Source organism: Lepus europaeus, chromosome 13, assembly GCF_033115175.1.
Source record: "Lepus europaeus isolate LE1 chromosome 13, mLepTim1.pri, whole genome shotgun sequence".
NCBI lineage: Eukaryota > Metazoa > Chordata > Mammalia > Lagomorpha > Leporidae > Lepus > Lepus europaeus.
Window position 1 is genome coordinate 85,587,101 of NC_084839.1, and position 141,468 is coordinate 85,728,568.

General features: G+C 50.6%; 3 protein-coding genes across 4 annotated transcripts; all 3 read left to right on the plus strand.

Moving 5' to 3' along the window:
* The first annotated feature begins 5,692 nt into the window (after nt 1-5,692).
* On the plus strand, nt 5,693-6,590 carry MTLN (mitoregulin). The gene is made up of 2 exons (XM_062208746.1): nt 5,693-5,984; nt 6,496-6,590. The coding sequence occupies exon 1, from the start codon at nt 5,731-5,733 to the stop codon at nt 5,899-5,901; it is 171 nt and encodes a 56-aa protein (XP_062064730.1). The 5' UTR covers nt 5,693-5,730; the 3' UTR covers nt 5,902-5,984; nt 6,496-6,590.
* Nucleotides 6,591-10,291: 3,701 nt separating this feature from the next.
* NPHP1 (nephrocystin 1) lies at nt 10,292-72,247 on the plus strand. Of its 2 annotated transcripts, none has more exons than XM_062209856.1 (20): nt 10,292-10,375; nt 14,370-14,443; nt 19,516-19,576; nt 21,269-21,393; nt 27,614-27,854; nt 30,020-30,121; nt 33,912-34,018; nt 34,289-34,331; nt 35,287-35,374; nt 37,052-37,146; nt 38,710-38,838; nt 49,039-49,113; nt 51,423-51,533; nt 54,142-54,224; nt 56,185-56,261; nt 57,822-57,921; nt 63,302-63,414; nt 65,807-65,880; nt 69,926-69,970; nt 71,400-72,247. In XM_062209856.1, the coding sequence occupies exons 1-20, from the start codon at nt 10,307-10,309 to the stop codon at nt 71,670-71,672; spliced, it is 2,085 nt and encodes a 694-aa protein (XP_062065840.1). In that variant the 5' UTR covers nt 10,292-10,306; the 3' UTR covers nt 71,673-72,247. The 2 variants fall into 2 exon arrangements, with proteins under 2 accessions (XP_062065840.1, XP_062065841.1); XM_062209857.1 differs by having other exon boundaries at nt 10,305-10,375; nt 35,290-35,374.
* Nucleotides 72,248-83,193: 10,946 nt separating this feature from the next.
* Nucleotides 83,194-105,671, plus strand: MALL (mal, T cell differentiation protein like). Its single transcript, XM_062208748.1, has 4 exons — nt 83,194-83,311; nt 98,887-99,054; nt 101,726-101,848; nt 104,334-105,671. Exons 1-4 carry the CDS (start codon nt 83,204-83,206, stop codon nt 104,394-104,396), a joined length of 462 nt encoding a protein of 153 aa, XP_062064732.1. The 5' UTR covers nt 83,194-83,203; the 3' UTR covers nt 104,397-105,671.
* Nucleotides 105,672-141,468: the final 35,797 nt, after the last annotated feature.

Genomic DNA, 141,468 nt, shown 5'->3' on the forward strand with positions numbered 1-141,468 from the left:
GAACTCATTACACGACTATCTTCATCCAACTTTAACCCTCACCTCAAATTTGTCCTTATCAAGTCCACTAAACACATCCCATTGAAGCAGTTCACCCAGCAGAAAAACACAAAGTTTCAAGGTAGGGACACTGGTTCTTAGAGAGGGATTTAAAAGTTCCAGACCCCCGCCCCTGCCCTGGCAGCTCTCCTCTCCCCACTGGCCAGGGTTTCCTCCCTAGCAGGAGGGTGTCTCTGTGGTCTCTGCCTGCCCCGTGTGCCTACGCAGTTCCCATACACAAGGCTTCCGTGTAGATGACCCAGCTTATTTTTAGTTCAAAGATATTTTAGGGACGGGGCTAGAATTTCAAGTGAGGTTCAAATTTGCACTAACACCAGTGGCCTAAGTATACAGCCTCAGGCTGCCAAAAATGGCCTTTAAAATGGAATCAGACCAAACTCATTTCACAAATAGGAAAACTGCGATTAGAGAGACATTCAGTCTTGGACTGTCCTGTTCATCTCTCGGGAGTCTGTTCGGCCATCCACCCAGAAGCTTTCCTGGCCATTTCCCACTGTTGTCAACACCATAGACTGACCAAGTATCTGCTATGTGCTGGCCTCCGTTCTAGGTACTTGGGATTCTCTAGAATACAACGGAGACAAAAATCATTTTAGTCAAATAGTTTGCATTCTGGCAGGGAGGAAAGCTGGTCAACAACCAGAGCAATCAGTAAGTGAATTACATCACAGCTGGGAAGACAGCAATTACTAGAGGAGAACAGAACAGGAACACGGGGCCAGGTATTCAGCCTAGTGGTTAAGATGCTGGTGTCACATATCCGAGCACCTGGGTTCAAGTCCTGGCTCTGACTTCCTGCCAATGCAGACCCCTGGAGGCGGCCGCAGTGATGGTTCAAGAAGTTGGGTTCCTGCCATCCACACCAAAGACCTGGATTTCATTCCCTGCTCTTGGCTTTGACCCAGCTATTGTGGGTATATAAGAGGTAAACCAGTGGGTAGAAACTCTATTTCCCTCTCTCTCTCTCTCTCTCTCTCTCTCTCTTTGCCTTTCAAATTAAAAACAGATATAGAAACAGAAGAAGAGGATCATGGTGAGCAGAAGTGCCCAAGAGTTGGGGGTGGGAGGGACTGGCTGGGTTTATAAACTTTGAGAGAGCTAACAAAACTGGAGGGAGGTGAGTTAAGTTAGCCATGCATGTTCCGGGGGAAGAGGATGCCAGCCAGAGGCCCACATGTGCAGGTGTCCTCAGGCCGCACCAGGCCAGGCGAGCTCCAGACACAGTGGACAAGCTGGTGGGAGGGGAGCGGTGGGGGTGATGGCTCCGCAGAGCGCCCCGGGCTGCTGAGGGGGCTTTGGCCACTGCTCTGCTCCCCTGAGCAGAGCAGACTCTGATTGCAAAGACCCCCTCACTCTGTCTTCTGTGTGAAGAAGAGACCGTGTGTGGGCAGTCATAGAGGTTCAGACCTGGCAGACGCTACTGCAGTAATGTGGATAGGAGGTGACGGCTGCTTGGACCCGGGAGTACCAGCAGGATGGTAAGAAGCGGCTTCACTCTGGCCGGCGCCGCGGCTCACTAGGCTAATCTTCCACCTGCGGCGCCGGCACACCGGGTTCTAGTCCCGGTTGGGGCACCGGATTCTGTCCCGGTTGCCCCTCTTCCAGGCCAGCTCTCTGCTGTGGCCAGGGAGTGCAGTGGAGGATGGCCCAAGTGCTTGGGCCCTGCACCCCATGGGAGACCAGGAGAAGCACCTGGCTCCTGCCATCGGAACAGCGCGGTGCGCCGGCCACAGCGCGCCTACCGCGGCGGCCATTGGAGGGTGAACCAACGGCAAAAAGGAAACCTTTCTCTCTGTCTCCCTCTACTGTCCACTCTGCCTGTCAAAAATAATAATAATAATAATAATAATAATAATAATAATAAGTGGCTTCACTCTGGCCATGTTTTGGAAACAGAATGAACAGGCTAGGCTGAAAACTGAACAGAGCATGAGAGAGAGGATATTTCTGGGGGTCCCCTCCGCCCCTAAAGACTGAGCTATGTACTAGCTCTGACCAGCCTGGGTGTAGCCTCTACCTGTGTCCGTCTCCCTCCCTGGGCACTAAGTTTCTGAGGGCATCCAGGTGCGGCACTCGCCTTTCCACGCTCAGTGCCTACCAGCAGCGGGCAGATGTTAATTCACACCGGGCCCAACACTCTTTGTCATATTCCTGCTAAGACACATTTTACCTCAAGTATGAAAGTCCTTTGTGGGGCCAGCACTGTGATGCAGTGAGCTAAAGCTCTGCCTGTGGCGCCGGCATCCCATATGGGCACCGGTTCGTGTCCAGCTGCTCCTCTTCAGATCCAGTTCTCTGCTTACAGCCTGGGAAAGCAGAGGAAGATGGCTCAAGTGCTCGGGCCTCTCTGCGCCTGCGTGGAAGACCCGGAAGAAGCTCCTGGCTTCCCATTGGCTTAGCTCCAGCCCTTGCAGCCACCTACGGAGTGAACCAGCAGATGGAAGACTTCACTCTCTGTCTCTCCCTCTCTCTGTAACTCCCCATCTCAAATAAATAAATAAAATCTTATATTAAAAAAGTCCTTTCCACATGTCTTTCCCTACCATATCTTCCATCTTGGCTGCTCATCTATGTGGTTTGTAACAGCCTTTGTATTAATAAATAAGTACACAGAAGTAAAGTGTTTCCTTAAATTCTGTGAGCTTCTCTGGGGACTTAATCTAATCCAAAGGAGTGGGGGTCAGGGGGCATCAGGGCTTGTGGAACTCTTGCTTTATAGCCAGTTGGTCAGTGTCTGAACTGAATTGAATCCCAGAACATCTAGCGAGTCTGCTGCAGTGCGCTGCCCTGCCACACACACACACACACACACACACGTGGTGTCAGAAGCATCCAGTGTGCTGGGTGGCAACCAGGAGGGAGAACTTAACACATTGCTACAAACTTAGTGATTTAAAACACACACGGGACTGGTGTTGTGGTGTAGCAAGCACAGCTGCTTCCTGTGAAGCCGGCTTCCCATAAGGATGCTGGTTTGGGTCCCGGCTGCTCCACTTCTGATCCACCTCCCAACTAATGTGCCTGGGAAAGCTGCAAAAGATGGCTCAAGTGTTTGGGCCCCTGCATCCATGTGGGAGACCCAGAAGAAACCTCCTGGCTCCTTGACAAGTGACAAAAGTCTAACTTGTCTACAAAGTATAGCACACCTGGATGCTTACAGACAATAGGTTATTTTGTTTGGTTGTTTTAAAACAAGGCCTGTTCTTCATAAAATTAAATGCTAGTTTGTAACTGGCCCATTTCTAGCTTCTGTACCTCTGATTGCTTGATAATAGCCAAGGCCACTAGACTGTGGTTTCTCCTGTCTCCTCTCGGCTGCAGACACGGGATAGCACAGGTGGTACCAAGGTCAGTGATGCCATGCTTGACCCCATCCGGGAACAATTGAATAACTGAATCATTACATTTTTCAATAAGGTTACAAAAAAATACCTGGCTGATTGGCTAACCGCTTCTAGCTTCTGTATGCCTACTTTCTGCCTGCACAGCCCACACCCAAAAGCAAATGTCCAATAAAAGTAGGTTTTGCCTTTAAAACTGCCCAGCACTGCAACTCAGGGCTGTCCTCTCCAAACTTGCTCCATGAGAGGGCAGTCGCCAGCTGGCTTATAGGCTCCTAATTTGACCTCAACATTCTCCTGTTGCAGCCATCTGGGAAGTGAACCAGCAATGGAAGACTGACTCTCTCTCTCTCTCTCTCTCTCTCTCTCTCTCTCTCTCCTTCTATGTGGTTCTGACTTTTAAATAAATCTTTAGAAAACCAAACAAACATATTCTTTATTTTATACCTTCCATGGGTCAGGGTCCAGGCACAATTTAATTGGGTCACCTGTTAGAGCTTCACATGGCTACAATCCAAGTGCCAGGCTGTGTTCTCACGTGGTGGAGGCTGGAAAGGGGGAAAATCTGCTTCCAGGCTCATTCAGGTCGCCAGCAGAGTTCACTTACATATGGTTGTGGGACTGATGGTTCCAGCTGTTTGTTGTAGACGGAGGCACTGTGCTATTCCTAGAGACCATTTACAGTCCTTTGCTAAGTGAATTTTTTCTCAAAGATTTATTTATTTATATGAAAGGCAGAGTTGTACAGAGAGAAGGAGAGACAGAGAGAAAGATATCTTCCATCTGCTGGTTCACTCCCCAAAGAGCCACAACAGCTGGGGTAGGGCCAGGCCCAAGCCAGGAGCTTCCTCCAGGTCTCCAACATAGATGTAGGGGACCCAAGGACTTGGGCCATCTTCTACTGCTTTCCCAGGCCATAGCAGAGAGCTGGATGGGAAGTGGAGCAGCCAGGACTCCAACCGGTGCTCATATGGGATGTCAGCACTGCAGGCAGCAGCTTTACCTGCTACGCCACAGTGCAGGCCCCCATGTATGACTTTTACATCATCATATAGTCAAAGAACCACTAAGTTGGGCTGGCGTTGTGGCATAACAGGTTAAGCTGCCACCTGGGTGCTGGCATCCCCTATGGTTCCAGTCCTGGCTGCTCCACTTCCCATCCAGCTCCCTGCTAATGCACCTGGGAAAGCAGCAGAGGATGGCCCAAGTCCTTGGGCCCCTGCAACCATGTGGGAGACCCGATGAAGCTCCTGGCTCCAGCCTGGCCCAACTCTGACCACTGCGGCCATTTGGGGAGTGCACCAGCAGATGGAAGTTCTCTATTGCCATATCTCTACCTCTTCTGTAACTCTGCCTTTCAAATAAATAAAAATCTTAAAAAAAAAAAAATGCTAAGTTGAACCTTCACAAGTTGAGACACTGTAACCACAGGAATGTTGGGAACATCTTAACACGGGTCCCAGCCCCACTCAAGGGAAGGGGATGACACAAAGACCTGAGTACCAAGAGGTGGGAATCTGTGTGTGTGTGTGTGTGTGACAATGATGTTACTTATTAGAAATGTGGTGTTCCCCTTCCTGGACCAATTCTTCCCTGGGTTCCTTCTGCATTGTTGCTGTGCTGTATAATATGGTAACCACCAGTCCCACGCGTGGCTGGTATGACTGAAGAATCAGACTTTTCATTAAAAATAAACTTTAATGAATTTAAATGTGATAGTTGATATGCAACTCAATTACCGGAAAGTTTCTGATGTTTGTTTAGAACAACGTGGCATATGCATGTACTTTTTACAAGGGTAAATTTTATGAAATCAAGATATGGATCAAGTAACTACTGGATTCAAGTTGAGATGAGCTGGGCTTCTGACTGTAAAAATACGTAGCAAACTTCAAAGACTTTGTGTGGAAAAAAAAAAAGCCTCGTTAATCATTGTAAACTTATTCCACGCTGAAATAACACCCTGGCTATATAGTGGGATAAGCAAAATACAGTATCCAAAAGAATCTCATCTGTTTCTATTTGTTTACTTAAAAAAAAAAAGTTATCAGAACATTTAAAGTTGTATTCTGCCGCATGTCGGCTAATTACGCCGGGACATATCTGACTGCGGTCCAACAACGCACACCGCGGGGGCGGCGGGCGCGCCCCGCCCAGCCCCGCCCAGCCCCGCCCAGCCCCGCCCAGCCCCGCCCAGCCCCGCCCAGCCCCGCCCAGCCCCGCCCAGCCCCACCGCCCCGCGCCGCCTCCCGGGACCCGCCCGCCAGCGCGCGGCGCCGTCTGACCCCGCCGCCGCGCCGTAGGCCGCGCCGCTCCCCGGGCGGGCGCGATGGCGGACGTGTCCGAGCGCACGCTGCGCGTGTCGGTGCTGGTGGCTTTCGCCTCCGGAGTGCTCGTGGGCTGGCAGGCGAACCGGCTGCGGAGGCGCTACCTGGACTGGCGGAAGCGGAGGCTGCAGGACAAGCTGGCGGTGATGCAGAAGAAGCTGGACCTGGCCTGAGACCCCGCGCGGCCGCGGGCTGGAGCCTGAGCCAGGCTCGCCCCTGTCCCCGCCTGCCCGGCCGGGCTCGTCCCGCGGTGTCGGTGAGCAAGTTCTGCAGGGGCGCGACTGGGAGGCTTCCGGGTCGGGCAGGCGTCTTGGGGCAGCCCCGGGACACCTCGCAGACGCCAGGAAGAGGGAGTTTTGTTTTCCCGAGGATCTTCCCCCTCGCGGCGCTTAACGCGAATGCCTTAGCACCTGCGGTGTGTGTCTGTGCAGCCTGACCGGAGGGAATGAAATAAAGAGCAGATCGGGGAGGTGTGTTTGCCGCCCCCCTGCCGCCCCCGTCACGGCTTTGCATGGCGTCCTTGGTAGCTCCATATAAACCTTGACCTCCACGGTGTGCACGCCCCAGCCAGCGCAGAGCAGAGAGCCGTGGCTGGGCTGTCAGGAGCCTTGCACCTGAACCTCGTGTTTTCGTCGGCCCCGTGCAGCCTGAGCCTTCAGAGCCTCGGTTTTCTGGTGCATGGCACCAGACCCTGTGATTCGTGGCTTTGCCAGCACAGTACAGTAATGTAGTTCTAATTTCCGCCCCCTCTTCTCTGTTTCCAACAGCTTGTCGACGATGGACGTGGAGCACAGGAAAGAAGGACTTTCTTCTTGCACTTTATGAATTAGTTTTATTTTTAAAATAAAGTATTTTAAACGTCCTTGAATTTTTTTTCTTTTTTTCCCCCATTTATTTGACAGAGTTAGACAGTGAGAGGGAGACAGAGAGAAAGGTCTTCCTTTCGTTGGTTTACCCCCCAAATGGCTGCTATGGCCGGCGCTGGGCTGATCTGAAGCCAGGAGCCAGGTGCTTCCTCTTGGTCTCCCACTCGGGTGCAGGGCCCAAGCACTTGGACCATCCTTCACTGCACTCCCGGGCCACAGCAGAGAGCTGGCCTGGAAGAAGAGCAACCAGGACTAGAACCCAGCACCCATATGGGATGCCGGCGCTGCAGGCGGAGGATTAACCAAGTGAGCCAGGACGCCAGCCCCCTGAATTTTTTTTCAAAGGGAAAAGGGGTATGCTGCCTGCCTTACAGTGTATCACTTCAAGAACTCTGGATTCCCCGAACTGATGGGTTAGTGCTTTAGATATTTTCCTTCTGTTGGGAGGTGTGCCTGTTCCTCAGTGCCAGCCCTGAAGCAGGGTGGCAGGGGACCCTAAACATGACAGGTACAGGTCATGTCTGTAAGACTTTGCCCTTCTAAGAGTGACAGCGTATCCCACTTACAGAGTGTCAGTACGTAAAACAGACGTTTCTATTGGTAAACTTCTTCTCTTTGTGTCATGGGGTGTACACATGAAGCTGAAATCCACCTGAGCAGAACTTGAGGGTGAATCCCAACTCTGAAAACCGAGAGGGATCGAGTCCCTGGCAAGTTGCTAGCACACGCTCCTGCTCACTCCTGTAGAGAACACAGTGCTCAGGACAGGGCGGGGAGGGAGGGGGGAGGTGTTTGTCCTTAAAGCTCCACTGTCCCATCCAGGCTACACTTTCAGTCACTTCCAGGTCACCTTCCCCCACTGAGGTTGAAAGAGGCCATATGCAATGGGTGGCCTTACGCTAGAACTTAATTCAGTGTATCTGATCAACAGTTCATTTGCAAAGAACTCTCTTCACCAGGAAGCACCGCTGTGGCAGCAGTGGGTACAATTTCACGTTTCTAGTCTGCCATGCTGGCTTGCAGGCTGTTTGAGAACAGCATTAAACATCAGTGTCATGGTGGCTGGTGTGTGCCGGAGTGGGTAAAGGCGCCATCTGCAATGCCAACATCCCACGTGGGTGCAGGTTTATGTCCAGCTGTTCCACTTCTTTTTTTTTTTTTTTTTTTTTGACAGGCAGAGTGGACAGTGAGAGAGAGACAGAGAGAAAGGTCTTCCTTTTTGCCGTTGGTTCACCCTCCAGCACCGCGCTGATCCGATGGCAGGAGCCAGGTGCTTCTCCTGGTCTCCCATGGGATGCAGGGCCCAAGGACTTGGGCCATCCTCCACTGCACTCCCTGGCCACAGCAGAGAGCTGGCCTGGAAGAGGGGCAACCGGGACAGAATCCGGCGCCCCAACCGGGACTAGAACCCCGTGTGCCGGCGCCGCAAGGCAGAGGATTAGCCTAGTGAGCCGTGGCGCCAGCTTACTTTAAGACCTCTAAATAGCAAACTTTATTCCCTTTGCTAGTCATTTAAAAACAGATGGAAGTATGAGGTGAGAAGTTAGAAATTAGCCTGTGTGTGAGAGAGAGGGGCTGAGCAAACACAGCCTCTGCAGAAGCCCACCTTGGAAGCAGCCCCAGGTTTTACAAGGCAAAATCCTGCCCACACCCCCAGAACTTCCCAGGTGGTCTCAGCCCTTCCCCCAAGGGAAGCTCCCAGGACAGTCTCGCTCCTCAGCACCAGATGGGTCACCTGGCCTGGTAACACGGAGCAGTAAAACCTTCACAGCCTTCCCCCAAGGCGGGCCCCTAGGGGAGGCTCCTGTGCCGGGAGCCAGGTGGGCTCCCCAGCCTGACAGCGCTGAGTAGTGAACCCTTGGGAGGGATTTTTCCTCAGCAAACCCTTTGTCCTGGAGGAGGAGGAGAAATCTGGACCCGCTTTGTTCCCAGTCTGATCAGAGGCCTCGTGTGCTGAGCACCCATCCTGCCAGCTGTATTGTCTCCATTTAACCATGAAACCCTGTTTTCCCCAGCCTGACTGCGCACTCTCTCAGGTTTTGTCTGGAGAGGTGCCCATCGTTCTTACGGACGCCCTACCCCAACAAACCTTGCTACTTTACTTTCCACCGAACTGAAACGATATGCAAGACAGTACAGGAATGCATGGGGTTGGGGCCGGTGCTGTGGCATAGCGGGTAAAGCCGCCTTCTGCAGTGCCAGCATTCCACATGGTCCAGTTCAAGTCGCAGCTGCTCCACTTCCAGTCCAGCTCTCTGCTGTGGCCTGGGAAAGCAGTAGAAGATGGCCCAAGTCCTTGGGCCCCTGCACCCACGGGGGAGACCTGGAAGAAGCTCCTGGCTCCTGACTTTGGATCGGCGCAGCTCTGGCCGTTGTGGTCAACTGGGGACTGAATCAGCAGATGGAAGACCTCTCTCTCTCTGCCTCTCCTTCTCTCTCTGTGTAACTCTTTCAAATAAATAAATAAAACTTAAAAAAAATGCATGAGAGCAAAGTCATCTTCCCACCCCAGGCAAACAAAAATAAAGAACTTCTTCGCACCCATCTTAATTGTTCATAGAGTTATTGGGGGGAGGGGCATGTATTTATTTTTACTGACAGAATTGTATCACAAGACCCTGTAGCTTTTCCATTTAAAATATGAAAGTCTCTATAAATTAACAGAGACAAAACAATCTTACTTAGTTATGTATAGACATCCATTTGAATAGATGAGGATTTCATAAACGAAGGCTTGTTTTTAGTGCAATCTTTTTTCATTCTGCTTACCAAATGACATCACTTCTAAGCACTGATTTATTCATCCATTTTAAAATATAATATTTTGTTGTCACAACATTGATATTTGAAAGGCAGAGAGACAGGAATCATCCATCCATTGGTTCACGTCCCAGATGCCTGCAACAGCCGGGCCCGCAACAGTTCCAGGAGGCTGCAAATGGCAATTAAAAACTGCCTCTTGAAGTGAAAATATGCACCCCAAGAAGGCCAGATGGGAAAGGTCCTTGGGCCACTTACAGTTAAAGACTTTGAGATACTCAATTGTATCTTTTTTTTTTTTTGATAGGCAGAGTTAGAGAGGGAGAAAGGTCTTCCTTCCGTTGGTTCACCCCCCAAATGGCCGATACGGCTGCGCTGATCCGATGGCAGGAGCCAGGTGCTTCTGGTCTCCCATGGGGTGCAGGGCCCAAGGACTTGGGCCATCCTCCACTGCACTCCCAGGCCACAGCAGAGAGCTGGCCTGGAAGAGGGGCAACAGGGACAGAATCCGGCGCCCCGACCGGGACTAGAACCCGGTGTGGGGCGCCGCAGGCGGAGGATTAGCCTAGTGAGCCGCGGCGCCGGCCTCAATTGTATCTTAAGTTTAGCAAAAATGTTACCAGAAAACAAACGCCCTAAGGAGTGCCCCAAGAGGAACTTCGTGGTGATGCTGACGTTTTGGGGGACTTGTGGTTTCGCCGCGGGGCGATCCTCAGCGCTTGGGATTTAGCGGGAAAAATGCCTAGGCAGGGAGCCGGAGCTGCGGGCTCAGGACCCGCCGGGCGGGGCGAGCGGACCACAGCCAGCGAAGGCCGCCCTCACACTCCTCGCCGGACCAGCACCCGTGGCAGGCTCAGAGCGGGGGCCGGCGCGCGGCAATGACGTCACCTTCTCGCGCCGCCGCTTCGGTTTCCCGGGCGACCCTGGGCAGCCGGGCGCCGCAGCCGGGGCGATGCTGGCCCGGAGGCCCCGCGACCCGCTGCAGGCCCTGCGGCGCCGCAGCCAGGAGCTGAAGCAACAGGTACGGGCGGGCTGTGCAGAGAGGGGCCTGGTGGCTCGGGCTCCGGGGCGGGCGAGAAGTGGGGCGCAGCTGAGCGCACGGCGACCGCCTCACCGCGCCCCTCCTTGATCCTCGGATCAAGTCCCCACCGCACTGACCTCCCTCCCCTACAACATCCCGGCGCCCTGCTGCTCCCAGCCCTGTCCCCGGCCGCTGGCGAAGATCGGGGCCATCCGCTGCGCGGCCCCGGCGCTCTGCCGTCTCTCCCGAGCTCCCCTTTGGTCCAGCCGAAACGTGGACAACTGCCTCTCCAGAAGGTCCCTGCGCCCGCGGCTCCCCGCGCGCCTGCTGCCTCCCCCGCCTTGAGGCCTGCACGGTCGGAACACTACAACACTAAGACCCGACAGACTGAGCAACGGGTGTGAACTGAGGCTGAGGCCTCAGTGAGTCATAAACACACGAAAAGTGTCAAAATAGTCAGGAAATTGCAAAGGAAGTAAGGATTTTACAGATCACCGTGTTGGGTCCTGGGAAGGGGGGAAAGCGGCACTTAGCGGCTTGGTAAGATGCAGCGAAAGTGCACGCTCCCAGGCTGGGTCCCCGCGCGTCCGGGAACCTGCTCTACCAGTAATTAAAAACTGGACAGAGATTCGTGTACAAAAGTGGGTGCCGCATTCTTGCTTATAACAGAAAAGGCCAGGAAGGATTTGAACGATCCGTAAGAAGACACAGATAAATAAGTGATGGGATATAGTGTATTATATGATACCGAATGATTAAAAATTTTGTTACTGAAACTTTCATGTGTTAGGGAAAGCACCCGTGGTAAATGTCTTTAGAAAAGGAGTATGAAATGGAATCTACAGTATTCCTATAACATTTTCTCCTGTCTGTAGTGTACATAGAATAACACAGGAGACATGCACAAATGGTCTCTCAGGGTGGCAGAGTGCTGGTCATTCTGCTTTTCTCTATGCTTCTGTGTATTTTCAAAACTTTAAATTCGCTAAACTACATTTCTTAAAACAAGGAGAAGGTAAATGCAGTCAATGGATTGTTCACTTAATTTCTGAAATTCTTACTCCATTTTACTTTTTTTTTTTTCCTTGTGTGATCTATTACCAAGTATTTTTTCCACGAAATAAAATTACAGTCTTTGGCAGACAGATTTACTGGTGCTCATACTTTATCCAGTTTTGGGCTCTTGTTTACAAAGTACAAAAGACTTGGCAGATAAATATTTAAGTGACTTTTATTGAAATTATAATGGTGCAACCATGGGGCCACTGTGGCTTATCTGGTAAAGCCCCCACCTGCTTCCCAAATGGATGCCAGTTTGAGTCCTGGCTGCCCAACTTCTGATCCAGCTCTGCTATGGCCTGGGAAAGCAGTAGAAGATGACCCAGGTCCTTGGGCCCCTACACCCATGTGGGAGACCCGGAAGAAGCTCCTGGCTTTGGATCAGCACAGTTCCAGCAGTTGCGGCCATATAGGGAGTGAAACAGTGAATGGTAAGACTCCCCCCACAAACCTGCCTCTGCCTCTCTCTAACTCTGCCTTTCAAATTAATAAATAAATCTTTGAAAAAAAAAAGAAAAAGAAGGTATAATGGTAGACAAAAAGCAAAATACTCGTTTGGTAGAAATAAACATAAAACTTGCTGGAACATTGATTTATTTTGAATTTTGGTAGACTAAATATAATTTTGTATGTAATTTTTTAAGTTAGTTGGGCATTTGGAGAACCAGGAAGAGTTTCATAAGTAAACTATAAAAACAGTTATTAAACTATTACAAAGATTGTTCAGGCTGGAGAAAAATTGGCTCAGGAGTCCTTTGATACCTTGACAGTCTACAAAGGGCTTTCTTTTTTTAAGATTTATTTATTTATTTAAAAGTCAGAGTTACAGAGAGAGAGGAGAGGCCGAGAGAGAGAGAGAGAGGTCTTCCATCCACTGGTTCACTCCCCAATTGGCCACAACAGATGGAGCTACACTGATCTGAAGCCAGGAGCCAGGAGCTGCTTCTGGGTTTCCCTTGAGGGTATAGGGGCCCAAAGATTTGGGCCATCTTCTACTGCTTTTCTAGGCCATAGCAGAGAGCCAGATTGGAAGTGGGGCAGCTGGGACTCGAACCAGCGCCCATATGGGATGCTGGTACTGCAGGTGCAGGTGACAGCTTTACCTGCTATGCCACAGCGCGGACCCCTACAAAGGGCTTTTGATAGTATGAGCTATTTTTTCCCTGACTCAGTAGAGACCTGAAGCAGACAAACAGAACAAATGTGCATGCAACTCAGTATCCATGCAACAGGTAACCAGCATCTCATCCAGGGTCAAATTTTATTGCTCTTTTTCATCCACTTTATTCTCATGTAGTAGATACAAAAGTGACCAAAGAAGTACGAGAGTACTTCCAAAGGTTCATGGAAATGGAATTAAAAGAGAAATTAATGTTGGTGAGAAAAAAATTGAAATCTATGCATGTAAGGGAGCCTTTGAACATTATGAAAAAAAACTGTGCATGTGTTTCAAACATTTTTTGCCCAAAATAATTTTACTTCTGTTTTGCATGAACTTTTGGAAGTGCCTTCATATGTGCCTCTTTTGTGGGTACACTGACAAAGCTACATGTAGTGCTCGTAAATTACTAACAGTCATGGCATATTCAACACAACGGGATAAACTAATGAAACGCTCAACAGTGTGGAAGTTTCTCAAACAGATGCTGTCTGGAAGGGCTATGCGAGAGAACATAATGTGTGAGGCCAGTTATGCAAAAGTTAAAGGACAGGCAGAACTAACCTGTGGTGGAAAAAAAATCAAAATAGGCTTGTCTCTGGAGGAGAGGGATGGGGTTACTGGAACTTTCTAGGGTGATGGTAATTCTTTATTTCTTTTCTTTTTTAAAGATTTATTGATTTATTTGAAAGGCAGGGTTACAGAGAGAGAGAGAGAGAGAGAGAGAGAGAGAGAGAGATCTTCCATCCCAGGGTCACTCCCCAGATGGCCACAATGGTCAGAGCTATGCTGATCCAAAGTCAGGAGCCAGGAGCTTCCTCCAGGTCTCCCACATGGGTTTAGAGGCCCAAGGACTTGGGCCATCTTTCACTGCTCTCCCAGGCCATAGCAGAGAGCTGGATCGGAAGTGGAGCAGCCAGGACTTGGACTGGCACCCATATGGGGTGCCAGTGCTGCAGGCAGAAGCTTTTCTCACTACGCCACAGCACTGGCTCCAATTCTCTATTTCTTGATAGGAGTTTGGGTTACGCAGGTTTTTGCATCTGTCAAAACTCAAAAAAATGTACACTTTGGATTTTTACATTTCATTGTATGTAAATTTTACATCACATGTTGAACTCTGGTTAGTGAGACCCATAGTACATTATTTAGAGGGAAATATATTGATGACTGTAGTTTACTTTGAAGCACATAAAAAATAAGATGGGTGGATGGATGGTTAGGTCAAATAATTGTAGTAAGATGTTAAGGTATAGGGGCCGGCGCGGTGGCGCACTAGGTTAATCCTCTGCTTGCGGCACCAGCATCCCATATTGGCGCTGGGTTCTAGTCCTGGTTGTTCCTCTTCCAGTCCAGTTCTCTGCTGTGGCCCAGGAAGGCAGTGGAGGATGGGCCCGGGGGGGCAGAGGAGGATGGCCCAAGTCCTTGGGCCCCTGCACCTGCGTGGGAGACCAGGAGGAAGCACCTGGCTCCTGGCTTCAGATCAGCGCAGCTCCTGCCTTTGTGGCCATCTGGGGAGTGAACCAACGGAAGGAAGACCTTTCTCTCTGTCTCTCTCACTGTCTGTAACTCTACCTCTCAAATAAATAAATAAATATATTTTTTTAAAAGGTTAAGGTATAAGTTAGTAGGGTATTCACTGTAAAATTCTGTCAATTTTATTGTGTTTTCAAGTACTCACTATAAAGTATTGGTAAGAAAAAGATGTGATATTGTGTTTCCTAAGCTATATGGTATTTAACAGTGTGGTATTTAAACTGTTTCTATTTGTTGTAGGTTGATAGCTTGCTTTCTGAGAGCCAATTGAAAGGAGCACTAGAACCCAGTAAAAGGAGAGATATTTACCAAAGGTAAATTGTGCTCAAGTTTACAAGCTTCCAGGGCCTGCACTCGCATCGCCAGGAGTCATATTTGAGCCCCAGAAATCGAGGTCTGCTTGCTTGCTTTTCTCTCTTTCCCTCCTACTTTCCCTTCCTCCTCCCTTTTCCTCTCCTGCTCCTTTCTTCCCTTCCCCCTTTCGTGTTTCTTTTCATTAAGACAGTTTCTGAAAGGAAAAAATAGTAATGGATAATAAAGGAAAAAATAGTAATGGATAATAATGTTGAGGTAACAAGGAAGTAAATTTTCCAAAACATATCTTAAAATACTTCTTTCAGTTCTCCGTATCTACCAGATCTAGTTATTAGCATTAAAGACTTGTGAAGATTACAAAAGAGGGAAGACAACTTACATTTATTTTGTATTCTATTTGTTGCAAGCACTGTGCTCCCTACTTAGCAATCTTCTGAATTTTCACAGTAACACTGTGAGATACTTAGTAACATAGATGAGAAAATAAAGGTTCCCAATGGTTAGTTAGTAAGTCTAACATTACTTTTATAAGACATTGAAGTAGGGAGACAAGAAAAATATTTCAGGACAGCTACACCATGCAGAATTTGATCATGTAAGAGAAGATACTGCAGTTTCAGGGGAATGCAGAGTTTGGACCATTGGAATCAAGTGGAAGACTTACTCGGGGATCTGACTTGAATCTAGAGGAAACAGACTGAGATGGGGTGGGAGAGGTGGACTTGGTGCAGTTGGGACGGCAGCTGTAGAAACTACTCAGTGTGAACACTGGTGGCTTGGGCAGAATTACCCGCAGCTCAGTCCCGGCCCCCCGACCGGCCTGCTCAGCAGGTTGTCTGTGTCCGTCAGTGTTTTGTCCTTGCTGGGTCTGGCTGGTGGCTGGCGACTTGAGGGGGGCAAACTGTTCTCCAGGTGAGTCAGTGCTGCTTACTGTGCTTCTGTTTTCACATTTTCCATTTAAATCCCTAGCAGAGTTTGAAATCAGACATAATGAGCTAAATTGAATTAGACTTAATACTTTCATATTAAGATTTGCATATCATTAAGATAATCTTGTGTTGGGGTATTTAAAGAATGTATAATATTCAAAGGAATGTGAGATTCATTCTTTTAATTTAAACAAGTCATTAGAATTCCTTGGAAAAGTTTTCTTTAATCAGGCATTCAAAATGCTTAAAAGCAAAATAGAACTAAGTGAATTTTAAAATGTCAAATGGAATTTAGTTTATAATTACTCGGATTTATTGTTTAAAGAATTCACATTAAATGAATCAACAATACTGAAAGAGAAAATCAAGATGATTGTACCTACTTTATTATTTTTAAAAATAGTGTAAGATTTAGAGGCTGAATTTGAAGCATAGGGAAAACTAAGTTATTTAATTTTAATAAACCAGTAATTAGTTTACAGTAGTTTTCATATAACGATCCCCTCATAGTCATCTAAAAACTCACGTTGACATCTGCAAGTTTGAAAATACTGTTTTGCCCTTATGCTTGACTAAGAGTTAGCTAGATGTAGAGTTAAAAACAATTTTTACTTAAACTTTTAAAGACATGGGTCATTTTCTTTGCAACTGATGATGCTGGCGACTCTGTTGTCCTTCTTTATAACTGGACTTTTCTTTTTCGTTTTGGTGTTTTGAGATTTCATTGCAGCATGTTTAGATGTCGGTTTTTTTTAGCTGCTCAACACCCAAGGGGTCTTTTCAGTTTGAAAACACGTGTCTCTCTTGCACTACAGGAGATTTTTATTTTACTAAGAGAGAACTACTTTACCTCCTCTGAGTCAAGTTTTGAGTTTTGAGGACTGACCCTTGGAATCTGAGCTTCCACGTAGAGTTTTTGGTTCTTTTCCTTTTGCTTACACCGGGAGAGTCTGCAGACTGGCCTTCTCTGTGGACGCTGTTTGTTTCGGTAGCCATCTGTTTGCATGTTGGGCTTTTTCCTGGTTCTTCCCTTGTTCTTGCAGAGCATCGCCTTCCTCCTCCTCTTTTCAGATTGATTAATCCCTTCCTGCTTGCATGGCTGCAGTTTCTGTCTTTTTGTTTTTTTAAGTTGTCTGAATTTTCTTAGCTTCCTTTGGGTGTAGATTTTTTTTTCTTTTTAGATTTATGTATTATTTGAAAGGCAGAGTTGGAGAGAAGAGAGAAGGAGAAAAATCTTCCATCTGTCATTTACTCTCTAAATGGCTACAATGCCCGGGGCTGGACCAGACTGAAGTCTGGAGCCAGGAGCTTCTTCTGGGTCTCCCATGTGGGTGCAGGGGCCCAAGCACTTGGGCTATTTTCTACTGTTTTCTCAGGGGCATTAGCAGGGAGCTGGGTCAGAAGTGGAGCAGCCAGGTCTTGAACCGGTTCTTGTATGGGATGCTGGCATCGCAGGCAGAGGCTTAACCTGCTACGCCACAGCTTGGCCCCCGGGGAAGGTGGGCTTTACCCCTCCTGTGCAGGAAACTTCTTTAGCAGCTGCGATTTCCCCAAGTCCTTCGCTTTTTGATTTTAGGTTATTTTTGTTTTTAAGAGAAAAATTATCTGATAAGAAGAGGGAACAGAGAGGTGAGACAAAAGAAAATGGAGCTAACTAGCATAGGCTTTCCACAAATAAACTTGGGAAAAGGCATGAGCCCTATTACAAATGGGCCTAACTAAGCATAAACTTGATCGGCGTCTTTTCTCCTGAGTAGTGGAAAGGCCTTAGGTCACTCTAAGTCTGAATTCTTCTTCAAAGCTTAGCTGTGTGCTTATGGTTTCATCTATGCAATGTGGTGTAATGTAGGAGTAATACGTGAAGCGAACTGTTTGCAGAGCTTCGTGCCACGTCTGCCTAGACTGACTTTGGTTAACTCTGCTTCGAAGCCACTGCCGGCAGGTGGCGTCCCTCCTTGTAGAATAGCGCACTTCCATCCTCTGTCCCTGTGGTTCTCTGGTTGGCAGGGATCCTTTCTGCGTTCTCCCCAGTGGTCAGGGTTTCCTTACCTCGAAAATGCTGTGGTCATTTTTCTGGTGGGGTTTCAGGAGACAGTGACCATGAGTGTGAACTTAGGTTTTTTTTTTTTTTTTTTTTGACAGGCAGAGTGGACAGTGAGAGAGAGACAGAGAGAAAGGTCTTCCTTTTGCCGTTGGTTCACCCTCCAATGGCCGCCGCGGTAGCACGCTGCGGCCAGCGCACCGCGCTGTTCCGATGGCAGGAGCCAGGTGCTTCTCCTGGTCTCCCATGGGGTGCAGGGCCCAAGGACTTGGGCCATCCTCCACTGCACTCCCGGGCCACAGCAGAGAGCTGGCCTGGAAGAGGGGCAACCGGGACAGGATCGGTGCCCTGACCGGGACTAGAACCCGGTGTGCCAGCGCCGCAAGGCGGAGGATTAGCCTGTTAAGCCACGGCGCCGGCCTGGACTTAGTTTTTATCATGAATCAGGAGTCTTCAAATACCTGAACCATTTGAGGGTTTTAATAATTTTAGAGTATATTAGTGAGGCTCGTGTTACTGTAGTGAGATACCCGAGGCTGGGTAACCTTACAGAGAATAGCTCTGATGGTCCCAGTGCCTGCATCTGAGCCCTCTAGCTGGGAGATCCTGCGAAGGTGGGAGACAGGGAGTCTGTGTGTCTCTCTCCTTGTAAAGTCTCCAGCGTCCAACTGTGGAAGCTCTACCCTGCGGCCCTCTGTAATCCTGTTCACTCCCAAAGCACCAGAGTCAGAGAAGTTTCTGCCCTCTCGGTACCTTACGATGGTGGTTAGAGTTCAACACGGGGACCCTTGGGGGGCTCACAGCCCGCCCAGAGTATAGTGGAGGAGATAGTTACAATGGGTCACTTCTGTTATTTGTGTATTATATGAAAATGGTTTCCTACTGCGACTCCTAAGGACATTTGCAAGTCTAAGTTTCAGTGAAGACTCTTGTGGCAAATTACAGGACCCCTATCAAAAGAAATGGCTTCACATCAGTCTCACTGGACACAGAGTTTGCAAGTAGGTTCTCCCAGGGAGGCCCAGTGGCTCCTGAGGTTCCCAAAGACAAGCGCTTGCTGTTGTCCTGCTGCACAGTCCTTAGGGTCAGTGTCTGAGAGCAGGAAGGGCGAGGGATTCTCTTCACGCTTCCTCAGGGACGATGAGGAGGGCAGCAGCTCCCAGTTTGCTTCTCTTACATGTCCTTGTCAGCTGGGCCCACGCCCAGCCCACCTGCGACAGAAGCTGAGAACGTAGGTGTCGTCGGTGAGGGGCCCCCAAGGAGGAAAGACGGGGGAGGACTGGGTAGATAATTGGAGTCGGCCACAGTTCCATGTGTCCTCTTCTCTTTTTCTACCCCCTTTCATTGCTCTGGTTCATCTCATTCACATCTGTAAGACAAAAAAAAAAAGATGAAACTCATACAGCATGAAAAAAAAAAAAAAAACACTTAAAAATAAAGCCAGGGCTCCAAATACTGAAAAAGCATTTGATGTTTTAAAAAAAGTCTCATCATTAGCTGTAGCTCGTATTTGGTTGTTTTTCTCCTTTTCAATTTGGTGTACTTCTCATTTGAACTCTCTGTGGAATAATTAAAATGCTGAACCCTGAATGGACAGGAAGAAGTTCAGAAGGGGCGTGTGCTCTAGAGGGGAGGAGCCAGCTGCAGGATCCTACCCGGCCTGCACCGCTGGCTGGCTCTGCCGGCTCTGAACTGGAGTGAGGGTGGTTCTCGACTGGTTACCATTAGACGTGGCACGCAGCCCTTTAGCTGGTATTAATTGTGTCTCTGTGGCTAATTCCTGGGTTTATGGAATTTTCAAACTGGAGAAACATTCGAAAGGCCAGTGTTTCCCTGTGTTTTAGAGATAGAAAACCGGTGCCCAGAGCCACTGTGGGTCTGTGAACCTTGGCTGTCCGTCTGGGTGCTGTAGAGCTTGGCTCTGAGGGTCACGTCAGCTAATGCGTGCAGCAGCACTCGTGTATGAATTCTCCAGCAGCCTTCATAGAGTAGCTATAGATGATGGCCTTGCCTGCTCAGGGACTGTGGGGGATGTTATAAAGTAGCTCTCTGGCTCTTCTCTAGAAAAAGTAATATATTTTCTTTCTTTTTAAAAATTTAGATGTATCCAGTTGAAACAGGCAATAGATGAAAATAAAAACACTCTTCAAAAATTAAGCAAAGTAAGTATTATGGTGAATCATATTCTGAAGAATTACTGTTCATACGATGTTTTCAGCAAGCGGGAAGGTTGCTGGGTTCACGTTAGCGATCAAGGCCACCGCAGCCAGCGCTGAGCTGCTCAGCAGGCTTCCTAGCAGGAAAGCCAGGGCTCCAAATCCTGAGGACAGCTGAGCTTTGGTGGGCTGGCCCAGGACCAAGGACTCAGAAAACCCGGAAGGGGCTATCTTTATTATTTTTTTAATTTTGTTTATTTTTTAATTTATTTGAAAAAGTGGCAGAGAGAGAGAGAGAGAGAGAGAGAGAGAGATCTTCCATTGATGTTTCACTTCCCAAATGCTTGCAGTAGCTGGTACTGGACCAGGCCAAAGCTAGGCGCCAGGAACTCCCATCCGGGCCTCACACACGGGTGGCAGGGAACCACGTTTTTGTGGCTGCATCTGCTGCCTCCCAGGGTGCACATTAGCAGGAAGCTGAATTAGAAGGGAGGTGGGGCCTGGATCCCAGGCACTCTGATTCGGCATGTAGACACTCTGATTCCAAAGTGGTGGCCTAACCCTCTCTGGGCCTCAACACTCACCCCTATTTTTATTTTTGCATTGTGTAAATTATATATTCTACAGTCTAAAGTTCTTTTTATTTTAATATCATCTGTTCCTGAGGGTAAGTGGCAAAGAAGTCTTTTGTGTCAGGTGGAGGCTGTAATATCAGTGACTGTGCAGGAAAAGGAGGAATGAGAGTTTACCCTTGGCACTATCTTTGGGGTTGGTTTGGTTTATTAAAGATTTATTTATTTATTTAAAAGTCAGAGTTACAATGAGAAGGAAAGACACAGAGAGAGAGCTCTTCCATCTGCTGGTTCATTCCCCAAGTGGCTACAATGACCAGGGTGGAGCCAGGCCAAAGCCAGGAGCCAGGAGTTCCACCCAGGTCTCCCACATGGATGCAGAGGCCCAAGCACTTGGGCCATCTTCCACTACTCTCCCAGGCACATTAGCAGGAAGCTGGATCGGAAGTGGAGCATCTAGGACTCGAAACAGTGCCCATATGGGATGCTGGTGTGGCAAGCAGTGACTTTATATGCTATGCCACAGTGCCAGCCCTTGTTTGTTTTTAATCGAGCCCAAGCCCAGCTGATGTCCAAAGCCAGGCCGGAGAGGCCCACAAAGTGTTTAAAGTGAAAGGCACCTGAAAATCCTGTCCCTGCCAGTATATGAATGCTTTTTCTTGCCTGTCTGGGCATTGCCCCTGAATGTCTCCAGTGACACAGAACTTCCCAGCTTCAGAGTCAGATTGGCCCTGTATGTAAAACCTGATTATTCGTATGATCAGAAGAGGAAGCAGAGGCTCCCGAAGGTGAAACAGCCATGTCTGTGTGCCAGTCTGGCGGAATTTGGGGTTGACGCCTGTCATTGTGTCTCTTCTGTCAGAACCTGTTCCCCACTGACTCTAGAGCGTCTGCAATACTTAGCAAGGAAGCAAAACAAAAACCAAAAGCAAGTGGTACAGTTTTATGTTTTCATTTGTTTTGCGTTACAAGAATCTCTGTTCCTTTTAATTCCTTATTTCCCTAAAGTAGATGTACTCTCACATTGGTACTTTTGTTTTACAGCACTTACTGGAGTTTTTGTTACTTTGAAGTAATAGGAAGCTGAAATTAACTTTCCAGTGATTAGGCCTATATTCTCTCATAGGCTGATGAACTTTCACCTGTCGGCAGCTATAACCAGAGGAAAGAAGAGGAGCACAGTCTTTTGGATAAGCTCACCCTCCAACTGCAGGAGCTCGCTGTGACCATAAGTAAAGAGAGTAGAACTGAGTATGCCCTCTTCCTTCCTGTCCTTCAGATATTGTGTCAATATAGTTATATTTGATTCAGAAAGAAACAAATGACAGTAACAGTGTAATCGACCACTTACTTCTTGCGTTGTAGTTTGTGTAATAGAATGCTTTAGAACCCATGAGACATGTCAGGAAGTGCAAGTTATTTCCCTGCAGTATATGAGTCCCTTTTACTATATCAGGGTGTCTCTTCTGAATTTGTCCAGTGACAGAACTTTTCAGCTTGGGAAGCAGATAATTAATCTACTTGGGGAAACAAAACAGATCTGAGAAGATAATGAAAGAAATACTAGAAAATTTGGATAGTGCTTTTAATGTCCGTGTTGATATATAAAAGGAAAATGATAATGATTGCCTACTTGCATAGTTCTCCCTTTCATTAATGTGCTTTAAAAAATTGAAGGATTGTTTTTCTTCTGGAGAGAATCTTAATAATAATTTGTGCCAGTTGCAAAGATTTATAATTTGGGGGAAGTAAAAGAAAAAAAATCAATTATTCAGAATCTCTAAATGCTGTTCCCCAACTTGTACACCGTACCTGGGGAAAAATACTAAAGAATATCCATGCAAAGATTCCAGAATTGCCTCTGATTTCCAGTCCTGAGAACAGAGTGGGGTTTGAAGGCACTGCACATCAGCCGAGCAGGGCAGGTACCCTAGGGACAGGATGACACATGAGGTGAGTCCTATTTTCCCCCAGACTTTGTCTGCAGGGATAATTTGTGGGCAATGGAGCAAGAATGTGGATCCCAAGCAAACACAGCACTCTCACTGGACCGAAGAGGCAGCAGTTACATTTTGGAGATGCTGAGTCCAGTGGGACTTGTGGAGCAAGGTGCCATAGAGAGAGGGGAGTTGCAGAGAGACAACTCCAGAAATGGACTCCTGGGTCATAGGGCGTGATTTCAGGAGGTCTAACAGAAAATGGTTGCTGAGAGACTGGGAGCTTAACCGATTCTATAACACTGGAGTTTGTAACTAGCTAGCAAGACCTTGGCAAGTACTTAGTGTGGATCACAGAAGACCCAGGCCCTAGAAGTAAGGAATGTCACCCTTAGAGTGACATCCATAATCCAGGAATGAAGGCAAAACTGAAGTAAATCTCCAACAGAGCCTAAACACAGACCGTAGTAGGAGCTAGGCAGTGAAACTGTGACACGGAACATTTTAGCTTCAGAGAAAGGGGCCTCACTGTGAAGTCTGTGTCCAGTTATGTGTCTGTCACAATATCCAGGAATTACAAGAAATTACTAGATATACAAAACAGGGGAGGGAAGAAATGATCAGCAATGAACACTAACAGACCCAGATCTGACTCAGGTAGTGGAGTTCACTGACAAGAACTTCTCAGTAATATAATTGATATGGCAAAGAAAATAGGAGAAAAAGTGATGAAATGGGGAAAAAATGGAGTACCTTAAGAGAATTCAAATGTAGAAAAATAATCAAATGTACATTCTACAACTGGAAAATATAGTATTTGTTGAAATAACAACAAAGACCTTCCTAAATCTGATTCAATCTATAGATTTGAAAAGTTGGAAAAGTATCTTATAATTAAAAGATAAAAGGCAGTAAAAACAGATGATCTAAATATGAGAATTAGCAAACGATTTTCAATATGTTAAATTATAGGAAAATATGGACGAATTAGATGAATAGAGAGGAATCCTAAGCTGAGAAACAGAAACTAATAAAGAACAAGATGAAAATTTTGAGACTAAGGCAATATAGTATGTGAAATTTGGTTTACCAAAAACTAGATATGAGAGAGGAAGGAAACAGTTATCTCAAAGACAAATTAATTTTTTTCAAGTTGAAAAAGAATGGAAAGAACAAGATAGAATGTAAAAGATGTGGGACACGGTCAAAGGTTATAACAGACCTGTAATTGAAGTCCCCGAAGAAAAGGAGAGAGAGCTGGAGCACAACAAAGATTTAAAGAGACAATCACTGAAAACATTTTAAAATTGAAAACAAAGAGAGCTATTTATTCGCTGATCCAAGAATTTTAGGGACCCCCAAACAGAATTAAGATGAAGAAAACAATAACATAACCAAACTGCTGACAACCAACGAAAAATAGGAAATCATAAAAGTCGTCAGGGAAAAAAGGAAACATTATATGCAGACAATAGAATTGAAGTTGACACTTCATTAGGAAAAATACAGGTCAGAAGACAGTGCAGTAACATCTTGGAAAGGTTGAAAGAAAAAAAATCCATGAATCCAGAATTCTGTGTCCACCAAAAGTATCTTTCAAAGTTAAAGTGAAGTAAAGAAATTTCTAGATGTAAAGCTGAGCACATTTGCCAACCCACCTGCAGGAAAAGAAATTCTTCACGGTGGAAGGAGCTGATCCCACGTGGAACTCGGATCTGCAGGAAGCGATGAAGAGCGCTGCTCTGTGCTCAGTACTAAAGCCTTTGGTTTGGTTTCTCGCTCTCCTAGATGTCTTTAAGGCACAGATTGTTTGGGGGCGGGGGTGGGGGTTATAACATACAGTCAGTTCTCATTATTTGCAGTTGTTGCATTCTACAGAGTTACCACAGGCACTGAAGTAGTACATACTAAGCCTTTACTCCTAAGGGAAATACAGACTTAAGATTCCTGTGAGCCAGTGGTCACATTTTTGTCGACTAATACACAGGCCTCCTGTGTGTGTGTTCTCTTTAAAGCCATCGAGGTAATATGGATATTTTCAGCTCTCCCTCCCTGCCCACACTGTGGCATCTTCCCTGACAACGAGCATTTTCTCTGTGACGCCCGCACATTGAGGTCTTCTTGTGTTTAGGGGCACTACCTAGTGCTTCAGCACTGTGTCTGGGAGCCATTTTCAACTGCAAAATTCACCAAAAAAAAAAAAAAAAAAAAAAAAAAAAAACCACACACACACAAATGCGAAAGACCTCACTAAATAGACTGAGAAAAGGACGCGTGTGTCCAGTGTGAAAGTTGACACAGAGCAGAGTGTTGGCCTTGTGCGTGAGGCCGCTCTAATTGTCACTGCCTGTGCATGGCCACAAACACACAGAAGCACTGCGAGTGCATGTGAATTTTAATCAGCAGGTAAATTCACAAATATGGAAGCCACAAATGATGAGGATTAACTACACATGGAAGTAAAAATAGGCAGCAATAGCACAGCAGACTACAACAGACCCACAGGGTAAATGGAATGGTAATGTCTTGAAGTTCTTTCATTTTTGGTGAAATGTAATGTTCATCTAGATTATACTGTAAGTCAGAGGTGCATATGGTAATCACTAACAAAGCAAGTATAGCTAGGAAAACAACATAAGCAATAAAATGGAATACCTGGAAAAACTTAACCTAAAAACAGGCAAGAAAGGAGAAACAGAACAGATGAGATACTAGAAACTAAATAATAAGATGATTTGATTTGAATGAAGCCATTTAAATAGTTAAATGGAAGTGCAGTAACCTCAGTTAAAGAGCTGGTCAGATTAGAATTAAAAGAACTCCAAAATGTGAGAGGGCTCTAAAAATTTTCTAGACAAATGGAATAACGTTAATGTGTATTTTCCATGTACTTTAAATAATTTATTTATTTGGGAGACAGAGAGTTCCCATCCACTAGTTCATTCCCTAAGTGCCTGTGACACCTGGGTCTGGGCCAGGTGGAAGCTGGAGACTGGGAGTCCAATTCAGGTCTCCCTTGTGGGTCAGTGTGGTATGGAGAATGTCCTAAAAACTATTTTGGACAAAGTGAGTCCAATTTTCCTCTTTATATCAGAAAATACTGTGCATTTGGCTAGCTTATTATTATTATTCTTTTTTTTTTTTTTTTTTTTTTTTTGACAGCCAGAGTGGACAGTGAGAGAGACAGAGAGAAAGGTCTTCCTTTTTGCCATTGGTTCACCCTCCAATGGCCGCCGTGGCCGGTGCACCGTGCTGATCCGAAGCCAGGAGCCAGGTGCTTCTCCTGGTCTCCCATGCAGGTGCAGGGCCCAAGCACTTGGGCCATCCTCCACTGCCCTCCCGGGCCACAGCAGAGAGCTAGACAGGAAGAGGGGCAACCGGGACAGAATCCGGCGCCTGACCGGTACTAGAACCCGGTGTGCTGGCGCCACAGGCAGAGGATTAGCCTATTGAGGCGCGGCGCTGGCTTGGCTAGTTTATTATAAAGTTAGCAATGTTCATTTGCACTAGTCTAGTACTGTTATCCCTATTTTAAAGGTAAGATTTTCTAGCATAAGATTTGGGAGGGCAAAGGTCTCTATTTTGTTCATTGTATATTTTGTTCATATGACAAAATGTCACAGAGAGATGACTGTTGAACGAATAAAGCTCAGAGATTGGTTAGTGACCTACTCAAGTTGGTGCTGTTTTTCACCATTGTCTTTCTCGCCTCCTTTCTCTCCATCACCGTGCCGTTTTCTTTGTTTTTACTGTTGTGCTGGCTCTCTCTTCTGACAGCCGTCTCCCCCTTTAGCCCTCCGTTCAGTGTGTTCCTGCCTTGTAGCCTAGTCACCTTTCTGAAGATCAGATCGTATCCTGCCCTTCCCCGCATGGTTCTTAGGGCCAAGCTTAAGGAGAAACTCACGGGGGCTGCCTTCTGCCCACTCTTCTCAGCCCTGTCTCGACTTTTTCTCTATGCCTTGCTCTCCCATTCCAGAGCTGCTGGAAGTTTCCTAACTTCGTCCCTCCTTGCTGCTTTCCATCCCCCCATTTCTGTTCCCCTTTGCCTGTTAATTTCAGCTCAACTCTCAAGACCTAATTTTAAGCCTTTTTTTTTTTTTTTGGGACAGGCAGAGTGGACAGTGACAGAGAGAGAGAGACAGAGAGAAAGGTCTTCCTTTTCCATTGCTTCACCCCCGCAGTGGCTGCTGTGGCCAGTGTGCTGCGGCCGGCATGCTGCGCTGATCCGAAGCCAGGAGCCAGGTGCTTCTCCTGGTCTCCCATGCGAGTGCAAGGCCCAAGGACTTGGGCCATCCTCCACTGCCCTCCCGGGCCACAGCAGAGAGCTGGACTGGAAGAGGGGCAACCGGGACAGAATCCGGTGCCCCAACCGGGACTAGAACCCGGTGTGCCGGCACCACAGGCGGAGGATTAGCCTAGTGAGCCACGGCGCCGGCCCAAGCCTTTTTTTTTTTTAAGATTTATTTTTTATTTATTTCAAAGGCAGAGTTACAGAGGCGGGGAGCGGGGGGCTTCCATCCGCTGGTTTACTCCCCAAATAGCCACAACTACCGGCACTTAGCCGATCTGAAACCAGGAGCCTAGAGCTTCTTCCAGGTCTCCCACATGGGTCAAGGAACCCAAGCACTTGGGCTGTCTTCTCTCGCTTTCCCAGGCCATAGCAGAGAGTTGGATTGGAAGTGAAGCAGCCAGGACTTGAACCAGCACCCAAATGGGATGCCAGCACTGCAGGTGGTGGCTTTACCTGCTTTGCGACAGCACTGGCCCCAATTTTATCTTTTCTGACCCGTCTTGTGCAGCCTGGTTTCAGAGTTTCCTTCTCTTGCGATTCCTTAGTATCCTGTGAATGTCCGTACTGTAGTAGCTATTGAACTATGTGATTATCCATTTTCTAGACTGTCTCACTGTAAACTTGAGGACAGGGAGTTGTTTGGTTTACCTACTTGTCACTGTATCTGATGCAGAACCTGACACACAACATTGTTATCATCATCATAACTGACTTTTATGGAGCACTTACTTGAGCAGGCGCTGTTCTATACACTTAGCAGATTGTAACTCATCTCATCTTCATGACAACCTTAGGAGGCAGCTTCTATCCTTACATCCACCTTACCAATGAGAGAGAGGTTGAAGGAAACCTACCCAAGGTCAAATCAATGAGTAGGAGATAGAAGCAGTGTTTAAGCCCAGAACCCAAGGCAAGCCCTCCATAATGATGATGAAGCAGTGTTTGCTCAGTGGGTGAACCTGGGACATCAATACAAGTCTCTCCTGCACTAAGTCCAGTCCAGTGCAAACTCTACCGTGTCACATACCTTACTCAGGTACGTTAGCTCCTTGTCCACACTCAGTCTCTCACATTGTAGAAATTTAGCTAGGTGATGGAAACCATTAGTTTACTTCCTGCTTATTTATTTTATTTGCCAGTTCCAAAAATGGAACAGTCCTTGCGTGTATAGAAGTTATACTCACAATCGATCTGTTCTTGTGTATTATTTCAAGTGATCTTAGTCATGGAAATATTTTTGTAGAATTGGGGCACTTACAGAGAGAGAGGAAGATGACAGTTCTGAGGAAGAGGAAGAAGAGGAAGAGGAAGAAGAGGAAGAAGAAGAAGAAGAAAGTGGAGAAAGTGGTGAGGAGGAAGAAGAAGAATCAGAGGAGGAAGAGGGAGAGAAACAAGAAAATGAATCTCCCAAACAGGCAACAAGTAAAGAGTACATCGCTGTTGGGGATTTTACTGCTCAGCAAGTCGGGGACCTCGCATTTAAGGTAGGCACAGTAAGACAGGAACTTAGCCTCAAGATCAGTGTGCATATCTAACAGAATGAGAAAACTCCACCTGTACACATGGAAATATGTATTACATATTTCTGATAGTAAATTTTTAGTGACTCAATCTGTTCAAATAAAATAAGTAATAATTAGGATGTATAGCCAGCTGTAATATGAAATTCTGTTACTAGGTTACTTCTAATAATTTTTGAAAATAGCTTTAAGGTTGGTAACTCCTAATCTAGAGGTAAAATTTATCATTTATTTTGGATGTCATGTATAGATTTATTCAGATTAGTTAGGCAGTGCACAAAATAGAAGGAAACACTTTATGCTGCTAAGTAACAGTTCTTCCCTTTGACTCAGTTATAAAAAGAGCTTGTATGCATGCTTGCTTAGTTCATCCATCCATAAGTGGCAGGTGAGATGGAAGAATAAAGTGGTGGGGTTTTTTTGAGAGGCAGAAAGGTGAGAGAAAGCTCTCCCATCTGCTAGAACACTCCCCAAATGTCCACAGCAGCCAGGCTGGGCTGTGCTGAAGCCAGGAGCTGGCAACTCAGTCCAGGTCTCTGATGCAGGTGGCTGGAATGCAGTTTCTTTATCTGTCTCTGCTGCCTCCCAGGATCCTTGCCACCAGAAAACTGGAGTCAGGAGCCAGGGCCGGGAATTGAACTCGGGCACTCTGATATAGGATGCAGGCATCTTAGCTGGCCGCTTAACTACTGCTCTAACATCACAGTTTCTTGAAGGGATTTGAGATGTGTTTTCTATTACAGAAGTGTGCCAGAGAAATTTTGATGAATATATGAATCTTGGTCCTTATATTAATTAAATTTCAAAGTTTAATAACTGATTAATAATAAAATATACAAGAATATTGTACAGCTAATTAGGTGGTTTAATTCTCACAGTTTTTAAATTAAAATTCTGGAAGATAATATTAGATAATAATTTATACATATATTTTTAAAGATTTATTTATTTATTTGAAAGTCAGAGTTTCACAGAGAGAAGGAGAGGCAGAGAGAGAGAGAGAGAGAGAGAGAGGTCTTCCATCCATTGGTTCACTCCCCAATTGGCCACATTGGCTGGAGCTGGGCCGATCTGAAGCCAGGAGCCAGGAGCTTCCTCCAGGTCTCCCATGTGAGTGCTGGAGCCCAAGGCCTTGGGCCATCTTCTGCTTTTCCAGGCCATAACAGAAAGCTGGATCAGAGTGGAACAGCTGGGACTCGTACTGGTGTGCATATGGGATGCTGGCACCGCTGGCAGGAGCTTTACCTGCTATGCCATGGCGCTGGCCCATAATTTATATTTTTTAAAAAGTGCTTTTTAATGTCTTCCATAGTAGAAATTCTTTTTTCTTCAAAGATAGATATTTTTTTATTTGACAGGTAGAATTATAGACAGTGAGAGAGAGACAGAGAAAAAGGTCTTCCTTCGTCGGTTCACCCTCTAAATGGCTACTACGGCTGGCGCTGTGCCTATCCGAAGCCAGGAGCCAGGTGCTTCTTCCTGGTCTCCCATGCGGGTGCAGGGCCCAAGCACTTGGGCCATCCTCCACTGCCCTCCCGGGCCACAGCAGAGAGCTAGACTGAAGAGGAGCAACCAGGACTAGAACTGGTGCCATATGGGATGCCGGTGCTGCGGGTGGAGGGTTAACCAAGTGAGCCATGGCACCAGCCCCCAAAGATAGATATTTTTACAAATAGGTGTTTTTCAAAATGCATCTGGTAAATTAGGTGGGAATTATATTAGGTAAATACTACTTTCGCTTCAAAATCAAGTTTAACTTTCATTAATTTTTTTAAGATTTATATGCTGCTTCTGAAAGACATCAAAAGAGATTGAAAAATACAAAAGTATTTTATACCAGAATTAAATTGCTGGAATAAGTATGGGGCTGTGAAAATATTGTGAAAAATTGTTCCCATTTGAATATATGGATCGAATGTATGTGAAGAAACCACAAGGAAGGGTGTGTCTATAGCCAGCATTTATAATCACATGCATTTAGGGGTAGTGTGATAGGAAAGCTTTTGATAAACATCAAAATAAATAATATACTAAGGGAAAACTACCTTTTCCCGGTTATATATTTGAAGCATCAGCAATGAAATGTCATGGTTACTGAATTTTATGATTTTTCTTTGTTTTGCTTTAAGAAAGGAGAAGTCCTCCATATAATAGAAGAGAAGCCTGATGGTTGGTGGGTAGCCAGGAACGCCAGCGGAAACGAGGGCCTCGTTCCCAGAACCTACCTGGAGGTCGGTCCCTGCCATTTACGCTCTCCTGTTCTCCTGCAGGCCTTTTCATCTTCAGTGAAGCGTGGTTGTGCTCTCTGATCAGCAGATTCGTGAATGACTTCGACTTGATTGTGTATTAGTGGTCCCGGGGTCCTGTGAAGGGCCCTAGAGTGTTCTCACAGTGCAGGTGCCTTTAGTGCTGATCCGAACTCTGAGCGGGCGCTTGTCGTTCACTGTAAAGCAGAACCACGGTGTTAACCTCCACAGATACACGAATCCCTTCTAAACTGTGAACACACTGCCCATGCATATGCGTAGCCTGTTGTTTTCTTATTTCATAATGTAATATGGCCATTTTCCATGCCAGGAAATGTACGTGTCTGTCTGGTTCAACAGTGTCCTCTAGAAGCAGAATGCAAACCACATGAGGAATTTTCAATTTGGCAGTACTACATTGAAATGTTTTTTTTTTCCACCACTTCTGACACACCAAGTCTGTGGTTTTTCTCTGACACTACATATGCCTCATTTCCCATATCAGTTCACTACCTGGGCACCCTACAACTCAGTCTGATGCTGACACTAACTCCCGGAGTTAGCACAGACTCCGCAGGTTAAGCGCACATAGCCGCAAGACTTTCCCAACTCAGATGCCACTCAACAAGCCCCAAGAGCCACCCATGCTTCTGATTAACTGAGCACCGGTTCAGGAGTTCCCACACCCCCTCTTCAGAGGTTTGATAATTCACCGGAGCAACTTAACAGAACTCAGGGTTACACTCAGCCTTCTGCATCCACAAATTCAACCAACCACGGCCAGAAAATATTCAGGAAAAAAAGCTATATCTGCTGCACCATTTGATAGAAGGGACTTGAGCATCTATAGGTTTTGGTATCTGTGGGGGTCCTGGATGTAGTCTCCCATGGATACAAAGGGACAGCTGTATTTGTCAGTTTGTTATATAAAGGATGCAGCTCAGGAGCAGGAGAACGGAGGAGATGCTTAGGGTGAGATATTCGTGGGGAGGGGTTATGTGGGCCCTGCTAGGCCACCACCCCTACACCTTGATTTGTTCACCAACCTAGAAGCTCCCAAACCCCCATCATTTAGAGGTTTTTATGGAGATTTCATCCATCGCATTCCATTGGTGGTTAGCTAAGTCTTCAGCCTCTCTTTCCTCCCCAAAGATTGGAAGATGGGGCTGAAGGTTCTGTTTTTGTTTGCTTGTTTAAGATTTAATTATTTGTTTGAAAGGCAGAATTACAGAGAAATAGAGCAGGAGACAGCTCTTTCATCCAGGTCTCCCAAGTGGGTAGCCTGGGCCCAAGCACTTGGGCCGTCTTCTGCTTTCCCAGATGCATTAGCAGGAAGCTGTGGAATGGGCATGGCCAGAACCAGAGCTTGTGTTGGATGCCTGTGTTGCAGGAGTGACTTAACACTAGCCCCTGAGCGTTCCAGCTTCCAACCCCAGAGTTGGTTCCTTTGGCAGTCAGCCCCCATCCTGAAGCTGTCCAGAGGCCCACTATCCTCATTAGAATAAACTTGTGATGAATCAGAAAACACACATCTGTCAAGTCAGGAAATCCTGTGCGTTTTAGGAGCTCTGTTGTATACCCAGGGACAAACACCAAATATATTTTTCATTACACACAAAAAAAGAAAATATACACATCAAAAGAAAATAGGTAGAATTATTTTAAACTATGTTTTCTATTATTCAGTGTACCAAAAATATTTTAACACAAGCTCTATATTTTTCAAATGTTGAACTAATTTATTTTCTTTTTATATTAAGTTCAAAACTCACTGTGTTTTACTTTTCAGCACATCTCAATTTGGAGTAATTTTGAGCTCAGTATCGGCGTGAGTTGGGGGCTCACCATATTGCATAGGGCATGTCCAGAGCATTTCTCATTTTCAGTGGACATTTAGGTTGTTTGCAACCCATAATCACTACCAGTTATATTGCAAAGGATCACTGTCAGTTATGTTACCAAGATCCCCGCAAAGCGGCTTCTATGAGGTAGATGCCTAGGTCTCTGGGAAAGGCCCTGTCTCATCTCTCCGTGGTGCGATGCCAGGCAGTTAGCACTTCAGTTTGAAGCCAGTTGCTTAAAATCTGTCGGTGATTCCAGGCGGCAGAAAAGAAGATGGGAAGGAATCAAGGCATAAGCTGCTACTTTTTTTTAAAAGTTTTTTTGGAAATTACACAAACAACTTCCAGTTACATCTCCTTGACCAGCATTCCTTCCTTGGCAACACCTAGCCACAAGGAAGGGTTGGGAAACGTGGCTGGCTTACTGCTAACACTGGGAATTCAGTGGGGAAAGAAGAGGTGAAGAATGGTGCCGGGACCCGAGTTGGGATGAATCTGCGCGGCCATCTTTGTGGGCTTGCCCAGGTGTCCCGTCAGATAAACTCATGTCATAAGTTTAAACTCATCGCTGTATTTTGATTTATTTTGCCGGTTTGCTGTCCAGAAAAGTGAGGGCAGTTTGTACTCCCACCCCTTCATCTGAGGGTGCTTGTTTCCCACACATTTGCCAGTGATGCCTGTCATCAATCTTTTTAACTTTTTGACTGTTAAAATTTTTTTTTTTTTTTCAAAATCAGAATTACAGAGAGAGAACGCGATCTTCTGTCTGCTGATTCATTCCCCAGATGGCCGCAAAGGCGTGGTCTGGGTCAGGCCAAAGCCAGGAGCCAGGAGCTTCTTCCAGGTCTCCCACGTAGGCTCAGGGGTCCAAGCACTTGGGCCATCTGCTGCTGCTTTCCCAGGTGCATTAGCAGGGAACTGGAGCAGAGTGGAGCAGCCAGGACATAAACCAGCTCCCATGTGGAATGCTGGCACTGTAGGCGGCAGCTTCACCCAATACGCCACAGCACCGACCCTGACTTTTAACTTTCTAACTTTGTGTGACTGATTTAAAAAAAAGTCTCATTATTGATTTTATTACATTTGTTGAAGTTGAGTATCATTTCTTGTGCTTTGTGACCTGTTGTATTTTTTTTCTGTGAGTTACCCTTTTGGTTTTTAAGAGCATTTTTGAGGGGTTTTTAAAAGCTTTTTCTTTTGATATCCAAGAGCGTAATTTTTTGAAAAGTTTTATTTATTTATTTGAGAGGCAGGGGGGGGGGTTCTTCCCAGCTAAGCCGATCCAAAGCCAGGAGCCAGGACCTTCTTCCAGGTCTCCCACACAAGTGCAGGGGCCCAAACACTTGGGCCATCTTCTACTGCTTTCCCAGGCCATAGCAGAGCTGGATCAGAAGTAGAGCAGCCAGGACTCGAACCAGAGCCCATGTGGGATGCCGGCACCGCAGGTGGCAGCTTTACCCACTACACCACAGCACAGGCCCAAGAGCTGTAATATTTTAACAATAAGGATATGAGTCCTTGGAAATTTGTGTTAGATACCTTCATTGTTGACTTTCAGCTCTAGTTATATTTTTATATGGCTAAATCTGATAGAATTTCCATTTATGATTTTTTATTTGGTATCCTAATTAGAAAGAGCTTCCCAATCTCAAGATTATTTTCTTCTAGTGATTTTGTATTCCTTTTATTTCTTCTTTTAAATCTGAATAGATTCCATCTGGAATTTAATTTTATTAAATTTGCGGTCTGATCCTTGTCTGTTTTTCAAATAGTTAAGTTTTTAGCCATGTGGTGAGCATATTTTGCCTGCTGATTTTTGATAAACCCATTATATACTTACTGCCCATACGTGCCTGAGTTTTTTCTGGAACTACTGGTATTTTTATTGGTTGACTTTTTGCATTATTTAATAATTACGTTCCACGGTTTTTCAGCCCTGTAACAATGAGGAGGAAGAAGAGCAAGAATCAAGTGAGGAGGGCAGTGAGGCTGATGTGGAGGCGGTGGAAGAAACAGCAGCTGGAGCAGAAGTTAAGCAAAGGTACAGCGCTGTCAGGGTGCAGGCAGGCTTAGGAAACTGCGTTTTGCTACTGGAAAAATCCAAGCACTTCTTGAAAGGGAGACAGCTTGGAGCTGGAGAACTTTACATTGTTATTGTTTGTTTAAAGATCATTACTCATTCAGTTTTTAAATTATTTCGGATGCTTTTAGTTCTATGCTGGTTTCATCTAGAGGCTGTTGGGTTTTCAGAGCATAGTTTTGATGAGTGGCTCACCTGACCCTGCATTCACCTTGCTATTCTGTCTCCCAGAACGGATTCCCATTGGACTGCTGTTCGGAAAGCTATCTCAGAGGTTGGTGTCGCTTGTCTGAATAATGACATGCCCTGTTTGAAGCCTTATGATAGGTTCGACAAATGGACACATGCAGTCTTAGTAATGTTTTGCTAGTAATAGTTCTGATTGAGTTCAGGTTCAAAGTGGGATGGAGACTGTGGGAGACAGCAGTGGGTCTTCAGCAGGGCATAGTGCCTTGTGCAGAATGTAAGACGAGTGTTTCTGGTTTAGTAAGCCTGGGTGCCAAGTAATGTTTCTCATAGTTCTGTACTTTCACGTAAGAGAACGGTCTCATTCATGGTATGATTTGAGAGCTTGGGAATGGTCCCGTTGATCCTTACTAGAATTTTCTACTATGTAAATTTAGTTATTATTTGAAAAATTCTGAAAAACTCAGACAAGTAAGAAATTATCTATAATGCTTTAATTTAAAAAAAGTCCCACAGCAAATGAAAGTCCTCCCCCACACTCATAAGTAATCACCATTAACAGTTTAATATCCTTCATGACATTTTATTCTACTTAATACTTAGAAGGATATGCTTCTGTGTGTGTCTATGTGTGTGTGTGTGTGCCCATATGCACACGTGTTCAGACAGCATGTGTTAAACAAAAAATCCATTCATTCCCTAGTGCATACCAGTTGCTGATCTTAGCTCATTGGTCCAATGACAGTGCAGGACGGAGCAGGACATGAGGAGGTGCACTTGGGTAAAGGATGTCCTTGAGACAGCTGGTCTGCACCTCGCAGCTCTGCACGTGGGGCACTGCTTAGGCTGAGGTCCTTGAGAAAGGCCAGGACTCAGCGGCATCCTCTCAGGAAGTTTGGGGTTAAATTGCAGTATTCTTCCACTGATGTTTGTAATTTGTGTTTTCCATTGTTGGTTGTAGTTGCTGTCCTGTTAAAGACAGAATACAGAGTGAGGAAGTCGGAATGAAAGCAAGCAAATCGATTTTGTTTTTACTCTCTCAGCAGATCAACACTGTCGATGTGTTGACCACAATGGGTGCTATCCCATCCGGATTCAGGCCTTCCACACTCTCCCAGCTTCTGGAGGAAGGTAACGCGTGTCTGTCCGCACTGGTTCATGTCCAGTGTCTCTGTCACAGCCCAACCAGGCTGGAGGTGTGACTCCCACACCTGCTCCGTGCTCCTCTTCTCCCCATGCTTCCCCAGGCCTCCCTGGGCCAGTCTGTGGACGGGCTCTCTGGATTCCAGCCCCTTCCTGTATCTTTCACAGGCCCCCACCTGCTTCTCCCTTACGGGTTCATTGCTCAATCCCTTAACGTGAAATCTCAAATGCTCCCAAACTGCAAACTTTTTGATGTTGACAAGATACTTAAAAAGTTTCAGAGTTTGGATCATCTTAGATTTCATACTTTCAGAATAGGGATGCTCTACTGGTAAAGTCTATGAAAATATTCCGAACTCTGAAAAAAATCCCAAATCTGAACCATTTCTGGCCCCAAGCATTTTGGATAAAGGGACATTCAATCTGTATCTTCCACCTGCGTGAATCCCCCCCAACAATGCTGTCCCGTGCTAGTCCAAAGCTTCTCTCTCCTCTTCATCATTTCTGATTCTTTATCATGCTCAGAGTTGTCATCCTTAGAAAGGCTGCCTTGGGGCTGCCTCTGCTGGGAAGTTCTTCCCAGTTCTCCCCTAAAGTGCCCAGGTCCTTCTCAGCCTTTTTGTCTCAGGGTAAATTTCGCCTTCCTTGAGTAATGAAAGTTACCCTGCTCCCATCCCCTTGAGCACCTTTAGTAGCTCTAAGTCAGCTTATAATTGTTTTATGTGTAATTATGATCTCTAAGTTTTGAAAACCTGTTTCCCTGCTGTGAGCTAACGAGGACATATCTCACTGACTCATTGTTGTATCTCTGGCTCCTGCCATAGTACCTGGCACAACCAGGGACTTAAAAATTATTTCTTGAACGAATAAATGATTTTGTAATAAGTATCCATCATGACTATTATGGAATAAGAGTATAAACATTATTTTTGGGGCCAACATTGTAGCATAGTGGGTTAAGCCAGTGCCTGCAGCGCCAGCATCCCATATGGGCCCCAGTTTGAGTCCCGGCTGCTCCACTTCCAATCAAGCTCCCTGCTAATGGGACTGGGAAGGTAACAGAGGATGACCTAAGTGCTTGGGCTCCTGTACCCACCTGGGAGACCTGGGATAAGTTCCTGGCTCCTTGCTTCTATCTGGCCCAGCCCTAGCTGTTGTGGCCATTTGGGGAGTGAACCAGTGGATGGAAGATCTCCCTCTCTCTCTCTCTCTCTGTTTGTCTCTCCTTCTCTCTAACTCTGCCTTTCATATAAATAAAATAAATCTTTTTATTTTATATTTATATTTATAAATGCTTTGTGTTCAGAACTGAAACCAATGATTATGTGTTTTTTCCTAAAATCTCCCAAAAATGCTTATAAATTTCTACATTTTACAAGAATATTTGGGTGAAGTATTGCCATCATGGGGCATAACACTGGCCTAAAAGTCTTTAAGATCTTTCTTAAAGCTACTTTAAGATGACCTTTTATATGTTTACAGCTTTAAGTTTTGTATTGTTTTATGTAGAGATATAGACTAATACATCTGTCTTGGAGAGTAAGTTTATAGTGAACAGCATGACATTTTGGAAATACCTGTTTCCTAAGTTGATAGTGTAACATTATGGATTTGGGGGTTTGAATTTCTTTCCTTTTTTTAAAAGAGAAAAATTGTTTTTTGCAGGGAATCAATTTCGAGCAAGTTACTTCCTACAGCCAGAGCTCACACCATCACAGCTGGCCTTCAAAGATCTAATGTGGGATGCTAAAGCAGGCACAGTAAGTGCAGTTTCAATCCGTGGAGTTCTAACTGTCCCAGATTTTATCTTGTTTGCACACGTGCAAGTAACATGTCCATTGATTAATGCAACATGAAAAACAAAACAAAAAACTTTCTGTGTTGTAATTTTCAAACAGTGATATTTTCGTAGCCCAGACAAAAGCTGGACTTATTTCCTTGACTTTATCTTGTTAGTCTTCTCCTTTGCTTTCCTCTCCCATTGCTACAAAGGATATAATATGATATTTCTATTCTAATGATTCTTTCCCTCAGCCTCTTCATGTGTGCAAAAGAAATAATGATAATGCTTCCTGCAAAGTTGTGAGAATTCCCTCATTTGTGTGTATGAACAGCTTAGAACAGTGCCTAGGATGTGATAAGAACTCGGAAAATGTTAACCAGGCTCATCATTAATAGTAGCGGTAGTGTGATTGTTTTACTTATGTGTGAATGAGGGTGTTGGCAGGACTTCACCAGTACACACTTTGGGTGTGCTAAGGGTACAGGGTCCCTGGGACCCATATCTGCAGTAGAAGATGCTCTTTCGCCTCCTTCTTAGCGGATGTCCACTTCATTGGAGCACACCACTCCCTTTCCTATCTGCCTTCTCCGTCTGCCTCTCTTCCCACAGCCTCCAGGGAAGAGCCAGGGGACGGTGTGCTCAGGTTTGGTGGGGGAGGCTGGTGTAGAAGCCTGGTGCCCTTGGCCCTTTCAACTTGAGCAGTGCCTGAAATCCTCTCCGTATTAACCACACAGTCAACAGACATGCTGTATTTATCTGTTTAGTGTATGGTACTTGAAGAAATGGCATTTGATTTTACAGATCTGTGCCCAGAGGACTAAATATTTGGTTCTAATTCTTAAATTAAAAACGTCACAGACCATTAGATGTTATTTTATGTTTTACAACAATGTAGTTATTTGAATGAAAAGCCTCCTGACAATAAAGCAGAATGCAAAGTTAAATTAACTGTAAGTATTCTGGAAAAAAAAAAAAAAAAACCAGACTATTGGCACCCATTTCTTCATAGACTGAATGAACCTGTGAAGTAGATCTGAATAATCACATCAGACGGTTCTTTTTTTCTATCAAAAATCTATGTAAGGATGTGAGGACCAATACAGATAACTGCTTGGATCCAGAGGAAGGAGCTAGGCAGATACTTTTAATGCCAGGCGTCGTCAGTTGTGAGGCTGTGACAGCCTTCGACACTGAGCATTCTGCAGGAGTGAGCTGGAGCCTGGAACACAGGGATGCTGTGCTCAGTCCACACGTGTTGCTGATCCTGCTGACTGCCCTTTTCATCACAGTTTTAAGAAAAACATAAGGAAAAATACAAATATTTCGAATACAACTTTGCAAAAAATTTGCCTCCAACGACTAGCTTTGATTTTAAGTAGTCTGGAAATTTTCTCCAGTGCCTGTTTGTATAAAATGTTTCCTTTTTCTCCTTGTGTGCTCAGCATACATTTTCTGAAGCTGTATTTACAAAAGATACTTTAGAAAATGGATTTGTGTTGTGAGCCACGAAGATAAACTGTGTACAACTGTCTTCTTTTAGATCAAATCAATGCCAAGTCGCGTTTCATTGATCCTGACGCTGTGGAGCTGCAAAATGATTCCTCTTCCAGGGACGAGCATCCAGGTTCTCAGCAGACACGTCCGCCTCTGTCTCTTTGACGGCAGTAAGGTGAGCCTACGGAGGAGTTAGCTCCACTGACGCCGTGAAGATGGAAACGTCTTGTTAATGCCACTTGTTAAGTGTGCACTGCACGAGCCATGCACTGTCTGCCCCGTTCTCTCTCTCCGTCTCTTTCCGCATATACATCTGTGTACCGGGTGGTACAGCTCACCCTGGTCCTGATGGTACAGCTTTAATCCCTGGTTCTTTCTGTTGCAAAGCTTGTGACGTTCATACATCACAGTTAACTCTGAGCCTTCGACTTGTTTTCACCTCTAAGAAATGAATGGTGTTTGTCTTCTAGCTTTGTACGCAGTTTGGGTCTTAAGTACAGAGTATTGCATTTTTTTTTTTTTTACTTTTTTTTTTTTTTTTTTTTGACAGGCAGAGTTAGACAGTGAAAGAGAGACAGAAAGGTCTTCCTTCCATTGGGTCACCCCCCAAATGGCCACTACGGCTGATGCTGCGCCAATCCGAAGCCAGGAGCCAGGTGCTTCCTCCTGGTCTCCCATGTGGGTGCAGGGCCCAGGCATCTGGGCCATCCTCCACTGCCTGCCCGGGCCACAGCAGAGAGCTAGACTGGAAGAAGAGCAACCGGGACGGAATCTGGCGCCCCAACCAGGACTAGAACCTGGAGTACCAGTGCCGCAGGGGGAGGATTAGCCTAGTGAGCCTCGGCGCTGGCCAGAGTATTGCATTTTTGACAAATGCATGTCAATGTAATCAATACCCCAACCAAGATACAGAGTACTGCCATCATGTTATAAAGTTTCCATGTATCCTTTTCCATTCAGCTCTTTCCTGATTCCTAAGAGAATTACTATTTTTTAAAGATTATTTATTTATCTGAAAGGCAGAGTTACAGAGACAGACGCAGAGAGAAAGAGAGAGAGAGAGAGGTCTTTCATCTGCTGGTTCACTCCCCAGATGACCACACTGGCTGGGGCTGTAGCGATCTGAAGCCAGGAGCCAGGAGTTTCTTCCAGGTCTCCCACACAAGTGCAGGGGCCCAAGGACTTGGGCCATCTTCCACTGCTTTCCCAGGCCATAGCAGAGAGCTGGACTGGAAGTGGAGCAGCTGGGACTTGAACCGGTGCCCATATGGGATGCTGGCACTACAGGCAGAGGCTTTACCCACTATGCCACAACACCAGCTCTGAGAATTATTTTTTAAAGACTTACTTACTTTTATTTATTTGAGAGACAGAATGATAGAAAGAGAGAGATGAAGAGAGACACAGAGACACACAAGGAGATCTTCCATCTACTGGTTCACTTCCCAAATGCCCAGAACAGCAGGCTGAAACCAGAAACTAGGAACTCCATTCAGGTCTCCCACATAGGTGGGACCTGGAACCATCATCTGCTGCCTCCCAGGGTGCACAGCAGCAGGAAGCTGGTTTGGAAGTGGAGTCAGGACTCAATCCCAGACACTCCAATACAGATGTAGGTATCCCAAGTGGTGGTTTAGCCCGCTGGATGGACCACAACACCCACTCAGTCCCCTAAAGAGAATATTTTTATCTAGTATAAAACAAAAGTCTGAGATACAGCTTAAATAGTGCTTACCTGAAAAAGTATAGTTTAATTGCATATATTAGAAAGGAAGAAAAACTAAAAAACTAAAAGTGTTCTCAGCTACCAACTCAAAGGGTTAGAAAAAGAATGGTGAGATGAACCTGAAGTAGAAACGAGGGAAAAATAAAGATAACGGTAGAAGTTAATGAGATAGAAAATAATTAATATAAGAAGAAGTAAAATAAGTTGATTCTTTGAGGATAATAAAGAATTTTTAAAATACCTAGTAAGACTTATCAAGAAATTTCTTTAAAAATAGAGAGAAGGAGGGGCTGGTGTTGTGGCATAGCTGATAAAGCAGCTGTCTGCGACGCTGGCATCCGTATGGGCACTGGTTCGTGTCCCAGTTGCCCCTCTTCCAATCCAGCTCCCTGATAACGGCCTGGGAAAGCAGTGGTACATGGCCCAAGTGCTTGGGCCACTGCCTCCCACCTGGGAGACCTGGAAGAAGCTCCTGGCTCCTACCTTCAGCCTGGCCCTGCCCTGGATACTGCAGCTATCTGGGGAATGATAGATCTGTGTGTGTGTGTGTGTAACTCTGACTTTCAAATAAACAAATCTTTACAGAAAAGAGAGAGAAGGAAAGCAAATGGTCAATATATGACATGGAGACAGAGGCATTACCACAAATCCTTTAAGAGGACAATAGGGGGAATCATAATTGGTTTCCTGCCAGTAAATTTCACAACCTTGATGAAATACATAAATTTCTGGAAAATCATAATTTACTAAAACTGAAACAAAAAGAGCTTGAAAATTTGAATAACTCTGTCCAAGAAATTAAAACTGTAATAAAAAACAAAACCTTTCCATAAAGAAAACTCCACACCCAGATGGCCTCCCTGGCTAATTCCTCCAAACACTCAAGAAAGAAGTCGTGCCAATCATACACAATTCCAAGAACAGATAAAGAGGAAGTCCTTTCTAACTCATTTCCTAGGGTATTGGAAAACCTGGTACCAAAATATGACATTACAAGAAAGAATAATTATAGTATCTGTATCCTTGATGAGTATAGAAACTAAAGTCCTGAGGAAAATATTATCACATTGAATCTAACAGTATATAAAAAGGACAATATTTTATGGCCAACTGGAGTTTATTCCAGGAATTCAAATGTATACACCTGTGTAATCAACATTTATGATTTTAAAATCAATCATAATTTTTCATATTAATGGGAAAAATAAAAAATCATTTCATTATATTTAAAAATTATTGACAAATTTTAACACTGATTCATGATTTTTAAAAAATTCTCTATAAAGTAAGTTCAAAATAAAATCCTTCAAATTGGTAAAGGACAGCAAGAAAAAAATTTAAATTAGCATCATCATACTTACCACTGAAATACTGAATACTGTTTCCTCAAGATCAGAAAGAAATAAAAATGGTAGCTAATGTTTTAAACGAGCAAAAGACTTCAAAAAGTGCTTCGTAAGAGAAAATATGCATTAAAAAAACTCCAGTGGTCAAAATATTCTTAAATTGCAGTAAGTCATCAGGAAAATACAAATTAAAATTACAGTCAGAGAGACCCAACTATATGCAATGTACAAGAAACCACCTTAAATGTAATAAGTAGGTTGAAAGTGGAAGGATGGGAGAGATGCCACTCAAAAGGGATTCATATCAAAAAAAGTAGACTTCAGATTTTACATAAAGATAAAAGGGACAGTTCATCAAGAAGATGTAAGAATACTAAATGTATACATACCTAACTTTAGAGCTCCAAATTACATGAACTAAAAATTGATAGAACTGAAGAGAAATGGACAGAGCCACAATTATAGCAGGAGATTTTTTTTTTTTTTGACAGAGTGGATAGTGAGAGAGAGACAGAGAGAAAGGTCTTCCTTTTTGCCGTTGGTTCACCCTCCAATGGCCGCTGCGGTCAGCGCTTCGTGCCGATCCAAAGCCAGGAGCCAAGTGCTTCTCCTGGTCTCCCATGCGGGTGCAGGGCCCAAGGACTTGGGCCATCCTCCACTGCCTTCCCGGGCCATAGCAGAGAGCTGGCCTGGAAGAGGGGCAAGCTGGATAGAATCCGGTGCCCCAACCAGGACTAGAACCCGGTGTGCCGGCGCCACAAAGCGGAGGATTAGCCTGTTAAGCCACGGCGCCGGCCTATAGCAGGAGATTTTAACACTTTTCTCTCAGTAACATAGAACAGATAGAAAATTAGTGATAACATCAATTAACTAGATAGATGAGACTGACATGTGTATGCCACTTCACCTCAATAGTAAAGTGCATGTGGTATATTCACCAAGATACATGGACCTGGGTCATAAAACAAACCTAAGCAAATTTAGAATTGAAATTCATACAATGTATGGTCTTTAATTGTTACAGAAACCTGGGGTGGGGAAACTCCCTCTGTTCAAATAGGCACCAGGGACAGTGGAGGATCCAAGCAGTTTATTAACACCAGGCGGGTTCAGCTGGCATTGTTTCCTGAGAGCCGAACAACAATCCCAAATTTCTTTCAATGCTGATAGGTTCACCAGCATCGCACCTTAGCTGTCACAGCATTGGTGGTTTAAATCGCAGCCTGCGTGACTTAGGACCACACTTCCAATGGTCCGTGGGCCCCGGATGTTTGTAAAAGAGATACCAGGGGCAGATTTATTAGGACATGTGAATGCCTGGAGTTCACAGAGCAGAACTTAGGACATCTTCCCTCCTAGACAAGATCACAGTGGGCAGCTGTTTCACTGGTTAACTACGAGCAGCCACTTGTCAGGGTTTGTGTTGGGGCAGGGGTGTCCACTTTTCTTTCTTTGTCTCTGGTTGCGGCCATATTTCCTGTACATAATCACATGGAATTAACTAAAAAAATCAGTAACAGAAAGATACATGGAACTGTCCTTAAATAACATTATAATAACATTATAAATATAAGTTTATAAATAATGGGTCAAAAGCAAACTTCAAGAAAAATTAGAAAACAGTTTGTGCAGAACAAGAAATGAATATGGATCATCTAATTTATGTGATGTCAGCTGAAGCATTGCTTAGAGTAACATTGATAACACCAGGTGCTCAGCGTTAGAAAAGAATTCTCAAATCAAGAGGAGGCAGTACTTAAACTGAGATCTGACAAGGAAGAGGGAGGTGTGTAGCTGGCTGAAGGCGCAGCACAAGCACAGGTTCTGAGGGAGCCACGGTGGCAGGAAGGTATACAGAACGAGAAGACATGGAGATGGTGTAAGACGCTGTGAGCCATGTTCATAGGGGTTTTGTCTGCATCCTAAAAAAACAGAGTCACTGCAGGATGTGATATTAGATTTTTGGTTTGGGGCGATCCCTGGCTCCTGTCGGAAGAATGGATTAGAGAGGGCGGAAGGAGTACGAGCTGACCACTGGGGGACAGCACAGCACAGCAGTCAAAGCACAGCCAGATGTCTTTGTCATCAGAACAAAATCTGGAGACAGCTCACTCGAGATCAACCCTGGCTCCACCACTGGCTGGGTGTGGGACCGTGACCGTATTAGTTGACCCTGTTCTCTCTCACTTCCCTCGTCTGTTAACACACCTCCTAGGGTTGATGTGAAGATTTAATACATTATTATAGGTAAAGCACTTAGAACAATACATGGGTGTCAGCAGTGTGACTGGATTCTCTAATGGTGATGATAGGTTGGAGAAGGAGAAATGAGATGAGGTGCTGGTGGACAGATTGAGGAGGTAAGAATGACCTTTGGATGTGATTGGAGAGTGGAGGGAGAGTGTCGAGTGTGACGCTGGGGCTCTGACGTCCCCATTTGGATGATAGTGTGGCATCATGCTGGGAGAGAAGCAGGTGTGGAGGAGTCGAGGTAGATTTAGTTTAGCTCAGGTCGAGTTCTAACTCCCAGCATGATGAAAAGCCTGCCTCCCTCCCTTCCTTCCTGAACTAGACAAAATTAACTTGGTGCTACTGTGATGCTCATTTCTGCCCTCTGTCTGCACAAAACCACTGCCATAAACGAGCCAGAAGGTGGCAGCAGTGGCCAAGGAGAGAGGGATTGCTTCCTTTCTCGTAGGTCTGATAGTCTTCTACCTCTCCCTGTTCTTCCTGTGAGAACATCAGACTGGAATGTTATTTTGAATAATATATGAAAATAACAACTTATTTTATATCCAAATAGTAACAGTTAATTTATGAAGCTAATTTATTACCTTTCCAAACTGAGAAATTATAGAACTCCTCTAATAGTTATACAAATAGTCATGGCAGGGGCCAGCACTGTGGCATATCAGGTAAAGCCACTGCTGCCTGTGCTGGCATCCCCTATGGGCACCGGTTCAAGTCTCAGCTGCTCCACTTTTGATCTGGTTCTCTGCTATGGCCCGAGAAAGCAGTAGAAGATGGCCCAAGTCCTTGGGCCCCTGCATCCACCTGGGAGACCCAGAAGAAGCTCCTGGCTCCTGGCTTTGGATCAGCCCACCTCTGACCGTTGTAGCCATTTGGGGAGTGAACCAGCAGATGGAAGACCTCTCTCTCTCTTTCTCTCTGCTTCTGCCTTTCTCTAACTGTGCTTGTAAAATAAATAAATAGATGTTTAAAAAAAAAAAAACAGTCATGGTTTTTACTTGTTGGATAGGATTTCCTTTTTTTTTAATTTAATTTTTTAAAGATTTTTAAATTTATTTATTTGACAGGTAGAGTTACAGACAGTGTGAGAGAGAGGGAGATAGAAAGGTCTTCCTTCCGTTGATTCACTCCCTAAGTGGCCACAACGGATGGAACTGTGCCAATCTGAAGCCAGGAGCCAGCAGCTTCCTTCTGGTCTCCCACGCTGGTGCAGGGGCCCAAGCACTTGGGCCATTCTCTACTGCTTTCCCAGGCCACAGCAGACAGCTGGACTGAAAGAGGAGCAGCCAGGACTAGAACTTGTGCCCATATGGGATGCTGGCGCCGCAGGTGGAGGATTAACCTAGTGCGCCACGGCGCCAGCCCCTAATAGGACTTCCTTAATAAATCTAAGCCCAGTTACAAATAAAAAGGATTGTTATTAGGATTAACAAGCCACCCCTTCTAAGATTGGCTTGAACAAGCTTCTCTTGGGCCACCTCACCCAGAGGTAGCTCCTGTGAACTCTGGACGGTACGCCTGAGAGCGTCCAGGGCAGGCAGGCCCTGGAGAGGAGCCTCAGGCCTGCTGTATTTGTTGTTTTCCTTCGTTCCCTCTCTTTTTCGTTCCTCTGTTTTCTTTTTCCTGCCACTCTGTGCGTTATTTGAGCATTTTTTAGAACTCTATTTTGCATTATCTGTAGTGTCCGTGAGTGGATCTCTTTGGATGGCTTTCTCTTGGTGGCTATAGGTGTTATTTTATACATACATCATTTGCCAGTCTAGAAATGTCAGCCTCCTAGTGGGAGCGACATGTGGAATCTTATCTCCCTTTAACTCTCTTTACTCTCCCTCATTATACTTTGATTGTCTTAAATATTTCCTCTCACCCCTTGAAAACGATATCATTCAGTAATAATTTTTTAACAGTCAAGCGTAAATTTGAAAATTCAAAGGAAATTCAAAGATCTTGGCCCGCGTTGTTACTGTTTCTGTGGTTCCTTCTTCCCTCTGATATTTTAGGTTGTTTCACCATGTCCTTTCTGTTAAGACAATTTCCTTATTCTTTCCCTAATTGTTTTGGGATGAATCTGCTAGTGACAAATTCTGTTAGACTTTTTCTATCTGAGAATGCCGGTTTCCCCTGTGTTCTTGAAGGATATTCTCACTAGATACGGAATTCTGGGCTCACAGTTTTTTTCTTTCAGCACTTGAAAAACATAGCGCCGCTTCCTTCTGCGCTCGGTGGCTCCTGAAGGGAACCTGTCATTCAAACTGTTTCCCCCCTCAGTTAACCAGGTGTTTTTCCTCCCTCACTGCTTTCAGGATCTTTTCTTTGTGTTCATTTTTCAGAAGTGTATGGTGCTTCTTGTGTACTTTCTTGGGTTTACTCTGTTTGGAATTTGCTCAGCTTCTTAAATCTATGCATGTATGTCTTGCTGGATTTGGGGAATTTTCACCCATTATTTACTTGAATTCCTTTCAGCTCCAAATCTTCTCTAGAACTGTGTTGACATACACGTTAGATCTTTTGTTAAAAACCCTATCGTTTCCCGAGTTTCTATTCACCTTACCATCTAATTGATCTCACTTGTTCAGATTGTCTAATTTCTATTTTCCCATCCCTAAGTTTGCTCATTATTTCCTCCTTGTTTCTGTCTGATTTTGAGTCTATCCAGTGAATTGTTGGGTTTGGGGGTTTTGTTTATTTTATCTTGGTCGTGCGATTCAGTTTCAAAATTTCCATCTGATTCTTCTGTATGCTTTCCATTCCTTCCTTCCTTCCTTCCTTCCTTCCTTCCTTCCTTCCTTCCTTCCTTCCTTCCTTTCTTCTCTTTCTTTCATAAGACTTTATATCAAGCATGTCCATAGTTACTTATTGAAGCATGTTTGTTAGTTTCTTTCAAATCTTTTTTTAGAGTGTTTATTATAATGTTTATTTTTATTTATTTGAAAGAGTTACAGAGAGAGGTAGAGACAGAGAGAGGGGTCGTCCATCCACTGGTTCACTCACCAAATGGCCACAACGGCCAGAGCTGGGCCAATCCAAAGTCAGGAGCCAGGAATTTCTTCTGGGTATCCCACATGGGTGCAGGGGCCCAAGAACTTGACCTGTCTTCCCCTGCTTTCCCAGGCCACAGTAGAGAGCTGGATTGGAAGAGGAGCAGCCAGGACTCAAACTGGTGTCTATAATGGATGCTGGCACTTCAGGCCAGAGCTTGAACCCACTGCACCACAGCGCCAGCCCCACCAAATCTTTTTCAGATAATTCCAACATCTATGTTGTCTCAGTGTTGGTATTTGTTGAATATCTTCTCTTACCCACGTTGATATTTTCCTGGTTCTTGATATGATAAGGGATTTTTTAAAAACTGAACCCTGGGCATTTCAGGTGTGACATTTTGAGTCCGAGTCTCACAATATACTCATGTTTCAGCACGCCTCTGCTGCCACACGGGCAGGGGAAGGGGACTGCCACTTCCCTACTGCTAGGTCAGAGTGGTAGTGCAGTTTCCCCTGCTGGCCTCATGTATGCCCTGGGGGACCGGTGTGCCTCCTTCCTTTTAGACCCTGATGGAAGTGGATTCCCTCCCACCCTCCAACCCCTGTGCCCACCAGGCCATTCCTCAGGCGCTGTGGTTCCTAGACAGCATGCCTCCCACCCGAACATTACATATCAAATAAACATAAGGCTGGTGCATTTCGTTAGGTTAAATTTGACATAAAAAAAATGAATCTGAACAAGACTGAAGCTTTTGCTAATAATGGGCATGTGATGTATTTAAGGAGAGATTTCCCAGTGTCTGCAGGTTTGCAGTGCATCAAAATAAAAGGTGAACTGATGGCTGGGTGGAGGGGAGACAGGTGACTTTTATGATAAAACAAGCGTAGTAAAATGTTAATGGTGGAAGCAGGATGAGGAGCATGTTTGGGTGTTCCTTGAGGCTTTTTAATTTGTCTGGTATGTTTGCCATGTTTCAAAATTAACCACCGTCTTATTTTTTTTACCCTTTTAAAAATTAATTGAAACCATTAAGTACTCATTAAGAAATAATATATCAACCAGTTATCAATCTGTTTTGCCCATAATAACAGAAATGGAAAACAGACCTAGAAATCTTTCTTTTTCCAATCTGTCCCTTTATTTTATAGCTACCTCATATCCAAATCTGATTTTTATTGGAGTTATCAATATTACTTAAATTATGATGCACAGAAATATGCAGAGAGTAACATAACAGATAGCCATGCCTCTGTACAAGTACACTCTGAGACAGCGTGCAGTCTACTTGGACATACATACAGATGACATTTCTTTTTTTTTTTTTTTTTTTTGGCAGGCAGAGTGGACAGAGAGAGGGAGAGAGACAGAGAGAAAGGTCTTCCTTTTGCCGTTGGTTCACCCTCCAATGGCCGCCGCGGCCGGCGCGCTGCGCTGATCCGAAGCCAGGAGCCAGGTGCTTCTCCTGGTCTCCCATGCGGGTGCAGGGCCCAAGCACTTGGGCCATCCTCCACTGCACTCCCGGGCCACAGCGGAGAGCTGGCCGGTACAGAATCTGGCGCCCTGACCAGGACTAGAACCCGGTGTGCCGGCGCCGCAGGTGGAGGATTAGCCTAGTGAGCTGCGGGCCGGCCCAGATGACATTTCCAGGGCAGTATACTGTTGGTTTTAATAGATGTTCATATAAATGTGTGAGAGATGAGTGGTAGAGCCAACCCTTATCTGTAAAGTGTGAATTTATATCATTTCATCCCATGTACCAAACTGCTCTTTTCCCCTACAAACAGTTATTTTGTGTTAGGACTTATAAAGGAAAATAATGTTTTATTATGATTTTTTGCTTCAGTGACTTTGGGACCAAGTCCTAAACTCTGAAGAAAAAAAAAAAAAGTTATAGGCCTACTTAATGTAAAAAAAAAAACACTACAGAGTTGCACGCAGTGAGAAGTGCAAGCTCTCCCATCCCACCCACTCCATCCAGGTCAGCTGCTGTTAGCTGCAGGGGACATGGGAAGTGGTGAGGTTGCGAGGCGATTTCTATAGCTTGACCTCCAATGGTAAAATCTCGTTCCAGGTTCTGAGCAACATTCATACAGTTAGGGCCACATGGCAACCTAAGAAGCCCAAAACGTGGACATTTTCTCCCCAGGTAAGCAATCTGTGAACAGAATGGAAAGAAAATGAGTCACTGTTACCTATTAAGTGTTAAGTAATTAATTTTCTAAGATGAGGCTGTCAAAGTGTAACATATTTTTATTTAGCACAGGATATGTGGAACCAGACATAAATTTTTAGATTCTTTCGTTTTCTTTGATGACAGACAAAAATCGCTCATGTTTCTGACTCACCAAATTAACAATTCTTATGAATCATCTCATTCAGTGGAATTCAGGGTTCAATTTTAGAAAATGCCCTTTTAGTGAAAACAAAAACATGAGATTTAGGAAATGATGTTTTTAGGAATGAAATCTCCAACTGTGCCTTATTCAGATAAAATCAAGGGTTACACCTAGGAAACTGATACATGACATCCGGGCACTGTCCAGAATGGAACAACGTTAAGTGGTTTCAAACCACTGAATCAAAGTTGTCCTCGTGCTCTTTTATAATATCAGTTGCCTATGGTTAATTTTTTCTTTTCTTTTTTTTTTTTAAAGATTTTATTTATTTTATTTGAGAAGTAGAGTTACAGACAGTGAGAGGGAGAGACGGAGAGAAAGGTCTTCCTTCCGTTGGTTCATTCTCCAAATGGCCGCAATGGCCGTAGCTGTGCCGATCCGAAGCCAGGAGCTTCTTCTGGGTCTCCCACATGGGTGCAGAGGCTCAAGGACTTGGGCCATCTTCTACTGCTTTCCCAGGCCATAGCAGAGAGCTGGACTGGAAGTGGAGCAGCTGGGACTAGAACTGGCACCCAGATGGGATTCTGGCACCGCAGGCAGAGAGAGATGCTGCGCCACAGAGCCAGCCCCCCCCCTTTTTTAAAAAAAAGATTTATTTATTTAAAATTTAGAGTTACAGGGAGAAAGAGGGAGAGACAAAGAGAGAGTGATCTTTGATCCACTGGTTCACTCCTCAGATGGCCACAATATCAGAATCCAGGAGCTTCTTCCCAGTCTCTCATGTGGGTGCAGGGGTCCAAGCACTTGGGCCATCTTCCACTGCTCTTCCCAGGCCGTTAGCAGAGAAGTGAAGCTGCAAAGACTTGAACCAGCATCCGTATGGGATGCCAGAGCAGGTGGCTCTACCTGCTATGCCCTCCAGGCCCTATGGTTAAGTTTTTCTACCTCCATGGTTTTATTACATTTGTGTTTACTTCCCTCCCACAACTAACTCCTTTGTGTGTTACTGTATCCTAAAACCCCTCATTACCTTCCTGTTATTGCATCCAAAGATCTAAGGGAGATTGGAGGGTCAGTGAGAGGGCACGGGCTGTGGTGAGGCTCAGCACCGGGGCAGTGTGCTGCAGGCGCACCTGAGTCTGGAGCAGAACTCGGAGCCTCCTGTGCTCTTCTGGGTCTCCTGCCCCCAGGGAGAACACGCTAGTCCTTTGGCACAACAGTCACACTGTTAATGTTGCATCTCTGTGAGGGGAAGTGTTCAGGGTAGAATTTTCTAATGAGTTCCTGGGACATAAAAATGAACTGTAGGAGGGAGAAGTAGTAAGTATGTGCTACTTTGTTAAATGAGATTAAGTGCAAGGCATCCTTCCTAGATTTGTGAGAACTCATTTATATTAGTCAGGAAGAAACCATACATGAATAATCACATTGTCCCCGTCTCTGGAGCTCCAAATGTTGTTCAGCCCTGTTCTGGGCCCCCATGTGCCTTATCTCGGGTAAGCCTTGAGAGAGTCCTGTGGCGTGGGTACTGTTGGTGACTGTCACTCAGGCAGGTCGTCGTGGTCGTGGGGCTCCAGGTGCTTGGAAGCACAGGGGAGGGTGATGTTAATTCTGGTCCTCAAGCTCAGGGAAGCTTTGGTAGAAGAGAAACTAGATCTAGAAGGATTGCTGGGATTTTACAAGCAAAAAAGGTGGTAGGATTTTCTAGGGAGAAGGAATGGGGTAGGCAGGAGGGAAGGGAAAGGAACGTTTTACAAGGCAGGCATAGGGAAAGTTGAGCAAACAAATTCAGTCTTTAATTTGAGTTCTGTTTACAAAGTACGGTGGTCAATGTAAGTATAATTATGCAAGCTATCTTTGTAAGGACTCTAGGGACCTGGGTGAACTGCTTGTTTCCCACTTGCTCTAAGTAAAGAGAGAAGAGAAAGGGTTCCCTTTAACAGAGACATGAAGTTTACTCCAAATCCTTGATGGAATCCGTGCACCTGCTTTCTGTTTTCCATGTAAGACCTCTGTTGTCATGGAAGAGCAGACACTGCTTACGGCTGCACCAGGACTGAAACCCCCCTCCCCTTCCCGCTGGCATCCTTGTCGTTAACCTGCGTGTCTTGTCTTCCAGGTGACTGGCATCCTGCCCTGCTTGCTTGACGGTGATTGCTTCATCAGGTCCAATGCGCCGTCTCCAGACATTGGAATCCTGTTTGAACTCGGAATTTCCTATATTCGCAACGTATGTTAGTTGAAACAGAAAGCTTGCTAGGGTATCAGTTAAAGGAGGACTTTGTAAAATGTAGTCACAAGGAAAATAACTGGAGTTTTCATGTGTAATAGAAGTTTAATCCCCTGAGGAACAGAATTCTAATCTTACATGTAGTGCTGCTCTGCCAGCAGCGTTTAGAACAAAAGGGTGTCTGTTTATATTGATAGCGTGAGTGAAGTCCAGTGCTTTTAAAGAATGAGCGTTGGAAAAGGATGGGACTCAGCAGGAAGTGATCAAAGGAGCTTGGTGGCTTCCCAGCACAGCAGCCACCTCTGTGCTGGAGGGGCAGAGTACACTTCACTTTGTCACTGAGGGACTTGGAAGAGGGGACACCAGAAACGGGTCAGCTTATGTCGCGTGAACTATTGAACAGTGGGCGGGGCCTGTGCTAGTAATACATGTTCTAGTAACAGCTTGAGAGTTGTAGTAGGTATCTTTGGCCTTGTGATAACCTGGAGAGCCATTGCACAGAGGTGATGGTGGTACACCATCTCTTCATTTCTTTAAGGAAGATTCATCCATATGAGGATATTTCAAAAAGTGTATGGTAAATGGAACTTAAAAATTTAGTTTATTTTGGTGCAAGAAATTTTGAAATCCATGCATAGCTCTTTTTTAGATTTTATTTATTTTTACTTGAAAGTCAGAGTTACACAGAGAGAGGACAGGTAGAGAAAGAGAGAGGTAGATGTCTTCCATCCACTGGTTCACTCCCCAATTGGCTACAATGTTGGAGCTGTGCCGATCCAAAGCTAAGTGCCAGGAGCTTCCTCCTGGTCTCCCACTTGGGTGTAGGGGCCCAAGGACTTGGACTATCCTCTACCGCTTTCCCAGGCCACAGCAGAGAGCTAGATCGGAAGTGGAGCAGCTAGGACTCAAACCAGCACCCGTATGGGATGCTGGCACTACAGGCGGCGGCTTTACTGCTACACCACAGCGCTGGCCCAAGCTCTTTATTTTATTTATTTATTTATTTATTTATTTATTTATTTTACAGGCAGAGTGGACAGTGAGAGAGAGAGACAGAGAGAAAGGTCTTCCTTTTGCTGTTGGTTCACCCTCCAATGGCCGCTGCGGCCGGTGCATCGTTCTGATCCAAAGCCAGGAGCCAGGTGCTTCTCCTGGTCTCCCATGGGGTGCAGGGCCCAAGGACTTGGGCCATCCTCCACTGCCTTCCTGGGCCACAGCAGAGAGCTGGCCTGGAAGAGGAGCAACCGGGACAGAATCCGGTGCCCCAACCGGGACTAGGACCTGGGGTGCCGGCGCCGCAGGCAGAGGATTAGCCTATTGAGCCGTGGCGCCAACCAAGCTCTTTATTTTTTAAGATTGATTTATGGAAGACAGAGTTACAGAGAGAGAAAAGGAGAGACAGAATCTTCCATCCACTGGTTCACTCTCCAGATGGCTGCACACAGGACTGAGCCAAGCCGAAGGCAGGAGCCAGGAGCTTTATGTAGGGCTCCCACATGGGTGGCAAGGACCCAAGTATATGAGCCATTTCCTCTGCTCTCCCAGATGCATTAGCACGGAGCTGGATCTGAAGCGGAGCAGCCAGGGCTCGAACTACAACTCATGTGGTTGCTAGCATTGCAGGCGGCAGCTGAACCCACTGCACCACAGTGCTAGGGGAACTCCCATGCATAGATTTTTCTAGTGCATATTTTTGTGAACATTTTGAATACCATTCATATGCACAGATTTTTAAAAAATTTTTTGTTTAAATAGATTTGTCTTTTCATTCCATTTGCTTCAAACTTTTTTTTTTTAATTTTTTTTTTTGTTTTTTATTTGAAAGAGTTACACAGAGAGGAGAGGCAGAGAGAGATGTCTTCCATCTGATGGTTCACTCCCCAATTGGCTGCAATGGCCAGAGCTGTGCCGATCTGAAGCCAGGTGCCAGGAGTTTCTTCCAGGTCTACCACGCGGGTTCAGGGACCCAGGCACTTGGGCCATCTTCTACTGCTTTCCCAGGCCATTAGCAGAGAGCTGGATTGGAAGTGGAGCAGCCGGGTCTTGAACCAGCGCCCATATGGGATGCTGGCACTTCAGGCCAGGGCTTTAACCTGCTGCGCCACAGCACCGGCCCCTTCAAACTTTCTGAAATGCCCTCATGTGTATTGTGGGTACTTTGGACAGGGAAGAGGATGGGGTACTCCTTGTGTGCCCTGTTGATCTCTGGTGGTTGGCAATGGTAATAAAAGTCCAAGCACAAAGGTCCTTGAGTGTTGAATTCCTACGTCTATCTCTTAGTGAAGCGAAGCTTCGTAATGCAGTATCAGTATGACTTCAGAACATTCCACAAAATGTTTATACCACTTAACAGTCACAGCAGTGGCCCACGTCCTCAGGTTTAAGGAATTGTTAAGAGCAGTTCTGACAATGTATAGTTTTACTAGACGAGTCCCTTTAACATCCGACCTTCAAGTACAATGTGACTTAGTGTGACTGATCTTGTTTTCTTCTGAAGAACTTTTGAGTTCTAAAGGCGAATACCAGCTTGGACTTTTAGGAGACTGGTACGTGCTTATCAATGTGCCTGGTTGTGACACTAAGTTTCATATACTGTTTTATTTCCTAGTCAACTGGTGAAAGAGGAGAATTGAGTTGTGGCTGGGTGTTTCTTAAACTTTTTGATGCCAATGGAGTTCCTATTCCAGCAAAGTGAGTCCGCTGTGAATTCCTTACAAGTGGGTAATTTGATAGCATTTCATTTTGTAGAACCTAGGTAACTCGGGCTTGTTCTCTTAGCATTTTAATAACTTTGGGGAAGTGGGCTTTTAATGTGGGTCTTGGTGTTATTTAAGGTAATATACGAAAACAGCATCCCAGTGTCTTCTCAGGGAAAATGACACATACAGAAGGTATTTTCAAAGATATTTGCACTGGCCGGCAGCTGAGAATACTCCTCTCAATATTTCCTGTGGTACTAGCACATGTTGCCAGGCTGGAAGCAGCCTAATTCTCTTCAAAGAGTAGGAAGGCTAAGTCCAGGGCCCAGGTCCTCTGCAGCTTTCTGCCTTCCTTCTGTAGGCCGGACATTGAAATCAGAGTGGCAGCCGCTGTAAACAGACTCAAGTTTTAAGACCAAAAGGCAGATTGGAAGCAAATATTTGAAATATATACAAAACAGCCAGAAGATTATTATCCCTAATATTAAAAGAGCTCTCAAATTAGTAAGGAAAATATAGTCCATATTTTTTAATGGGCAGAAAGCTCTAAGTCTGGGATATAAACAAGACATTCACAGGAGGGCTAGAAGGGGCAGCAGGTGGGATGGTGATCTCAAGTTTGGAATTACAGAATTCAGGGCTCTGATCCCAGCTCTGCCCGGGGAACTGTAGGCAGGTTACAGAAATTCCCCACCTATAACCTACGGATTCTAACAGTTCCTAAAGTCTCATTGTGAGGATTAATCTAGATAAGGCATTCAGATAACGCTGCCCAGCTGGCCTCCTCAGCACTGGGCAGAGGTGAAAGTCCTGACAACACCAGCCCTCTGGCCTCACCACAGCTGCGAGAGGGGAGAGGCACCCAGCGGGGAGGGGAGAGGCACCCAGCGGGGAGGGGAGAGGCATCCAGCGGGGAGGGGAGAGGCACCCAGCGGGGAGGGGAGAGGTACCCAGCGGGGAGGGGAGAGGCACCCAGCGGGGAGGGGAGAGGCACCCAGCGGGGAGGGGAGAGGGGAGAGGCACCCAGCGGGGTGTGGTGAGAGGGGAGAGGCACCCAGCGGGGAGGGGAGAGGAGAGAGGCACCCAGCGGGGAGGGGAGAGGCACCCAGCGGGTTGTGGAAATCGGGATTGTGTCTGTTTTTGGCTTTTGTGCTTAATGGAAGAAATAGAGAAAAGTGCGTCTACTCCATCTTTCCAAAAGTGAAGTGGCAGCTATTTTTTAAAATGTGGTGGAGCTCTGTGGTTTAATACAGAAACATTTCCGGTGTTATATTATATTAAAAAGGGAGTTGCAGAATATCAGGAATGCTGTGACTCCACTTGTGGTCACTGAAAGCTGTTCGGGAGCTCCTGTGGGAGGCTCCAGGTAGACTGTTCCCAAGGGTTCCCACTGCGGAGCAGAACCGGGCAGGGCAGTAGGCTTTTCTGCTGCTTTCTGCACTTGGGTAGAATTTCACTGTTTATGTATTCGTTTGTATGTGCGTAGGAAAGGGCAGGAGGTTTGCCAAACTAGTGGGGAAGGGGTGGAGAGGGACTTTTCCTTGTCATTTCAATGCTGTTCAAACTTTTTACAATAATCTACATGTTATTTTATATTTTAAAAATAATATGAACTCATAAGGGCATCATTTCAAATGGTGAATCAGCACATTTGAAAAATATGTTAAAAGCAGTCATTTAACATGAGCCACGAAAGCCCAAGCGCTGTCGTGACGTGGGTCAGTCCCCTTTCACGTGGGAAGGTGTGTTGTCTGCAGCTCACAGGGAAGAAACTGTTCAGATGGTGCCTCACAGCAAGATCAGCAACAGTGATTCTGTTTTACCAGTGAGAAATCAATAAAATGCCTGTCAATATGTTTGTGCTAAAAAATAGCTCACCACTAACTCCCGTGTCTAAGAGCCTCTGTCAGAGCATGTTATTTTATAGAATTATTTTATCTTCTATTTTGTAGAACTTACGAACTCTTCTTGAATGGTGGCACTCCGTATGAGAAAGGTGTGGAAGTGGACCCTTCAGTGTCCAGAAGAGGTACGGCCCTTGTGTGTAACCTTCCTTTCCTTAAAGATTGAACAGCAGGTGCATCAGGGAAGGTAGCTATATTCTGATAAGCATAACACTTTCCACCTGAATTCACATTGTCTTAAACATGCCATTTGATATGAAAATCTTAATCATTTTTATGGAAGGGCTTATTTTCTGGGTAGCACATGTGGGTCTGTAATGTAGGAAACCATGAAGAGTGAGGACCCTGCACTGGTTTTGTTCTGTTGAACACTGGGCTGATACCTGGGATGGCTATAGAACAGTGAGTAGAATAGGCTAATTCAGAGATTGCCTTTTGCCAGGTTGAAGGGTGTAGATTTCTGAATTCGTAATATATATGCCAGTTTGTCCTCCAAAAATATTAAGCATCTTTTAATATGTTCTTTGACCAGGTACTGTGCTAGCTAATGGGATAATACAAGGGTCTTCGGGAAGTTCATGGAAAGTGTTCATTGTAAGAAACTGTGTGGCTTTCAATTTTTTTGCACCAAAATATACTTTTATTACATTTTTCCGTAAAATTTTTAAAGTTTATTTATTTATTTATTTATTTGAGTTGAGTGGTGGGTACAGACAGACAGACCTCCCATCCCCTGATTCCCTCATCAAATACCTGCAACAGCCAAGGCTGGGCCAGACTAAAGCCCAGAGCCAGGACACAATCCAGGCCTCCCACACGGTTGGCAGGGAGCCAGGTGTTTGAGCAGTCGTCTGCTGCCTCCCAGGGTTTGCTTTGGCAGGAAGCTGGAATCTGGAGTGGAGCAGAATGCAAACTCAGACCCTCCAGTTATAGGATCTGAGTATCCCATGGGGCATCATAACCACCAGACCATAAACAAACCTTTTGAAGCGCCCTCAGAGCGAATCTGACAGACACAATCCTTGCCTCGTGGAGCTCTAAAGCCTCACAGATTTGGAACTCCCCTTGTGCTCCTCAGCCCGTCCTGTCCTTATTTGGTGATTCAGGACATATATCCACTGCTCTTCCCACAATTCCAGTTCCAACTTTTTTTTTTTTTTTAAGATTTATTTATTTGAAAGGTAGAGCTACAGAGAGGCAGAGGCAGAGAGAGCGAGGTCTTCCATCTGCTGGTTCATTCCCCTGATGGCCACAACAGCCGGAGCTGCGCCGATCCAAAGCCAGGAGCTAAGAGCCTCTTCCAGTTCTCCCACACGGGTGCAGGGGCCCAAGCACGTGGGCCATCTTCCACTGCTTTCCCAGGCCATCTCAGAGAGCTGTATACAGTTCCACCTTCTTGGAACAGGAAGGAACTTGGGGCCTGGCATGCCATTATTCTACCTGGAGCCAGACATGCTTTGTAACTCCGATAATAAATAATAATAATACCGTAAAGCATCTGAGACAGTGGCCATCAGGTACCCTTAGGGGAAGCCACAGACAGCAGCATCACACTTTGTCTCTATCAGCTCACTTAGGATGTGTGGGTGACTGGGCAGTTCAGCACTCTGGCTGATGTATTTTCATGAAATGTGTGCTTTAGTATCCTCGCTGTTCCCATCATTTAATTGTTCATTGTTTTTAAGCACATGGTGGTGTCTTCCATCAGATGATGATAATGAGAAGGCAGCCTCAGCTCCTGGTAAAACTGAGATCCTTGAACACAAGGTCGAGAAACATACTAAGGTAGGCACGTGCTCTCCCGGTCCGGTGGACTGGGACTCACTCAGCATTTGTAGACTCTCTGCTGTTGGCTCCTCCACCTGCTTGGTCATTGTTGTCCTCATTAATTCTTCTGCCAAAGATCATTAAGGAAATGGAACAGAAAGAAAACTCGTATCCACTTATTCTTTACCAGTTCGCCCAAATGATAGATTTGGTTGGAAATAATCTAGGCACTTTTGACGGGCTTACCAATACATGATGCTATGTCTCAGGGAACCTTTTCTCTAATGTCAAGGCTATTGAAATATAATTTGCATGTAATAAAATATATCCTTTTTAGTTATAGTCCTTTGAATTTTGACAAGTGTATACAATTGTGATAAATACCACCAAGATCAAGGTAGAGACTATTTCCCTTCACTATAAAGGTATCTCATGTCCCTTTAGAGCAACTCCCCTCCCCCAGCCTCAGGCAACCACTCATCTGTTGTATTCCCCAAAAGTTTTGGCTTTTCCAGTATATCCTAAGAATGAATCATACAGTGTATAGCCTTTTTTTTTTTTTCCTTTAGGTATTTATTTGAAAGGCAGAGTGACAGAGAGGAAAAGACAGAGGAGAGAGAGAAAGATTTCAATTGCTGCTTCACTGCCCAAATGCCCACAACAGGCAAGGCTAGGCCAGGCCAAAGCCAGAAGCCAGGAATAACATCCAAGTCCCCTATGTGGGTGATAGGGACCCAAGTACTTGAGCCATCACCAGCTGCCCTGCAGCACATTATCAGGAAGCTGGATCAGAGCAGGGTAGCCGGGACTCAGAGCAGGCACTTCGATACGGGGTGCAGGTGTTCCAGGCAGTGGCTTAACCCACTGCACCATGGTACCTGCCCCCTGTTCTAGCCATTCTTCTAAGTGAATAGTGAGTAGTGCTTTCTCATGTGATTTTGATTTGTATTTTCTTCAGAGAGCTTTTATACTTGTCCAATACCAGATCTACCAATATGTCATTCAGTTCCCTCTTAGACAATAGTTCAGTCATCTCTCAGGGTCGTGAGGTATACATCTTTAAAATGTGCATAATATCTGTCCCACAATGCTGTAATGAGGTATAAGAGAAAGAAAGCATAAAAAATAATTACATAGTATTTAAAGTGCATGACATGCAGTAAAATACAATAGTGTTAACTGTAATTATTTACTATATAATTATTTTATATATCTATAAATAGAATGCCAGGTAGATGGTATTATATTACAAAATCTGCTCCAGTGAAGATGTGCTGTGTAGCTGGTGAGATCAGGAGAGACTGAATATTGGCTTTGAAGGACTGGAGGAATGTGGCCTGCAGAAGGTGTGGAGGAAGGGAGCTCCCTCTCAGGGCACATGGGGGACAAGTTGGGGCAGGGAAAAGCACAGTGTGGGAGACTGAGACAGTACCACTGTCCCCCCAGGACACGGATTAGCAAGGAGGAAGGAAATAGAGGAAGACTTGCTCTTCCCTCTGCAGGGTGGCTTTGCTTACTGCAGATCATGATCCTAGCATAAATATTCCTTACTCCTATCTCCAGCATTGAAGTGCAGCTTTATAATTACAGCACTGGCCGGCACCACGGCTCAGTAGGCTAATCCTCCACCTGCGGCGCCGGCACACCGGGTTCTAGTCCTGGTCGGGGCGCCAGATTCTGTCCTGGTTGCCCCTCTTCCAGGCCAGCTCTCTGCTGTGGCCTGGGAGTGCAGTGGAGGATGGCCCAGGTCCTTGGGTCCTGTACCCGCGTGGGAGACCAGGAGAAGCACCTGGCTCCTGGCTTCGGATCAGTGCGGTGCGCCAGCCGCAGCGCACCGGCTGCGGTGGCCATTGGAGGGTGAACCAACAGCAAAAGGAAGACCTTTCTTTCTGTCTCTCTCTCACTGTCCACTCTGCCTGTCCAAAAAAAAAAAAATATATATATATATATATATATAAATAATTACAGCACCAACAGTTAAGTGTTTCAATAAGCATTAGTAATGGGTTCCTGGGTTTTACCCTCCTGGATTTTTTTCTCTCCTGGCTGTTCCCAGAGCCTGCACGTTCCCCGTTTGGCCAGCCTTGCCTTGGGAGTGTTCTTTTTTCAAGATTACACAAAGGAAGCACAGTAGGAGTCTTTGTAAAGGGAAAACCGAGTCCTGTTTGGCTTCATTTTTCCTCTTCTTCGCCCTGTCCTCATCCCTTTAGGCTCCAAGTTTGTCTTTCAAGCACAGCTCTCAGAAGCGTATCTTTGGCTCCAGATACCAGTTTGCAGATACATGTTGTCATCCAACATCACATGTGACCGTGGCACAGAGGGCAGGCCGGCAGGGAACGCGCCTCTGGACGCTAAGTTCTCACAGGGTTGGAGGCTCTGGCTCCAGGCTGCAGGAACTGCAGCAGTCACTGGATTACAGCGCCATCGGTGTTCAGAACCCTGTGTAAAATAACTGCAAAGCACAACTCCTCCTGGCAGTGTGAGAGTCTCACTTCCCAGGAGATGTTGCTCCGCCTCCTGCTGGTCCCGGCCTTAGGCTGCCTTGGGCCAGACACTTTCCTCTTCCTGGAGCTCACAGAGAGGCTTGAGTGCTGTCTTGACACTGCGTGGTCCTGAAATGTGCTCTCCTGGTAATGTCGGGTGCTGGTGAGACCCCAGACGCAGGCTGCCTTTCACAGCACTCAGGCTGCGGGCACAGTGCAGCTGGAGCGCGGAAGCTCACTGCACGCGCTGCAGGGCCATGGGGCTGACGTCAGAGGCTGGGCACCAGCGTGCAAGGTTTAGGACATCACCGCTCTGAGCCTGTGCGCCCTGGTGGTAGAAACTCCTTGCTTCTTTCCACCGCTCCCCCCCCCCCCCCAAACCTTGCCCATCTGCCACCTTTGTGGATGGGACAAAAGCAAATAATGACCCCAACAATCCTCCTCCCCTCCTTTAAAGGTGCACTGTGCCTCTAGTCCCTGCCCTCACCTTTGTTTCGCCCAACTTCTCTGCTCAGCGGTGAAAAGACAGGGCACCTTTCCGTTATGCCAAGGGGCACATGCCAATGGAGGCAGGGCCCAAAGCAAGAAGCCGGATTGGCGTCTGCACTCATGCCTGTTGCCAGCCAGTCCCCTGCTGGCTGGCTTCATACGTCTCTCTCACCCAGTGAACAGTCTTGCAGGTGCGTGTCCTTTGGGTGTTAGGAGACCTGGGCAAATGAGGACACAGTACAGACCCGTCTCTTCTACCAAAGGAACAGCACCAAAGGCCTGTCCCGGGGCTCAGAAGTCTTGGGTGCAGCTGTTGCTTATGATCGTGGCAACCCTGTGGGTGTGAGAAGAAAGAGGGAGCAGGTAGATGCTTCGGCTCTGCCAAGATGTGCCCTTCTCATTGTGGAGCTGGTCTCCAAAGGGTTTCACTTGCTACGATTTGCCCAATGGTCTCTTTACGCCCCTGGGGAGGGAGAGCCCTGCTGTGTACAGCCAAGGCCTCAGTGGGTAAACTGGCCTGTAGTAGACTGGAGGTACAGATCTGCTGTAAAAGGCTTTGCCTTTGCCTTTTGGCTGCAGTCCCCCTTTTCCCTCTTCTACTTCAGTTCCCTTGTTGCTGCAGATAAGGTAATACTGTGTCTGACCTGAGGCCGTTCACTTTGCACTGCTGGCCTGCATAGGAGGGCAGAACGAGGAGTGTTTCTACTTCTTGGCTCAGCCAGTCTTTGGTAGCCCAGAACTGTGGTTGTCTTGGGTTTGGGAACAGGAGAGGATTTCCCTAGAGAAAATCGAATAACATCGAGCTGTGTTGCCGCATGTTGTGGGGAGGTGCCGGGGGAAAGGAGTGCCCGCACCGTGGGAGGACCAGGGCCTGCCAGACACAGCAGACAGGTCTGTGAAGAGAGAAGGCTAAAGGGAAGGAAGGAAGGTTCCACCCCTTCCCCTGCAAAGTCTGGCAGCTCTTCAGCAGAGCCCTGAGCCCGGGCACGCAGCTGAAGCACTGCCCGTGCAGGCCACGGCCTGGAGAACAGGATGCAGAACACAGCCCTCGGCACAGCGCGGCACCCCTGGGGCAGCCAGTCTGAAGTCCCGGTCAGCTACATATCCAAGGTTACAATCTTAGCAGTGTTGGAAAAGGATAATTCCTGCCTGTGTACCAAATGCTGCATATGAGTATAAGAGTAGTGGGAGAACCTGTTTTGTGTTTTTTAATGTTTTTAGAAGTACAGAGATTAGGGAGTGGTTGATTTACCTAAATCCCATGAAACTAATTACTCATGTAATCCATTGTTCATGAATCATAAGAGGGGTCATGTTCATTCTGTTTTGAATGTTACGTCTGTTAGATTTCTTCCTCCTAAAATTCTTACACTGGAAATTAAGATAACAGATTAATTTATAAGAATTAAGGTCTTTTTTTTTATAACCTTTGAGGTATGTGTGTCCTGAGTTTAAAATAAGTCTCTTGTCAATAGCATAGAGTTAACCATTCTGCTAATTTGTATCTTTTGATTGGGGTGTTTAATCCATTTAAAGTAATTACTGATAGAGAAAGAATTGCTTTGGCCATTTTATTGCTTGTTTTCTGTATGTCTAATACGTCTTTTTGTTCGTCATTTCCTCCTTTATTGCTTGGCTTTGTGTTTGATTTCTTACAGGGACACATTTTTATTCCCCTTTCATTTTATTTTGTGTATATTCTACTGATGTTTTCTTTGTGGTTACCATAAAGATTAAATATAACATCATAAAGTTATAATCATCTATTCTAGATTAGTTGTTAAACAACTTAGCTTCAATATTGAGGGTGGTTTTTTTTTTTTTCCTATTTTTGAGCTCTCACTATGTATCAGGGACTGCATTAAGCACTCCACACTCACTTCATTTTATCCTGTTTAGTAGCCTATTACTATTCATAGTCTACAAACGAGGAAACCAAAGCCCAGGGAGAGTATGAACTCATCCGAAGCCGCATAGCTAGGAAGCAGCAAAGTCAGGACTCGGTCCAGGTCTGTCCCACCCTCACATCCCACCCAGCACTTAGCACAGTCTGAGCTGGTATTTCCTCTGAACTCACCACATCAGGTGTGGCAGCCACATGCCCTTGTGCAAACTTGTAGCTGACCAGTCCCTTTCTTTCCAAAACACATAACTGATGATTTTTTTTTTTTTAATTTTGAGACTTAACATGGGTGTCTGTGTTAAAATGGAAGTGCAAGGATGGCGACACAGAGCTGAGATCTGAACATGAATCTGAGTTATCTAAAGTTTAGGTGGCTACCTTGTTGTAGAAGTTTTCCTTTACAATGTTAGAATTATTTCCCAATAATGAAGCAAAGCTTGGAACTGTAATGTACATTAAAAAGACACTATAGGTTGGGCTGTAGGGGACTGCAGTGAACACGTTTGTTTTCCTTCTTTAATAGTCTCCTGCCAGAAACATTGATTGGAAGTATGTGTTCCATCCACTTGTTGGTATTTTATCGACAAATTCTTGGAGATGTCCTCCTGAAAGACAGGATGAGCTTGCAAAGTGCAGGTAAGGGGGCTGCCGTGTGATGACTGAAAGCAAACGTGTAAATGCCGGCTGTGTCTTCTGCTCCCAAGTATGACGTCGGGACAGAATTTATGTCAGTGTGTCCATCACTTATGAGACTCTCGGAGGCGGACTTTGAGCTTTGGAAGCTCGCTATGTCTTGAGTCCTTTCAAATGTACACATTTTCACTTTTCCAGTTCTCGAGGTTTGAGATCCTAAAACTTAGACACAATCATATTTCCCCTTAATGTCTCTGAATAATCTGTTTTTCTGTATGTGTTTGGTATGCATATCATCTCGTTGGGAAGAAAAGAAATCACCCAGAATAGCTGGCTTTGTCACTGGATTAGTTAAAATCAATGAATCCAAGTAAGAGGTCTTCTGGTATTCTCTCTACTGTTTGTTTTCATTCTTGTAACTTTTTTATAAGTTGGAACATTTTTCCAAGTAAAATGCTAAAAAATAATTTAAAAACCAATGAGTTGTCATATGTGATTGGATTTACAAAGAGAAATGCATGTGTTATAAGAATTGCCTCCAAAAAGGAAAACCATTTAATTCTATTGGGTATTCTTTGAATTCAGTTGTTGGTCAGCAGATACCTCCTGAGTGCCTGCTCTGTGCCAGTCATTGTGCTAGGTCCAGCAACGGATGAGACTGGCCTGGGCACCCCTGCCCTGGGGAAGAGACAGACCACAGACACAGATTACATGAATAGACTTTTTCAGTCTTTTAAAATGAGTGCTGTGAGTCAGAATATGCAATGGGAGCATACACTAGGAAGGCTGGAATTAAGGTGCAGGGTGAGGGAGGCCAAAAATGTCTAAGGTGAGGCCTGAGAGAGGAGCTCGTGAGGGAGGAGGACCCTTCCTGGGTAGAGGGCCAGCATGTCCAAAACCCTGGGGCAAGAAGGCATGCTGGGGTTGAGGGGTTGGAGCTGCAGGCAGGCCAGGGTGGGAGTGGTGGTGAGAGGGGGGAGCCCTGGTAGAAATGGAACTCACACCTCAGGAGCCAGGGCTGACTGCAGCTCTGAGGGGAGGGCGCTGAAGCTTACCGTCAGCGCGGGCTCTTGCGCTCGGGGACTCCGGGAGCCTCTCGGATGATGCGACTGATGAGAGAGGCTGAGGCTTGCGGAGGACGGAGGACGGTTGGCTTCATCAGTAAACCTAGGAAGACCTAGAGAAGGCATTTTTTTCTACTGAGGACACAAAATTAGATGTGGCAGCATTGCCCTTGCCATTCCTAAAGCACCTGCTGTGGTGTGAACGTCCCCCCGCGAAATTCCGAGGTGATGGCGTTGAGTGGTTTAGGAGGTGGGGCCTTCAGTGGTGACGAGGCCGTGAGGGGTGCCTGCTCGTGAATGGAATAGATGCCCGTGACGGAGGGAGTGTGTCTGCGTGCCCTCTGCCTCTGCCAGAAAACTGGGTGTTGGTGCCTTAATCTTACCGTTCCCAGCCTCTAGAACTGTGATGCGTACATCTCTATTGTTTGTGAATTGCCCAATCTCAGATCTTCTGCTTCAGCAGTGCAAATGGACAAGATACACCCTTCCTGATTTATTTACTTACTCAAAAGGCACAGTGACAGGAACAAACAGAGGGAGAGAGAGAGACAGAGAAAGCTTCCGTCTGCTGATTCACTCCCTAAATGTCCAAAACAGCCATGGCTGGGGCCAGGCCAAAACCAGGAACCAAGAACATCTGGGTCGTCCACATAGGCAGAAGGGGCCCAGGTGCTTACCATGGGCTTCTGCCTTCCAGGGTGTGCATTAGCGGGAGCTGGCTAGGAAGCAGAACAGCCCAGACCTAGACGGGCACTCCGGGATGGAGTGTGGGTATCCCAGGAGGCAGCTGACCCCACCGTGCCCACATCCTCCCGGAGTGCTTCCTGCAGAGGGCTCGAAGGAGCCTCAGTTCCCCTGCACGGCATGCGGCAGAACTGCCAGCTCCTTCCGCTGTGGTCCGCTTCTCTGGAGCCACACCTGAAACACCTGCTTCCGCCTCCTCCTGCGCCTCTGGTTACCACCCACCCTTCCTTCCTGCAGCTGGGCTTTTTCCCAATGCGAGATCCATTTTGGCACACTGCCGTCATAAGGAGGAAAAAGAGGTTGAAAACACCATTACACACACACACACACACAATGTTCTGACCTCACTCTAGGCAGAGGCACTGCCCCTGACCTGTTTGGTATGAGCGTCACTTTAGAAGTCCCTGGGATAGAGGTAGGGACAGTTTTGAACCCTCCCAGGGGTTCGATGTGTGTAGCATTAACATATTCAGCAAGTCCTCTAGCCTAGTGATTTTCATCTGAGTGAATATTTTCGTGTGTATTGCAGTAAAATACGTTGGCTGAAGTTTGCATAAAGTTCCTTCTGTTCTTCTTTTGCATTTCAGAGTTAATTAGTCACCCAATGCTGGCCACCTTCCCCAAGCTCTTGGAGCAGCCTGACGTGATGGATGCTCTCAGGGTGGGTACCGTGCACTCCGGAGGGAACCTGCTTCTGAGAGCAGTAAGCAGACTGCGGGGGTGATGCCCCAGCCCTGTGCATTGTCGGCTTGCCCAGGCTCATCCTGCCTGCCTCGGTGTGGGGTTGCTTCCCAAGGGCTGCCCCCCTGACCCAGTAAGCAGAGGGAGTGTCTGCTGTGTGCACTGTTGCAGTCCCTTGCCGTTCGTTCCTTGGCTTAAGATGACCGTTGCCTGTGTCCTAAGAGCAAAATCCCAGAACAGTCTGCTAGGTCAGTCACTGAGTTTTCGGGGGGAAGTTGGGCGTGCATATCGCTTTAAATTTAATTTGATGTATGTCATCAGCTATCTGAAATAGCAGCCGGGTGTTAGTTGAATCCTTGGAAATCTCCAATTTTCAGCCATTTTTAACTTCAAAAATGGCCATTTCTAATGGTCTGACCTAATCTGCAGCTATTAGAAGACCTGTGTTTGTGCAAGGCAAATGCGCAGATGAAGTGACAAGTGCCATGGGGGATGTAGAATCCAGGGTCTTAAAGCCTCAGGACCATGTTTCTTTAAAAAGGTCTCAGTGGGGTGGACCTTGTAGAAGGCTGGGGCCACATAGGATTTTCTTTTTTTTTTGTTTGGTTGGTTGGTTAGTTGGGTTTTTTTGTTTGTTTGTTTGTTTGTTTGTGCCAGAGTGGACAGTGAGAGAGAGAGACAGAGAGAAAGGTCTTCCTTTTCCACTGGTTCACCCCCAAATGGCCACTGCGGCCAGCGCACCACACTGATCCGAAGCCAGGAGCCAGGTGCTTCTCCTGGTCTCCCATGGGGTGCAGGGGCCCAAACACTTGGACCATCCTCCACTGCACTCCCGGGCCACAGCAGAGAGCTGGACTGGAAGAGGAGCAACCGGGACAGAATCCAGCACCCCAACCAGGACTAGAACCCGGTGTGCCGGCGCCGCAGGTGGAGGATTAGCCTAGTGAGCTACAGTGCCGGCCATTTTGTTTGTTTGTTTGTTTTTTGACAGAGTGGACAGTGAGAGAGAGAGACAGAGAGAAAGGGGGACCACATAGGATTCTGGCACGCCGGGATGTCAGTGAAGACATTCTGGGGAAGGGTCCGTGTGAACAAACACTCTGAGGCAGGAAGGAACTGAGACTGGTTTTCTTTTATTATTTTATTTTTTGAAGATTTATTTTATTTATTTGAAAGACAGAGTTGTAGAGAGAGGTAGAGACAGAGAAAGAGGTCTTTCATCTGCTGATTCACTCCCTAAATGGCCGCAATGGCCAGAACTGAGCCGATCCAAAGCCAGGAGCCCAGAGCTTCATCCCAGTCTCCCACACAGGAGACTGGGTGCAGGAGCCCAAGGACTTGGGCCATCTTCCACTGCTTTCCCAGGCCATTGCAGAGAGGGGGATTGGAAGTGGAGCAGCCAAGACTTGAACTAAGCACCCACATGGGATGCCGGTGCTGCAGGCCAGGGCTTTAGCTCGCTGGGCCACAGCGCTGGCCCCCAAGACTGTTCTTGAGAAGAACAGATGATCTGTGTGGAGTGTTGCATGCAGGGGAGGGAGTGGTCAGCAGATGGACAAGGGCAGACAGTCTCGGTGTGGAGGAGGAGGCGTGTGGGAAGTGGTGAGGGCCTTGTGAAGGTTTGTGCTTTAGGCAAACTCCTCTGTTGGCACGGAGAGGTGGGCTGACACCCATGCAGCAGGGAGGGGAGCTTGGTTGGGAGGTCACTCCTGTTGACAAGAGGGAAGTCAGATGGGCCAACAGCAGAAATGGAAGGAGGACTTGATCATCTCCAGAGATTCATGTTCGACTTTGAAACTAAGCCTTGTGCCAGTTGGCTGAGGTTGATGTTGTGAACAGTAACTGAAGTTTTCCAAGATTCAAGAAGGTGTTTGTGGCACGTGTCACCCATAGCATCAGGTGAGTGCATTTAGCACCACAGCTAGAGACTGCAGATTCGCCTTTTCTTCCACTGCAGAGTCATTGGCATCAGAATATTTATTCATTACACAGAACATACATACGTTGATTCATTCAAGAAGGATTTCACCAGAGCCCACGCTGGATAAGGCACTGTGCTGGCCACAGAGACATTTCTCTAGGTGTGCAGTAGTCCCAAAATCTAGATCCAGGCTGAAAAAAAAAAAATCTACATTTCCCTAATAAGAAGACAGCTCAGCGATGTGCAGTGGCCTGGCCAGCCATGGAGCTTGGCAGTGGCCACGTTGGAGCTGTCGCTGTGGGTCGGCTCCAGGTACATCCAGATGTGCCACAGGCCATTCCAAAAGAGGCACCTGGGGAAGGCTGTGCACGTCCGTTATAAGTGGGGAAAAAAAATCCCATCTGAGGCTTAAGCATCTTGACATTTATATTACATATCTGCTGTGAAAACATCTAGAATGGACTCCAGACAGGTCCCAGTGATCGCCTCTGAGTCATGGCTTCTTTTATCTGTGTTTCCTTGCATTTTCTACAGTGAATTCCTTCTGTAATGAATAATGAAAGCAGTGATCATTTCTAGTCTCTTGGGCCTTCTCTTCGCGGCCTTTGAATAAGAGAGGCTGTGCTGGGGTGGCCCACTCAGGTGGACTTCTCACTCGCACACCTCGCCGGCGTGGATCAAGGGAAGACCCTGCTCCATAGCCCCCCGTGGCAGGCCAGCAGAGGCGCCACTGTCTCATAGCATCATCTAGAACAAAGCACATCCTCTGAAGGAAAAGAGAGCGAATGGAGAAGTGTCCTTGGCCTTCCCACCGTCTATGGCCCAAAGGGACCTGGACCCCTTCTGCTCCCATCTCATTGGCCAGAACTAGTCACGTGGTCCACTTAAGTTCTGGGTAGCTGTTTGCTGGGGAGGGAAAGGAGCAGATGCTGGTGCAGTCATGGGGACCCCCCCCCATGTTGTTCCCCACTGAGTCACTCTGACCGAGGCCTCCTACTGCTTGCTGGTGCCTCAGTGAAAAATAAGGCAGGGCCCTGACACTGCACTCAGTCGGCAGATTTGCCAGAGAGGAAGTCTAAAGTTGCTAGGTGAGGTCATAACCTTTTTAACTTTACATAATGAAGCCTGAGAGCCGGCTAGTATCCACTTAGCTAAGTCAGTCTGTGGTTGGTGTTTTAATAACAATGGCACCTGGCCTGCTTGGTAAGACACCTGAAGCGCCGACAGGCTGAGCAGTGCCGGGTGAGGGCCCCAACCCTGTGAGGCTGTGATAACCACACACGTTCCACGCCGTCCTCCTAGAGGGCTGTCTGTGATCCCGCGGGGAGAAGCGCCCCTTCGAGGCATCACTTGTTTAATGGGGAAGCTCTCTCTTTGTGCTGTGCGTCACATTCACCCAGGGCCTCCCTACTGGGAAAGCTCCGATGCTTTCAGGTTACCCATGAAATCAGGCTGTGGCACAGGACACCTGCAGAGCTGCAGGGAACCAGGCCCCGGGCCAGGCGGCCCCGAGACTGGCCACATTCCACTCCGGCTCACCGTGTGCCAGGAACTGGCACCGTAACAGTCTTCCATTCAGTCTTCCGGGGTCAGTTCAGCTCCGAGCTTTTTATTTCTTTAAAGAAGCTGTTCTGAGCCTTGTGGACAGATTGGAGATATTTTCTCGCATGAGTCTCTCTCTCTCACCCCAGCCATTGTTACCCTGTGGTGGGCAGAGCTGGGGAGGAGCGTGGCGCCTGGCAGTGCTTCCTGTTGGTGTGGCTGACTGCCCCTCACACCTTAACCCCGCGGTGTTGGTCAGGGGCTGCCTTAGGCGTGCAGACTATTTGGCCATGTGTGTGTGCCTCTGATTCTCCTCTGAAATAAATGTGACGGAAGATAATTATGGGTCCATGAAAGATGCGTCTTTCACGGGTGCGTCTGCCTCGTTGGTCTGGTTCTGGGTCGTTCACCAGACGCCTAATGACAGTCACTTCTTACACGTGTGGATTCTGTTCAGCGTTGGTAGCCCTGTCTGTGAGTTTAATTACAGAGTAAAGTTGCAAACGTGGGGCCAGAACTTGTGAATGGCAGCACTGACATAATATTCCTGTTTGCTTTTTAGAGTTCATGGGCTGAGAAAGAAAGTACATTTAAGAGATCAGAGAAGGTAATGTGATTTTTCATGCTGAACTTGGTATTTGCAGTGGTATGTTTGTGTGCATGTTCTAACAACACCTCCTCCTTAGCAAAAGTAGCCGTGGTCGTCATCCCCCGAACCAAGTACACTGCGGCGTCAAGGCCTCAAAGACACTCTCCGAGAAGGGCTTCCTGAGTGTCTCCAGGGTGAGGAGGGACCCTGCTCAAAACATCTGACAGATCACAGAGATGTTGGTTAGATGCAGGGAAAGTTTCTAAGCCAACGCCCCCCAGTTGGCAAATACATTTGTTTTCCTTATTGAAAAATAAAAAATCTTTAGCTCTCCAAGTCCGTATCAGGTAAGGAGAAGGAAGAGGAAAACTGACCCGCGCTGAGAGGGAGGGAGGCCTGGCTTTGTAGAAGCACTGTGACCACCAGACCAGCCCTGCGTGAGTCAGTGTTGCGTTTGACTCCGAGCTGGGACTTCGCAGTGTTCTGTAAGAGGCCACATCGTGTGTGCCTTAAGATCTCTGTCACAGCTACTCGCGGCACTGCTGCAGTGTAGACACCAGCCGTAGACCACATGTAAGTAACCATGTGTGGCTGTGTTCTGCACGGGCACGTTTGGCCCACAGCCTGCCGTTTGCCAGTTCATGTTCTAAACGTGGAATGTGTAAACAAATTCAAAGTTTTAAAAATTAAAGTAAAAAAATATGTAGATCTGGATTCCACGTTTGAGCTCCTGTTTGATCAGTGCCGTGTGCACGTGACCTTTGCCAAAACTGGCAGGCTTGGTGCTACTCTAGTACAGCGCTGGGATCTGCATGCAGACGCTGTGTGCGTGGCTCTCCCGCAGCCAGCCTGCCGTGCCCTCTGAGCTGGGGATTGACAGACACACTCGATGTTGCACTGTTGCTATCTGTGAGGGTCCAATACCCTCAGGACCAAAAGACCCCACCACCCCTACTCCAGGCATTGCTGGAGATAAGCCAACAGCTTCTTCCGCCTCCAGTCTTTGGATCCCATGCAGAATACCTGCTCCCCTGCTGTTGCCATTACCTGACAACCGGCTGTGACCTGCTGTGAGCATACAGTACATACAGAGCTGACTTCACGTTGTGTCTTCATTATGTTTACCTAGAGCCACACCCGTGTCACCAGAATTAGATGACAATCCCCAGGCTCCTTGACAGAATAGGTGACACTCTCGGTGTAGCTCAGGAGACACCCTGGTCGCAGGGAGCCTCTCAGCCTCCCAGCAAGGCCTCGGCCCTACCCCGTGTAGACCAGTGCTTCCCTGGAGCAGGGCGTGTCCTGGAGTGGCTGGCTCAGAGCCCTCACTGCCAGGCACGATGGCACCTTGCATCCCACCCCCGGGGTGGCTCTAGCTAAGAGAGCTCCTAGAATGTCAGTGGTGCCCTGTGTGCGCGCTCACCAGTGGCTGTGGCTGTTTTCCCAGAGAGACAAGGAGTTCCTGAAGGCCATGTTTCTCCTGGTGTACCACGACTGTGCCTTCCCGCTTCTTCATTCCACGCTCCTGCTCCCCTTCAAGTGGGCAGAGGAAGAGACCGAGGCCGCCCGCTGGAGGTTTATCGCCGACTTCCTGAAGCAGAACCAGGAAAACGAGGGCGCCCTGCAAGGCCTGCTGTCGCCAGCCGGGGTCCACGAGCCTTTCGACCTTTCAGAGCAGACCTACGACTTCCTGAGCGAAGCAAGAGGGAGTGTGGCCTGACAGCGGGGCCCCGGCCCCACGTCCCACCATCCCACCCAGTAAGTGTGGCTGACAGCGGGGCCCCGGCCCCACGTCCCACCCTCCCACCCAGTGTGGCTGACAGCGGGGCCCCGGCCCCGCGTCCCACCCTCCTACCCAGTGTGGCTGACAGCGGGGCCCCGGCCCCGCGTCCCACCGTCCCACCCAGTGTGGCTGACAGTGGGGGCCCCGGCCCCGCGTCCCACCATCCCACCCAGTGTGGCTGACAGTGGGGGCCCCGGCCCCGCGTCCCACCGTCCCACCCAGTGTGGCTGACAGTGGGGGCCCCGGCCCCACATCCCACCCTCCTACCCAGTGTGGCTGACAGCAGGGGCCCCAGCCCTGCATCCCACCAAGTCTGGGGGTCCCAGAGGTGGCCCTGGCCCAACATCCCACCAAGTTCTGGGGGGCCCTCCATGAAGACTTGAGTAAAATGGCAGAAACCAAGGGAGCTGTCACACAGGAGCTTAGATCTTACTCTGTTTTTGTACAGACCATATGGTTTAAGAAATATTAGTGAGTAACTGGGATATGTTTTAAAACAATAAAATAAATTTTCATATAAGGAGTACTGTCATATTTAAATTTAAAGATTTTTTTTCATAAATCCAGTATGTGGGTTTGAAGTTGATGATGTAGATTTCTATAAAAGCAAGATTTTTTTTTTTAATTTTTTTTTGACAGGCAGAGTGGATAGTGAGAGAGAGAGACAGAGAGAAAGGTCTTCCTTTGCCGTTGGTTCACCCTCCAATGGCCGCTGTGGCTGGCGTATCTCACTGATCCGAAGCCAGGAGCCAGGTGCTTCTCCTGGTCTCCCATGGGGTGCAGGGCCCAAGGACTTGGGCCATCCTCCACTGCACTCCCGGGCCATAGCAGAGAGCTGGCCTGGAAGAGGGGCAACCGGGATAGAATCCGGCGCCCCGACCAGGACTAGAACCCGGTGTGCCGGCGCCACAAGGCGGAGGATTAGCCTGTTAAGCCACAGTGCCGGCCTAAAAGCAAGATTTTATCAAAAGCTAAATTTATGAGTATTCAAGCAAGTGAAAGGACAGCCTACGAAATGGGAGAAGATATTTGCAAGTCATGTAAGGATCAGATTAATATCCAGACTATGAATTTCTGAGTGTCGCTAATAAAATTTACCTTGTAGAATGAAGGGGAGATCAGAGCGATCCTTTGGAGACATTTGTGTCAGTCACTTGATTCAGTCTAATGTTCGAATGGGATAGCTGCAAAAGAAGCATCATTTTTGCCTTTTCAAATCACTTCCAAGTGCTCTCAAAAAATGAGAAAAACTTCCCGGTGCTGGAGAGCGGAGCGGACCGACCCTTTCAGAGACCAGCCATGAACTAGTTAGAGAGACTTGTGACGCTGGGGAAATCTCCCAAGTCCTCCCTGTTAACAGCAAATTGCAGCAGCCGGCATTGAGTGCGTGCTGTGTGTCTGGAGCTCTCTGAGTTCATTCAGTTACTCCCCACAACTTTGGGGATTGCTTCAAAATGTCCATGGAAATGGAGTTAAAAATAAGGTTATTTTGGGGTAAAAAAATATGGAAATTCATGCATACAAGGGGTCTTCAAAAAGTTGATGAAAACGTATATCATGAAAAAAACTGCGTGGATGTTAACTTACCTTTAATTCCATCTCGGAGCGCCCTCGCCTATAGGAGGTAGGTACTGTCTTTTCTGTATTGCAGGCCAGGCAGGGTAAATGGTTTGCCTAAGGTCAGGGCTTGTAAGTGGCCCAACTGATTTACCAAGTAAAAATGTCATGTTTCTTTTTATTTTAAAGATTTATTTATTTGAAAGGCAGAACCACAGAGAGGGAGAAACAGAAATCTATCCATGGTTCCCTCCCCATATGCCCTCACCAGCGTGGAGCTGGGCCAGGTTGAAGCCAGGAGCCAAAAACCCCATTGGGGTCTCTCACATGGGTGGGAAGGACCCGAGCATGTTGGCCATAATCCTCTGCCTCCTAGGAGCATGAGGAGGAAGCTGATCAGAGCCACGGAGTAGCCAGGGCTCCAGGCGCTTAAACTCACTGCGCTACAAGCCTGCTCCTCATGTCATTCTCTAAGAAGTTCTGCCTAATCAGTGCAAGCCTTTAGTTATGTGTGGAAATAAAATAGAGGGGGCTGTTTGAAGAAATATGACAAATTAGGGTTTGACCTAAGTGATTAGCGTCCCATCAGAAGTAACTTTTTGCTAACAACGTACTCCCTTCAAAGAGGCATTTATTTTTAGAAATCTGTCATTTCTGGGCTTAACATGAATTTCACTTGGTCCCTGTATCAGTCCATTTTCCATTACAATAAATACCTGAGGCTCCTAACTTAGCTCACTGTGCAGGGGCATGGCACGGCTTCACAGTGGCGGGAGCGCCTACGAGGAGAGATGACAAGGAAGACAGGATTCCTGCGAGCTGGGGAGGGCCAGTCCCAAGTGAACTACCCTGATCCCTTCCAAGGGCAGGCCCCCAGGACCCCTGCTTCTCACCATCGCCACTCCGGGGACCGAGTTCCCAGTACATGAACCTCTGGGGAGCACACTTCAGTCAAATCCAAAGCCAAATCAAAGCGATCGCCATGTGAAAGGGCTTCCAGCCACCAGGGTGAGGAGGGAGAACCCGGCCGTGCAGAAATGAATTCACGAATCACGCAGACCTGCAGCCCTCCTCGGCCCTGCTCTCAGGCCACCTGTCCACCTTGGCGGGGGTGGGGGGCAGGCTGTGTTGGGTGTGTTCTTCTGTCACTGAGTTGCCTGCCCTGGGAACCCTGTAGTCCTCTTTTTGAAGCAACACCAGGCCAAGTGGCTCCCCACTGTGAACGACATTTTCCTGTAGAATCGCTAATTCCTAACATCCACCTTTTTTTTTCCTAACCGGTTGGCTTTTTCCAAGAATGAAGCCCCGGGTGAGGCGAGTTTTGAATGAAGGGAAATGCTGGCGAGTCCCTCTCAAGGAGTGTCCAGCACAGAGAGCGAGCTGCTTGTGAATGTGTTCTCCCAGACGCTTCCGTGTGCATCTGAGCATGTGTCATGCTTCTGACACACGAGGAAAGCGTGGGGACAGGAGAGGAAGCAGCGGAGTGAGGCGTGGGCCACCGTGAGGTGCACGGCAGGCAGCCTGGATACAGAGGGGACAGAGCCACCTAGGGGGGACAGAGCCACCTGCGGGGGACAGAGCCACCTGGGGGGTCCCTCTCACTGCCAGGCTCCGACTTCTCTGTCAGTGGAATCTCTCTTTTGCCACAAAACCTCCCTCACTTTCTAAATGCCACTTGTTGGCTTCCAAAACAGGAAGAGGTTGTCAAGGAGCCGAAAACATCCTGGAAACCAGGCGGGGAGGGGGGGGGGGGTTTCTGTGTTAGGGAGGTGACTTAGCAACACTGAATTAACCAGGACAGCCAAGGTGGGGGAGCAGCACCAGACCGGCCAGCGGGCCGTGCTGACCAGTGCCCATCCCAGGGTGCCTGCGCATGGCAAGGGGCTCAGGTTGGGGGGTTACAGACAGCCTATTTCTCCCCAACCTCTCAGTCTCATAACACTAAGTGTGGGATCCATCAGGTCAGGAGGAGGTGAAAAATGGTGCAGCTCCCTTGCCAGGTGCTCCGGATGGATGGCTCCGGGCAGAGTCCACCTATGTATTACAGAGCAGGTGCAACCTCATCTTCGTGGGCTTAGGGCCTAATGGGTGAAGCCAGAACAACTCATCTGAAATTGACAATCCCGTGTACAAAGGGAGCAGGTTTGACTTGCTAACAAGGGGCAGCTGGGAAACCCAGCAGCTTAACCAAGGAGGAGTTTAACAAAGGAGCAGGGGCACTCCTCTGCCAACGGAGAACTTTGTCCATCTGCAGCCTCTGGGCATCCTTTGCCGGGAATGACTGCGCTTTCCAAGTTGTGGGTTCTCTCAGGGCATGGAAGGATCAGAGGTGGCCATCACCCCGTGCTGCGCGTTCCGCGGGGACAGAAGCCTACTTACGCAGGGCACTGTGCAGCGAAGGTTTACCACCGTCCGCACATTCACCCATTGACTCAACACCTGAGCCCCAGGTGCAGCACTGGGCTTGGAGAGACCTGTCCTCCATCCCAACCTAACAATCACACACCAGGTGAGCAGCAGTCATGCAAAACGGCCATGAAGGAAGGAGGGCACAGATGGCCGGAGGAGCCTAGCAATGTGTCTTCCAGCAACACGATGGCCTGGGATATGAATGAGCCACACTACATAGTGCACAGAGCAGAGTCCTCTCCAAATTCCCACTCTCTGACATTGGGGAGCAGCTAGTCAGATCAATTTGGGGGGACTCTCACTGTGAACTCCCACATCCACTCTCAAACCCAGGAATGTATAGATTTGTAACACTGTGTTCTTCCAGATCCGGGCTTGCTGTCTGAACTGATGAACTGATATTTAGACACAGGGACCTAAATGACTAGGATGGGAGGGGAAGGTGTGGGGTTAAGGGCACCAGAGCGAAGGGCTGCCCCCACCGGCCCCAGTCTCAAAGGCAGGCAGATGGAGGCCTGGGTTTTCTGACGGAGTGCTGGCTGACAGTGAGGGTGTGCAGGTCTGCCTGCAGAAACGAAGCAGAAATCATTCATGGAACACAGCTCACTCCCAGGACTGTGCTAGCGTGTCTGTTTCTCAGACTCTCGAAGACTGGACCTTACCCTGCCCATTCGTGTCTGCCTTTGCCAAGAAGAGATGGCTTTTGTAGAACTCTGTCCGCTGGAGGAGGCCAGCCTGGGGGTTAACAACAGCCGCTGAGAGGCTCCCGGCTTGCTGGGCTGTCTTCCGGGTAGGTGCCTCTGCGTAGCTCCTCCATGACTGTCCTGGCAGCTGTCTCTTAACCCTGCAGTGCACTGTATCCACCCAAATCCTTGCAGATACCGAGAACCTGACCCAGTTCTGCCTGCTGGCCACAAGCACAGCCTGGACCACAATTTCTTGAGCCCACCGGCACGTGTGCATGCTATCCACCCCATTTTACTTTTTAAAGATTTATTTATCATCTGAAAGGCAGAGTGATGAGAAAAAGAGAGAAAAAGAGCTTCCACCTGTTGGTTCACATCCAGGTCCCCTGTGTAAGTGGCTGGGGTGCAAGGACTTGGACCATTTTCCGCTGCTTTCCCAGGTGCATTAGCAGGGAGCTGGGTTGGAAATGGAGCAGCCGGGACTTGACCTGGTACTGATTTGGGAATGCTGGTGTCAAAGCCCCTATCCATCCCATTTTAGAGCTGGGGTGGATGTGATTTGTGGAGATAGCAGTTGCAATCCAGTTGTGTCTGAATCAACAGGCGAGAGCCAGTGAGGCACATGTGTTCCCACAGCTTAAAGGGGAGGCTATACTCCTCCTTGTATAGTACTTACATAGGCTACTGACGTGGACATCCAGTCTCTGCTGCCCAACATTCAGCCCCTCTCCGTAGCTCTGCCTCACCTTGGGGGCATTGTCGAATCAGTGATCAAGCTCCCCTGAAGCCAGCATTACCTCTGAACTCCTCACTTACCATCGGAGGCGATAAATTCCCTTCACTGTGAAGCCGGTTGGAACCATCTCTTCTAACGCTCACCACTGAAAGAACCCAAGTGCGTGCAACTGTCTGTTCTTTCCCCCGGCATGTCTGGCTTTCTTCTGGTCTGCTCCAGGGGTGTCAGACCACCTGTACACTGTCTCTGAAGAGTACATCAAGCAGTTTATTGGTAGGGAGTGGGTTCGTCTGCAAAGTCTGGGTGACTGAGAAAACAGGCACAGTTATTCAGACACTGTCCCTGATGGGGAGACTCCGCAGAGCAGGGAAATGAAAATCCTGGTTTTTACATTGAAGACTAAGAATTGGAGGGGCGTGGCCTGGGACCTAGCAAGCCTGTGGGCAATTGTGGTAAGGAGAGGGGCTAAAGCAAGTGACGTCATAAAGAAGTAGAAGAATGCCTGGGCTCACCCCAAAGCTGACCCTAAACAGAAAACAGAGAGATTTCAGAGTTGAGCTGCAGGGACTAGCACACACCCCATGTAGATCAGCACAGCCCTGCACAGCCCTGCACAGCCTTCCAAACTCAGCTGACGTGAAAACCATAGCCCAGAGAAGGCACATAGGAACTTAAAGCCCGAACCCATTAATGCTGCTCGATGAAACAAACCAAGAACCAACATTCCCCACACGATTTGAAGAAAACCCATAATCCTATAACATGAGGCTCATGCTGTCCAGGGGGCAACCCCAAATTACTTGATAGTTGAAGACCCAGGAAAATAGCAACGTCTCTGAATGAAGACGACAAGAGGAAAGAACGACTCGGAGGTGGCACAGTTGTTGGAACAGAGACACTAAAGCAGCCGTTTTCATCACGCTCCAAGAACGACAGGGGAAACCCTTTGAAATGAATGGGAAGAGCACATCTCAATGGACGAGTAGAGGATACAAAAAGGGAGCAAGCTGAACGTTTGGCAGCAGGAAATACAATAACCAAGCTGAAGAAGTCAGTGTCGGGTCAGATGTCGTGGCGCAGTGGGTTAAGCTGCCGCCGTTGACGGTGTCTCCCAAGTCAGAGCGCCAGTTCCTCTGCTTCTGACCCAGCTTCCTGCTAACGCTCCCGAGAAAGCAGCAGATGATGGCGCACGTGCTCGTGCCCCTGCTCCCTATGGGGGAGACCCAGACGGAGTTCGTTAGAGGCTCCTGGCTTCAGCCAAGCCCAACCCTGGCTGTTGCACACATTTGGAGAGTGAACCAGCCGTGGAAGACCTCTGTGTCTCCCTCTGTCTCTCTGTCTTCCAAACAAACAAATCTTTCTTAAAAATCAGTAACAGACTCAACATATTGATGGCTCAATAAGAGAGTATAGATGACACTGGGAAGAGCCATGGAACTTGAAGCCAGATCAATACAAATGGTGCAGCGAGAGCAACAGAAGGGAAACGGATTGGAAAAATAAACAGATCCCCAGGAACCCGTGGGGGAGTACTAAAATGTCTAGCATCCTTGTCAACAGAGTCTTGGAAGGAATAAAGAATGAGAACGTTAGAGGAAAAAAATATGCATTAACTGTGGGGCTAGGAGTTGGCTTTGTGGCCCTGTGGGGTAAGCTGCCACTTAGGATTCCCACATCCCAGATAGGAGCACCAGTCCAAGCTCGGGCTCCTCCACTCCCAAGCCAGCTCCCTGTGAATGTACCGGGGAGGTAGCAGATGACAGCCCAAACACTTGGGTCCCTGCCACCCATGTGAGAGATCTGTGTGGAGTTCTGGGCTCCTGGCTTCAGCCTGGTCCAGCTCCGGTTGTTGAGGGCATTTGAGGAGTGAATCAGCAGATGGAAGATCACTCTCTCTCTCTTGCCTTTCAAATAAATCAATCACATATATATATAATCATATACATGGATGCCAACAATTTCAATGAGTGCGGATTTCTTATTAGAAAACACACAGTAAAACAATGTTTTTAAAATCCCAAAATAAAAAAAAAATCTGCTGAGTTAGAATTTCATAATCCATAAAACATGCTTTAGAAATGAAGGTAAACTAAAGACAGTCTCAGGCCGGCGCCGTGGCTCACTTGGTTAATCCTCCGCCTGTGGCGCCAGCATCCCATAGGGGCACCGGGTTCTAGTCCCAGTTGCTCCTCTTCCAGTCCAGCTCTCTGCTGTGGCCCAGAAAGGCAGTGGAGGATGGCCCAAGTGCTTGGGCCCTGCACCCCCATGGGAGACCAGGAGGAAGCACCTGGCTTTTGGCTTCGGATCGACGCAGCTCTGGCCATTGCGGCCAATTGGGGAGTGAACCAGTGGATGGAAGACTCTCTCTCTCTCTCTCTGCCTCTCTTCTCTCTGTGTAACTCTGACTTTCAAATAAATAAATCAGTCTTTAAAAATATACACACAAATGCCAATTACAACAACTTGAACTCACATAGGCTGTGAGCGGAACAGAAAAGGCTCAACCACTTTGGAAAAGAGCTTGACATATCTGCTAAACACATGTAGTGTGTGACCCACAGTACCACCCCCAAGAACTTCCCAACAGAAATGCATCCAGAGAGTCACCAAAACACCTATTGCAGAATGCTGTTAGTAGATCCAGGATATGCTGAGTGACAGAGCCAAGCACAAAGGAATCTGTCAGAAAAAAGCAAAAACAACCCATAGGGTTAGAAGTCAAGGTATGGGGGGAAGGCGAGGTCCCCTGGCTCCTGGCTTTGGATCAGCTCAGCTCCGGCCATTGAGGACATTTAGGTAGTGAACCAGCAGATGGAAGACATTTCTCTCTGTCTCTCCCTCTGTCTGTAGCTCTACCTCTCAAGAAAATAAAATTTTTAAAAAATCAGAATAAGAGGCTGGCGCTGTGGCTCACTTGGTTAATCCTCCGCTTGCGGCACCGGCATCCCATATGGGTGCCGGGTTCTAGTTCCGGTTGCTCCTCTTCCAATCCAGCTCTCTGCTGTGGCCTGGGAGGGCAGTGGAGGATGGCCCAAGTGCTGGGCCCTGCACCGCATGGGAGACCAGGAGGAAGCACCTGGCTCCTGGCTTCAGATCGGCGCAGCACCAGCTGTGGTGGCCATTTAGGGGGTGAACCAATGGAAGGAAGACCTCTCTCTCTCTCTCTCTCTCTCACTCTACCTGTCAAATAAAAAAAAATCAGAACATAAACAGTAACAGTGGAGGTGCCCGCCTTGCTCAGGGAAGAGAGCCAGAAAAGAAGTGATTTCAGGATTAGAACTAGATAAGCAAGTAAGGATGCAGCTTGGTTTGATACGCCCATCGTAAACTGGAGATAATGCAGGTGACAAATGCATGTAGTGTACCTGACCCACTGAACAGGGCAGCGTAGCCCAGCCTGCCTTGAAACTGGAGATAATGCAGGTGACAAATGCATGTAGTGTACCTGACCCACTGAACAAGGCAGCTTAGCCCAGCCTGCCTTGAATGTGCTCAGAACATTTGCTCTAGCTCCGACCCAGCAAGGTCAGCTAACACGAGGCCTATTTTATCATAAAGCAGCATCTTGTGTAACTCACGGGACGCTGTACCAACAGCGACAAACACAACGGTTCTAGGGGTGTGCTTCCGCACCACCGCGAAGGCAGGACATTTTAGGTCAAATCACGGTACCTCGGGACTGTGTTCATTACCAGAACTGCCCTAAATGTTTTCATTTATGTTATCTCATTAGATCCTCCCCCGCTAACCCACACACACACAACCAGAGCCAGTGATAATCGTATGAATAGTACCAAGTACCGTTTGCAAGGCTTTTGAGATGACTTCGCTTAATTCTTAGGCACAACCTCACACCAGACTTGGCCTCGTGTCCGAATGCATTCGTACCCGCAGTCCCAGAGATATGTGAGGACTTCAAAAAGTTCATGGAAAATGGACTCAAAAGGTAAGTTTATTTTGTTGCAAAAGCATTTTGAAACCTATGTGTAGCTTCTCCGTAATACCCATTCTCCATGAACTGTTTGAAGACTGTTTGTGTATTGACTGTGAAGAGTTTTTTAACGATTTATTTATTTATTTACAGATTTATTTTATTTATATGAAAGACAGAGTTACAGAGAAAGGTAGAGACAGAGAGAGAGAGAGAGAGAGGTCTTCCATCTGTTGGTTCATTCCCCAGCTGCACCAATCCGGAACCAGGAGCCAGGAGCTTCTTCCAGGTCTCCCACATGGGTGCAGGGGCCCAAGGACTTGGGCCATCTTCTACTGCTTTCCCAGGCCATAGCAGAGAGCTAGATTGGAAGAGGAGCAGCCGGGACTAGAACTGGTGCCCATATGGGATGGCGGCGCTTCAGGCCAGGGCTTTAACCCTCATCACAGCACCAGCCCCTAATGATGTATTTAGTTATTTATTTGAAAGGTAGAGTTACGGGGGGAGAAGGGAGTGAGACAGAGAGACAGATGGGCCAATCCAAAGCCAGGAGCCAGAAGCTTCTCCCAGGTCTCCACGGGGGTGCAGGGGCCCAAGGCCTTGGGCCATCTTCCTCTGCTTCCCCACGTGCATTAACAGTGAATTGGATCAGAAGTGGAGCAGCCAGGACTGGAACTGGCGCTCACATGGGATACCGGTGTCACAGGTGGTGACAACCTGCTATGCCCAACGCCGCCGCCCACCCCCACTTCTTACGATCCCTAACTTCTCAGTGCCTGAGGTACATTATTAGCCCTATGGTTTTCTTACAAGAGGCGTGATTAGGGTATGCGGCATACTTATTTGTAGGTAAGAAAACACCACCTGTTTAAATAGAAGCATGAAATACGCCAAGTTTTTATAGTCTTGTTTTCCTCGGGCAGAGCAGGCTGAGGTCCTCTCTCTACCCGACAGTGCCAGGGGCTGTGGACTGTGCCACGGTCACTCTGTCACAGGTAAAATCGAAAGAGCCGAACAGAGCTGGGATTCGTGGAGCAGTGTGCCTGCTTTGCCAGGGGGTCATTGAGGGGGCCGTCCCTTCCTTCTGACCCCTCCTATAGGACCAGGAGAAGGGGCCACCAGGCAGGCTTGGGGCTCACCTGGGTGTGCACTGCTTCTCCTCTGGACACCATTGTTCTGGGCTTCATCTCACCTAGCTCCTCCTGACCCTGGCTTTTCACAGACCAGGTAGAGACCCAGCGAGCTGCTCCACCCACCTGTGCCCTGGAATGCACAGTGGAGGACACCAGCCTCTTGTCCTGGGCTTCTGATTACCCCAGCGCTCAGGGCAATCTTCCCATCACCTCTACTAACCCAGGAGGAAGGGGCTTGGACCCCCCCACCCCCACCCCTCCGGCACCCCCAACAGACACAGGGCACCAGGCCTTCTGTTTTCAGGGCAAGTCAGGAAAAATAGAGCTGATTGGAAGGCAGAGAGAGAAACGGCTGGGTCTCCGAGCTCCGTTGCCGGATGCCAGGTCCCAGCCCCTGTGCTTAGCAGGGCAGCGGCTCGGAGCCCAGCGCCTGGCTGGCACCAGCTGACAGCGGCGTGGGGACAGAAGATCTCGGCCCAGGCAGGTCCAGCCAGCTGGAGGCTTTTCAGATGCCCTTGTGGTGGGCTGTCCCCCCTGCCCCCCATTGAGGGAGGCAGCCGGTGGGAGGTGGAAGGGAGGGCGGCTTCCCTCCCTTGGGTGGGGAGCTGAGGGTGGCCCCAGGAGAGGAGCAGGAGAGAGCCAAGCAGGAGAGGCCAACACCGAAGACCCGGCTTTGCTGTGACCAGCTCTAAGGTGCTCAGAAGCCTCACCTGGAAAAGGAGCGAGACAGCCACGCGTGGGGCTGTCACTAGCACCAGCGCTGCCTGTGGCTTCCCCGTGGCTAAGAACGCGGGCACCCGGCTGGGGCAGGGGAGCGGCTGTGGCCAGCGTCCCTCCCCGGAGAAATTCTCTGCGGGATTCTCAAGTCCAGAGGGGAGGCCAGGGACCGGCGCGGCGGGGAGGCGCTGTCCCCTCCCACGCGACGCCGCCGGGTGGGTGTGTCGGGCCGGAGGTGATATTTGAAGGCCGCGGCGCAGGCGAGCGGCCGGAGCGGGCGGCTGCCGCGGGTGCGAGCCATGGCCTCCCGGGACCCGCCGCCAGTCACCAGCTACGGCCCGGCCGAAGTGCCCTCGGGGGTCGCGCTGCTTCTCACCATCCCCTTCGCCTTCTTCCTGCCGGAGCTGGTGAGTGCGGAGGGAGAGCGGGAGGCGCCGGGCGCGGGCCGCGGACCGCGCTCCCCCTACCCTACCTGCCGGGGCTCGGAGCCCAGCGCCGCCCGGCGATCCGCCGCCGGCTCCCACCCTGCGCCCGGGCGCGCCGGCTTCCTCCGGGCCAGGCAGGGTGCGGGGCAGACGGGCGCCGCGGGGGCCCCCCGGGAAGGTGGCGCGCACGGACCTGGGTGAGGGGGCGCTTTTCCTCCAACTCATTGTGGCTCCGGGAAGTTCAAAATGGGGGGGCGGGGGGCGCTGTGTGTCCCTCGGGAGGTGGTCAGCTCCGTGCGCCGGCCTTGCACTGCGCGCGAGGTAGCGGAGGACAGTAGGGCCACGGACCGACGGGGCGAGCCGCCCTGGCCACCCGGGGCGCCCTGCGGCTGGCCGTCACCTGTCTGGGGAGAGCTTCCTTCTGTTTGTCCAACTCCTTCTGAGCTGTCGGGCTTGTGGGCAGGGCTGCCCCTTGGCAGGGAGCGAGAAGATTGAAAGTGGATCCACCGTCTCACTCTGGTCCCCCGCCTGGAGGGCAGGGCCTGATGGAACGACCTTTGGGCGAACTGGTTCCAGGGTGGCCACGGGTGTCACTGATGTCACCGAGAAAGGGAAGCCGGGCGGGACAGGCTCAGCAAGCACGTAGGTGGCTGGGGCCGAAACCACATCCAAGAGACAGGTTTCTGCCAGTACTGCCGCCTCCCGCCCGGCCCCTGGCATCCGAGTGCTGCTCTTGGGAGCTCTGTGTGCCGGCACCGGGGTGTGTCCCGCACCTCCCCGCCCTTTACTGTGGCTGTGCGCCTTAGTCAGCCATGCAAAGTCCCGGGCCCTGCCTGTAGGCTCTGCTGTGTGCCAGAGAGAGAGGAGAGCTCACAGCTCCTCCAGGGGAGAGGCTCTGTCCCCCAGGTCAGAGAGGGGCCCAGGCCGGGAGGAGGCTGGGAGGGCTGGAGCCTTGGCATCAGGAGTGCAGCCAGCTGAGAATCCTGGTGAGAAGGGGCACCATGTGCCTCCTGCCCCTCCCTCCTGCAGACCCACTCCTGGGGGACTAAGGTGTGTGCTTATGCTGGGCTCTGGGACTTTAAATATTTAGGGGACAGGGATATTGTCATTGGTTCGATTTTGTTCCCTTATTTTTACTTTAACATGATTTTAGGTTTATGATAAAGTTGCACTAAATGGTACAGAACGTTCTATGTGCTCTCCAGTCAGCTTTCCTTGGGACAACTCTTAAAGCCAGGACATCGTCATGGGCACTATCTATCAGTCACTCTACAAACCTAACCCAAATTCTGCTGATTGTCCCCGTGGAGGTGCTTTTCCTGGTCCAGGATCCAGGCCTCCACCTTCGTGCTGACATTTTTTGAAGTGCCCCGCCCATATCTATTGTGCGGTACCCCACCGTCTGGCCTGGCCTGGTGTTCCCTCATTGCAACTGTACTTGTTTCTAATTCATAAATAGAAAACACAGACAGAAATATAATCCGTCTAGGAGAGCACTTCATAAAGTCCGAGGCAATGTGTAGTGTGAAAACCCTGCGCATGGACTTCAAAACATTTTGCAGCAAAATCAACTGATCCATTCATTCCGTGTTCCACAAGCTTTCTGGAGCGCCCGGGCGGTAGCCGTACGCAGCACACACGTGTGGAGTAGGGTTATTCTGCAGGTGCTTTGTGTACGTGCTTTGCTTTGTGTGAGTGCAGGATCAGCCTAGTACTGGCCCTGGTTCTTTCTGGCCCCGATCACCTGGATGCTGGATGCATTGCCTGCGGTCCCCTGCAGCCCCTCATTAGAGCACCAGGCTTGGAGTCCTGAGGATTTCTTGATGTTGAGGCCTAAGGCGTCACAGACAGACATCTGTCTAAGCACATGGGTTCAGAGAGTGGGTTGTAAAACTGGGAGCTCAGGCCAGCAAAGGGGGCAGAGGAAGTCAAGTTCAGTCCCCAGGATTCCGATGTCCTTGGTGAGGAGAGCACAGGGCATCCGTTGGCCGTGTCCACAACTACCCTTCCCTCCACCCGCTCCCTCCAGCCACCGGGTGCCAAGCCCTGCTGTACCCTCAGCAGGACTGTCTGGCTTCCCACGTGACCCAGGGGCCAGGATAGCCAGTGAGCACGAGGGACCAAGATCTCTCCACCTTCACTAAGGCCACACGCCTCCTGTGCCACCCTGGCCAGTGATCAGTGGCCTCTAGTGCTCCTCGGTGACAGACCTGGGTGGCCCAGACTCTAAGGGGACCTGTGTCCTCTCCACCCCTCCCTCGACCCTGAGCCTGTTCCATGCATCCTCCCCAACCTGCTTCATTTTCAAGTCTTTGACAATGAATTCATGCTTTTTCACTTTTTAGCTTGTCCTGATTATAGATGCATAGGAAGCTGCTCTTCCCCCACTCCCCAGAGTGCTTCAGTCTTTTCTACCAGGGAGCAGAGAAACTGACACTGGGAAGACAGGGCTCTCTGTCCGGGCCATTTTCTCCCATGCATAGATGGGTGTGATTGCCAGCACCATCAGGGAGCAGGACTGTCCCATCGCCCCAGCGACCTCCCTTGTGCTACCTCTTGGCAGTCCCCTACCCTGTCCCGCCCTCCCTCACCTGCCACCCCCTCAACCGCGGTGTGAGTGTTTAAGTGGACACCTATCGTTTGGTTGTTCTTGGCTACTCAGAACAAAGCTGCTTGAACCCTTTCCTGTGGATGTCACTTTCACTGCTCCAGGGGTGATGCCCATGTGGGATGGCTGGGGGGGCAGGTGATACGTGTGTGCTAGGTGCCAGGATTTTGTTAAGAAACTGACAAACTGCTTTACGGAGTGCCTGGACAGGTGTTTTTACCTGTTTCATTCCCATCAGCAATGTTCGGGACTTTTGGGACTTTAGTGTCAAGATGAGTGTTTTAGTTGATTGTGGAAGTCAGATTTCTCATTTGCAAACACTTTTAAAAGTTATTTGTTTATTTTGTTTATTTGAGAGGCAGAGAGACAGACACAGACAGAGTTCCCACCAACTATTCACACCCCCAGGGCTTGAAACAGCCCCGATCTGGGCAGGCTACAGCCAGGAGCCAGGAACTCAATCCAGGCCTTCCTCGTGGCTGGCGGGAACCCAACTACTTGAGCCCTCCCGGGTGGCCTTTCTGAAAACAATTTGAATTTCCAGAATGTCCAAGTGTGAGGAACCCCTGGATCAATGAATTTATGATGAGAACAGACGTCTTGGCTCTCTGATTTGTGCAGCAGCCGGGTGTGGGTGGGTGCGCATTGGTGCCAGGGTGGGCAGGTGGCGCGGGGCCAGGGGGTGGGTGCGGCTCTCAGCCCCGCCCTGCACTCCAGAGCCCGCATCCACAGATGGCTGCTGGGGTCCGGTCCGAGCTGACTCCATCCACAGCTGGCTGCAGGCTGCGAGCTCGCCCGGCTTTGTGAGGAGGGGGGCCCCAGAAAGCCTTCTTTCCACCTCTCCATGAGGCGAGGTCCTAATTAAATTTCAAAGAAACAGCTGAGAAGATTCCTGGAGACGCAGCTAGTTGGAAGGAGAGAGGATCTGAGACTCAAGTTTTCCTTCCAACCTCACTTGCCCGCGCAGGCAATGCTCTGATGCCCGTAGACTGGGAAGTTCATCCTTACGTCTAACCCGAATCCCCAGTGTTGCCTGAAGTTCAGCCTGCCGCTGCTTCTGCCCGGTTTGTAGCAAGGAGCCTGGGGGAAGCTCACTGCAGCCCCGCACAGGGATCCCCCTTCGGGCCAAGACTGGCTGGCCGCAGAGTGTCCTGGGCGGCGGGCACAGCGCAAGGATGAGGACTCACTACAGACCCCGCCGTGGGCAGGCGCCCTCCCTTCCTGTGGCACGTCCCCAGGAGCTGAGTTTTCCAAGAGGAAAAAACCCTTCCCCTTGGTTTCCTCTGCTCCCAGTTACTCACCCTCCCGGGGAGGAGCAAACACCGCAAGGTTCCCTCCCTCAGTCCCCTGCGGTCACTGTGCTGGCTTCTGCCACCGTGGCCTCCATCCTCGTTGCCAGGTGGCCCTGCCCTGTCCTTAGCCTGGCTCCAGGGGCACGGTGCCCTCTCCTCCTGTTCTGCTGGACGCAGGAGCCATCACCCTCCATGTCCCACAGGACAGTGCCCAAGCATGTCCCCTGGCAGCCACGTGACGAGGCAGGAGCAACAAAGGGGAGTGGAAGGACTATTGGGCTGGAGGGTGGTTAGGGGGCTGCCCCTGCTGAAGCAAGGCCCCCTGGGGGAGAAGATGGGGAGTGGGGAGGGGGCCACGGGAGCTTCCCACAGTGCTGGGACCACCTTGGCTCGCCTGCACCAGGCCTGGCCCATCCTTTGGAGAAGCCCCAGTGGGTTCGGGTTCAGTAAAATGACATCGGTGGCACGGGATCTGAAGCTGGGCTCTGCTTCTTAAAGGCCGTGGGACCCTGGACAGGTAGGAAGACAGTCCAGGAAGGTGCAGGCTGGTCCTAAGGAGCAGGGCAGCTGGCCTGTGGGGGACACGTGGGAAGGAGCCTCAGGTGGAGACAGTGTGAAAGGAGAGAAGGCAAAACCCCAGCTGCCCAGTTCCGCCTGGGACCGGGAAGTTGACAGGTTGTAAATTCACTGTCTAACCAGAGGAGGGCGCTGCCCTGCCTAACGCTCCTGCATTGGTCCAATCCGTGTTGATTGAGCATCTGCTCTCTGCCGAGCAAATTCAGAGGAGCGACAGACCCAGCCCATGCCTCGTGGAGTTTGACATCTCCCAAGAGAGGTGGAGATAGCCAAGGAGACCCACCAGTGGTGCCGGGTCTGTCCAGGGGCAGTAGGGAGCAGAAGCCAGGATCGGTCTGGCACACAGAGAAGATGCGGTGTATGTTGGTGGTGGTGGTGGGGGGGTCTGCACAGTTGTTGCCAGGCTGAAAGAGCAGAAGGGAGGTGCTGAAGCAGCCCAGAGAGTAAGCCCACGGCGCAGTGGCCACCACCCCCTAAGGGAGGGTGCTCAGAGCTCTGGAAGAATTCCCGTCTCGCTGGTGTCCGAACTGTGAGGAGGGGTCCCCTGGGGAGGAGGGACTCAGGAGCCACCTGCTGCTGGGCAGAGTGACAGGTGGGAGAAGGCTGCAGGAGCCCCACTTCCTGGCTCCCCCAGCCCCTCTGCAGCCTTCCATTGCCAGAACACAGCGAGAATCCTGCGCCGCGGAGCCCGTGGTGGGAGCATGGGCTTGAGCGGACTCAGCAGTAAGGGGGGGGGCGGTTGCTTCCTGCTCGTGGGAGGCAGCAGGGCATGGTGCAAGCCTTTGGGTTCCTGCCACCCACAAGGGAGACTGGGGCTGACTTCCCAGACCTCAGCTGCAGCCCTGGTCCAGGCCCGGCCACTGGGACATTTGGGGAGGGAACCAATGAATGGCAGCTGTCTGTCTCTCTCATAAATAAAAATTCTAAGAGGAAGTGACTGGCACAGCCCACTTCCGGGAGGCGCTGCCTTCTGCCCGTGTGTGAGCTTCCAGGCCCGTGCTCTTCCTGACTGCCCAGCCGAGGCACCCAGTGGCCTTCCTCAGTCAGCCGCGTGTAGCTGAGGTTCGGCCACTGGGCGCTCTCCCATGATCGGGGGGGGGGGGGGGGGGGGGCTCTGACAGAAACACCGGGTGCTCTTGTGGAGGGGCTGGCTGTTTTGCCCACAGGGTCCACAGGGAGGCCAGCCCAGGAGTCCCATGGAGCGGAAATGCCCACCCCTGCTGCTTCTCCCCTTTCCCAGGGGACACTCCCCCCCCCCAGGACACTCCCCTGGGCAGGGCAGGTCCATGGGCGGCAGTGGAGGTCTCTAGAACACTGTCCGGGCTGGCCAGTGCAGGAAGCAGGTCAGAGTGGGGAGGACTCCCAAGGAACCTGGTCTTTGCCCTTCAACTCCCCGCCCCTCCCCTGCCTCACCCAGGACCTCCCAGCCAGTCCCTCCCCTATCACCACTGCTCAGGGCCGACCCATCCCCACGCGGGCAGCACCAGCCCCTGCTCCCTCCCTCCAGACCACACGCTGTAGTAGAGGACACCTGCTGGCCTCGGCGTGGGGCATCAGGGGTTCCCCGTCTACAAGGACCCGGGGTCATGGGGCTGCAGCGCCAGTGTTCAGTGGCCTACTGCAGAGACGCCCAGCCCAGCCCCTGGCCTCCGCTGCGTTCTCTGAGCCTTGGCACCATTGCCAGCCCCTATCCACAGCCCAAGCGATGCTGGGGCAGGTGTCGAGGGTGGCAGGTTTATTTGGACAGTGTCCTTTCTGACCTGTGCAGTCTTTTTTTTTTTTTTTTTTGACAGGCAGAGTGGACAGTGAGAGAGAGAGAGAGAGAAAGGTCTTCCTTTACTGTTGGTTCACCCTCCAATGGCGCTGCGGCCAGCGCACCACGCTGATCTGAAGCTAGGAGCCAGGTGCTTCTCCTGGTCTCCCATGGGGTGCAGGGCCCAAGCACTTGGGCCATCCTCCACTGTACTCCCTGGCCACAGCAGAGAGCTGGACTGGAAGAAGAGCAACTGGGACAGAATCCGGCGCCCCGACCGGGACTAGAACCTGGTGTGCTGGCGCCGCAGGTGGAGGATTAGCCTAGTGAGCCGCAACGCCGGCCTCGGTGCAGTCTTGTGTAGGCTTCGCAGTGGGTGATGAGAGATGGCCCAGGATGGTGAGGGCCATCTTGTACTGCTTTCCCAGGCCATAGCAGAGACCTGGATTGAAAAAGGAGCAGCCAGGACTTGAACCAGCACCCATATGGGATGCCAGCATTGCAGGCAGAGGATTAACCCACTACGCCACAGTGTGGGCCCCTCTCTGTGCTTTCTAACTTATCTAAGGGACACAAGGGAAAAGGAAAGCTTTTTTTCAAAAATTGCCCCCCAAAGGCCTGGTGTTTCTTTAAATTAAAAAAAAAGTAAGAGAGGGGCAGGACCAGCCCTTTAGACTTTGGACGGAGGATGGTCGTCATTGTTCTGTTTTATGTGGCCCTGTAAATCTGTGCTGTTCAGTCAATAAAGCGCAGGGTCAGGCAGGGTCGCAGTGCACGGGTGTGGCCCTGGGCAGGCAGCCACCGGGAGGCTGAGCCCCAGCATCCTGCCGCCCTGGGGTACACACCCTGAGAGAGCTCGCCAGGGAGGGGCCCCCAGGCCGCTTGCCCTGGGCACAATGCCGGCCAGGTCCCGAGGGCCCTCCTGGGGACCCTTAGATGACTGGTCCTGCCAGGGGCTCACAGACAGGCCCTCCGGCTTTCACTATTGTTCCTGGGGTGGCCGGAAAAGACACAGGCCCCCGCGGGGACCCCTGCCAAAGGGGCCTGCGCCGTGATTTCCTGCTAACCTTAAAGCCGCAGAGAGAGGAAATTCTCCCTCCATGAGTCAGGCTGGTGACCCAGTGTTTGGAAGTCCTAGGGTGAAGTAGGAGCGTGCCACTTCCATGGGCCGCTGGTTGTTCTGTTTGGGAGGAGGGGGATCCTCTTGGGAGCCTGCAGCCAGGCCCATCACATCCCACTGGGTCCCTTGTGGGAAGTCCCTCAGCCTCTCAGATGACACCAGCTGGCGTCGCAGGCTGAGACAGCTAGACACTGGGGTCACTACACTGCCTGCAGGGGAGCACCCGGCTGCCCTGGTCCAGGCTGGCCTGCCGCTGGGGCACCCGGGGCTGGAATGCGCCTGCGGCAGGCCCTGGCTCCCAAACAGTGCACTGAGCTCTGCAGATATGGGACACTCCAGGGCTCTGCCCCTTCCTCTGGGCAGCCAGCTGTCCCTCTCTACTGCCCTCCCCTTCTCACCTGCCTCTCTGGGCCTTGTGTTCCCCTCCCAGGCCCCGTGTGGCTCCAGGTTCCAAGTGGGGCTCCTGCTGCAGCAGCCGGGGCCGTGGCCTGCACTGGGGTATGCCCTCATCCATGGCAGAGGGGCTGGCCGGGAGAGGCTAGTGAGCACCAAAGGCCCGTGGCTACAGAACGGCAGGCTCGCGGGACAAGGCTTCTGTGCGCTGTGGACCACCAGACAGGGGATGCTTTCATGGCAACTTGTATCCCGGGTGTGTGTGTGTGTGTGTGTCGGGGGGAGGCTGTGTGAGGTCCGGAAGTGTGATTTCCATGGACACAGCTACAGTTTCTAGTTTAGGTGACTTAACTGCTTAATACTGACCCCCTCAACAGGGTCACAACCCACGAACGGACCTCAGCCCTCAGTGTGGCAGCCCCAGAGCCTGGAGGACTGGCAGAGAGTGGGGGGAGGGGGTTAGGGCGAGGGGGTCAGATCTATAGGGCCATGGCCGGAGCTAGTGGGACATTCTAGGAAGGCTTGGGGGCTGTGGATGACCAGGCAGGCTTGAGCCCCAGGTGGTCCTCAGTGGTAGGTGACAAGGCCTGTCCCTGGCTCAGACCAGCTTCAACAGGAGGGCCAAGGACCGTCTCAGGTCCTGCAAAGTGCAGAGTTGATGCCAGCAGCCCCGTGGGTCATGGGGGACACCGGCTCTGTCTGCCTCTCTCCTCCTGTTTCATAGCTGCAGGTTCCACCCGCACACAGCAATGGCCGCAGAAAGAAAAGGGGACGCCACGCCCTGAGTGTCCCCTTTTTAGGCCCAAGGAGTCCCCCAGCTGGCTCCCCCTGACACCGCATCAACCAAGTCCAGGCTGCACATGGTGTCCCCAGCCCGGGATTGGGTGGGGAGCAGGGGTGTATCCCGGAGAACCGACTTCAGACAAGGGAACCGTGCCTGCAACACGGTGCTCACTGCAGCGCTGTCGGTACGGGGGAGGTAACAAGCCCTCCAGAGACCTGCGCTGGAGCCTGAGTCCGTGAAGTTTTTTTTGTTTGTTTGTTTGTTTTTTTTTTTTTTTTTTCTTGACAGGCAGAGTTAGACCGTGAGAGAGAGAGAGAGAGAGGGAGAGAGAGAGAGAGACAGAGAGAAAGGTCTTCCTTCCGTTGGTTCACCCTCCAAATGGCCGCTACGGCCAGTGTGCACCCATCTGAAGCCAGGAGCCAGGTGCTTCCTCCTGGTCTCCCATGCAGGTGCAGGGCCCAAGCCCAGGGCCATCCTCCACTGCCTTCCCGGGCCACCACAGAGAGCTGGACTGGAAGAGGGGCAACCAGGACAGAACCGGCGCCCCGACCGGGACTAGAACCTGGGATGCCAGTGCCGCAGGCGGAGGATTAGCCAAGTGAGCCGTGGCACCGGCCCAAGAGTCCATGAAGTTTTATCAACTGGACAGAAGGGGCTTCTGACATTGAGAGTAGACTCACGGACCCTCGTGACTCCGGCTGCTGGTTCCCCTTGCTAAAAGGCACCCGAAGTCCCAGGATGACCGCTTGATGTGGGTGGCGGCCGTGCAGGGAGCAGCCGCCTTGCATGCTTGGTGGAGGTCAGTCCCCTGTGAACGAGTGTCCTTGTCGAGGTCTGTTCCCTGCAGCACTCCGCAGGGGGACACTGTGGACTAGCGGTGAAGACATCCGCACCCTACATTCGAGCGCCTGGGGACAATGCCTGCCTCTGGCTCCTGCTCCAGCTCCTGCAAATGCAAATTCTGGGTGGCAGCCGTGGTGGCCCAAGACACTGGGTTTCTGCCGCCCACATGGGAGACCTGGGTTGAATTCCTGGCTCCTGGCTTTGGCCCCAGCCCAGTCTTGGCCATTGCAGGCATTTGGGGAGTGAACCAGTGGATGCGAGAGTCTCTCTGTCTCCCTCTTCACCTCTCGAATAAGTAAATAAGAATAAAAAAAAAAAAATAGGGGCTGGCACTGTGGCACAGTGGGTTAATGCCCTGGCCTGAAGCGCCGGCATCCCATATGGGCACCGGTTGGAGACCTGGCTGTTCCACTTCCGGTCAAGCTCTCTGCTGTGGCCTGGGAAAGCAATAGAAGATGGCCCAAGTCCTTGGGCCCCTGCGCCCATATGGGAGACCCAGAGGAGGCTCCTGCCTCCTGGCTTTGGATTGGCACAGCTCCAGCCATTGTGGCCAGTTGGGGAGTGAACCCTCCGATGGAAGACCTCTCTCTCTCTGCCTCTCTTCTCTCTGCCTTTCAAATAAATAAATAAATATTTAAAAAAAGAATCAAGCAAATAAAAATGCCTTCCAAGATTAGTATTGAAATGCTATCTAGCGCCCCCAAGTGCAAAAAGACTGTGCCGTGCCTTACAGAGAAAAATGTGTCAGACCTCAGCAGGCAGGAGCTGACAGCGCCATCGGCCATCTGTTCATGTTAACAAATCAGCAACAGCTACTGATAAGGTGTCTTCAAATAGAAACACGGGGTCACGGATTGACTGGTTGGTGGGACGTTGTGACCCTGGGCTCACAGGAACCTGCTTCCGTGTCTCCTGGAAGCTGGGGTTCAGTGTTTGCCCACGTGAAGTATCTGCAGCAACTCCACAGAACGTAGTCACTGCACCTGGCCAGAACCGACTGCGTTGTTAAGCCAGTCCAACAGGCAATTAGGAAACGGAGCATACAGGATGCAGGTTCTCCGTGGTTTACAACATCGTGTGGATGCACAGGGACTGGGCCTGGGAAGGAATAGGATACACTAAAACTTTGGCGTTCACGTTATTTTTTATAATCAACTTTAAATCTTAGGGTCAGAAATTAGTAACAGCTTTAATTCCTGCCACGTGGTTTTAGTTTGAGCCATTAAATCTTCCCAGAGCTGAGGCATTTTGAGCAGACAGCACCAAACTCCTGAGGGCTGGCTACTCCAACTACAGTGCGTTCTTGTCTGAGCACATGGGTATGGTCTTGTTTTCCCCTTTTTTATATTTATTTTATTTTATTTAACAAGTAGAGTCAGAGAAAGAGACAGTTCTCCCGTTTGCTGGTTCACTCCACGATGCCCACGAGGGCCTGGGCTAGGCCAGGCTGCACAATGATGGGAATGTGGTCAAGGCCACGCCCCTGTGCACCCCAACACGGTTAAGGTGGGAAATTGTGTGTTTCACCGTGACTAGTAAAAGACCAAGAGACCCTGCGTCCTCTGTGGATGCAGGAGAGCAGGGTGTTATGGGGTGCTCTCACTGTGGCCCATGCCCGCTGTGTCTCCCGGGGCCCCAGGTGGGACCAGCAGCCCCCAACACCCTCTGCACTTGGACTCCACGGGCCTCACCCTCCCGGATCAGGACCTTCTCCTCCCCACCTGAAGTCACTGAGGCTTCCCAGGACTCTGCAGCCACCTGGCACGAGGGCAGGGTGGGCGGGGCAGCCCTGTCATAAACAGTGAGGCAAGTGGTAAGGAGAGGAATGTGAGACCTGCCCCCCCAAGACACACCGCCCAGGTATGCAGAAAAACCTGCTGCCGGGGACACACCCCTGCCGGTTCTCAGTCCTTGCCTGCCCCACCCCAGACAGCTCCCAGCCTCTGCCAGAAGCCTGGCCTTGCACACCAGAAGTCGCACATCTTTGTGGCTGTGCAATGAAAAACAGAATCTGAAGGCTGTGTGTCTTTCAGCTGAACTAGACAGAAGTAAGGAGAGCCATTTGGTCCAGAAGTCCTCTATCAGCATCATTTTTTTTTTTTTAAGATTTACTTTATTTATTTGAGACAGAGTTACAGAGAGGTAGAGACAGAGAGAGAGAGAGGTCTTCCATCCGCTGGTTCACTCCCCAAATAGCTGCAACAGCTGGAGCTGGGCTGATCCGAAGCCAGGAGCCAGGAGCTTCTTCTGGGTCTCTCACACAGATGCAGGGGCCCAAGGACTTGGGCCATCTTCTGCTGCTATCCCAGGCCATAGCAGAGAGCTGGATCAGAAGAGGAGCAGCTGAGACTAGAACCGGTGCCCATATGGGATGCTGGCACTTCAGGCCAGGGCTTTAACCTGCTGCACCACAGTGCTGGCCCCTCAGCATCATTTATAAATGACCTGACCCCACAGACATGGGCACCTAATCAAAATTTACCAGGCAGAGGAGGAAATGAACAAACAGGAATGGAAGTTAGGAAAAGCCACAAACTGCAGAGTCATGCTACCAAGTCCAAGTTCATGGAAATGTCAGGAGTAACCAAAAGTCATTCACCAGTCAACACAGTGTATCACTACTGCATGAACTGTAGAACACCAAAGACAGATGGAAGACTCCGGAAGCAGCCCAATACCAAAGACGGATTCCTAGAAAGCAACAGCAGTTCATCCGACAGCTGACTCTCAGTGGCAGCGATGGAAGGCAGAACACAATGGAACAATACGAATCAATAAAATTGCACAGAAGAGGAAATATAAGTGCCCAAAATATGTTGTATCTTACTAGCAATCCTTAAAACTAAAATCTAATGAGATACATAGAAAACCCCAAGAAATCCACCAAACTACAACAAGAACCCTCTCTGACCTATTGCATAAGTTTATTAAGTTGCAGGATACAATAAAAAATGTGTGGCAACACATAAGAAATTATTATATTGCTGTCTACTAGCAATGAGCAATTGGGAAGTACAAATTGTATAAAGCAATACTACTTACAATAATTTTCCTTGAAGGAAATGTTCAGGCATAAATATCACAAAATGTGAACAGACACCAAATGCTAAAGACTATACAACCTTGATAACCGCAGGCAAAGAACCCCGTGGTAACTGGGGAGACAAACCATGCTCATGAACTGGAAGACTGAACACAGCAAAGATGTGAATTCTCCCCAAACTGATCTACAGACTTAATGTAACAAAAGTCCCAATGGATAGCTGCCGACCAGCTGGCTCTAAAATGCATGTGGACAGGCAACAGAACTAGGGAGTGGGACAGGCCATCTGTTGGGAGGGGCAGCGGTGCAGCCACCTGCCCCAGCCACTCTTGATTACTGCAGTTTTATGGAAAAGTTCAAAGCCCTTGTGTGTTTCCTCCAAACCATAGGTTCAGGACTCATCCCCTTCCTGTTACCCCAAGTCTGCAGTGAGCTCATAGTCAATAGTCCTCTCTTCTTTCTCAAATTTATTTAATTTTTAAAATATTTATTTACTTATTTGAAAGGCATGCAGCCGGCACCATGGCACAGTAGATTAATCCTCAGCCTGCTGTGCTGGCATCCCATAATGGCGCAGGTTCTAGTCCCTGCTGCTCCTCTTCCAATCCAGGTCTCTGCTCTAGCCCGGGAGTACAGTGGAGGATGGCCCAAGTCCTTGGGCCCCGGCACCCATATGGGAGACCGGGAGGAAGCACGTGGCTTCTGGCTTCATATCAGCACAGCTCTGGCTGTTGCAGCCATTTGGGAGGTAAACCAATGGACAGAAGACATTTCTATCTGTCTCTCCCTCTCACTGTCTATAACTCTACCTCTCAAATAAATAAATAAAATCTTTTAAAAAAATAAAAAATGAAAAAATAAAAATAAAGTTACAGAGAGGCAGAGACTGAGAGAGAGACAGAGAGACTGAGAGGCAGAGAGAGAGAGAGATATCTTCTATCCACTGGTTCACTCCCCAGATGGCTGCAATGGCCCGAGCCGGGCCAATTCAAAGCCAGGATCCAGGAGCTTCTTCCAGGTCTCCCACGTGGGTGCAGGGGCCCAAGCTCTTGGCCCATCTTCCACTACTTTCCCAGGCCACAGCAGAGAACTGGATGGGAAGTGGAGCAGCCAGGACTTGAATCAGCGCCCACATGTGATGCCGGCACTGCAGATGGTGGCTTTATCCGCTATACCACAGTGCCAGCCCCCAGACTTATTTTATTGATTTATAAAAGATATCCCCGTGTGCACACCATGAAGTATCAGAAATAGAACCCTACCCTTATCTTCAGAGCCCTCTGTATGTACATGCCAGACCCTATAACTCTCTCTTCCCTTGAGGGGTCTTTCTCAGCAGCACAGAGGCCCGGGGGCTCTAGAGGACTTTGGGAATGGCAATGGGTTCATATTTCAAGCCTATTGAATTTGAGGGGCTTTAAGGGACAGGGGCAGGGCTGGAGCGAAGCGAGGAAGGTGTCCAGGATGCAAAATTCAATGAGGTGCTCACTCCCGGGTTAGCCCCTACAGAGGGATGTCCCAGAAAAGAACCACAATGGGCAGGTGGACGTGGGGGGCTGCAGGCCACAGAGAGAAGTGGGCTAGAGCTGTGGTCCTGGGATCACCACCAACGTGATGCTTAGAAGTGCAGATTTTCTAGTCCCGGTTGGGGCACCGGATTCTGTCCCAGTTGCCCCTCTTCCAGGCCAGCTCTCTGCTGTGGCCTGGGAGTGCAGTGGAGGATGGCCCAAGTGCTTGGGCCCCTGCACCCCATGGGAGACCAGGAGAAGCTCCTGGCTCCTGCCATCGGATCAGCGCGGTGCGCCGGCCACAGCACGCCAGCCGCGGCGGCCATTGGAGGGTGAACCAATGGCAAAGAAAGACCTTTCTCTCTGTCTCTCTCTGTCTCTCTCTCTCACTGTCCACTCTGCCTGTCAAAAAAATAAATAAATAAAATAAGTGCAGATTTAAGGGGAGGGAGGAGAAGCTGCGAGGGGGAGGTCCCAGGAAGGAGAGGAGCTCATACATTTGGAAACAAACCCACCACCAAACCACTTGGTATGCATGTTGGCCCCCTCCCTCCAAGCACCCTGCCCACAGTTAGGTCCTCCCCTGGGCTCACCGACGGAGGGACCAGCTCACCTTGGCAGCAAAGCAAAGGCAGAGCCCAGAGAAAAGGACAGGGAAAAGGCACAAGTTCAGTTTCCCCACCAAGGGGCTAACAAATACCTGTGCAGAGCTGAGAGCTGAAGGAACTGGACCCGTGGCACCCAGCTGGTCACTGACCCCAGGACATCCGCTACTGGGCCTGGGAGCTGCCAATCAGGTCTCTCGGGCCCAGGCAGGCACTGGCAGTGGAGAGAGCAGAGAGAGCACGCCACTCAGATGGTACCAGCTGGGGAGCGAGGGGGACATGGTCTGTTAGGGACTCCAGGTCTATGATGCGAAGACCATCAGAGCTCATTCCAGCCTACTCTGGACTGAAAAATGGGTACACTGCCCAGAACCACAGATTTCTCAAAAAATGTCCAAAATCTGGATTTTTTTTCCATGTGAAATATCCTGTTTTAAACAGTGACAACTTATTCAGATTTTTTTTTTAAAGATTTTATTTATTTACTTGAGAGGTAGAGTTAGAGACAAAGAGGAGAGACAGAGAGAGAAGTCTTTCATCCGCTGGCTCACTCCCCAAATGGAGAGCCGGTTCGATCCAAAGCCAGGAGCCAGGAGCTTCTTCCGGGTATCCCACGTGGGTGCAGGGGCCCAAGGACTTGGGCCATCTTCAACTGCTATTCCAGGCCATAGCAGAGAGCTGGACTGGAAGAGGAGCAGCCAGGGCAGAAACCGGTGCCCATATGGGATGCCGGCACCACAGGTCGATGCCGAGCCCACTATGCCACAGTGCCGGCTGTCAGATTGCTTTTCAGGCTGTTATACCAACCCTGCTTGGCCAAGAAGATGTCCACAGGCCGTGTGGCTGAGAGTCCCTCTGGTCACAGCCCCCTACTGGACTGGGGTTCAGAGGGGCCAGCCTTCCTTCCCCGTTTCCCTCTCAGTTCCCCCAACCTCAGCTGAGCTTTTAGCCAGAGACGGAGGAGAAAAGAGGCCTCTGCCAAAGGAAGCCATCCCCAGAACGGACTCCTTCTTACCCGCCTTTCTCTTACAGATATTCGGGTTCTGGGTCTGGATCCTGGTGGCCGCCACCCAGGTAGCAAACCCCTTGCTGCAGGGATGGGTGATGTACGTCTCGCTCACCTCGTTTCTCATCTCCCTCATGTTCCTGTTGTCCTACATCTTTGGATTTTACAAAAAATTTCAGTCCTGGAGAGTCTTGGTAAGAACTGGAGGGGCGGCTCCTCCCAGAGTGATGTCTTGTGTGGGGTGAGGACGGGTGGCCCCACGGGGCAGGCTGGCAGAAGCAGAGACCGGGGCTCGGAAGCCCTTCCTGGATGGGACCCCATGGACCAAGACTTTGGTTGTGCCAAGACTGTTGAGCCAAAATGAAAACGTTCTATTGCAAGAGAAAAGTCTTTGCGCTCCTCTCTGCAGCGTTCTCTTAGGAACCCCACTCTTCCTCTAATCAAGAACATTTGGATGTGTTTCCCCTAAATTCTATTCGTGGTAAAATAAGTCATTGACAGAAACAGTGGTAAGGAAAAAATCACTCACATCTTTTTTTTTTTTTTAATTTGAAAGAGTTAGAGAGGGAGAGAGAAGAGAGAGAGAGAGATCTTCCGTTCACTGGTTAACTCCCCAGATGGCCACAATGGCCAGGCCTGGTTTAGGCTGAAGCTGAGAATGAGGAGCTTCATCCGGGCCTCCATGGGTGGCAGGGGCCCAAACACTGGGGCCATTAGCAGGGAACTGGATTGGAAGTGGAGCAGCCGGTACACAAACCGGCGCCCATATGGGATGCCGGCTTCACAGTCGGCGGCTTTACCTGCTATGCCACAAGTGCAGCCCCTCTCAAATCTTAAAGCCTTATCACATCACTGTACTGGGTTCATTCATTGATACGCCACATGAATTTTATACTAAACATATATGTATTTGAATGACAATGAACAATTTTTGATAGATTCATTTAATATTACATCATTAATTTTTCATGCTGTCTTATCTTGATAACCATTTAGAAGTTTTCTGTGTTGAACAATTTTTTTGAAAGATTTATTTATTTATTTGAAAGGCAGAGTTACATAAAGAGAGAAGGAGAGGCAGAGAGAGAGAGAGGTCCTCCATCTGCTGGTTCACTCCTCAGATGGCCACAACAGCTGGAGCTGAGCTGATCCGAAGCCAGGAGCCAGGAGCTTCTTCCAGGTCTCCCACATGGGTGCAGGGGCCCAAGGACTTGGGCCATCTTCTGCTGCTTTCCCAGGCCACAGCAGAGAGCTGGATCAGAAGTGGAGCAGCCGGGACTCAAACCGGTGCCCATATGGGATGCCAGCACTGCAGGTGGCGGCTTTATCCACTACGCCACAGCGCCGGCCCTGAACAATTTTAAACATACAAAAAGTGCGGGAGGGGATCGTTTGGTCTAGAGGTTGAGGTGCCCCCAGCCCATACCGGAGGACCTGGGTTTGAGTCCCAGCTGCAGCTCCTAATTCCAGCTCCCAGTCACTACAGACCCTAGAGGCAGTGGTGATGGCTCAAGTGTTTGGGCTGCTGCACCCAAGTGGGAGACCTGCACTGAATCCTGACTGCTCGCTTGGACCGTTGCAGGCATTTGGGGAAGGAAGCAGCAGATGTGTGTACAGTCCCACGTAACCAGAACCCAGACGGCGACATTCTCCACACTGGAGCACATTCGTCTGTTTTCCTGAAGGCTGCTGAAGCAAGCCTCAGCCATCACATCATCCCCTTCCACACACCTCCGCACGCCTCCAGAAATCGGCCGTCAGTCCCTCCAAGGCCCCGGCCACCCTCGAATGTCCTCAGTCATTTCCGGAATGTCCCCTTGCAGCTGGCTTGTTGGAAGGAGGCTCCTCATAGGGCCGTGGGTTGCCCTTGGTCGCTGAGTTTCCTGGGTCCTTTTGGTCCAGATTGGCTGCATCCAGCCAATGGCGTGTGAGCGGTCCCATGGGTGGGAGCGCCTTTGAGGTCTGGCTGTGTGCTCCTTCCTGGTGTGGAGGACTTGGCGTGCAGTCACTGCCTTTCTATAAGCTGGAAGTTGGCACTAAAGGCTTCTCAGGACATGGGTTCAGCCTTTCTGGCGATAACGATCCCTAAGAAGCAGTGGTCCCTCCCTCGGGGGGTGTACGCTTTGCATCCATCAGCGCTTTTTCTAGTGCTTTATTCCGTCCACTAGCGAGTCTCCCTGAGTTGATTACTTCATTAGAGGCTGCAAAAGCCGGATTTGCCAAGCACGACATTCCTTCCAGGGTCATTGGCCATTTTTAGTGGCTCATGCCATCCTTGTTGAGTTGAGCAGCACAGCTAAGAGGTTAACACAGAGGTTCAAAAAGACAGCCTGACTGTACCGCGAGCCGGCCAAGTCTCAGTTTCCCCAACTGTAAACTGTAAATAATAAGCCAGCAGCCCCATGAAGGGAGCTGAGAAGATCCCAAGAGACAACACGTGTGCACGGTCAGGACACAGCCAGGCACGTCGTAGGTTCCCGGGACGCTGAGGGTCACCAGGCTAGGCTTGGGTGCAAACTAGGGCTCAGCTGTTTATCCCTTGGCTTCGTTTCCCCCGAATGAGTCTAGTCTGATAAACAGTACCCTCGTCATACTTGATGGGTTAAATGAGATACAAGAGGAATAGTTTAGCATAGAGCTAGGCACACACTGAGCCCTCAGAAATTGTCAGCTGCCATGGACGTTACTGTTACTTGTGAACCCTATCATTTGCTGCATAGACATGGAAACAGCAAGGAAAAACACGCCGGGCTCTGGCAGGTGGCCTCGCCCCCTCTTGTTCGCTCTTCCCGGCTGGGGGGGGAGGGGGGAGAAGTGCCCAGCGTGGTGACGCTGGCCGTGGCCTCTGCTCTGTCCTGTTTCCAGGACAGCCTGTACCACGGGACCACCGGCATCCTGTACATGAGCGCCGCCGTCCTCCAAGTGCACGCCACGATCATCTCGGAGGCCGAGAACCTGCAAAACTACTACATCAACACGGCGGCCTCGGTGAGTGGCAGGCCCGGGGGCGGGGCATTGGCTGCCCGAGGTCTAATCGGCTTCCTGTAGATGGCTGTCCCTGAGCCGCAAGCTGAAGGAGTGTGGAGGATGGGGAAGGGTGTGTGTGTGTGTGTAGGCGTGTAAATGCTTGTGCCCAAGGCCCCTGCCATCCCTCAACTCCTGTTCTTCATGCCTCAGCCTTGCCCCTTCCTACGCCCACTGTGCTGTCTTCAGAATGGCTTTTTTTTTTTTTTTTTTTTTTCCCAAAACACAAAGTAAAATCTGCCTCTCTCCTTCAGTGGCTCCCACTGGCTGTACAGCAAACAGCCTAAGCCCCCCCTGCATGGCTAAACTGTCGCCTGGTCCTTTTTTTTTTTTTGATTCATTTATTTACTTGAGAGGCAGAGTTACAGACAGAGAGAGGGAGGGACAGAAAGAGAGAGCTCTTGCATCTTCTAGTTCACTCCCCAAATGGATGCAACAGCCAGGAGCCATATGATGCCACAGTGCCGGCCCCTGCCCTCCCTTTTCAATCAGAGACTGGTATGTTGGCTGACAGAACCCAAGGCCGATTGTAGGAAGACCGGCACCCATGGCCTCCGGCCCTGTGGGGACTCTAAGTCTTCTCCCCAACCCTCCCTATCCCTACACCCTATACACCCACACATCTTTCTCCCCCTGTGGAATGGCGCCCCCACATGGCCAGAGCGCAGGACAGCAGAGGTCCCCTTTGGGAGGTCTTAGTGCTCCTTTGAAAACACCAAGGGCTGGGTCTGCGCCCTCCCCAGGACCAGGTCCAGTCTCCTCCGAGTCCTGGGGCCCCCCTGCAGGGCTCACATAGCTGTGGCGGGAGGAACAGCTGCATCGCGAGGTGCTGCCCCTGGAGTAAGGACAGGGTGCCAGGGGTGGGTGTTGTGGTGCAGCAGGTTAAGCCACCACTTGGGACGCCTGCATCCCATAGGGGAGCGCCAGTTTGGGTTCCAGCTGCTCCACTTCTGATCCAGCTTCTGGGAAAGCAGCAAACGATGGCCCAAGTGCTGGGGCCCTTGCCACCCATATTGGAGACCCAGACGGAGATCCTGGCTCCTGGTTTCAGCCTGGCCTAGCCTGGGCTGTTGCAGCCATTTGGGGAGTGAACTAGCAGATGAAAGATCTCTCTCTCTCTCTCTCTCTGCCTTTCAAATAAATAAATAAATCTTAAAAGATAAGAATTGAGTCCCAGAGAAGCCCTGTGAACCTCTAGGGTGGTCACAAGATATCCCAGCTTCCTTCCAGCCTACGTACTCCCTCCTATCCCCCTCCTCCCTTTATACCAGGTTTACTTTCATCAGCTCAAAACTCCAGAAGTGGCTCCCCAGGCCCTTCACAGCCTGGCCCTGCCCCCCTGAGCTCATGCATACACCCAACACACACAAACACACACACACACACACACACACACGAGCTCTCAGCTGGAGGCCTTGGCTGGGGTGTCTACTCCGGGATCTGTCTGGCAGCACCCCGCCCCCTTCTGGTCTCTTCTCCTGCCACTTGGGTGGGGGTCGTCCCTGACGCCCAGCCTCGGCTTCCCTTCCTCGCTTCGTTCTCCCCCGGGCCTCCCCCTGCACACACTTCTTTGTTTTCTGCTCCTTGCCACCGACATGCAAACTCCGTGCGGCAGGATTCTGTGAACGCTTTGCTCCCTGTGACAGCCACAGTCATTCCAGAAGTGCAGCAGGTGCCCGGAAGGTTGTAGTTGAATGAAGGAATGAGGCCAGAGGGAGTCGGAATGAGGCCAGAAGGAGTCGGGCAGAGCGAGGCTGGGCCTGGAAGGGGCGTTAGGGTGATGGCTTCCATCCTGAGCACACAGGACAACCGACCCTTGGTTTTGCCCATGGAAGTCACAGTCATGCTGTCCTCCATGAAAACATAATTATTTATGTATTCCTGATCATCGATAACAAACAAATCATTAATGTGTTATTCACAATCATGCTTTCCCTTGTGACAGACTAGAGGGGGGACAGAGTAGGCAGGAATGGCTGAGCCAAGGTCACGGGAATTCACCGTGGGGGGTGCTGGTGGCTGAGACCACGGAGACGTGGATACACCTAGAGATAGTCAGTGGTCACACGCATAGACTTGGGGTGGCTCTGGTCACGGCAGGTGGAGGGAGGGTGGGAGGAGTCAGAGGGGTCGCAGGTGTCTGGTTCAGAGATGCCCAGACCAGGGGTGGACAGGGAGAGGCACCTGGGCACAGGGACAGCAGGGAGGGAGGAGAGGCTGTTGTGTGGCCAGGTGCAGGGGGACGCACCTGCAGATGGGATGGAGACCGCGTGGGAGGGGGGAGCAGCACCTGGGGGAGTGTGTTGAAGGACAGAGAACTTCCAGCAGCACCTGGCCCCTGGCCAAGGCCACTGCTGCCCGGGCTGCGGGAGGACCCCTCGGGGGAGGGCAAGACCGGGCACAGACTGTCCCTGACCCAGTGACACAGGAGCCCTCCGTCTTCCCCCAGTTCTTTGCCTTCGTCACCACCCTGCTCTACATCCTGCACGCCTTCAGCATCTATTACCAATGAGGCGTCCGGGAGCCTCGGCCAGGGAGAGAGCCGTCTGGAAGCCAGGATCACGGGCCACTGGCACAGGTGTCACCATTTGCTGTCTGCGCGGTTAACAGAAGGGACCAGGGCTTCCTCCCAGACGGAGCGATGGGCCACCCTCGGCAGCTTGGTGTGGACATTCAAGGTCACTAGGAGGAACCTGCGAAAGCTGTTTGTTTCTTTTCCCTGGGAAAGTCATTGTGGCTTAGAATCACCGACCGTGAACCTCGCTCTTCTAGAAGCTGCCTTCCAGAGCCCTCACTGCAGGGTCCCAGATCCACTCGGCCTCAGCAGTGAACCCTGTAGTAGTCTAGGGGAAGATCCCGTCCCGTCGTCTTCTCTTAAACGCTAAAAGGCCCTGTGGAGGCCTTCGGATCTGCTGCACATGCGCAGACCTGTTTCCTGACCCTCGCTTCTGCCCCCCCACCACCCCCCGCGGGGAAGCCGATGGGGACAGGCACACCGTCCATTCCTCCTCTTCCCATCCCTTTCCCTCGCTCACGCTGGGATCCAAGGAGATCTGCACTAAGCCAACTTTGAGGGGAGCTTTGCGGGGGAAATGGGTGACTGACTCTACAAAACCATTGCACAGTCAGGCCTGGGGGCGGGGCTGGGGTCTGGACAGAAGTGGGACAGCCCACGTCTCCAGACGTCCGGCCTCTCTGAAAACCACGCGGCTGCCTCCGAGACCCCGCTCCTGGGCACTGGAAGCCCACCTTGTCCCTAAGAAAAGCCCCTCAGTGAAGAGCCGGGATGTCACGTCTGTGCACTGCCCCCGACATGGAGAGTAAAGGCCCCCGCGGCATCTCAGGGACCACTCTCCCTCGGGTGCGCGCACCCCCTCGCATGCCCTGTGTGTGAGAGGCCCAGAGCCGGCTGCAAGGACCTGGAGATGCACGTTGGGAGCAGTGCACACAGAAATGTCGACTCAAGACAGCTGTGTGCAATGGCGCAGCTCCAGCTGCGGAGGGGTCTCCTGACCTGGCGGTGGGGGGCGCAGCCGTGAGAACCGTCCGTTTGAAATGCAATAAATTATTACGTGAACGGGCCTCGTGTTCGCTGTTTTGCGGGTTTAAGGTTTGGTGTCAGGTTTTGGTTTTTTGCATTCCTGGGTGGGAGGAGAAGCTCTGCTTCACTGTGCTCTAATTGTCCTGTTATCTTCCAAGCCGCCATTCGCCTCTGGTTTTGTGACCTGGGGCGATCGCTGTTCGATATTTACCGAGTAACCACATGCAAATAAAAGGCATTTGTACACTAGCAAGCCTCGAGTCAGTCGCTCTGGTCTCGCTGGCAGCTGGACTGGCCACCCCTTCCTTGCTGCTGTCCACGGCGCCACCGAAAGCGCCCCTGGGAGCACCTGAAGCCTTGACCACCACCCAAGTGTGGGCGAGAGCTCGGGCAGTGGGAAGGGAGGCCAAGGCTGGGCACAGGGCTGGCTCTGGGCTTGTGGCGTCATTTCCACGTCAGCGAGGGCAGAAAGCGGAGGCGACGTGGCGGGTGCACCAGCCCGGCTTCGGGAGGCGAAGCGGCCTCCGTAGGAGACGCGCCGACCCCTTACCTGGCCCTCGGCCTCCCATCCACTCGCCTTTCTCTCTCTGCGCTGCAAGGCCTGCCCCCTCCCGGCCCCACCCACTGCAGACACTGAACTGGCTGCAGTGCAGGTGCCTTCCGGCAGGTGGCTCTCCTCGCCCTCTAGGGTCTGCCTCGGCTCCGCACTTGGAGAAAAGCCCCCTGAGGCTCCAAGGCGAGAGGGGGCGTGGCGCTGGCTATACTGGGTTTCACCCTTCCCTGGTCCCGCCCCCTCTGCTCTGGTCTCCCAACATCCTGCCTGCCCCGCCCCACGCGCTCCCCCACCCCACTCCTGCCCCAGGGCTGGCTTTGGAGGTGACTTGGACTAAGACATCCCACACCCCTCTCCCGATGCAGGATCCCAAGGGCCACACCCCCAGGCCTGCGTTGGGCAATCCAGGGGCAGGTTAGATGTGCAGTGATGTTGCTCTGATCGTTAAGAGATAGGAAGACACAATACAATGTTAAACTTGGAAAAACCATGCACACTAACCTCTGGGACCTGCAGCAGGACTGGGACTGGAAAATCCCCGCGGACAGGGTGCTTCCCCACCACGGCCTGCCCCAGAGTTGGTCCCCGACCTTCCCATTAGAAAACTGAACGCTGCCCAGTGAAAACCGGACGATGCAGGTTGGGGTTAAGCTGTCACCTGTGACCCCAGCATCCCATGCCTGAGTGCTGCTTGGAGTCCCAGCTACTTTGCTTCTGATCCAGCTTCCTGCTAATGCATCCTAGGAGGCAGCAGGTGATGACGCAAGGGCTTGGGCCCCTTCCACCCATGTGGGAGACCCCCATGGAGTTCCTGCCTCTTGGCTTTGACTGGGCTGTTGCAGGCATTTGGAAGGTAAACCCGTGGATAGAAAACATCTCTCTCTCTCTCTCTCTCTCTCTCTCTCACTGTCATTTTTCCTTTCATATAGATGAAAATAATATTATCCAGTGGTCAGATCGTATATTGGGTTATACCTTAAAATTTTAAAAAATGGGGCCGGCACTGTGGCGTAGTGGGCTCGCCGCTTGCAGCACTGGCATCCTGTATGGGTGCTGGTTTGTGTCCGGCTGCTCTGCTTCCGATACAGCTCCCTGCTGATGGCCTGGGAAAGCAGTAGAAGATGGCTCAAGTGCTTGGGCCCCTGCACCCTCGTGGGAGACCTGGAGGAGGCTCCTGGCTCCCGGCTTCAGATCGGCACAGCTCCAGCTGTTGCAGCCATTTGGGGAGTGAACCAGTGGATGGAAGACCTTTCTCTCTGTCTGTAACTCTGCCTCTCAAGGAAATAAAATCTTTCTTAAAAAAAAAAAAAAAAAAAAAGACCCTAGGACCTCCCTGCCTCTTTAAAAATATTTTTAAAAAAGAAAAAACCGGAAGCTCTACATGGGGCCCATAGCTGCAGGAGCCCACAGTTCTTCTCCCCCGAGTTCGTGTCTGTGTCCAGGAGTGAGAGCGTGGACAAGGATGAGTGTGTGACGCAGAAGTGAGTCACTGAAAGAAAGCAGAGAGGTTACAGCAACAACGAAAGAAAAACTCCCAACAAGGCACAGAGGGGTCCCTGAAGAGAGACCCATTTTGAAGCGTGGTTGTCCGAGGTTTTCACAGGTTGTAAAAAGGGAAAGTTCTCATGATTGGTCCAGGGAAGGGGTGGGTTTTCAGGTTATTTTATTTTACTTGAAAGCGGGGGTGGGGAGGGAGGGAGAGAGAGATTGACCTTCCATTGGTTGGCTCACTCCCCAAATGGCCACAATGATTAGGCCAAGCCAAAGCCAGGAGCCTCGAGTTCCATCCAGGTCTCCCACGTGGGTGCAGGGACCCGAGTACCTGGGCCATCTTCTACTGCCTTCCCAGGCCATAGAAGAGAGCTGGATGGGAAATGGAGCAGCCAGGACTGGAGCTGGAGCTCATATGGATGTGAGCAGGTGGTGATTTACCCCACTACATCACAATGCTGGCCTCAAAGAGACGGTCTTGATTGATTAATTGGATAAGAATTCCAATCAAGGCTCAACAGAAAACACATGAAACATTCCCCCAAGCTGCACAGACCTCTCGTTACCCAGATCGGTTACAACAGCGCATTGAAACCTGGTGACGAGGACTAACACATGGCATCGACGTGCTTTACAAAAGCTGGTTTGACTTTTCCCAAGTCCTCCAAGACGCATCTCCAGATGGTGGGGAGGGAGCACCTGGTTCCTGTTTACCTGGCCCAAACTATTTCTATGCAAGCTCTTGTTCTCAGGATAGACTGCTAGGAGCATCACCAGCCTCTCTCCAAACCTGCAGAGCTCCGGCCCCAAGCTGCGCCCTAGAGTCTCACATGGGTGGATCTGGTCCTCCCAGGAGCTCCAGGGCACACAAGCTCCCTTGCTTCTCTCCACGCCTCCATCAGTCATGTCGTCTCCATCCAAGCCTGATTCATCACACAGCACGCACCCATCACCCTCCTCCACGGCTCAAGGGCTGGGGAGAGGGTGTGAGGTTTCCATGGTGTGAGGTTTCCATGGTGATGCTGAGCCGCCCTGCACAGAGGCTGAACTGCCAGGAACTTTCAGTGATTGACAGGAACAGGGCAGCATGGTGCCGGGCAGGGGGGATGTTATCTAGGTGTACAGGTGTGGGGTGTGGGGTGGGGTGCAGAGTTCACTATCTCCCACGTGTGTGCTTTATCAGAGAAAGAACATCAGAGATAATGCCCGAATACCTCGGCTGCCAAGGCCCCACCCAGACGCCTCTTTCTCGCTAACGCCCCTGCAGAAATACACCAGCTCCTGTATCCTCGCCTGGCTTCTCCGTCTCCTGGCAGACCACATGGCTCTGCACTGGCCCTGGTCCAGTTCCTGGTTTCCTGGTTTCCACTTGCTTCACTGAGTCCCACTGACCCGAGTCCACCACCTGGCCCCAGAGCCCTTGGCGGCAACCTCCAGGGGGTTCCAGCCCATCTATCCCCTCCCCGTCCTGTCCTATCTGTGGCAGCCCCAGTGTGGCCTTTCCTGCTGCCTGGCTCCTGCCCTGCCGACTCGTTCACGGACACACGCCTGAGGCCTCCCATCCTCGCTCCCCGGAGAGAAACTGCCCAGATTTCACACCCAGAACACAGCACAGCTGAGACCTACATCAAGGTCTCTAGAAACCAAACCCAAGCTTTCTCCCTCATCCCAGTCCTTAGTGGTAATGAGAAGTTCTTTCAAAGCACAGGAGATAAAACAAACAATACGGCCAGTTTATCAAAGCACGCAGGATGTGGTCCCGGGCATGTGTGTCCCTGTCAGCCCCAAGTTTATAGATCCGCCGTGTGGTTTGGGGGTCTCTAAAGCACCCCAACAATGCCCTGCATACCCGTTTGTGGCTTCTCTGCTAACATCATCCTCAGAGAGTCAAGGGCAGCGCTGGGCTGCTTCTACTGGGGCTCCCTTCTGGCCCCTAAGAGGGAAGAAGGTCCCTGCCGCAGGGGAGTCTGGGAAACCCTTGCTTTCCTGGCAAAGGCACGACTGGCTGCCTGAGATGGAGCTTCTGGAGACAGACCCGAGACTGAGCTGTGTGTGTGCAGGAGGCTCCCTGGGAAAGGCTCTTGGCAGATGTACTGAGACAGCTGACATAGGTAAGACAGGGCAGAGGAGACGCTGGCTGTGCGGGCCAGCCGCACCAGTCGAATGGAACCTGAAGGAGGGAGTGGGAATGAAAAGAGGGACAAGGGTGCAGAGAATGGAGCCAAGACAAAAGTCTGATCAAGGCTCGTTTATTCCAGCGTCTCAGCGATATCTATGCATAGCCAGCTGCAGCTCAAGGCAACTCAGAAGTTAACAACACAGGCAAGCAACTTCTCAGGCTGTCTGCGGCACAGTCACAACATAGTTCATGTTAGCGGAGTGCATCCTCCTTCAACATGGGAGTCCGGGACGTTCTCATCCCAGGAATTCCACGAGCCAAGATTGACCTTGACTTGTCTATTTGTTTATGGGCTGCCTACACTGGCTGGCAGTGAACTTGCAGCTTGTAGCTGAGGCTCTGGCCGCCCTCAGACTCGCCCTGCCTGGGGCAGCGCGGCAGAGCCTTGGTGGCCCACATCAGCCAGGAGTCCCCAGGGCGGGGTGCAAGGCATCCGTGCCAGCCGCTCTCCCTGGCAGCTGGGAGTGCCTCAGCCTGCAGTCGTGACCTGGGAGGGCACCGGTGCACCTGCTGCACTGCCGCCTCCTCCTCCTGCCCCGAACAAGGACCTCGCAGCCAGGCCTGCTGCCAAGGAGCTGGCAAAGATACGAGCCCAGGCATCCACGTCGTTGGACAAGCACCTGCCGCCTCTTTGCCAGGACTTGGCGGGAAGATGACAGAGTCTGCTCCCCACTGTGCTCAGCTCGCTAACACAGGCAGCCGAGAGCACTGTTGCCTGGGACGCACGCACTCCCCCACCCTCCAGTGCCCCTCCCAGGCCTGGCTCTCGGACCCATGCCAGGGACCCTACCTCCAGAATGGATCAGGAATTCACCTTCTCCCCACACTCCCAAGCCCTCCCCAGGCCTTTTATCACTAGGCAGGGCAGGACCTGGGTGCCCTGGGCCAGAAGCAGCTCCCAGCGACTCCGGGGGTTCAAGGTGTCTCCCCCTGACCCCGAATCCTTCCCTGCCGTCAGGATGAAGTCCGAACCCCTTGGAAAGCCGCCTCCCATCCTCTGACTGCAGGTCTGACCCCTGCCCGTGTCCAGCTACATACCCCACCCGCAGCTGCTGCGACCACTCGGCCCTGCGACCGTGTCCATGGCTGCGGTGGGCAGTCTGTGCCCCTTCCCAGGGACATGAAGGTCCGTGTGGAAGGTCTCACGTTGCTTTTCTGCACGTCTGCTTCAGCCCTTACGGTGGAGGTCACCACTGCCTCCCGGGCCCCTCGGCACCTGCCCCTGGGCTGCCCTCCTGTGCATTGTGGTCTCCCCAGGAGACTGTGAAGCTTCAAGGGCTCGGCCTTGGGTGCTGTCATTGCCTTTCCCCTCCCCTGACCCTGGGTGCCCTGCACCCCACCTTGGTCCTGCCAACCACGCTCTGAGTGCCGCCCCAGGACTGCTGGCAGGATGGGGACTTTCAGAGGCCACAGCCAGGGTGCGGGGGCTGCTATGGCAGTCGCCTCTTCTTTCCTTGCTGGCGAGCTGTGAGGTGGCCTTGGTTCAGGCCTCCGCCAACCACCCCACCCCCCACCCCGGTTCTGGGCCCAGGACATAGTAGAACTAATCAAAATGTATAACTGTTCCCCAGATCCCCAAGGGCCCACGTGTCTGGATTTGGGACCCACTGGAATAATGCCTTCAAAAACATCAGGCGGACGTGGGGACCCAGGAGTGGCATCTGTGGCCTTTGAGTAGGATTGAGCTGGGGCCTTTACTGTCCATAGGGAGGCGCTGGCAGCGGCAGAAGCAGCTCTTACCACCTCCTTCCTCATGTTTCTCACATGCAGACTGCGGAGTGGTGACTTATAATAAGAAACAGAGCTCGTCAGGGCTGGCGCTATGGCACAGCGGGTTAAAACCCTGGCCTGAAGTGCCGGCATTCCATATGGGCGCCAGTTCTAGTCCCAGCTGCTCCTCTTCTGATTCAGCTCTCTGCTATGGCCTGGGAAAGCAGTGGAAGATGGCCCAAGTCCTTGGACCCCTGCACCCACATGGGAGACCCAGAAGAAGCTCCTGGCTTTGGATCAGCACAGCTTTGGCCGTTGTGGCCATCTGGGGAGTGAGCCAGTGGATGGAAGACCTCTCTCTCTGTCTCTACCTCTCTCTGTAACTCTGTCTTTCAAGTAAATCTTGAAAAGAAACAGAGCTCCTAAAACTCTTGGGGTCTCAGAAGCGATTTTTGTGTGTGAGTGAAATGACTGGGGCCTGGGGGCTGCTGGCCAGAATCAGGTTGGTCTCTGGGAGTGCCACTGTGATATTAGGGCCTCAGTTTCCACCCTGGCCTCCAGGGAGGGGAGAGGGCTGGGGTTGAGTTGCTCACAGATGACTTCATCAATCACGCCCACATAATGCAGCTTCCACGAACACCCAAACCGGGAACAGGTGTCAGGCTTAGCGGTTAATACTCCTGTAACCACAGTGCCCAAGTTCAAGTCCTGGCTTCCACTCCCAATTACACCTTCCCCCAGGAGGCAGCAGATTCTGCCCAAGTCATTGAGTCCTTGTCACCCATGTGGGCCACCCAGATTGGGTTCCCAGCACTTGACTTCAGCCTGGCCCTGGCTATAGCAGGCATTTGGGGAGTGAGCCTGCAGAGGGGAGATTCTCTCTCTCTCTCTCTCTCTCTCTCTCTCTCTCTCTCTCTCTCTCCTCTTGCTAATGAAGAAGCAAAGCATCAAGAGCAGAGAGGACCCAGGGATTACATTCCAGAGATACAGTCTCACTTTTAGGAAGATAAGAACACAGATGTTCCCCTGACTTGCAAGGGGCTACATCCCACTAGACCCAACATACACTGAAAACTCGTCCAAAATGCTCTCATACATCTCACCCCCCCAATATCACAGCTCAGCAGAGCCTGGTGTAACATGCTCGCAACACTTACCTGAGCCGACAGGTGGGCAAAACCACCTAGCACCGGGCTGTTGTGGGATCGAGTGTTGCGGATCTCATGCAGTTTACTGCCTCCGGGCCGCTAGGGACTGGTTGTTGCCCTGGTGACTGTGGGGCTGGCTGGGGGCTGCACTGCCTCTGCCCAGCATCGCCAGAGAGGAGACCGCATGCTGCTAACACTGGAAAAGATGTCCAAATTCTAATTGCAGAGGACAGTTTCCAGTTTCCACTACATGGACACCACTTTTGCACCACTGTAAAGTCAGAAAACAAGGAAGTCAAATCACATGTGCAGAGAATGGCCCTCTCTCAGGGCCAACTCCACAAAGCCACCTGACGCAGGGGACCCAGGTAGGCAGGGAAAAGTGGAGGAAGCTGTTGCTGCCTTGTTCTGGCCTTGGCAACTCAGGGAGCTCATGTCACTGCCGAAGACTCGGATGTCTGTCTGTCACTTGGGATGCTGGGGGTCCCTCCACCATCATGTCAAGCTGTAGTTGTACCAAGGTGGGCTTATGCCAAGGCTAGGTTGTATCAAGGGGTGGCCGGGGTAAAGTGTGACAACAAGGTAAAGTAAGGTCAAGAGGCATTTGCACCAAGGTTTAGAGGTGAAAAGGGACAGCGATGACAGGCATTAGGTCAGGGTATAAGCGGGCAAGCGTGGCAGGACCCACCAGATTCTCCCGCAGTGAGAGGAGACCGTCCCACTGCCATGAAGACCACCGCAGTACTTTATTTCTCCCTCCAGGGTGAAGACTTGTTTAATTTCAGTCCCTCTGAGGCAGGAAGCAGGTGGAAAGAGCTCGGTTCTGTTACCCAGGAGCTCCACTAGGTGGCGCACGGGTTCCATTCCAATGCCTGAAGGGCCAGGTACCTTGGGGATCTTGCAGGGAAGCTGCCCTGGCTGCTGTAGGTGACACGGAGCCTCTCCCTGCCTCCGAGCCTTGCCTGCTGCCTCGTTACCCATGGAGACACTGAGACAGGGATGGAACACGCTTCGGCACGGGTTCAGTGTCGGGTCAGGGCTAGAAGAAAGGGGGCAGGTATCACACGGGGCTCTGTCCATCCCCTGTCCTTTGGGGCAGGGCAACAGCTAGGGAAGTGGCCGGCTGTGTGTGGGAGGTGGGAGGCGGGGGAGGGACGGCTGTCTGAAGTCCCTTCCTAGCCAGTCACGCAGGCCTGCCCAGGAGCAGACACGAGTCACGCTGGCCGCTCCCAGGACGGCTGCGGGCGGGGAGGGTGCGGACGTGGGCTCACAGGGTTAGGGGAGAAGTCCGACCACCCACACAGGAGTAGAAACCAGCCATTTCCTTTCCTCTGCCACTGCTGTGAGTACCTGCCCAGGTAAGTGGAAGCTTCCAGAGGCTCCTGGAGCCGTCCAGCTGCCGCCCCTTGCCTGCCCAGTGCCTCACACAGGTGTGCATGCACAGGTATTGCGAGAGCCCCAGGCCTTGTTCTGGGGCCCTAGCTGCTGATGAAATTCTGCCACTGATTTCGAGGAGTGGCCACCGCGGCCTGCAGCATCACCCACCACCTTGGGCTCTCTCTGTACCTCGGTTTACTTCTCTGTGGACTGATGGGCATGCAAACATGTCCTCCAAGGGCCTCTCAGGTCACAGTCACCTTCCAGACTGGAGAAAAATCAAGGAGAGATGCCTGGAGTCGCTTTTGTTCAGGGAGAGGGCAGGTCATGCAGCCCAAGTGCAATTTTGTTTTGGAATTGCCAGCCAGCCTGGCACACACATGCACACGTATACACAACACACACCTGAGCAGGTGCACAAACACACAGCCATGCATGCCGGCCAGGGGCTCCAGCCACACATGGACATGGATGGCCTCTCCTGTGTGGCTCAGAACCCAAGGAAGGCCAGAGGGCAGCAGTCCTGTGTTCTGAGAACTGGCCGGAAGCTCTGGGCAACACCGGTGTGAGATGCTGGGAAAGCCCCCCACCCCCCACTCCCATTAAGGGGGGGTGTCAGGTGAGGGGCATGGGAAAGAGGAAAGACATGGGACGGGTCAGACGCTGCCCCAGTGTAGCCTCCCCAGGGGTTGTTTGGAAGGCACCTGCAGGGGGCACAGCTGGGTGTGACGCGGTGCTGGAGGTTTGGGCCCCAAGGTGTGGGGAAGTGAGGTGAAACTGCAGGTGCCCGGGCATGTTCACATCTGCTCCTCCTGCCCCACCGCAGCCCTGGGCAGCGTTCCTCCCCCGCTGTGGCTCAGAGCGGCGAGGCAGCCTGGTGGGGCCACGTCCAGGCCAAGGTCTGACCTACAACAGCGCCCTGTGACTCAAAGGTGCGGCAGTTCCTAGTCTCTGCGCTCACTTCATTGGTGTGAGAAGCCAGGCTGTTGGTATCGGCCCTGCATCCAGCAGAGGGCGAGAGTGAGCCAGTTGTTCAGGACCGGCCCCCAGCTCTGGGGACAACCGTCGGCTACAAACTATGGCTCCCCTCCCGCCCCAAGTACATGCCCAGCACCCCTGGTGGGGGCCTCCTTGGCCCAAGGCTTGTGCATTGGAGCAGTGAGTTAGGCCCCAGTGTTGTACACCCCCAGGTGGACACCCGGTGCCAGCCTCCTAGGCATCTCTTAGTGAAGGAGAATAAACACCTTTCATTTCAAGAGCAGAGTTGAAATAATGCCTAGAAATAAGTTCATACTGGGCAGCCGACGCTGTGGCATAGTGGGTAAAGCTGCCGCTTGCAGTGCCAGATGGAAGACCACTCTCTCTGTCTCTACCTCTCTGTAACTCCATCTTTAAAATCAATTAAATAAAATAAATTTAAAAAGAAAGATTGATTTATTTATTTGAAAGGCAGTGCTGTAGACACACACACACAGAGAGAGAGAGAGAGAGAGAGATCTTCCATATGCTAGTTCAATCCCCAGATGGCTACAAAGACCAGAGCTGGGCTGATCCAAAGCCAGGAGCCAGGAGCTTCTTCCAGGTCTTCTACGAGGGTGCAGGGGCCCAAGGACTTGGGCCATCTTCTACTGCTTTCCCAGGCCACAGCAGAGAGCTGGATCAGAAGTGGAGCAGCCGGGCTGGCGCCATGGTTCACTAGGCTAATCCTCTGCCTTGCGGCGCCGGCACACCAGGTTCTAGTCCCGGTCGGGGCGCCAGATTCTGTCCCAGTTGCCCCTCTTCCAGCCCAGCTCTCTGCTGTGGCCAGGGAGTGCAGTGGAGGATGGCCCAAGTGCTTGGGCCCTGCACCTGCATGGGAGACCAGGAGAAGCACCTGGCTCCTGCCATCGAATCAGCGCAATGCGCTGGCCACAGAGCGCCAGCCGCAGCGGCCATTGGAGGGTGAACCAACGGCAAAGGAAGACCTTTCTCTCTGTCTCTCCCTCTCACTGTCCACTCTGCCTGTCAAATAAATAAATAAATAAATAAATAAATAAGAAGTGGAGCAACACTCAAACTGGTGCCCACATGGGAAGCTAGCATTGCAGGCGGTGGCTTCACCTGCCACACCACAGTGCCAGCCCCCCCAAAAGAATTAGTAAAAAAAGAAATTCATGCTGAAGTGTGAGTGGTAGATAGAGGCCATTCTTTCCCCCTAGCAACTGTGGACTGACAGCCAGCTGGGTCAGCACTGGAGGCCCCAGCCCGCGTGTTGGGTCTCCCTGATCTTGGTCTAATGATGGTGGCTGAGAGGTGGGGCTGTGGGATGTGCACTCGAGGATGCTTCAGGAGGGGACCAGTCTGGAACGCTGGAAGGTGTTTCCTTCCCGAAGTTTGCAATTGAAATCAAATGCTAATCAAAGGCCCATTGCTGGTTGTACATTAGCAACGAACCATCCAAAAATAAAACCAAGAAAGCAATTCTGTTTATAATAACATCAGAAAGATGTTATTATACGTGGATTTATTATACATGGTATTTATTATACGTGGGATTAATTCACCAAAAAATGTGCAATTTGTACACTGAAAAGTATAAAGCACTATTAAAAGAAATTTTAAAAATCTTCAAATCAGGCGAAAAGATACCCATGTGGATTGGAAGACCTAATGGAAAGAAGGCAATATGCCTCAGCTTGATCTACAGAGAAACGCAAAATCTAAAAATGTCCCCAGTGGATTTTTTTTTTTTTTTTGAGAAATTGACAAGCTGACACTTGGACCCAAACAGCCAAACAATCTTGAAAAAGGACAACTTCAGGGGACTCGACACCTCCCCATAGCAAAACTTAGCACAGAGCGTACAGTGAACAACGCAATGTAGCTCCAACCAAAGATTTGACATGGAGATCAGCAGAACAGAGTGCAGGGGCCAGAAATGAACCCTCACATTTGCAGTCCAATTTGACAAGGGAGCAAAGACAATTCATGGGAGGAAGATTGTTCATTTGGACAAACAGGTCTGGAGCAACTGGATAGCCATTTGCAGAAGAATGAAGTTGGGCCCTTCCTTCACGCCAGGTTCAAAGACTGACTCAGGGGGGCCCAATTTTGTGGCGTAGCAGGTTGAGCCACTGCACACAACGCCAGCGTGCATGCCCAGAGCCCTGGTTCAGCACCTGCTGCTCTGCTTCCAGTGCGGCTTCCTGCTAATGTGCCCAGGAAGGCAGCAGACGGTGGCCAAGTGCTGATTCGTCCCTGGCTCCTGGCTTGAGCCCTGCCTAGCCCTGGATGTCAAGGCTATTTCAGAAGTGAACCAGCAGATGGAAGGTCTTTCTCTGTCTCTCCCTCTCTGTCTGCTGCTCTGGTTTTCCAAAAAATAAATAAGTGAATGAATAATCTTTTAAAAATTGACTAAAAATGGTTAAATAACTTAATTGTAGTAGCTAAAAGTATTACCATTTTATTTTATTATTTTTTAAAATTTATTTGACAGAGTTAGACAGTGAGAGAGAGAGACAGAGAGAAAGGTCTTCCTTCCGTTGGTTCACTCCCCAAATGACCACAACGGCCGGAGCTACGCCGATCCAAAGCCAGGAGCCAGGTGCTTCCTCCTGGTCTCCCATGCGGGTGCAGGGCCCAGGCATTGGGCCATCCTCCACTGCACTCCCGGGCCACAGCTGAGAGCTGAACTGGAAGAGGAGCAGCCAGGACTAGAACCAGCACCCATATGGGATGCTGGCACCTCAAGCTGAGGATTAACCAAGTGAGCCATGGTGCGGGGCCCCAAGTATTACCATTTTAAAAGAAAACATAGGAGTGAATGTTCACGACCTTGGATTAGGCAGTGGTTTCTTAGATGTGACATCAAAGTCACAAGCAAAAAAAGAAACATACAAACTAGACCTTATCAAAATAAAGAAGTTTGCATTTCAAAAGCACCGTCAAGAGACTGAACTGACAGCCCACAAAATGGGAGCAAATATTTGCAAGTCAGACAACCCTGATGAGGAACAGATCTCCAGAATACACAAAGAACTCTTATAACTCACAAACAAGACAAAAATCCCATTAAAAAGTGGGCAAAGGATCTGAATGGAAAAAGGACACAGTTGTTCCTCCATGTCCCAGGGAGACGGATTCCAGGGCCATCCTGGGTGCCCAAACCCAAGGATGCCAAAGTCCCTTCCCTAAAATGGTGCAGTATTTGCTTGTAGCCTACCCACTTCCTCCCCGATGCTTCTAATCATCTCCAGAGTCCTTATAATATCTACTACGCTATATGGATATGTAAACAGTTGTCATGCCATGTAGCTTAGGGAATAATGACAAGAAAAATCTCTGTACATGTTCAGTACAAATGCAGGTTTTCTCTGGATATTTCCAACCTGCAGATGCAGGAGCCATGAGTGCAGAGGGACACGGGCAAACAAAAAGGCCACGAACACAGCCCAGAGCATCTTGTTTGCTAGCAGGTAATTGCACACTAAAAACCACACAGATATCCCCGCTACCTGTTGGAACAGCCAAAATTAAAAACAGTGACAACACCAAATGCCGGCAACTGGGTGGACAACCTGGATCACTATTATGCTGTGGAGGGGATGTAAAATGGTTCATCACTCTGGGAAACTGAATGTAACTACGATAAAACCCAGCAGTTGTACCCACTCCTGGATGCTCATTCGATGCAGAGAAATGAAAGCTCACATTCACACAAAAACCTGTACGAAAGTGTTTGTAGCAATCTGTTTTGTAGCTGCCCCAAACTGGAAACAACCCAGATGTCCTTCAGCCGGTCAATGATTAAACAAACTGTGGTACAGCCACACCATGGAATACCACTGAGGCATAGAAGCAAAGCACTGATGTGCACAGCGGCTTGGATAAATCTCCAGGGAGCTATGCTGAGTTAAAAAGAAAATCCAGTTCCCAGATGTTACACACCGCGTGGTTCCACTTAAACAATATTTTTTTTTTTTTTGACAGGCAGAGTGGACAGTGAGAGAGAGAGAGACAGAGAGAAAGGTCTTCCTTTTCCGTTGGTTCACCCCTCAATGGCCACTGCGGCCGGCGCTGCGCTGATCTGAAGCCAGGAGCCAGGTGCTTCTCCTGGTCTCCCATGGGGTGCAGGGCCCAAGCACTTGGGCCATCCTCCACTGCCTTCCCGGGCCATAGCAGAGGGCTGGACTGAAAGAGGAGCAACCGGGACAGAATCCAGCGCCCCAACCGGGACTAGAACCCGGTGTGCTGGCACCGCAGGCGGAGGATTAGCCTAGTGAGCCGTGGCGCCGGCCCTAAACAATATTCTTGGGGTGAGCATTTGGCTTGGTGGTTGAGCAGCTGGTTGGGATACCTCTGTCCCATCTCTGGGTGCTGTGGTTCAAGTCCTGGCTCCAGCTCCTGACTCCAGCTTCCTGCCAGTGTAGACTCTGGAAGGCAGTGGCGATGGCTCAAGGAATTGGGTTCCTGTCACCCACAAGAGAGTCCTGGATTAAGCTCCCAGCTCCCAGATTTGATTCAGCCCAGCCCTGGAGAGCGAAACAGCAGATGGGGTCTGCCTATCTATTTATCTATCTATCTATCTATCTATCTATCTATCTATCATCTATCGTCTCTTATTTCTATCTCTATCTCTGTTTCTCAAAATATTTAAATAGATAACATTCTTGAAATGACAAAGTTATACAAATGGAGAGCACTGCACTGATCCAAAACCAGGAGCCAGGAACTTTCTCCGGGTCTCCCACACAGGGGCCCAAGGACTTGGGCCATCTTCTGCTGCTTTCCCAGGCCATAGCAGAGGGCTGGATCAGAAGTAGAGCAGCCGGGACTTGAACCAGCGCCCATATGGGATGCCAGCACTGCAGGTGGCGGCTTTACCCGCTATGCCACAGCGCTGGCCCCATGGGTCCCTTCCTATACATAGACTCTACCAGAAGGCCCAGGCTGGGGTCCATCCAGTATTGGGGAGGACTTGGTAGCTGAGCTAAGCTCATGGGGTGCTGCTGTCACTATCCAAAGAGCAGAGGACAGCTGGCGATGGAGGCTCCCAAGCTCGGGGGCAGTGAGAACCTCTCCTTCCGGGAGATCCCGGCGTGAGGCCAGTCGCTTCTCCTCTAATGTACGTACATGGAGCCGAGAGAGACAACTTGTTACATCAGAAGCCCCGGGGGCAATGTCCAGCCAGCAGAAGGGATCCAGAGACCCCAGGAGCCATGGGGGGAGGTTGCCAAAGCATCCCCAGTGAAGGGATCTCTGAGGGCGCAAATGAGAATGGTCGTGGGGACGTGGGAGCAGGAAGTTTGCTCGTGGAGAAGGACCGAGCAGTGCCTTCCTCCACAGGGCTTTCTTGGAAAATGGGCAAACCAGCGCTGTGTCCCAAACACTGACACCAAGACTGTGATGGGTCCCCAGAATGGGCCTCCCCTAACCCCAGGCTGTGGACAGAAACACACCAGAATGGCTGATCCCAGAAAGCGCCACCCAAGTGCCCCATCACTCCTATTGTCCTCGGGTGGGCCCTTGCCTGGGCTGGTATCTAGTCCCCGGGGTTTAACCAAATAACAGCCTTCCTCTTGGATATCTGCACGCATAGCAGGGCAAGGAGAGACACAGCCCCAGCCACAAGGTCAAAATGCAAGCTCCAGTTCTCACCCAAGCCCCTCTCCTGGCCGTGGGGAGCCAATCAGTAAGCCGAGAGCTGTCCAGGGCTCAGCGGTCACGGCCACGTCACCCTGCTCAGAGCGCCGATTGTTTTATGAAGTTTAAAGCTTCTTTTGATGGTGAGCACAACACAAAGACACTCAGACGGATGAAAGGCTGCGCTCTTTGTTACAGCTCCAAACAAGAGCAGGCTGCCAGGCGGGGGGTTGCACCGGAGACAGGGTACCAGCAGGCTGGAGCTCGCGGGGCAGCTTGTGTGTGCACGGCCGCTGCGGGGCCTGGGGAGGGGGGAGTGGGGGGCTGGCTTTCGTGGGCTCCCTGTGCACTGGCTAATTTAAGGAATTTCCTTGGCTTGGTGGGCAAAGGGCTGTTCCCAGTTGTCTGGTACTTGGTCTCAGGCGACCGGGGCAGGTGCCCAGTGGTGTGGGGTGTGAGACCCCCATCAGGGAAGTAACTGAGGTGTGGACTTCATTAACTTCTCAAGAAGTAAACTGACTGCACTCCAGCCGGGGCCTCCAAACTGGGTCAAGACTGTGCTGTAATAACAAAACCAAACTCTCCCATTACAACTGGTGCGGTAGTTGGGGATTTGCACCCTCACCTCGCACCTGGCACCTGCTTGCCCCCACACAGCCTCTGACAAGCTTTGGCCTAGTCAATCATGGATTGTTCTTGCCCTTGCCAGCTGTTAGAATTGAGTTGTGCAGTCCTTGTTTTCAATGTTTATCCCACTTTTATTGACGACTTTTCTTGCCCAAGCACTGCTGTGGCATGGAATTGGGCAGGGGACTTATGCCCCAGTGGGCGGGGCTGTTCCAATAGCACCCCAATAGCCCGTGGGGGAAGAAGGATTCTCATCCCAGGGTTATGGGGTAGCCAACAGTTGACCTTGACAAGTGACATTGGCGGATGAGATGGACATCGGTTAGGGTCACATAAGCTCACAGCTTGGGAAAGGAGGTCTCTGAGCCCCGAGGGACCACCCACAGGAGCCGATGCTCCAGCAGGGGCTTCAGGGTAGCAAGAGGGTGGGGGGACCCCTGGTTCCCACCAGGTGCCGTGATCGGCTTGTTTGAATAACTCCGTGGGCTGCCAGGGGGCTCAAAGTGGCTGCTCAGGGGTCAGCTTGGAATCTGCCTGGCCTTCTCCACGGTGCAGGAGACATGGGGGAGGGGAGGGGAACTCGTGGTTAGACTCTCCTGGTTCCCCCAGAGGTCAAGGCAGCACATCACACTGTTAACAATAGGCCTTGCACCCCAGAGGGCTGCTCTGGGATGGGACTTTTTTGTGTCCTCGGCCCTCCTGTGTGAAGCTGGGATGCCTTGGGATACAGCTGTCTCCCTGAGACAATGACAGAAATCCATGGAGATGACAGACAGGCAGACCTGGACCTGACCGTGGTTGAGCTACTGGGTTAGCCAGCCGGGGTTGCCGCCAGTCTTTCCTTTCTGCAAGAGTGGCACTAAGTCCCTTATTGCAGAAGCCGCACCGGCCGGAGAGTCTATTCCTTGCACAGACGGCACGATTCTGGGCATTCCGTAGGCCCTGGCCCTACTGTGCCCAGGGACTGAGAGCAGTTGTGGGTTCCCTCCATGTCTGTGCGTGTCTGATGTGCACTGGATCCATGAAATATAAGTCCCAAGGTCCCATGGGAGGGTCTGCGGTTGAAGTCCACTGGAGGGATGGCTGGCCCTGGAGAGCCAGGGTGCAGTTCCCTTGGGAGAGATGTCTCACCCTCTTTTAGGGCAAGGAGCCCAGAGGGGCTGGGGTGAGACATGGGCCAGTCTGGCAGTGGGGAGGTAGCCAGACCAGAGAGGGTCCTAGAAGAGGATAATGGCCCCTTGCTGTCACCAATGACCTGGAGACTTAGGTGCTGATCACCGTGAGGTCAAGGTGCTGCCACCAGTGATGTGGAGCACCAGGCCACTGCCCCTGGGACATAGGGAAGCCCCTGTAAAAGACAGAGGCCACCCCACAGCGAAGAAAATCTCTAGTGGGCTGATTGGGGTTGGAGGCTCTCCCTTGCAACCCATGACTGTAAGCAGCTCTTGGCCAGTTTCCCGTTGGTGGCTGAGCCCTCTGATGGCCACTTTTGTCCTCTAAGCCCCGCGTGCCACCTGAGGATGCATGGCTATCTACTGAGTTCCAAGAGCTTCTTACTCTTGAACTTGAATCCTTGCAACCACCCCTATCCACAAAAAAATGCTCGGAGAGGCCACGTGACTTCCAGAAGCCCACGCAGCAAGGACTGGTGGAGCCTGAATCTAACCCAGGTCCGTCCCAGAGTGCAGAGCCCGGTCCTTGGCCACCATCCTGGGTATGGAATGCCTCAGGCAGTCACCTTGGTGACGAGCAAGCATGGTAAAGGGTTCAAGCGGAGTTACCTCGTCCCTGAGCCCCAGTCTTCCTGAGACATGGGGGAAGTGGGAACATAAGAGTTGGGAGGGTGGCGTCTGATGCCCGGCACAGAGCAGCTCTTGCTCTGCCTTCCAGCCAGACCGCTTCTTTAAAATATCACCTCCGTGGCCGGCGCCGTGGCTCACTAGGCTAATCCTCCACCTGTGGTACCGGCACCCCTGGTTCTAGTTCCAGTTGGGGCACCGGATTCTGTCCCGGTTGCTCCTCTTCCAGTCCAACTCTCTGCTGTGGCCTGGGAAGGCAGTGGAGGATGGCCCAAGTGCTTGGGCTCTGCACCCGCATGGGACACCAGGAGGAAGTACCTGGCTTTTGACTTCGGATCCGTGCAGCGCGACGGCTATAGTGGCCATTTGGGGGATGAGCCAATGGAAGGGAGACCTTTCTCTCTGTCTCTCTCTCTCTCTCTCACTAACTCTGCCTGTCCAAAAAAAAAAAAAAAAAAATTTCACCTCCATGGACCAGAGGAAGAGCAGAAGACGGAGCTGATAACAGCACCACAGGATCAAGTCTGAGACCTTTGAGAAAACCACAGCTGACCCCAGGCAGGAGCCCCTGAATTCTGGAGCAGCAGGTGCACACACAGGCAGCTGTGTACAAATGAAGCAAGGCTGCCCGCGGGCTCTAGGAGTTTCGGCAGGGGACAGACCCTGGAATGTACTCTGGGCTCTCATCACTGCAAACAGGACAGGCAGGCCACCCAGCCAACCCTGGCTTGGGCCACTGGGCCCTGGGTGCCTCCAGTCACCTGGTCAGCCCACAGGTACAGGCCGGGGGGTGAGGGAGCAATGGGTTTCCTGCCCCTGCAACTCTGCGGGCTCCAGCAGCTAGGCAGCCCTGCAGGCCAGGAGCAGAGTGGAAGTTAGGGCAGGCCAGGAGGCCAAGGAATGGGCCCCCGGGGGGGCACCGGGAGACCTGCTCCAGCCCCTGAGAGGGGCTGATCAGGACAGCCTTGGGATCAGTTATGATCCTCCCCGCCCCCTCTCCCCTCCCCTCTGCACTCTCAGCCCTACGTCCAGGCCTGGGACAGCTCCTTTCTCCCCACCCTGCAAATTCTCTCTCCTGCAGGCTCTCTCACCACTGCTCCACCGTGGCACAGCTGGCATGCGCCCCCCTCCCCACAGCCAGCTCAGTTACCCATGGGTCTCAGGAGTTCAAACGCATACACTCACAGTTTGTGAAATTTACATAATACAGAAATCGAAACAAAGAGGCCTTGAACCCCCATGGCCATGGAAAGGACCCCACAAGCCAAGCCCAGGAAGCTGAGGCTCCACAGCTCCCTGGAAAATCCTCCCTTGTTCCTGGTCCAGGCCACGGAACCGTCTAGATAATTGAAGAGTAGATTTATTATATAAGAGGATGCACGAGGACCTTTGAAATGATTGCCCAGATCACACAGATTTAGGGCCATTTTGTAAAAGCTGTGACCCTAGGGGTCAGCCAGTCTTCTGAGGACCAGCCTGGCTGTGTTCCAGCCACCACTGCCTCCTCTGTGCCTTTATTATATTCCTTTGCCCACAGTGCGCTGGGTGTCGGGGACCCGCCCTCCAAGGAGGCCGCCTTCGTGGCCTCTCTGGCTGTCCTCGGTGGAGGTTTCTGGTGCAGGCATTTTTTAAATTTATTTATTTGCAAGTCAGAGTTACAACTTTAGGAATACAGTGGTTCTTTCCCCACCACCCCCTCCCCCCCAGCTCCCATCCCACCTCCGTCTCCCTCTCCCATCTCCTTCTTCATTATGGTTCATTTTTAGTATTGTTACCGGAGAAGGCAGGGTTCTTGTCTTCGCGCAAGAAAGAATTCAGGTGTGAGACAGAGAGTAGTGGAAAGTAGAGTAGCAAAGTTTATTAGGGAAGGGACATCCATAAGAACGGATGGGCACCTCTCCAGACAGGACCTGAGAGAGAGTGCCCAGTCACTCAGGCTGGGGGGAGGAGCGAGGTTACATGGTTGAGTGGAGAGATTACACCTGACCAGGCCAGGCGGGCGGCTCAGCAGAGAGGCAGAGGGCTGAGTGCGCAGTCCGGTTGAGGCCAGGGGTTTTAAGGAGCTGGGTCTTTGTCTTCACACATCTCCTCCTGAAACAAAGGACTTTATGGATGTAAATATTAAGAAGCTCCTATCTGAGTTTTCCCCTGAAGGTATCAGACAGGAGGAAGGCTAGCTGGTGCCGTCCTGGGTTCAGAGGAAGGGTGAGCAGGACCCCCTAGAGAATGGGGATCCGGAGCAGGGTGTTGGAAATGCAGATACTGGGCTGCAACTGGGAGATTGTGGAAGATTGTCAGGCAGAAGGGGTGGGGACCTCCACCTGGCAGGTTATCGGGTAGAAGGAGCAGGGCAGGATGCGAACACTGGGCTGCCCCTGAAGCGTTATTGGGATGACTTTGAGATGCAGATGCAGATGCTGGACATAGACGTCTTCCCTTTAGGCCTTTATGTCACACACACAGAAGCTCATATCGGACTCCTAACAGTATGACTTTATATACAGAGGACGAACTCCATGCTGAGCATAGACTTCAACAATTTGCACCCATGCACACACACAATATATAGAGTACAGTTTGGGGAGAAAATCTGCAGTCTATTTTCATATTACAGTTCACTGGGGACAGAGATCCGACATGGGGAGCAAGTGCACAGTGACTACTGTTGTTCTTTTGACAATTAACACTCTTTTTTATGACATCAGTGATCATCCGAGGCTCTTGCCATGAGCTGCCAAGGCTATGGAAGCCTTTTGTGACCATAGACTCCATTGGTATTTGACACGGCCATAAGCAAAGTGGATGTTTTCTCCTCCTTCAGAGAAGAGTGTATCTTTTTTTTTTTTTTGTCACAGAGTCTTGGCTTTTCCAAAGCAGGCATAGTTTTAACATCCTATTCATTTAACTCACAAATCCAAAAACCTAGCTTCTACATGGGCATTGCGCTTCAGCCAGTGGCTTTTTTTCCCCTAAGATTTATTTTATTTATTTGAAAGGCAGAGTCACAGAGAGGGAGAGACAGAGAGGTCTTCCATCCACTGGTTCACTCCCCAGATGGCTACAACACTAGGGCTGAGCCAGACCAAAGCCAGGAGCCAGGAGCTTCTCCTGGGTCTCCCACATGGGTGCAGGGGCCCAAGGACTTGGGCCATCTTCCACTGCTTTCCCAAGTGCATCAGCTGGGACTTGAACCAGCGCCCATATGGGAGGCCAGCGCTGTAGGCAGAGGTATAACCTACTATGCCATACCCAAGATTTTATTTTATTTTATTAAAAACTGGTGACTCCCTAGGGTCAAAAGAGGACTGTGAACATTCTTTTCAAAAATGAAGACTTCAGGCCTGAGGTCAGCAGCAGGTGCGTGCGTCGGGCGTGTGTGGCAGGACCTAAGACCTCACGCAGAGCCTTTCCTGCTGGTTCCCTTCTGCCCTCGCTCCCCTCTGGGCTCCTCCCTGCCTGCGCATCGGTCCCTGTGGCCAGTGGTGGAGAAGCAGCTACTGCTCTCTCTGCTTCCAGTGGGAGCGCCGACTGGAGCAGACAGATCTGGGCTCCGAGGCCTCAACTCCCCTGGGCATTGGCCTCACTGCAGCCCCATCAGCCGCCGTGCACTGGCCCTGGTCACCGCTCATCCTCCTCTCTATCCCCTGCAGCCCTTCCTACCATTCGCATCCAGGTACCGGGGAGTCAAAATCTGTTCTGTGCAACAGCGGACACGGCTTCTGCCCGGGGGGCGGACTCCCGGTTAGCCAAGCGCTTTGCCAGCAGCCTGGCTAACTGCGCAGGTGCAGCGGCTTCCTCCGCACTCTGCTCACTGCCCCTCCCAGCTGGCTCAGCCATGACCTCTCACAGAACCTCGGGTGCAGGTCACGACCTGCAGTACCTGGCTCAGGGCCGACTTGGCCCTGTACCTGCAATAGCAAATGATGCCCCCAGGCCGGGCCTGCTGGTCCCTGGAGCTATTGTTCCGGGCAGTTGCCTGGCACTGAGTGTCCCCAGGGGACAGGGTCTGCCTGGGGGGATCTGTCCATTCTGTCCATTGGAGGAGAAGCCTCCCACCTTGACTTCAGTCTGTCTGCTATGAAGGACACCTTTGGGATACGTAAAACCTTTATCTTCCAGATAAGGAAACAACTGTGGAACAGAGGCACCCAGGGGAAGTGACCTCCCCAGGGTCACACAGAGATCTGGAATAGCCACAGGCAGTTCCCAGGTGCCCTTCTTCCTGATCAGAAGCGTTTGTTTGAGAAAACCTTTTTATGGGAGGGCTGGCACTGTGGTGTAGCAGGCAAAGCCTCCTGCAACACCAGCATCCCATATGGCAACACGAGCATTCCATATGTGCGCCGGTTCTTGTCCTGGCTGCTCCACTTCCTGCCCAGATCCCTGCTAATGTGCCTGGGAAAGCAGGGAAAGATGGCCCAAGTGCCTGGGCCCCTGCCACCCACGTGGAAGACCCAGAAGAAGCTCCTGGCTCCCAGCTTTGGCCTGGCCCAGCCCCTGCCATTGCGGCCACTTGGCAGTGAACACGCTGATGGAAGACCTCTCTCTCTGTCACTCTTTCAAATAAATAAGTAAATAAATACATATTTTTTAAGAAAGGACAGCCTGTTTATCCTGAGCTCATTGGAGCCTCACGTGCATTGTTAGCAGCAACAGAGAGAAAGCCCGCGTGTCCCCGCCTGGTCTCTGACACTACAGCACAGCAGCACAAGCGGGACCCCGACCCCAGCGCCGCCCACCGATCTGTGCGGATCTGCTCCCCTGGACCTCATCATCTGTGCTGGTGTGAGTGTGTGCACCTGCACAGGCGCACTTCGCTCTGTCACACGGGTATTATATGTGTGCGTTCACCACCACAGTGCACAAGCAGTAACCCGTCTTCATCCCCACCAGCGTCTCTCCTGTGGCCCTTCTGTGGCTACCTCCCTCCCTCCTGCCCACTCTCTCCTTGACCCCAGTTGCGGCCAATTGGGGAGTGAACCAGCAGATGGAAGACCTCTCTCTCTGCTTCTCCTCTCTCTCTGTAACTCTGACTTTCAAATAAATAAATAAATCTTAAAAAAAAAAAAAAAAGGAAGGGGCCCTCTGCTGTCCACAGTCCCTTGCTGGGTGCCAGGGTGCTGGAGGAGTTGGTAGCCAGCATGTGTTGGCACAGATTGCTCCACCAACCATCCTACGTGATGGAGCCCGGGGGAAGGCGGCTGCTTCCACCCCTAGCCAGGGTGTCCCAAGGGTCAGCACCAGTGTTCAGACTTCAGGTAGCCATGCCAGCACTGTTATGCCCGCAGTCCGTGGTCCCCCGAAAATCACACCACCAGAGACCGAAGTTGAAGCCAATTAGCAGGGTCGTTTTTATTACGAGTTCGAACCCAGGCCTCTCAGTGCCTCCAGGAGAGGATGCCCCCAGGGAAGCCCCGAGCCCAATTCTTATAGAGCTTTTATTATCATGTACAAGCAGATTTTAGGGGATTGCTTAGGTCAAGTTGACACTTCTGATAAGTCCCAACATCCCCGCAGACTCCAGGGTAGGGGCTGGTTGTTATCTCAAGCTTTAAACCTCCCTTTTACATTCCTGGACCTGGGTCAGGGTAGGGTCACATCTGGCCCCAGGCGGAGGAAAGGGGAGTGTACGATAGCGAGTGCCAGGAACGGGCAGTGGTGCGGGTCGTACAATAATCAACTTAATGTAGTTACTGGATTACTTAGCTCAACATCTAACATAATACATATAGAAAGTCAAAGACACTTAGCATTGCGTATTATTACTACTAGTTGCCTAATAAGCTAATGTGATTACACTTTAGGTTACATTAAAATAATGATAATATTTCTAGCACTATTATAATGGGTAATAAGGGCGTAGTAAAAGCTGGTTGTGAGGTGTCTTCTCTGCCTTCCAAGCTTCAGACACCACTGGCAGGAACCAAAACACACAGAATGCTCAGTGCTAGGCTCTTGGAAATTCAACAGCACTTTTGTTTACCCAGCAGGTCCCAGGCGGCCAGCTTAACTGGGCCGGTTTAAATAGCAGATACCCCTCTAAATGGGCCTCAAGCTCACTGCAGCCCCCACTTCCCTTAATTCAAGGCCCCTTGACCAACTCACACTTGACACTAACTCTACAACTCTTCCCATGGCTCTTGCCTGTATTTAAAGGCCACTGTGTCTTGCTTCCGTGTGTGACAAGACTCACTTCTATCTTTATGGATGTCTTTCTTTTTAAATATTTATTTATTTATTTGAAAGGCAGAGTTACAGAGAGGCCAGGCAGAGGCAGAGAGACAGAGAGAGGGACCTTCCATCCACTGGTTCACTCCCCAGATGGCTGCAAGGGCGGAAGCTGGGTCAATCTGAAGCCGGGAGCCAGGAGCTTCCTCCAGGTTTTCCCTCACAGATGCAGGGGCCAAAGGAGTGGGCCATCTTCTTCTGCTTTTTCAGGCCATAGCAGAGAGCTGGATCAGAAGTGGAGCAGCCGGACTTGAACCAGTGCCCATATGGGATGCTGGCACTGGAGGCAGCAGCTTTGCCTGCTACGCCACAGCACCGGCCCCTATTTTCATGGATTTCTAACCTTGTTCCCACTCCATAAGGGCTGGAAGCCAGAATGGAGGCATAGACTCTCCTGAGACCCACACAGATTGTCTCATGGGCCAGGACTTACCCATCTAGTAGAGTCTAAATGTCCATTTCCCAGAAACTCTTCTTTAATACTTGGGCTTTAATTGTTAACCCAGATGCTCCCTCTTGATCAATCCCAAAGACAGTGCAGACTACCAGACAGAATTTTAAAACTCTCCTTAGAAAATAAAAATGAGCCGGCGCCGTGGCTCAACAGGCTAATCCTCCGCCTTGCGGCGCCGGCACACCGGGTTCTAGTCCCGGTCGGGGCACCGATCCTGTCCCGGTTGCCCCTCTTCCAGGCCAGCTCTCTGCTGTGGCCAGGGAGTGCAGTGGAGGATGGCCCAAATGTTTGGGCTCTGCACCCCATGGGAGACCAGGATAAGCACCTGGCTCCTGCCATCGGAACAGCGCGGTGCGCCGGCCGCAGCGCGCTACCGCGGCGGCCATTGGAGGGTGAACCAACGGCAAAAGGAAGACCTTTCTCTCTGTCTCTCTCTCACTGTCCACTCTGCCTGTCAAAAAATAAAAAAATAAAAAAATAAATTAAAAAAAAAATTAAAAAAAAAAAAAAAAAGAAAATAAAAATGAGGGGCCAGTGCTGTGGTGTAGCAGGTAAGGCTGCCGCCTGCAGTGCCAGCATCCTATATGGGTGCTGGTTGGAGGCCTGGCTGCTCCTCTTCTGATCCAGCTCTCTGCTATGGCCTGGGATAGCAGTAGAAGATGGCCCAAGTCCTTGGGCCCCTGCACCTACGGAGACCAGGAAGAAGCTCCTGGCTCCTGGCTTCAGATTGGCACAGCTCCGGCCGTTGCAGCCAGTTGGGGAGTGAACCAGTGGATGGAAGACCTCCCTCTCTCTCTCTCTGCCTCTGCCTCTCTGTAACTCTGCCTTTCAAATAAATAAATAAATCTTTAAATTTTTTTTTTTAAAAGACAGTCACAAGTCAAGCCCCCAGGCCTTACATTGCTTTCAAAGTTTATGTAACTTTTTAGCACAAAAAATAAACATCTTTTAATTCCACTTCCCATGAAATTTTTGAAGTTTTGTTGTCGGTCTTGCTCAACTCTCAGGGTATCCCCTCCAACAGCATAACTGCTGGACCTGCCACCTCAACCCAAGACACACATCCAGACATTGTTGTCAGCCATTTGGGGGGTGAGCCACGGAAGGAAGACTTTTCTGTCTCTCTTTCTGTCTGTAACTCTACCTGTCAAAAAAAATAAATAAATAAACACTGCATTCTCCACACTTCACAATGACACCAAGATATTCTCAGAGGCCATCACAATTTCAGATCTATTTTCTCAGCAAATGCCTATGAATGGGAAAACCTGGTTGTGTCCCAGGCCACCAGGACCACAGATGTCTGAGATGTGAGAAGTCTGGGAGACAGGGTGGATTCCCAGCACCCCACAGGAAGCGGCAGGCCAGGCTGTGGCCACACCCACCCTGCTGTGGGCCTGTGTCTCGGGCCATGATGCTATGATTTCTCGGGCTGCTGTCTTTGGCTGTGGCCCTGCAGTTTGGTTTGCATGGTGCCCCTCTCCAGAGCCGCTCTCTGTAGGGCAGCTAATGCTACTCCAGACTGCCAGTCATAGCACCATCACCAGAGCCCGGAGTATGGGGCCCGCCTGCCCCTGGGCTGTGATCCTCCAGAGCCCTGAGCCACAGCACACACTTTCCTTTATACATTCAGGCTGCATCACGAATTTCAACATAAAGCTGAAAAACAAATGCAAACGGTCACGACGTTTCCACTGAAAACCTGCAGTTGCGGAACCGTGAAAGGAGACGGCAGGTGTGGAGCACAGCGAGTGCGTGGGCTCGCTGGAGCGGGTGGGAGCTGCTTCTGATGTGCAACGCCCAGCACGCATTCCCACACCCACACTGTCACCAAAGGAACCACAGCTGCCCAGAGATGTGCAGAGGGAGAGAGAGCGGTAACGGAACCGGCCCAGGACTGGAAGGCGGTGACTTGGACCCCGGGAGCTCGTTGTACCGGCAAAGACGCACGAGGCAGGTGAGCAAGCCAAGAAGGCAATTTTCAGAAGACCTCACTGAAAAGAGTAGGCGGAGGGAAACTCCCGGGAAAGCAGCCGGGAGGGGCTTCCTCGGGAGGAGGCGCCCATGACGGGGCCTGGGGGTCGCACGCCCGTCGGGAAGTTTGTCCGAGGTCTTTCCAGACAAGCATTTCTTGTGTGGGGAGCCCATCCTGGCTGCCTAGCTCCTGCTCGTCCACTCTGGTTGTAACTGCTGCAGGACTGAGCGCAAGTCCCATCGCGGGGTCTGTCTCGGGGCGCGGGTCCCAGACAACTCCAGCCGCCTGGCCTTCTGGCACCAGAGCCTGCTCTTCTCCAGACTCATCAACAATATTCTTTTTTTTTTTTTTTTTTTTTTTTTTTTTGACAGGCAGAGTTAGACAGTGAGAGAGAGACAGAGAGAAAGGTCTTCCTTCCATTGGTTCACCCCCCCAAATGGCCGCTACGGCCGGCACTGCGCTGATCCGAAGCCAGGAGCCAGGTGCTTCCTCCTGGTCTCCCATGGGGTGCACGGGCCCAAGCATTTGGGCCATCCTCCACTGCCTTCCCGGGCCACAGCAGAGAACTGGCCTGGAGGAGGGGCTACCGGGATAGAATCTGGCGCCCCAACCGGGACTAGAACCTGGCGCCCATATGGGATGCCAGCGCCGCAGGCGGAGGATTAACCAAGTGAGCCACAGCGCTGGCCCCCATCAACAACATTCTTTATTCACACACTTGCTTTCTGGCTTAGGCCGGTTTCTTAGCCAGTGAGGCTAAGAAAATATTCCACCTTACAGGAGGGGCCTCTCTGCTCTCTCTACCTTTTTACCATTCTCACTCTGACTCCTTTCAGTAATGGGGGAGCAAGGGGGCAACCCAGAAAAAAAATGGCAGCCGGCCTCAGAGGGCAGCAGGTGCCATGGGGGGTGGGGCTGGGGGTGGGCAAGAGCACTCCGCCCCCTGGAGCTCGCAGTGCCGGAGTAGGAGGTCAGAGATTATCACAGACACAAAATGGGGCCTTCTGGGCTAGAAGCTAGCCCCTCGGCAGGATCCTGGAGCCCCGACCAAGCTCGACAAGCCCCTGTCCGTCCTCACCAGCTCACGAAGCCACTGGAAGGTTAAGCCTCCCCGGGATCACCCAGCCTTATTGGCATGGGGACACCGTGCCAGCTGACGGCAGAGCAAGGCCGAGATGCAACACGTTCCCCGGGGGCTGAGTGTCCTCCGGGGCTGACGAGAACTCTGGGGCCTCCCAGAATTCTCCTTTTCTAGCATTGCACAGTCACAGGACTCCTTGCAGGGTGGCCCCTGCGCCGTCCACGTGGGGCTGCCCCGGCGGCCCCTCTCATTGACCGTTTCACAAGAACCCACGGTGTGGTACTCCTGCAGTGACCACTGGCCGGAAGTGGGGGCGGGACAGAAACAGCCTCAGGTCTGGGAGGTGACCACCTGGAAATGAGGTGTGTGAGCGCGAGTCAGCACGCGCTCTCAAGGGGCCAGTGGCCAAACCGGCCAGGACACTCGTGAGAGCAGAGCCGCGTGACAGTGTGTCAGTCGGCTTCCCTGCCCTCGGTGACGTGCCGGAGGGGCTTCTCAGGCAGGAGGGAGGCTGTTTCGGCTCCCGGGTTGGGCCTGACAGTGTAGGGTGGGGCAGCCCCAGCTGGTTCAGGCAGCTGCTGAGGTCGGAGGATGCCAGGTGAGCCGACTGCGGCTTCTGTCCCCACCCCGCTGGTGAGACCCGCCTTCCCAGAACCTCCCCCTGGACTCACCTCCTAGACACCCCACCCTTAATCCATCAACCATTAACATTCATCCATGAGCCAGCAGTGTGAATTTGGGGGCTTAGAGATTTGCACGAGTTTGTGGAACAAAATCTCATCCGTAGTATGACACAGGGCACACAGAGGTGACAGCTGGGAGCCTCTGGTAGTGCCAGTGCCCTCTTCTGCGTCTCGAGGTTTACTGCATACCAGTTACTAACGTGTGGTGTGAGGTGGGAAGTTAGAACTTAGCCTATGCGAGTGAGAGGGGCTGAGCAAACACAGCCTCTGCAGAAGCCCACCTTGGAAGCAGCCCCAGGTTTTACAAGGCAAAGTCCTGCCCACACCCCCAGAACTTCCCAGCTGGTCTCAGCCCTTCCCCCAAGGGAAGCTCCCAGGACAGTCTTGCTCCTCAGCACCAGATGGGTCACCTGGCCTGGTAACACGGAGCAGTAAAACCTTCACAGCCTTCCCCCAAGGTGGGCCCCTACGGGAGGCTCCTGTGCATGGAGCCAGGTGGGCTCCCCAGCCTGACAGCGCTGAGTAGTGAACCCTTGGGAGGATTTCCTTCCCTTCCCCTGTCTGAGTGACGGGGCGCTCTCTCTCGGATTCTGTCCCATCTGCTGCTCTACCCCAGTAACCCTTGCTGCCTTACTGACTGCTGTCTGTCTCACGTCTGAACTCTTTCTTGTGCGAAGTCAAGCGCCTACCCGACCCAGCATCATCCGCTTTAATCCACAGGTAGCTCTGGGAGAGCAGGGTGATGCTCACCACTGTAGACACAAGGAAACCGAGACACAGAACAGGGGAAGCAATTTGTCTAAAGTTGCACCGTGAATAAACAGCTGTAGATTTTTAAACGACTTTAATTATTTATTTATTTTTGCTTGAAAGGCAGAGAGAGAGAGAGACTCCAGTCCAGTGGTTCACTCCCTAAACACCCACAACAGCTAAGGCTGGGCCAGGCTGGAATCCGAAGACAGGAACTCACTGTGGGTCTCCCATGTGGGCAGCAGAAACCCAAGTACTTGAGACATCCTCCACTGCCTGCTTGGATGAGCCTGGAAACAGAGGTGGGACTTGAACTCAAGCGCCCCTTGTGGGACAGGGGTGTCCCCAGTGTCCCTGTTAACACTGTACTGTAGTGCCCACCCCAGAAGGGAGGTTTTTAACCCAGGCTTCAAGTTCACTGGGTAACCTGAGGGCTGTCGGTTCTGTCTGCTGTGTGTTCCACGTGGGGCCAGAGGGAGGGCAGTGGCTGTAAGAAAACAGAGGCACAGCCCTGCCCAATGTGTAGCTGACCCTGGGGAAGGTGACATGCAGAAGAGAAAGCCAGAGGCCAAGGTTCAGAGCCAGTGGCCTCCTGAGTGGCTGGTTCCTTCTCACAGGAAGGCAACCTAAGGCCCAGGGAGCTACAACAATGACCTTGTGGCCAGAGGCAGCACAAGCAAGCCAAGAGCACGGTGTTCACCTGCCCCTGGGGACAGTATGCATGCTGCTTGTCCTGGCCTCGGGGAGGACAGGTCTCTGTCCAGCCAGGCTGGGGCCATGTAGGGGAGAGGGAGAAAAAAAATGGAGAGCTCGGAGGGCCAGGGTCTTCTCCCCTACCAGCCAGGTGGGCAGCATCCGGGCGTTTCTGGCAGGGCTAGGGGACTCGTCTTCTATGCGTGCCTTCCTTTACTGGGCTTTTCAATTACAGGTTCCAGAGTCTACGTCCACTGTTTAAAGAAAAAGCAACGTTCCTCTCCTGTCCTCAGCCCCACCTGTCCCCACCCTCCGATGCTGTCTGTGCTGAGCAAAGCGTGGCTTCTGCCCCACCAGGTGCTTCTCCACACACTGCAAACATCACCCGGGATGCAAAGGCCCGGTCTGCATGGTCAGAACCGCTCTGGGCTCAGCGGATGAGGGCCAGTTGTCCTCACCGCCCCCGTGGCTCCCCTCCGCCCTCATCACAGACTCCGGAGTCCCCACGACTCTGCCCAACAGTGATGTTTTCTTTTCTGCATGGTTGAAGCTTTCTGATTTCCCTGGGTGGCTCCACAGGCTCTGCCCCTGTTGCTTTTGGCTCTGTGTCAAGCGCTCTGCGCAGGCCCAGCACTCCAAGGACTGCTGCAACACAGCACTCTGCGGGCCTCCACTTCCTTCCCCTGGGGAGAATTCACACTGACCTGGGCAGAGGCCTGGACGGCCCCCAGCCTGGAACGCCTGCAGGTGCAAAGGCCTCACCTCCACCTCTCAGGCTGGGGCGTGGCAGCCGGAGGGCTCGTCCGAGTGGGAATGAGTGGATGTGCCACTTGGCCACTTGGTGGAAACAGAAGCTGTGAAAGTCTCTTCCATGGGAGTTCTCCATCGCAACATGCAGAGAGGAAAAGCGTTGCCTTGATTTGGAAGAATCAAGGAGCCTTCGGACGATGCTTTTTGTTCTGTAGTATAAGCGTGTGGGTCTAGTTTTCCCAACAGAAAACAGGAATGCTGTGAATGACATGTGAGGCAGCCCCGCTCAAGGGGTCTGAGGTCAGGAGGGCCAGGTGGCTGCTTCCTCTAGAACCTGAGTTCCTGGTCATCAGCAAAGGGCACACGTCCCATGAGGAGGCCATTGGAGGGAGCCCCAGGTAGAAGTATGAGTCTGAGAAACCAGCGCTGTGGCACAGCGGGTTAAGACACCACCTGCGACACCCACCTCCCATATGAGAGCGGGTTCAAGTCCCGGTTGCTCCACTTCCGATCCAGCTCCCTGCTGATGCACTTGGGAAAGCAGCAGAAGTTGGCCCAAGTGTTTGGGCCCCTGCATCCCTGTGGGAGACCTGGACAGGAGTTCCAGGTTCCTGGCTTCAAGCTTGGCTGTTGCAGCCATCAGGAGAGTGAACCTGTGCGTGAAAGATGCCTCTCTCTGTCTCTCTTTCTCTGTAACTTTGCCTTTCAAACAAATAAGTAAATCTTAAAAAGAAAAAGAAGTGTGAGTTTGAGCGTGGCGTGCCCGGAGGCCACAGTGGCTTCCGGATGCATCTTCTAAACTCCAGCGCTTACTGCCCTCAGCGCCCGAGACACTGGAGTCGGGCTGTGTGGCAGCGGCTGACCCGAGGGTGTTGTAAGTGAAACCTGAAAGGCGCTCCACAGCGCTGCGAGTGCGCCCAGCCCCAAACCTGCCGAGACTGCATTCCCGGGAGCCACGGGCCCGGCCCTGCTCCGTGTGTCTCTTGTTTCCCCACGTTTCGGCCAACTTGGGCCAAATTCCTGGTGCAACTTGCTGGGCAGGTGGCGCGCTCTCAGCTGCAGGCATAAGGTCAGGCCCCTCTCTGGGGCAGAGAGCGGGGAGGGAAGGCCTGCTACTCTGGGAGAAATGGCTACAGTTGAGGTCTGCTTCCTGCGCGTGCCATCCTGAGCCTGCCCTTGGCCTCTCCTGTAGGTCAAGGCTCTCCTGTCTCCAGGGCTTCTGCACAGTGCGCTTGGCCTGGCGCCCTCTCTCCCTCATCGCCCATGTCTGCATTGCATTCAACATGACCTTGAAGGCCCCTCTCGCACTGCCCAGCCAACCTCACCCTTGGCCTCTGTCTTCCCAAGCTTGTACCAAAGCCTGTTCCCTTCTGCCCTGGACTCCCATAGCTGTTCACATTCTGTCTCAACCATCCCCACCCCACCCCACCACCTGAGGGCCCCTGACTCTTGTTATTGGTCTCATTACATAAGCTCAAAGCCTGCAGGGTGTATGTGTGCAGTGCCTGACCCCCCCAGGAGACCACAGGGCCCTCGTGCCTGCTGTCTCTGTGTCAGGAAGGCACTGTCCCCTTCACCTGGCTACCTCAGCTCCCACAGGCCCCCTGGCCCTCGACTGAGCCCGGCTGGGGGAGGTTCAGGGCTCCCATTCCAGCACCAAACACTATCTCACATCTAATTTACTGCTTGGTGGACAGCCAGCTCCTGCACTCATGAGTTTCAAAAAGGTGGGAGTCAGTCATCCACACTGCGTCCTGGTCTCCCCATCACCCAGCACTGGCTGAACTTGGACTGATAGGGGGTGGGGGTACTTGAGGGCAGGGGCCTCTATTCAGTTTGCTGTTGTACCTGCAGAGCAAGCACAGAGCTGCTGCCCAAGAAGTGGTCAGAAACAGCGCCCCTTCCTGCAGCCGGCCTCACGCCAACCTGGCAGAGCCACAGGGCCGTGCGCTACCTGCTGTGCTCTGAATGCCACGTACCCCCCATCTAATCCTCAAGGAGATGGCATTAGGAGATGGGATCTTCGAGAGGTGGGGCCCTCATGAGAGGGATTGGTACCTTATAAAAGAAGCCGGGGAGGGACCCCTGGCCTCCTCCCCAAAGCAAGATGTGTGACCTGTGAGTCAGAGGCAAGCCCTCAGCAGACACCAAGTCTGCCTGCACCTCAGCATTGCACTTCCCGGCCTACAGATTACTGAAAACTAAGTTCCTGCTGTTCCTAAGCCACCCAGCCCAAGGTATTTTGTCATAGCAGCCTCAAGACCCTACGCTTCAGCATCCGGCCTGCAGTGACTGGGAGAGGGACGGTGCCGGCCCAGCCCAGGGAAGGGCCTGGCCAGGTGTCAATCTACACTAGTGTATTCCTTTTGGATGGAACTTCTTAGGAAGCAGGGACTCCATCTTCCCTACTCACATACCCTCCGCCACTGGCCCCTGTCCTAGAGTCACCCAGCCAATGCCAGCCACTGCTTTGTACCAAGAATCGCAAGGCTTGGCGAGGCCTTTCTCAGACTGTATAGAAGAAGCAGAGGCAGAATACTGCTGTCACACATCGTCACTGGAGGCAGTGAGGCGCACAGCATCCCACGGGCCCAGCACACGACTGTCCTCTGGCACGGCACACCGCTGCCCACGGTCAAATTGTGGCATTTTGTGCAGCAGGTGCAGAGGCAGTGGGAACAGAGCCTGCCCTGTGGCCTGGGGAGGTTACCTCTTGCTCTGAGCCTGTATGGTGCAGTGACACCTACTAGCGAGGCTCCAGGGGTTAAATGAGCCCACGGGGCCCAAGTGCCTAGGGGGTGCTGAGCACTCCCTGCTCAGTGATGCTGAGGCCAAGGCTGCTGTTACACCCTCTGCCCAGCAGGAGTCCTCAGTGCGGCATGCCAGCTATGGACATGGGACTCAGACAGAAACCCTTGGGGTAAGTGCAAGCTCTCTGAGCTCAGGCCAGCACCCTGCTTACCCCTCCATAAACAAGGATGGTGATGCCCAACTTCCTCGTGTTTCTGGGTGGGGGAAGAAAGGTCTCGAGTCCCAGCTGAGCAGAGCTGCCTCAGGACACAAGTGCTCAAGGCCATGCCTGAGATGGCCAAAGACTTGGGTTTGGGAGCCGGCCAATGGTCTGTATGGGGCGTGGCATTTGACTGTCTTGAGCACCCTCTTTTTTGAAAGTTCTCTTTCTGTTTCTCTTCATTTGAAAGGAAGAGCGACACTGAGGGATCTCCCACATACTGAATTGTAGCCCCCAAATGTCTGCAATTGTCTCTGCTGGGCCAGGTTGAAGTCAGGAGCCAGGATTCCAGTCCAGGTGCCCCATGTGGACAGCAGGGACCCAAGTACCTGTGCCCTCACCTGCTGCCTCCTAGGGTGCACAATAGCAGGAAACTGGATCAGAAGCAGGGTAGGGCACTGATATACGGGAGGCAGGCGTCCCAAGTGACAGCTTTACCACTACACCAGACGCCTGTCCTCTGGAGCATGGCCTTAACCAGGTGCTGCGGTTTGGAGGCACAGCCTCGCTCAAGTTCAAGACTGAGTGTCACCAGTCGGCAGCTGTATGGCCATGGGCAGCCGCTTAACCTTTCTGAGCCTCAACCACCCCATGAATAAAATGCGAGTCATCTGATGGACCTCTCAAACAAATTGCACCTGCTGTTACTGATGCTATTACTTGTCCCATGAGTCTGTCCCTGAACATGCCCCTCGCCCTCAACCCATTCATTCCCTCCTCCTACCCACAGCCTGGAAGCAACCTTTTCCTCCCACAGGCTGGCACAGCAATCATGAATTTCCAGCTTCTAGGGTGTGGAAAACTTCCCTAGGCTGTGTTATGAGCTTGACGGGAGCCCCAGATCCCCCACAGACCAACACCTGCGTTCACACCCCCTATGCTGCTAGGAAGACAAGAATGGTGCAATGGTTTTTTTTTTTTTTCTTGCCTGAGTTTGTTTTATAAAAACAAACTACTCTGCTAAAAATCAAAATACAGTCCATGACATTTTTTTAAAGTTTTATTTGTTTGTTTTATTTGAAAAGCAGAGAGAGAGTCTTCCATCTACTGGTCCCCCAGTGCCTGCCAAAAGTCCGAGATGAGCCAGGCTGAAGCCAGGAACCAGAAACTCCATCCAGGTCTCGCACGTGGGTGGCAGGAACTTGAGTACCTGGGCCATCACCTGCCGCCTCCTGGGTGCATCAGCCGGAAGCTGGATCAGAAGCCAAGGTAGGGACCCCAGTCATTGTGATGTGGGATGCGGGTGTCCCAAGGGGTGGCTTAACCTGCTGCACCACCACGCCTGCCCCCAGGGCCTTCTTACAAATATCAATGACCTACATCATCAACAAATGGCCCAGAACTCCTGGGGAAGCTCTCAACTCCACAGTGTCCTTTATGTTCTAACCGGGTCACTGCATGTCCTTCTGGGGTGGACAGGCACATGCGAGGTGGGGCTGGCCGTTCCTGAGCGCCTACCAGGGGCTGGGTCCTGTGTGAGGTGGGGAAGGTGACATCAGGGGGGTGGCCTGAAGAGAGGACAGCCTCGTCAGGAGGATGGGCCTCCAGCGAGGGACTCCAGGCAAAACGAGGGGTTCACAGAGACAAGGGCAAGCTCCCCTGACCTTGGCCAGGAAGCCTTCCGGAGTCCTCAGCAACCTCTTTGGGAGATGGCTTCTCGCACCTCATCCCGGGAGGGCTGGAGCGGTGCTGCTCCACTGAGGGGCACCCAGGTGAGGGGCGGAGCCCCACAGCTACACACGGGCAGCCAGCAAACAAACACAAAGCCCTGGAGGCCAGGCAGAGGCTGAGATGGCCAGGCCTTGGCGTTTCTCATTGTGATGGGAACCAGCCCAGCAGCCTGGGCTGGATCTGCTTAGGGTCGTCGCCCCCTCCAGCTGGCTGTGGCCACCTTGCCTTGGGGCTGGTCCCCATAGTGTCCTGGGAAGTAGGAGAGGTCCTCTTGCTGGGGCCCATGGGTCCAACTGAGGGGCTGTGAGCCGCCCAGGGTGGGTGAGGCTCTGGGAAGGGCCTCTGACAGCCTCACTGCCTGTTGTGGCCACTGAGGTCCTGCCAATGGGCCCTGACACGATGGCACAGAGGTCACAGGTCACCAAGGCTGGCAGCCCCAAGAAGACGTACAGGGCCTCAGTGCACTTCCAATGCCTGGTCCCTGTCCAGCCGAGGCTAGAATGGCCAGGACATGGTGTGGGGTTTTGCCTTGGAAGTATGTTCAGAATTTACTCCTCTCCTTAAGGACTGGGAGGATGAAGGGCTGTCTAGAGGGGAAAGGGTGAGGGTCCCCCTGGAGAGATGAAAGACACCTACCCTGCCAGCAACGGTTGCAGGGGAAGCCCAGAGCCAGGTGAGGCTGGGGACAGAGGGCTGGGGGCTGAGGATCTGAGCTAGAGGCCCTCTTGGCATGTCCTGGACTGGGGGCAGATTTTATGCTTTAGTGTCTGTAGAAGAAAACTCAGAATACCATGAACACTACATCAAACTAAACAGGCAACCACTGGAGTGCCATCCTTGATTGTGTGTGTGTGTGTGTGTCTGTTAACATGAAAGGCAGAGTGACACAGAGAGAAGGATCTTTCATCTGCTGGTTCACTCCCCAAAAACGGCCACAATGGTGACCGAAGCCAGGAGCCAGGAGCTTCTTCCCAGTCTCCCATGTGGATGCAGGGGCCCAAGCACTTGGGCCATCCTCCATTGATTTCCCAGGCACATTAGCAGGAAGCTGAGCTATCCTTGTTTATATATATAATATAAATATATATAATGTGCTATATATAAATATATATTTATATATGAATATATAATGTGCTATATACATATATAATTTATATTAAATATATTATATAATATATATTTATAAATTTATATACAGTATATTATAATATATAAATATATATTTATATAAATATAAAGATTT

Bases quoted from the DNA above. Each gene is read 5' to 3' on its own strand.
- MTLN (XM_062208746.1), top strand. From the start codon at position 5,731: ATGGCGGACGTGTCCGAGCGCACGCTGCGCGTGTCGGTGCTGGTGGCT.
- NPHP1 (XM_062209856.1), top strand. From the start codon at position 10,307: ATGCTGGCCCGGAGGCCCCGCGACCCGCTGCAGGCCCTGCGGCGCCGC. The intron at 38,839-49,038 runs GTGAGCCTACGG...ATCTCGTTCCAG, and splicing joins GTCTCTTTGACGGCAGTAAG to GTTCTGAGCAACATTCATAC. The intron at 63,415-65,806 runs GTAAGGGGGCTG...TTTGCATTTCAG, and splicing joins GATGAGCTTGCAAAGTGCAG to AGTTAATTAGTCACCCAATG.
- MALL (XM_062208748.1), top strand. From the start codon at position 83,204: ATGGCCTCCCGGGACCCGCCGCCAGTCACCAGCTACGGCCCGGCCGAA. The intron at 83,312-98,886 runs GTGAGTGCGGAG...TTTCTCTTACAG, and splicing joins CCTTCTTCCTGCCGGAGCTG to ATATTCGGGTTCTGGGTCTG. The intron at 101,849-104,333 runs GTGAGTGGCAGG...GTCTTCCCCCAG, and splicing joins ACATCAACACGGCGGCCTCG to TTCTTTGCCTTCGTCACCAC.